Source organism: Ctenopharyngodon idella, chromosome 1 (assembly GCF_019924925.1).
Source record: "Ctenopharyngodon idella isolate HZGC_01 chromosome 1, HZGC01, whole genome shotgun sequence".
Classification (NCBI taxonomy): domain Eukaryota; kingdom Metazoa; phylum Chordata; class Actinopteri; order Cypriniformes; family Xenocyprididae; genus Ctenopharyngodon; species Ctenopharyngodon idella.
This window is the reverse complement of record NC_067220.1, coordinates 10,861,804-10,990,626: the sequence shown is the minus strand read 5'-3', so window position 1 is coordinate 10,990,626 and position 128,823 is coordinate 10,861,804. Positions and strand designations below refer to the sequence as shown.

At 35.6% G+C, this 128,823-nt stretch overlaps 5 protein-coding genes and 1 non-coding gene across 6 annotated transcripts in view; 4 read left to right on the top strand and 2 right to left on the bottom strand.

Moving 5' to 3' along the window:
- Positions 1 to 6,300, top strand: part of rap2ab (RAP2A, member of RAS oncogene family b) — a 17,248-nt gene extending 10,948 nt beyond the window's left edge. Inside the window, exon 2 of the mRNA XM_051907140.1 lies at positions 2,792 to 6,300. Coding sequence (XP_051763100.1) covers positions 2,792 to 3,029 — 238 coding nt within the window. The 3' untranslated portion in view covers positions 3,030 to 6,300. The remainder of the gene's footprint in view (positions 1 to 2,791) is intronic.
- Positions 6,301 to 17,695: 11,395 nt separating this feature from the next.
- On the top strand, positions 17,696 to 37,171 carry kpnb3 (karyopherin (importin) beta 3). Its single transcript, XM_051894116.1, has 26 exons — positions 17,696 to 17,855; positions 19,964 to 20,044; positions 21,988 to 22,180; positions 22,269 to 22,371; positions 22,498 to 22,594; positions 23,387 to 23,491; positions 24,259 to 24,381; positions 24,794 to 24,914; positions 25,671 to 25,758; positions 26,001 to 26,107; positions 26,186 to 26,310; positions 26,407 to 26,496; positions 27,361 to 27,534; positions 27,953 to 28,171; positions 28,953 to 29,036; positions 29,130 to 29,262; positions 29,470 to 29,591; positions 30,797 to 30,893; positions 31,325 to 31,497; positions 31,628 to 31,739; positions 32,609 to 32,664; positions 32,765 to 32,887; positions 32,968 to 33,187; positions 34,513 to 34,741; positions 34,826 to 34,967; positions 36,205 to 37,171. Exons 1-26 carry the CDS (start codon positions 17,778 to 17,780, stop codon positions 36,289 to 36,291), a joined length of 3,282 nt encoding a protein of 1,093 aa, XP_051750076.1. The 5' UTR covers positions 17,696 to 17,777; the 3' UTR covers positions 36,292 to 37,171.
- On the top strand, positions 24,503 to 24,640 carry LOC127521575 (small nucleolar RNA SNORA84). The gene has a single exon (XR_007932403.1). It is a non-coding gene; the product is annotated as a small nucleolar RNA SNORA84 (small nucleolar RNA).
- A 1,848-nt stretch (positions 37,172 to 39,019) lies between the features above and the next one.
- farp1 (FERM, RhoGEF (ARHGEF) and pleckstrin domain protein 1 (chondrocyte-derived)) lies at positions 39,020 to 119,632 on the top strand. The gene is made up of 27 exons (XM_051889313.1): positions 39,020 to 39,225; positions 50,828 to 51,017; positions 85,509 to 85,613; positions 86,017 to 86,059; positions 86,150 to 86,228; positions 89,106 to 89,203; positions 90,426 to 90,540; positions 91,039 to 91,186; positions 91,381 to 91,476; positions 91,670 to 91,836; positions 92,071 to 92,139; positions 92,801 to 92,876; positions 93,185 to 93,407; positions 98,202 to 98,389; positions 100,911 to 101,000; positions 104,651 to 104,784; positions 107,067 to 107,148; positions 107,571 to 107,808; positions 107,891 to 108,021; positions 108,132 to 108,200; positions 109,248 to 109,337; positions 109,837 to 109,919; positions 111,195 to 111,307; positions 112,772 to 112,935; positions 116,782 to 116,889; positions 117,008 to 117,159; positions 118,788 to 119,632. Exons 2-27 carry the CDS (start codon positions 50,844 to 50,846, stop codon positions 118,867 to 118,869), a joined length of 3,117 nt encoding a protein of 1,038 aa, XP_051745273.1. The 5' UTR covers positions 39,020 to 39,225; positions 50,828 to 50,843; the 3' UTR covers positions 118,870 to 119,632.
- A 1,844-nt stretch (positions 119,633 to 121,476) lies between these two features.
- LOC127509942 (gamma-glutamylaminecyclotransferase C-like) lies at positions 121,477 to 124,366 on the bottom strand. Its single transcript, XM_051889342.1, has 2 exons — positions 124,224 to 124,366; positions 121,477 to 123,476 (listed from the first exon to the last, which is right to left on the bottom strand). Exons 1-2 carry the CDS (start codon positions 124,245 to 124,247, stop codon positions 122,976 to 122,978), a joined length of 525 nt encoding a protein of 174 aa, XP_051745302.1. The 5' UTR covers positions 124,248 to 124,366; the 3' UTR covers positions 121,477 to 122,975.
- A 541-nt stretch (positions 124,367 to 124,907) lies between these two features.
- Positions 124,908 to 127,644, bottom strand: LOC127509939 (gamma-glutamylaminecyclotransferase C-like). The gene is made up of 2 exons (XM_051889328.1): positions 127,385 to 127,644; positions 124,908 to 126,556 (listed from the first exon to the last, which is right to left on the bottom strand). The coding sequence occupies exons 1-2, from the start codon at positions 127,406 to 127,408 to the stop codon at positions 126,056 to 126,058; spliced, it is 525 nt and encodes a 174-aa protein (XP_051745288.1). The 5' UTR covers positions 127,409 to 127,644; the 3' UTR covers positions 124,908 to 126,055.
- Between the last annotated feature and the right edge of the window lie 1,179 nt (positions 127,645 to 128,823).

Sequence of the window (128,823 nt, the reverse complement as noted above, 5' to 3'; positions counted from 1 at the left end):
TTTAAAGACACATGCACGAAAACAGCATGTTTTTCCTTTCGCTCAAAAATGGGCATTTACAACAAGGTATAATAAATGATCTCTGGGATATTTTAAGCTGAAACTCATTCTGGGGACACCAGAGGGCTTTTGACCGGAGGAACCTTTTCATAGTTCCTAGAACTATTACTGGAAGTACCCAAATTTTTGCAGTGTTCGCACCTCAGGAGGAACTATTTTAGTTCTAGGAGCTCCTTTTGGGGGAATTAAATTAGCTCCTACTTCAGAGTAGGGTCTAAACCAGCACTATAGGAACTACCAGTGACATAAGTGTATTTTGATTGGCCGAACGCATGCGAAATACCAGCACCTGCCATTTTAAAAAAAAACGTGTACACACACAGTTTATAGCCTATATATTTACCCCCAAACTAACTCTACGAACATAGAAAACAATGATAGATGGACCTCTCGAGTTAAGGAGAAAATCCAATGCAACTTTGAGGGGACAAAACAAAACATGATTATGTATTTCTGCTCAGGTAGTGACATTGGACATCAACCACACTGCAAACGCTAATACTTTTTCATATACTGTCGTCTTTCTTTGTATAACAGTTCAATTTAATAACATATTAGACAGGCTGTTAAACAAATCGTAAACTAATGAAGACGGAGAAAGTGAGCGCTGTGTGCACCAGCTCTGGCATTCTCAGCAGTGTCAAAATAAAGGTCCGCTGCGCCTTCAAAATAAAAGTCACAACAACAAGCGCAGCTTACATCACTTCATAGTTCCTACTGGCGGTGCAAATGCAACCAGGAAAACGGTCCTAGCGGCTAGTTCCTAGAACTAAGTTCCTTGAACTACCCGGTGTGAAAGCCCCTTTATATTACATCTTGTAAAGAGGGGCATAATGGGTCCCCTTTAATGCTTTTGAAAGAAGTCTCTTCTGCTCACCAAGGCTGCATTTATTTGAAATACGGAAAAAACAGCAAAAATTGTGAAATATTATTACATTTTAAAATAGCTGTTTTATATAGCCTACTTAAATTTTTTGATGCTTGGTCTGAAGATCGTCTGATCCCTAAACTATCCATTTAAGAGTCTTGAGTGATGAAAAAGAGCAGTAATGTTTTCCTCTCACAGCCATTGAGATGTTCACTTGCTGCTGTCATCATCACTCTCTACAGTCACTATGATCTTCCTCCTCTTTTAATTAGAGCTGATATCAAACCGATACTCCTCCGCTCTCTGCATTAAAGGCTGGGAATGGGCTTCCATGACTCAGCTGGTCTGATGAGCCGTGGGCCGAGCGCCCGACACCCCTGGACACACACTTCTCTAAAGAGACTCGTTTTTCACCAGGGTCTGACAGATCAATAGCTCTGACTCAGAGTCTGTGGAGGGAGTGATTCACAGCGTTAGACGCATCCTGAGCCTCTTATTGGACATCCAGGATCTCTACGGTCAGTGACACACAGCTAGTGTGCCATTGGGAAGAAGACAAATACATTTGCATCATATTTAACGATTTTGACCTCTGGTATCGGATGGTGGTTCAATAACTGTAGTGAATTTCTCTCATATTAACTCAATCAATCTTGGTAAAGAAAACACATTGAACAGTTTCATCTGGAGCAAATTATTCATTATTTATTGGTGCATTTTACCAATGATGATTATTTTGTTTGTAAATAAATTGTTGGATTTACTTTTTGTTATCAGCATTGTGTAATTTTCAGTAGACATTGCAGCTAATGAAATTAAAATTTTCATTTTTTTGTCCACTTGAAATAGTGAAAGATATGTTTCCAGTTTCTCATCTTCTGTCATCCAGTGTAAATGTAGTTAACTAATGTTAACTAAAGAAACCTTCTTGTAAAGTATTACATTATTATTTATGTATTTGTTTAGGGGCAATTCACGGTATATATACTGTAACTGTATTAGCTTAAAGCTAAATTTCAACCGTAGTCTAGTTCAATTATTACAAGTAATTTAATGTTATGATTATAATTTTTGACCAGTAGATGTCGCTCTTGGTCTGAAGATTATCTGACCCCATTTTGGGGAAGTTTGGTTCAAATTAGTAGGAAGAACTTGGATCGATGGAAAATTCCGTCAATGGTGGAGAAAGAGTTCAATATTTTTTCACATTCCAGTTTAATGTTTACAATCACTATAAGTCAGTCATTGGTAGTTTGAGTTCCTGAAGAATAAAACATTGTGGGTGCATCCAAAATCGCATACTCTATTGAGTAGGTACTTATTTTGAATAAGAAATTACTTCACGGCCGCTAAAAAGTATGCTCTACATAGTATGAGTGTGTGTAGTATGAATGTAATTCGGACGTACTACATCCGCCAGGCTGACATTATCATGTGACCTACCAGCATCAGTTACAGTACGTCGCTTCACTGCCATTCATAAATTCTCTCCCGTGGCCTAATGGAAGAGTAAAGTGTCCATCTTTTATGAGTACTGTGAATTCAGACATACTTCCTTTGTCGCATACTGTTTTTCACCTACTATATAGTAGGCAAATATGCGATTTCAGATGCAGCCTATGACTCATTTACAACATTGTTCTGTTTTGTCAACTGTTGACTCAACCAATGAGATGAGTTGGGGGCGGGACTATCCGTTTGCCTGACCATTGGCAGATGAGAGCAAAAGGTGCAGTAGATCTATCAGAGAAACCTGTTCGGAAACAACTGTTACTTCTTGTGTTTAGTGCTAAAAAATTTAACCTTTGAATTGTCATTTTGTGTTGAAGCTTCTGCTCATTATCGTGTTATGTGCATTCACAGGTATGAGCGTGTGCCCGTGATACTCGTGGGAAACAAGGTGGACCTGGACAACGAGCGTGAGGTTTCGTCGAGCGAGGGTCAAGCTCTAGCTGAAGAATGGGGCTGCCCGTTCATGGAGACATCAGCCAAGAGCAAAACCATGGTGGACGAACTGTTCTCAGAGATAGTCAGGCAGATGGACTATGCCTCTCAGCCAGATAAGGAAGACCCGTGCTGCTCCTCCTGCAATATACAATAACCCCTCGCAATCAGTATCGACATGGGCTTTTCACGGGGGTCTGAAGGGCGTCTACACACTAGAGAATGCTGCCAATCTATTGATTTCAATTGGAATGATGCAATGCAAAAACATACATAAAAATGCAAAAGTGATGTTGCAGTCAAAAGTTACGAATATTGAACGTTTAGGCAACTCTAAAATCCATTGATTTCCATGGGAATGCTGCATTGCAAAGATGTAGATAAAATATGCAAGGGTTTGCAAAAGCTGTGCAGACAAATGTTTAGAATATGTAACTTTAAGCAATGTTGAAAATCCATTGATTTCAACAGGAATGGTGCATTGCAAGTAAGCAATAAGGTATGAGAGGCTGTGCTATATCGTGAATAAGTCATGGCTGAAGGGCGTTGCAACCCCTTCAGCTGTGACTTATTCACGATACAGCACTAGCCTCGAGTACCTTATTGCTTTTATAAAACGGTTACCACACAATACAAATATTAAAGCCAAAAATATGTATCAATGCAACTTTCATGAAGTAAACATTCACTAAAAGCCTTCCTTCCACCAGAATAAGTAGTCCCTGACCGTGAACAGCGACAGAAGTTACATTATTACGCCATTAGATGGCGGCAAAGACTGTCTTTATGAGTGTGTCGGTCAGTAGCGAAGACGTTTATATTGAAAAGACTGAATTGTTGTGAACACAGAACAAGATGCAACTGACAAATGCTTTGACTAGCGCTGTCAGTCACGGGATAATACATCGGACATTTAAACAGACTTTTATTAAAAACATAGGACTGACCTGAAGGAAAATGCTAAATCTGAATGCAGGTAATAAACTCGCTCAATCGATCTCTTTCTCACAATACTCTTCTACATAATACAGTAAGCTTCAATGAACAATATTAATTGAGAACATACAGTTTACGTTGCTAAGAGTGGTTGCTAAGGGTGTTGTTTAGTGATACACAGAACCGCTGGGTCAAGCGGACATAGCTGTGTTTTATTGTGAATAAAACACAGCTATTGACCAATCAGAATCAAGGACAGAAACTAACCGCTTTATAAAAACAGATCAAATATGCAAGGGTTTGCGAAAGCTCTGCTAACAAAAGTTGAGAATTGTAACTTTTGGGCAATGTTGCAAATCCATTGATTTCAATGGGAATGATGCTTTTGCAAAGACATACATGAAAAATTAAAAAAAAATAATGCAAACAAAAATTGAGAACATTTTCGCATCCGTTAAGCTCTTGGAATTTTAAGCGAGGCGGGTTCAGTTGTGCGTTTTGCAAATCCGGTTTGCTGCTTTCCCGCTTATGACCCCACATTTCCCTCACCTTCGAAACGGATCGCAAAACGCAGCTTTCTTTAGTGTGTAAACGCCTTAATTAAACACAATTATGATAAATGAATCAACAAGAAACTGTAAAAAAGGTCAAAGGGGTTATAAAAATGCACCATACTTGAGTCTTTCTTTTCTCCGCATGTTTTCAACACTTTCATTCTAAGTTTGACGCTGTTCGTAAGAGACTCGATCGACCATTTAGTTTGCACATATAGAACCTGATGTCTTAAACTGCCATTACTTAAATAAAGAGCCAGAATGACCTAGTTTTGTTCTTCCAAACGACCCACTGTCAGCGAAGGTGACGTTTCCTCCGAGGGACTATCAGACGTCTGGGTTTGAAATGTTCATGAGGTGATCGATGTGTGTGCAGGTGTCCCGTTGCAGCGGTGAGGGGCTTTACTTTGAGTGTTTGAGAGACATTTTCTTTGAGGAAGCCAAATAGGGTCCTGAGAAGCACTTTTCTTTTGTAATGTTGTGTCCATTTTGATTTATGAAACTGCTGGGAATATTCAGCTGATTATGTTGTGGTTTTTAATTAGCACCTCGATATAGAATGTTGCAAATACTGAATTATGTATTTTGTAATAATGTAGTAAAACAATCATGGGACTTGCTTTAGAATAGACTGTACAGCTTTGAATCAGGCGGGAACAGTATTTCTAATGAAACGCTAGCGGCACTTTCCATGAAAAGGGTCTTGTTACTTTTTTTAAGCAATAAAAACATAAACATCTAGTTGATATGTTAGATAAACAGTTATGTAACTTACAAATCAACCTATAGCATTCAAAGTGGCTAATTTTAAAATGGCAATTTTGGCCTGCTGCACCTCAGAGGTCTTGACTATATTCAGCAGTTAAAATCATGTTGATATTTGGTTAAATGTAGGAAAAAATATTATTTAAAAATAGGTAATCATTTAAAATTTAAAATGTATTGTATATTTAATTTAAAATTTATTTTATTTATTAAATAATTAAAATACAGATTAAATAACTAAAAAACAGCTCATATACTGTAATATTTAGTTTGACCTCCTGAGGTGGACCATCAAGATTTCAAGCTTTGTTTTGTACCCTATTTGTGGAAAGTACCAATTAATCTTGAAGCCTGTAGATGTGATTATTAATTTAATGATATTGTGGAACAGGAATAATCATAATTCAGTGAACCTCATGAATGTTGTACAGAAACACACGGAGGAAAACAATTATAGTTTAATCAGTTTGTACGGGGCACTTTATTATCAGTTCAAGAGTCCCTCGATTCATCTGCTTTAAGCAAATATGACAGGAATAATAATAATAGAAAAATCATTTTATCATACCTTTCTCAGGAGAGTTACAGGCTACCAAATCTGTTATTAAAGTTTATGGGGATCTGATTTAATTTAATTTTATTTCTGTTTATTTAATCATTAGAGTATAAGATAATAATGTTTTCTTAATCTATATTGTTGTTTGGTCTTTTTTTTTGGTATTACAGAGCAATTCTTCTTCAGACCATCACGTCTGTGATCCATAAGATCATCCGGAAATGTAAAAATGTGTGAGAAAAAAAAAAAAAATGTATTGAAACAATTCAAGATGGTTGTGTGTAGTTTATATAAAAGATGGCAAACTTACAGTATGTTGATTTAGCGGTCATATGCATGGCTAAAACATCATTATTTGTGAATATTACAGCAGATGAGATGGAATAGATGCACACACACACACACACAAAATACACAAAAACTCAACAACCCTTCAGACGATCATTTATGGAATCATTTATGAATCTGCCTTGCCATGTGAACTAAGGGTTTGCCTTTTTAACTTTCATCATTGATCTTATATTTTTTTAAGTGAACATTTACCCTCTTCCACATGGTAAATGGATTGTGAATATGGTTTCATTCAACACAACAATAAAGACATCTTATTCACAGCAGTAGATGCAAGTTTGAGTTTGTCTGCAAGAGCCAGTCTTTTTCATAGAAGCACAAGCCCATTATCTGAAAAAGCCTGTGATTTGAGCTAAAGATGCACAATATATGAGTCTATTGTTGTCAGATTTTATTCCTGAATTTATATATGGTATTTTATGATGTTTCTGAGATTTTAGAATTTTCCCATTCAAGCAGATGGAGTTGAATGACTTTGAACGTGGTCAGTGAACCTTAAATAACCCAATCTAACCTTTAATGAATCACCTTGGAGTGTCTGCATGTCAACCAATCAGAATTAAGAATCAAATATCACTGTTATTTTAGTATGATTAATATACTATGATAGCATTTATTAATATTTGTTTTATATATATATATATATATTTAAAATTCAGTTTTCATTTAATTTTAGTTTGAGTTTTAGCAATTTTGTAATGCACTTTTGTAATTTTTTGTTTTTTTATATATTTCTATTTTGCTTCAGTTGCTTCAGTATTTTTATTTCAGTTTTATTCATTTTAGTACTTCTTCTTTTTATTTCATTTCTATCTGTAATTTTTCAAGTTTTCCAGCAAATGTTTGTGTGTGTGTGTGTATATATATATATATATATATTATAATTAATGCTTTTATATAATATATAAAATAATTATATATATATATATATATATATATATATATATATATATAAAATAATTAGTAATATTATAATTAATATACATTATTATATGATATATTAACATATATTATAATTAATACATTTATATAATATATAATTGTTATATATATATATACTTACAATATCAAATAATTATATATAAATAATAATAAATATTATTATAATAATATAATAAAATCAATATTTTATGTAATATAATTAATAATTATTTTATATTTTATTATTATTATTTTATATTGTAATCAACCAAAATGGTGTTTAAATTAAAAATAGCAATTCTGTGTATTATAAGTATATATACTTCACATATTTTTCCACTCATATTTGAGTTAAGATGATGAATTTCTCCAGAGCTGAACGTAAACCTTGACTTTAATGTTGTATTAGCAGCGTTTGGAGTGAATGTGCTGTTATGTTGTCGAATGAGTGAGACGTTTGACAGGAGAATTCACACCACCCACTACAGCAGGCTTTCATCCTCCTCTGAGATGCTGGAATGATGGAACAGCATGTGAAAAGCAGGTCTATAGAGGACAAGATTTGCCGGAGGCGACATCGCTTGGTGTCATGGCAACAGGATGATAACATAACATCATGTCGGTATCTCTGTTTATGTAAAATTGGGTTTTTGTATAGAAGCCGGAGCTATGCGGTGTGCTCAAGCCCTCTTTAATGTCTCAGTCCTTTTCTCCCACACAGACATTAAACATTAAACCCAAACTGCTCACAAAGTCAGAGATTGCAATATGAACTCAAACATTTCTCACCAAAGTCACATGACCTGAGCTGCAAGATTACAAAGACAAACATATTTTTTTCTTCTTCTTTGGAATGCTATGATGAATTGCTCACAATATCACCAGAAACATATTAAGAAAGTAAAATCAGTCAATTCTGATTCCATGTTGACTTTAAGTCTCCTGGGTTTTAAAAAGCCGTAGCAGACATATTTGTTTTGGATAGTTTGGACATTCATGCTGCTCTTATTTAGAGTTTACAAGTTTGTAGGACGTTTGAACATTGGTACGTTCACTGTAATTGCTTGGAAACAGGATTGTGGGATTGTGATTGTATCTGGAGATGCCGCTCAGTAAATCAGGGATGCCGGTACAGTAATGGCGGGACAGAGGCAAGGACACAGGAGATGGTTGTGTGTGTTTGTATGTGTCTGTTGCAGAGAGAACAGTGGTTTATTCAATCACAGCTGCGAGAAACTGCAGAACACACTGTGAGATGAAAGATTCACACAGAGCACAAGACTTTATGAGAACATCCATCTTCCTCAGAGAAAACAATGTGACATAAACTGTACTGTAAGTTCTCAGAGTCTTGAAGCTTAAATGTCCTGTTCAATAAAGACTGATATGTGTGTGTGAAAACATATAGTAGAGACATTAAAACCCATTGAATGGTCTGTGTATGTCTATCCCTACAGCCTAATTTTCATTCGTGAAAAAAACAAACAGCCTATTTGATTCAGAATCTTTAAATAAAGTCTATTTTCACAGAAAACTGATGAGTGACTTTGCACCGCCACAACTTCCAATTGTCTTCACTAACAAATGCATATCAAGAAAGATTTTTTTTTTTTTTTTTTTGAAAAATGTGTCTCAGGGTTTCTGCTTTTTGTTCTATTCCGTTGTGCTCCGTCTTGCCTTCGTTCACACACAACACGTGCATTTTTGTTTTTCCATTGTTTTTCTAGGCAAATGCGCTAGACAAACCTGTTTGACGTTGCACTCGCATCTGGCGTCTTTTGCAGTGTCTCGCTCATGACATGGTAGGTTACTTTTAAATATTAAAGTTACTTTTAAAAGTAATGCATTATAATATCGTGTTACTCTGTAAAAAAGTAACTAATTGCGTTAGTTACTTTTAATGGAAAGTAATGAGCTATATATTACTTTTGCGTTACTTTTTCTCACCTGGGCTGGGCTTGCTTGTTGTTTTTTTGTTGTTTTTTATAGGCTATATACATTTTTGGCCAATGTAAAGGTCCTTTCACACAAAAAGTGAAATGAATAAGCCTCAGGCTAAAGGAAATGCAAATTCACACCTGTACAGTATAAGAGTTAAATAAATGGGAAAACAAAGTAACTTGCGTTACTTATTTGATAATGTAACTCAGATATTTTGTTGTATTTACTCGTTACTTTAAAAGGTAATCTGATTACATAACTCAAGTTACTTGTAATGTGTTACCTGCATGGCTATTATAAAAACACGGCACTCAAGTTTTGCTAAGTTTAGCTTTTAAAAACACATCTCTAGAGCTTGTGTTTTTTTTTGTTTGTTTTGTTTTGTTTTTTACCCTGAATCTTTTGAACAACCGTTTGCAAATTACTGTAGCACCGTACCATGGTATTGTGAGGGTTACAGTTGCACCAGCATTCCATGCAACATAATAACAATATTTTTGGTTTAGGGCTATTATTATACTTACATAAAAATACATTTAAAAAATCATAATAACAGAGTGCAGTTGTCATGAATATGAAAAATAGAGTTTGTTCCAAAATACTGATTCTAAAAAAAAAAAATATATATATATATATTATATTATATTATATTATATTATATTATTATTAATAATTTTTTTTTTTTTTTTTACATATTTTTATTGAATTTTACTACTTTTTACTTGATGGTATTTTGGTAGGCGTATAGGTCAAAAAGTTTTTTAAACAATAACAATTACGTTTAGAAGATCTTGACAGATGTTTTGAACCAGATTTGTAACTAAACACAGCTGACCTCAAGTGGTTATTTGAGAGGTTCAAAAAGCTCTTCAGAATTTTTCTTCCAAAACAAGAAAACAAGCAGCTGGTCACATCTGGAAACACCTTCCCATGATTCATCATTTCAGCCCCAGTGAATTCTCTGCAGTTCTCTTTAAAAGACATTACTTGCACTAACAAGGGCCAAAATATCCTGCTGATTCTGCTAGTGGAGGTAACATATCCATCACTTTCTAATGCTTCATTAGAGGCTGAGTGTTATTGGGACGTTGTCAAGCTAATTATGGCCATTACCTCCAAAACATGCTGGAGGAGTTTAAAGTTTCCATCAATGTATTTTAAAGCCCTGTAACTGCTATGAAAAGAACATTGTTCATGCATATATCACAAATGGGGTTTTACTTTTTATGTGCAAATAAACAAATACCCAGATTTTATCCGTTTCTGAAGATAATGTGAATGGTTCGTGCAATGTGAATATCACTATGCAGGGCCATAAAGAAAAAAGAAGGGGAAAAAAAAGATAAGAAATGGCACCTCAATTGTTTATGACAGCAAATGGAGACATTTCTTGCTTCTCAGATGTTTCTCCTGAGGAAAATGCCTCATTAAATGCTAATGAGGAGTTTTATGAGAAATATCTGAGACAAAGTTCAACATTTCAAACTGATAACTCAATTATTTCTTCAAAGCTGTGAAAGAATAGCCTCTGATAAACAGCAAATCTTTATAAAGTACAAATGTTGAGATTTAGCATGTGGGGAATGCTGATCTGGGATCATAATTTGGGCAAAGTCATCTGAAGCTGGTGGTGGGTGGGGGATGAAGAAAGCTGTGAAGTCAAGGCTTTCAAAGGGTCTCCATGCTGAGAGTCACTCTGTCGGGAGGCTCTTGGATGAGAGCTTTCAGTTCTGTTCCTGGAAATCAGTTTTCCTGCAGAGTTTATCTCCAGTCCTGCTCTAAACACACCTGTCTATAATTTTTAAGTGAGCTCAAAGACATTGGTGAACTGGTTCAGCTGTATTTGATAGGAAATGGAATTCTTTAGAAAAATGCAAAATAATCAGTGGATTAAGATTAGTGTGGTCCCCTGCTGGAAGATGTTGTAACTACATCAAAAGTTGTATATTCTGCATGGACGGTTCTTCGTGAAATGGACTTTTGGATATTTTTCTGTTGCAATAATGGTATACTCAGGTCATTGGCTCAAAAAAGCCTTTCTTTTTTGAGAGTCGAACACCTGCAAAATTATTTTTTGGTATAAAGTTGCAGATATGAGCTCATTATCATATGACCGCCCACATTTATATATCAACATCTATTTAGAACATTTAAACTGTGCCAGTAAACAGAGGTTAACCAATCATAACAGGTTATTTATTTCTCTTAAATGTGCATCAGAAAAAACAGCCTTCAGTAAGGGTCAGAAAGAGGATGTCTTGGATGGTTGCCAGGATGTTGCTATGCAGTTACTAAGATGTTTTGGATTATTGCCAGAGTGTTGCAGTGTGGTGTTCTGGGTTGTTGCCAGGGTGTTGCTATGCAGTTACTAAGATGTTTTGGATTGTTGTCAGAGTGTTTCTGTGTGGTGTTGCTATGCAGTTACCAGGATGTTTTGGGTGGTGGACAGGGTGTTGTTATGTGATTGCTAGATTTTCTTAGTTGTTACCAGGGTGTTTCTATGCAGTTACTAAGATGTTTTGGATTGTTGCCAGAGTGTTGCTGTGTGGTGTTCTGGTTTGTTGCTAGGGTGTTGCTATGCAATTACTAAGATGTTTTGGATTGTTACCAGAGTGTTGCTTTGTGGTGTTCTGAGTTGTTGCCAGGGTGTTGCTATGCAGTTACTAAGATGCTTTGGATTGTTGCCAGAGTGTTTATGTGTGGTGTTCTAGGTTATTGCCAGGGTGTTGCTATGCAGTCACCAGGATGGTTTGGGCAGTGGACAGGGTGCTTATGTGATTGCTAGATTTTCTTAGTTGTTGCCAGGGTGTTTCTATGCTGTTACTAAGATGTTTTGGATTGTTGCCAGAGTGTTGCTGTGGTGCTCTGGGTTGTTGTCAGAGTGTTGCTGTGTGGTGTTCTGGGCTGTTGCTTGGGTGTTGCTATGCAATTAAAAAGATGTTTTGGATTGTTCCCAGAGTGTTGCTGTGTGGTGTTCTGGGTTGATGCTAGGGTGTTGCTATGCAGTTACTAAGATGTTTTGGATTGTTGCCAGAGTGTTGCTGTGTGGTGTTCGTAGTTGTTGCCAGGGTGTTGTTATGCAGTTACTAAGATGCTTTGGATTGTTGCCAGAGTGTTGCTTTGTGATGTTCTAAGTTGTTGCCAGGGTGTTGCTATGCAGTTACTAGGATGTTCCGGGGAGTTTCTAGGGGGCTGTTAAAATGTCATGAGAGGCTGCCTTTTGCATTTTTTCACTGTTGTTAGAGTGTTTGGGCAAAGGAGGTGGAAAATGGTTGTTAAAAAAATAAATTATGACTTTTTTTGGTGCCAGAAACCTTGACTAACATTATAGTGAAAATAAAATGCCACTATACCACTGTAACACAGTTCGAGTGATGGGGGAAGAAGGAGGCGGGAACCGGCGAACATTCAAACAATAAACTTTAATAAAATAAACAAAGAACAAAACGAAAGTAATGCCGGCAGACCCTCGCGGACGTCTGCCGGCCACACAAACATAATAAAACAAAATAAAGTCCAGGCCTGGTCCTCTCTCGTCCTTCACTATCGTCGCTCCTCCTTTTATGCTTCCGGAGCTCCTCCGTGAGAGACTCGAGGCCGGTGCGCCTCACAGGTGGAGCTCGTTAACCCTCGCGTCACCGGCCTCGCGCCGTTCCCTCACGGCTCTCGCCCGCCCTGCTCGTCACAACCACCCTTGATGAAATCTGCATCATGTTTACACACCTCATTCTCCTCTGGATGTTCTCTTCCATCACACACACACTTTGATCTGTCACATCTAACAAGCATCCAGAGGTGTGTACCATCTGGAGATACAATGAGATTTTGCTATGCTTGTGTTTCCTCAAACCTCAAAGTCCTCATGCATATCAGATCATTGAGGTTGTGCTATTTCATATATATATATATTTATTTATTATTCCCTATATTCAGAATATTATACTACCATAATAGTATACTCATGCTATTTCTGCAGTATATAGTATGTACTGTGCATAGTATAGAAATTTTCAGTATGCATAGAATGGCACTGTCTTAATAGTGTACTATAATGTTTACTAGTATAATAGTCTGAAAACACCTGACTATATATGAGAGTAACAGTAAATATGCAGCACACTTTAGACATACATCACTGAACATGATGCAACAAAATATTTTTTTATTATAACCACTGCATACATCCACAAATACTTCCCCTCCTGTTAGCCCTGTTCTCCCAAATGCACCCACGTACGTTACACACGCTCTTTACATAATACCCACGAGCCCCTCTGTTCTGAGCAGCTGTGGAGGACGAGGGCTGAAGACGTCTCTGAAGGACACACATACCATTAGACTACATCACAAATAGGAAATTATTAACTAGATTTTGACATTTTATGAACAAAATTTCAGTGGTATTTGTGCAAAACTTGCTAGGGTGTTTTCATTGGTTGTTGGGTGTTAAAAATGTACCTTAGTGCATGTTCTTAGTGCATTTCTTAGTGCATTTCTATGCTGTTGCTAGGGTGTTGCTATGTGGTTGTTAGAATGTTTTGGATGGTTGCGAGTGTTTTATCTTTAGTTGTTAATATGTTCTAAGTGGTTCATATTGTATTTCTATGCTGTAGGATCTTTTGGGTGGTTGCCAGGCTGTTGCTATGCAGTTGTGTTGGATGGTTGTCAGGGTATTGCTATGTGGTTGCTTAGGTGGTCTGAGTAGTTGTTTGCATGTTGCTGCGTGGTTGCTAGGATGTTTTGGGTGGTTGCCAGGGTGATGCTTTGCAGTTACTAGGATGTTTTAGATGGTTGCCAGGGTGATGCTTTGCAATTACTAGGATGTTTAATTTGGTTGCCAGGGTGTTTCTTTGCAGTTACTTGGATATTTTGGATGGTTGTCAGGGTGTTGCTATGCAGTTACTAGGATGTTTTGGAATGTTTGCCAGGTTGTTTCAGTGTGGTTGTTTTGAGTGGTTGTTAGCATGTTGCTATGTTGTTGCCAGGATGTTTTGGGGTGTTGCATACCAGGGTGTTGCTATACGGTAACTAGGATGTTGTCGGTTGTTGCCAGGGTGCTGTCGTTGTTTGCTAGGGAGTTGCTAAAATGTACTGAGTGGTTCATATTGCATGTTTTGAGATGTTTCCATCCATTTTTAAAGGATGTGTTGGATTGGTGCCATTGTGTTGCTATGTGGTTGCATAGGTGTCCTGAGTGGTTATTAGCATGTTTCTATTGCGTTGTCAGGGCGTTGCTATGCAGTTACTCGGCTGTTTTGGAAAGTTGCCAGAGTGTTGCTATGCGGTTGCTTGGGTGTTCTGAGTGGGTGTTAGGATGTTGCTATGTGGTTGCCAAAATACTCTGAAGTCTCACATTCTTCTTAGTGGTTGCTAAGGTGTTGCTATGTGGATGCAAATTGTGCTCTGAGTGTTTTTAGAGCATGTGGCTTGAGTATTCTGAAGTTGCTCTGTGTTTTGTCAAGTTTCCAAGGTGGTGTACATGGTTCCTAGCATGTTAACACAATTTTGTAAGTATATATATATATATATATATATTGTGTAAATTTAAAGTAAACTGTACATATACAGAGATTTTTTTTTTCCACTAACCTATATTCAGCTGCAGATTCATGACGGGTAGTTTTACTAGTTTTAAGAAGGCATGTCTCTTTCTTTTCCAGCGCTTCTATTTCCACTCCGCTTTGGTCGCTCTCCAAACTTCCCCAGAGGGACTCGACTGCTGCCAAAATGCAGAGTGCTATTTCCACATCTCCATCCCACACCGCAAAGGGTCGTGGGAGACCCCGCTTTCCCCAGTCTGTCAGTTGAAGTGGCCTGGCTCAGAAACATCTCACTCGCCATTACACACATTTAGCTGCAACCTCCAGAGAGTGTATCTATTTTCTATCAATCACACACAGATCCATGGCAAACGATCTGTGAATTTGATTAAAATTGTAGGTTGTTTAACGAGAATAAATATGGAATGCACTAGAGTGAACACTCTTTTAACCAACCATATATTTTCAAATGTAACCCACAACACTGTTCCATGTAGCAAACACCTAACATCTGCCTAACAACACCCTAGCAACCACTTGGAACACCCTAGAAACTGCCAAACAATTACATAGAACATGCTTGTGACAATCACTAGAAACCGCATAGAAAGTACTGGGAAAGATGGCAACGCGTGATGGTGATTTTGGCATCGGCAAAGCACCACTCATATTCTCTTCAGCAAATGAAATCTAGTTGTAGCTTGTTGTCAGTTAGTGTGTGTAACGGCTCAAAGTGACCCTTTGGAAGCATGCAGACACTGGACACTTTCCAGAAGTCAGTCTAATGCATCCCTGCACGGGCTGTGAGCTTGAAAATAAAAGCTGTCGAAAACATAATGAAGACATAAAAGTATGAATAAACAATAACAGAACATAAACATTTATGGTGTATGTCTAATTTACTTGTGCTCAAGGGCTAAAACATTTTGACATGTCAAACACATTTCTGAGCTGGAACGCTAGTGATGTCCTTGTGAGTTGGGGTTGATTGATGAACCCTGAATATGTTCAAATATCAAACTGTGTGACTTTTTTGAGCAAAACATAGCCTTTGACAAAAATTGCTATAACAATATTAGACCCAGTGTTGTGACAGCCAGTGTGTGTCACTTTGCAGTTTCTAATTTTGAGACTTCAAAAATCATGAAGAAAAGCACAGTATTTAAGAAGAGATGATACTTTATTTGACTTTTCTCTAATGTAACGCATTCAGAAATGTTAACGTGTGGCTGAAATAACTGCATGCGTCTGGAGATTGTCAAAGAGTTTCTCTCGCGCCCTCTTGTGGCCAAATACAGGCAATGCTTTTATTTCTTCAGCGTAGTGTCATTCTCAGCTTGGCAAACTTCAAAATACAAATTTCTGTACTGCAATCGCATTGCACAAGGATGCATAAAACGTATGTTTATTTGTTAAAAGGTGATAAAATATCACATGCATCCATAACCTCATTCTGCCCATAATTATAATATATGTTCAGCAAGATGCTAACTTTACTTTAAATAAGAGATGCAATAAACATTTCCATTTTTAGTACTACCTGGTGAAGCTATATAATGCTATATAATGCATTTATGATATTTTATGATTTTACCAATATTTGTCTGCTGTTGACCTCTAAAGTATAACCTAAAGATCCATAACATTGCATCAATATGCCATATACATAATAACTGATATTCTTATGCAGAATGACACATATTACTTACATCTTAAATTAATAGATTTCAACAATCATGTACTGATATTTCACATTTGTAAAATGGCCATATGTAAACGTTTTGCATCTTTCAGTACAATGCAATGTGTCCTTATCATCGAACAATACAAAACAGGCCTCAAAATAAAAGTTATTGAACAGAGGAGTTTAGCAGCAGCAGAAAATACTATACCACCACCACCACCACTAATAATAATAATAAGTAAAATAAAGTAACAATAAAGTGTGTGCTATTTTGTGTTACACATATACTTTAAGGATTTGTAAAAAAACAAACAAAAAAAACAGAATCATTTTGAAATGACAAGAAAACTGACTATTACTATTTATAATAATTACTGTTATTTATGATAAATTCAACTGTTCAACTGACTGTAAATTATATATATATATATATATATATACACACCGTTCAAAAGTTTGGGATCGGTGAGATTTTTAATGTTTTTAAAAGAAGTTTCGTCTGCTCACCAAGCCTGCATTTATTTAATTAAAAATACAGTAAAAACAGTAATATTGTGAAATATTATTACAATTTAAAATAACTGTTTTCTATTTGAATAGCCTATATTTTACAAAGTAATTTATTCCTGTGTTCAAAGCTGAATTTACAGCATCATTCCTCCAGTCTTCAATGTCACATGATCCTTCAGAAATCATTCTAATATGATGATTTGCTGCTCAAGAAACATTTCTGATTATTATCAATGTTGCTTGAGGAATAGAAAGTTCAAAAGAACAGCATTTATCTGAAATGCAAAGCTTTTGTAACATTATACACTACCGTTTAAAAGTTTGGGGTCAGTAAGAATTTATTTATTTATTTATTTTTTTAAAGAAATTAATACTTTTATTCAGCAATGATGCATTAAATTAATCAAAAGTGACAGTAAAGACATTTATAATGTTGCAAAAGATTATATTTCAAATAAACGCTGTTCTTTTGAACTTTCTATTCATCAAAGAATCCTGAAAGAAAATATTGTAGCCTACACAAATAAATAAAAGTTATTTTAAATTGTAATAATATTTCACAATATTTCTGTTTTTAGTGTATTTTTAATTAAATAAAGGCAGCCTTGGTGAGAAGAATTATTTAAAAAACATTAAAAATCTTACCGATCCCAAGCTTTTGAACGGTGTGTGTGTGTGTGTGTGTGTATATATATATATATATATATATATATATAATGTTCTATACTTGTATAATTCAACGTTAAGAAATCACGAAGTACAAACCAAATTATTTTGTTATTATTTACTATATTATTTTAACTACCGTACATTTGAATAACGACTGATAAATTCCCGCGTTTACGGTCACATTTATTTTGCAATGACATCATTGCGTTCATCTAGACTCCACCCATTTCGACTTTACCCGCGTTTCACAGCCAACTGGATGATCAGCAGCTGAATTATATGTGCGTCACGATGACTGACTTCCCAAAGCACCAAACACACCAATCATTTAATCTCATTCAACAGCGTTAGCCAATCAGCGGCGACGAGACAGAGCATTACAAGCCAATCGCGTCCCTCCATTCATACAGTCCGGTGTCAGAGGTCGCTTCCCCTGCCGGCTTTCATTCGCTCGTCTCTCTTTCTGAATCCAGCAGCGATGGCGGAGCAGCAGCAGTTCTACCTCTTACTGAGCAACCTGATGAGCCCTGACAACACCGTCAGGAAGCAATCAGAGGTATGAAAGTCGTTTCGGGACCATTTTTTGTGGATGTATGAAGGGAAATGTTAACGTATTTGTCTCGAGCTCGGTTCGCAGTTTTAGCGCGGGCCCCTCAGCCTCGCTCTGGCCCAGCACATGTGTGAAGCGCGCGCTGCTGCTATGCGGCTCCGATTCATTTCAGAGAGTCGATTCGCTTCAACGAGCCGACTCTAGAAACAAATTAATCAATTCTTTTGAGTCATCACACAGGATTGTTCGACGTGTAGCTCTTTATATTTTGGCTATATAAGTTTCTTTCCGGGTATATATGATTATTTTTCCGTTTGAGTATATTTGCGGTATTTTTTTCTCTTTATTAAATTATTTTATTTATTCCTAGTATTGTTTTGTAATGTTTTATAATTTAAGTTGATAACTTCAATTTTATTTTGACTGGAGGCTTGCAAATATATTGACCCAATTGTTACTGTTTTTCATCTAGCGTTCAATAATTTAAGTTATAAGACTATTGTTTCTACCTAAGTTTCAACTCCACTGAAGTGTTTTACAAAGGCTGAATTAAGAACAGCGTAAATCTTAATATTTCTGTCATATAAAGATATTGCAGACGTAATACAAAAAGGTATGATATTCCGAAATCAGCCAAACCCTTGGCGAATCGGTTCGACCGAATCATTTTAAGGGAATCGGCTCAAATAAACGATTCGTTTGTGAATCGGATAGCACTGTCGCGCGTTGCGTATCAACGTGGCCTAACTAACATTCAAAACGCTACAAACATCGTTTTATACCATTTTGTGTTCCGTCTCGGTTTAAAAACGCCTTATTGATGAATGTTTCTTCTTTAACTAATCTTTCAAACATCCGCTTTACTGTTTTTGCGTCATTATTCGAGCTGCTGTTGCTGTGACGCTGCTAACCGAGCGCAGGTGTCGTTCAGATCAGCTTGAGTTGCTCAAACTGGTCGTTAAATCAGTGTGTCAGTTCTGTGAGGGTTTTAGAGCTAAACGAGTCACATTTGCGTCTAAATTTCGAAAGCTGTCAGTCAAAGTAGGTGACTAGACAAACAAAATCTGATCTAACGTATCTTTGCATACATTCTGCTTGATTTTATCTGCACCCTCGACAAGCAACGCGATAATCAAACTGCTTTTCCAAGAAGAATGATGAATATTTAAAAACTCTTTATCGTCGCTATTGTGGCGAGTCTTGTATTTCACTCATTAAACGGTAACTTTACACCCATCTTCACGCGATGAGGTGAGCTTATCACAAAAGATGCCCATTCATACACTCATGTAATGGAAACACCTTGGATTTGGGTCAGGGATGTGTATTTAACCGTGTAGATTTAACGTTTTTCATTATATTAAATACACACTCCTAATGACTTATAAATCCATTTTCGAATGAAAGGTCACCAGCGTTCCAGATTTCGCGGCAAATTCGAATTTCCCCCCACAGCTCGGCCCCCATTGGCACATGATGGACTAGTCTTTTGTTATGAGCTTCTTTATCTTTGCTAAAGCCGCCGCGTGGGGAGTTCAAACCGAGCTCATATGGATCAGGATGGGTCATTGGGTCTTATCGCTCATCTCTGCCATCGGTCAGCACTTTCCTTTAGCACAGACAATACATGACCAGCATGCCTCTAATGCTGAGCGGAAACTGACTCAGAAGCTCACTGCATGACAAGGGCCAACTGGCCCCCATAAATCAGCTGTGATGTCACTTGTGTGTTTCTGACCCTCATATGAGATTGTTAACTGGAAATGTTTGCAATCTAAAAGCTTTAGTGTTGGCAGCAGGAATAAAGGTGTGTGATTTCATTTTGATTACATCTGTGTGCAAATACACATTGCACTGTTCATTCCAGACATGCTGAGCATGACCACGTCCATTTGTCACTTGTGAACCGACTCCAAGAATCTGTTTGACTCATGCAAAATTAACACATCTTAAGAGGCTCACCAAGTTCTTTTTCCTCGTCCTGGAACAAACTTGAGGTGTTTTTAAAGCTGCAAACCTTTTTGAGTAAAATAAACCTTTTTGAAGTTTTCTATATACTGTCATGGCGCTCAGCTCTGCAACCATCCAGTAACTATTCCCTTTTGCTCTTGTAGGAAGCGTATGACACCATCCCCGGTCAGACGAAGATCACATTTTTACTGCAGGCCATCCGTGATGTATCCGCTGCCGAGGAGGTACATGAGAGTCTGTTTACTGTCATCAGTGCTGTGTTTTTATTTTATTTTTTTTTTCCAGGCATCCATTTAGAATATTCAGCATCTTTAAAGTGTATAAATGGCAGAAAGTGCTTTGTTTACACTGTCCATTATGCCTCATACCTTCTCTCTCAGGGTCAGATGGTGTGCCGTTGTCTTGTATTCAGAGGCGTTGTAAGTAGTCAAGTAAAGGCATTGTGCTGACCGTGAGTGGGCGAGGTTAAATGGAGACTCTGGTGTTGTTCAGACTAGACCTTGTTTACATCAGTGTAGAATTCAATTCCTGGAACAACTGCTTGCTCAAGATGATACTCGCAACTTATTCAGACTAACCTGCACCGGTCCAAAGCTTGTGTTATAGGTGAGGTTTTGGCCTTACAAGAGCAGATAGGCTTTCACAGCACACTTAAGCCTGGATAAACCTCTTTTAAACCCAGCATTTTTTCACAATTTGTGGTAGTGCTGCATGATTAATCGTTTAAAGACTGAGATTTAATTAAAATATTCACTGCGTGTTTCAGAGTGAAACACATCACTAAAGATGTTAAGATAAAACATTAATAACAAACATAAATATTAGTATTGTAATTTTACAGATGTTTTTCTTAATTACTATATTTTTTTTTATTTTTTTTGGTAACAATGATTACAATGGTAGTATTAATGTCATTAATATATCATCACATATTGAGTTTTTTTAAACAATAACCAAAAATTGCCCTAAGTAGTCATCTCAGAGGTGCACACTAGGGCTGAATCATCATTTATAGACAATGAATTACAAATTTTTGTTAATGTTTAACTCAGTAAGCACAAACAGTGAGACAGAACAAGAGAACCCTGAGTTAAAAGTGACATTTCAATTGTGTAAAGCTCACCAGTTGAACAACTTTAACTATTTTTAACCACCCAAATGTCAAGAAGACAATCTCATGCTTACTCAAAAGATCCTTCCCCATTTCTTGCCTGTGTTTAATTGTTCTCATTATGTCCTCTTCACCTACTGTCTCATTTCGCTTTCCTGACCTCCGATATTTATAGATCTGTGAAACTAGAGTGCAGCAGTCTACTTAAAGTCCTCGTGCACCTTTTGTGTTCTTGATCTAAGTAGGTAACTTAAGTGTTTAATGTGACTTTATATGGCCACTTTGTAAAACCGTGTTCCCATAATGCTAAATTGCTAATACTTGACATAGCACAGCATCATGCACCTTATTGCATAGTTTTTACTTGGGCTGCCGCCGACTAACGATTTTTCTAGTCGACTAGTAGTCGTTCATTTAAGCCATTAGTCGACTAATTGCACGTTTATATTAATTACTTAAGTAGGCTACATGCTGAGAATACTAAATCATAATGAGCGTTTAATATATGCTTAATATAGCCTACTCCACACTCAAGTGCACATAAAGCTTGCCGCAAAGTAAATGTGTCGGGCAGTGTGTATAAATGTGTCGGGGTGGAAAAAATGGCAAGGAGACAATTTAGTTATTAATAAACTAGTGCTTTGAGTCAACTTTCTATATATCTTAGAGGCAAGTATCCTATATGCTGATATTGGGTTCATTTTTCCAGTTCAGATTTCCTACCTGACATACTGTAATTACCACAAGGAACCGCTGTTAACGATCTGTCCCTCACGGACTGCGTGACTTTGGCACAAGGTTTTTTTTTTTTCTGTGACTAACCGACTAATAAAATTTGTCGACTAAGCGTCTTCTAGTCGACTAACGTTTAGTTGACTATTAGGTGGCAGCCCTAGTTTTTACATCAAATTATGTCCCAAGATGCTCTTTAGAGGCTTATTGTAGACAATCTCCACCTGGATGGGAAACTGGCTTTGCTTACAAAGCAAGTCCCTCTCAGTGCAGGTTGATTAGTTACAGAAATGGTTTCTAAAGCTCTCAAATGCATCTCCACAGGTTAAGCAAATGGCAGCCGTGTTGCTGCGGCGCCTACTCTCCTCGTCTTTCGAGGAGGTCTATCCCAGCCTGACCATCGACATGCAGACGGCCATCAAGACAGAGCTGCTCACTGGAATCCAGTCCGACGGTTCCTCCAACATCCGCAAGAAGGTCTGCGACATTGCTGCGGAGCTCGCTCGCAATCTCATTGGTTAGTTGGCTTTTGATTGGCCCATAGCTTGGTTTGGCTACACCGAGTGGAGTAGAGGTGAACTAATGCCTTCTGTTTTTATCCCTAGATGATGACGGCAACAATCAGTGGCCAGAGATCCTCAAGTTCCTGTTCGATTCGGTCAACTCTCAGGACGTCGGTCTCAGAGAAGCAGCGCTGCACATTTTCTGGTGAGTAAACTTTTATTCTGAATCAGTTTAGTTCCTATAAGCAACTATAGTTGAATAAACACCGTTTATGCTGTAAAAGTACGGTTGAATTGCTCTTTTTGAACCCTTTGTTTCCTCCTCGTACAGGAACTTCCCAGGTATCTTTGGCAATCAGCAGCAGCATTACCTGGAAGTGATCAAGCGCATGTTGGTTCAGTGTATGCAGGATCAGGACAACCCACAGGTCAGTTTCTTATGCTTAGTAGCTTCTTTTTTACACGCATTCATAAGTGGCACAGAGTGACTAATTCAGGATTCCCACTGGCCCTTAAATCTTAAATTTAGGTTGATCATTTTTAAAGTCATAAAGTATTATTTTAAATTTTATAACAAGTCTGATCATTAAACTTCAAAAGCTGATGATTGAATTAAATGAGCACGGCACATTCAAATTAAAAACTGTTGTGCGTTCTACAGGCTAGCGATTGCTTTTGATCTACTGTAGATAAATTATGACTTTTTATGGTGTTTATATCGTAATGTTTTAGATGAGTGTAAGAGCATTTTATCTCCATCTTTTTGAAAGTGCAGCCAGCAATAGTAAAGCTAAGACATTTCAAAATAAGAGTCCCTCTGTGTTTTGGCTTGTTTACAATTAAAAGTCTCGCATTATGCGTCTTTTTTTTTTTTTTTTTTTTTTTCTTTGGTTATTATTGGTATTTGTTACACAAATTCTATCTGGCATTTAATTCAACAAATGTCTGTAGCTTAATTTGTGTATAATAATCGACCTAAAATGTGTGTATAAATTTCAGTATGTATATACTGAATAAAACATGTTTTGATTATATTAAAGATGTAGTTACCCTGATTTGCAGTTGAATGCATGCATCAGCTGAAATAAAATAATCTGACACATGTGATTTGAGATTGAGTTTGTCCTGAATGAACATACTGTATTTTTGTACGGGTCTTGAGTCTTAAATTTAAGAACTTTGCAGAAACCCTGTAATCTTAAACCTTATTTTTCTTTCAGATTCGAACCCTGGCTGCCCGTGCAGCCGCGTCCTTCATCCTGTCCAATGAGGGAAACACAGCCTTGTTGAAACACTTCTCAGACCTTCTTCCCGGCATCCTACAGGTGAAGAGCTCCTAACCACTCGCACTTCTGCTCTGTGCCAAATGCTGCAGAATATGGGCTTTCAGTCACTTTTGATGTTTTATGGCTCTAAAGGCTTGCTTGTTAGTTCCCGCTTTTATATGCTTTCGCCAAGTTTAAACTGGAGGGTGGCATACATATTAACACTTGTGTAGTCACCATTACTTAATTTAATGCACCCTTGTATTGATCTTCATTATGTTTGCGTTGATGCTTTGTGGTAAGTTGGAGCATAAAATCAAAGTTGTTGAGCACTGATTTGACTAACAGTAAGGACTGCCTGATGTGTGAAAAGATGCTCAGGACATTCGATGAAGTTTATCGTTTTCAAATGATCAAGACTTGCCAATTTAAACATTCAAGTGATTTTTAAACCATTTAAGTGCGAGACGTGAAAGAACTTGAAACACCTGAATTGAGTTCGTATCTTCCGCAAGTACACAATTGTCAATGCAATTTCGGTGAATATGCTTGTGAATGCAGTCAGTTATGTCTTTAGTGAACACAAACATTTGGGAGAAAATCCGATATCAATATATTGGATCCGTGCATTAATAAATAAGGTTGTTACAACACTTAAGATGTAGAGTACAAGGTTATATGGGTTTTTTTTAATTTATTTTTTTTATAAACTTTATAGTGGGGCCAGTAAAAATTGTCAGGACAAGTACCAGTCTGAACCATTAGAAAAATCCTTAGTGTTGATCCCTGCAAAAAAGTGTACAAGAATTCTTTCTTTCCCTAATCAGGCAGTGAATGAATCCTGTTACCGTGGTGATGACTCCGTGCTGAAGTCGTTGGTGGAAATTGCAGACACAGCCCCCAAATATTTAAGACCAAACCTGGAAGCCACTCTCCAACTGAGCCTAAAGGTAAGCCAATATGTAAACCAGTTATATTTTATCTTGACCAGTAGGTCTTTTTTTTTTTTTTTTTCCCATTATTTATTTTTGTTGTTAATGCATAAACAATGTTTATAACCTCTTCAGATGTGCCTTGTGGTTCCTTGAGACAGCTCGTCTGTGCTGATCCTTGAGGTTTTATTTGACAGGCACATATTTATCTCTGCGATTTAATGCTTGGAAGTTGCCAATTTCATGCATCTTCCACAGCCCGGTTGCAGGAACATTTTTTTCATGGATGTGCAAAGCATGTTGAGCTTAAGGTTAAAACTGTCCCACTGCACTCTTAACTCTTTCCTTAATGTAGATGATTGTAACAAATGCAGCGTAATGTCCCTTATAGTCCAGTTAAATTGCAATTTTTCTCTTCTCTTAACTCCAGCTGTGTGCAGACACCAACCTCACAAACATGCAGCGTCAGCTGGCTCTGGAAGTCATCGTCACACTGTCTGAAACTGCTGCTGCCATGCTGAGAAAACACACCAACATCGTTGCTCAGAGTGGTATGAGACGTTTAACACCTCATATGTTACAATGCTAATTGCCATAGTTGAATCTACTCTGTGTGCCATAGCTTGCAAATTAATGTGTAATTTTAAGTATTATTAATAATAATAATAAATAAAAAACTATTAATAATTAAGGATATTGATTAATTATAAAATATATAAATATTCACTTCATTTACAACTACTGTATTAATATTTATTATTAGTCTTTATTTTGATTATAGCAGTAAAAATGGTTAATGTAGAAATGTTGATTTAATTTACAACTATAGTATTTAATAATCGTAGTTAGAATATAAATTTTAATGGCAAGTTTTATTATGGTTATAAAAATGTGTAAATATATTGATTTGATTTACAATTACTGTAGTAATAAATAATAATAATGATGATGATGATGATGATGATATAATAATTAAAATAATAATTAATGCTTGTAGTAAAAATTAATTTAAATTACAATTATAGTAAATCAATTTAAATTAAAACTTACAATTACAAATATTACTGTATTTTATTTATTATTTATTATTATTATTATTATTAATAATGCTAAAATATAGTAGAAGAAATACTGCATTTCAAAAATGACATAGCTATTGTCACACTTCAGACAAATGAAGTCAATTTGCTAATTAGTTACCTTCTAACACTGCTAATTGCTTGCAGTTGTGTAATGCTTGACCACTGAGTGACAAATGGCAGGTTTTCTGCTGTGAAGTTCAACGGCATTTCTTGTGACTGTTTCAGTACCACAGATGTTGAGTATGATGGTGGATCTGGAGGAGGATGAGGAGTGGGCAATGGCCGATGAGCTAGAAGATGATGATTTTGACAGGTGAGATTAATGTTTGCATCATAAGCAGCAGTCAGTTTTATGTTCATACAAAATATTTAACCCAATACACAACAATTGACCACAGTGGAGCACTAGGTGATTTGCATACTAGTAATATCCCATTAGTGAAAATGGTTTACTTGGGAAGCTTGATCTCTATAATGGAGTGTAGTGTTATTGCTTGGAAATGCCTGTCAATGCTTATTTATAGGTCTTTATAAATGTAATTTTCTCGTTTTCAGTAATGCGGTGGCGGGTGAGAGTGCTTTGGACAGGATTGCCTGTGGCCTCGGAGGAAAGATCGTCCTTCCCATGATCAAACAGCACATCATGCAGATGTTGCAGAACCGTGAGTAGATACGATTTGTTCCTAGAGAATGCAATATTTCTATAAATGCATCATGTAAACTGGCTTGTTTTCATGCAGCTGATTGGAAGTACAGGCACGCTGGTCTGATGGCGCTGTCTGCTATCGGCGAAGGCTGTCACCAACAGATGGAGGCCATTCTGAGTGAGATCGTCAGCTTCGTTTTGCTCTTCTGTCAGGATCCTGTAAGAGAACTCTTTTATGGCCCATAAATCACACCACTTCATTTGAGATTGAACAAGCAAGTACAGACGTTAAACGCCTCATTCCAAACCCCTCAGCACCCCAGGGTTCGTTATGCTGCCTGCAATGCTATTGGACAGATGGCCACAGACTTCGCCCCCACCTTCCAGAAGAAATTCCACGACAAGGTATTGGCTTTTTTTTTTTTTTTTTTTTTTTTTTTTTTTGCTCTTTGTTAATTGGTTTATTTAAATTTATTATTTGTATAGTAATTTTAAATTATAAATACTGTTGTTGATATCAACAGTAGTTGTAATTTAAATCAATTACTATTAACTAATAATGAAACATTCATTTTAATTAATGTTAAGGTAAAATATTGTTTTTATATTATTAATAGTAATAATAAAACAGATGTTGCATAATTTTATTTTTAACAATTTTTATATTATTATTATTATTATTATTATTTATTATTAATAATAAAACAGATGTTGCAATAAAATTTACTACTATAACCAATGATTTTATTTTTAACAATTTTTGTTGTTGATGATGATGATGATGATGATAATAATAATAATAATAATAATAATAATAATAATAATAATACAGATGGTGCAATAAATTTTACTATAACCGATGATGAAAAATAGTAGTTTATTATTGGTAATAAAATATAGTAATATTGATTTTAAAATTACTACATCTATGGTTATTGATATCATTTTATTTAAATTAATAAAACAGATGTTGCAATTTAAACTTTTTACTACTATGAATAATAATAATAATAAATAATAGTTTTTATTGGTTATAAAATATATTAATATTGATTTTTAAAATTATTACAACTACTTTTATTATCATTATTTAAATTATTTGTATTTTAAACGTTTTGTTTATGAATGGCAGTATTGAACTCCTGTTCCTTTCAGTGACTGTATTGAATTTATTTTAACAGCCCTGTTTGAGAGACCTATCCCTTTAAAGAATTTGGGTTCCTCATTGTGTACCTCTCCAATCACATTTATCATTGCTGCCTCGTGTAGGTGATCTCGGCACTTTTGCAGACCATGGAGGATCAGACGAACCCTCGCGTCCAGGCCCACGCAGCTGCCGCCCTCATTAACTTCACTGAGGACTGTCCTAAAACCCTGCTCATCCCCTATTTGGACAGCCTCGTCCAGCACCTGCACGTCATCATGGTCGCCAAACTCCAGGAGGTGCAGCCCTGTCTCTTATCCGTTTAATTTCATTTATTGGATTGGTTAAAGGGAGTTTGAATCCCAAGCTGCTCCTTTAATGAGTTTAACTCTCCTATTGTCTTGTGGAAACTGCAGTTTCTTCATCTGTTTTCTCTTCTGTTAGGTGCACAAAGCTAACGTGGTGAGATTTAGTTTGATCTGGGTTGGGGTCAGTTAAATTTCAATTCAGAAATGAATGCAGTTTCATTTCAGTAAGTTTGCTAAATTGAAATTCAGTTGACCCTCAATTCAGATGTTAAGAGGTGTTGATTTGTGTGATTACAAATGGTTTGATAGTGTGAATACTTCTCCTGCGTGCAGTGTTTGACGCTATTGGTTCACAGTGAATCAGGTTTGTGGTGACTTCGTTCCTTAATGTTGGCTTTTATTCTTCCAGCTGATCCAGAAAGGTACCAAACTGGTTCTGGAGCAGGTTGTGACTTCCATCGCATCAGTGGCTGATACCGCAGAGGAGAAGTTTGTACCCTACTATGACCTGTTCATGCCCTCCCTCAAACACATCGTAGAGAACGCGGTTCAGAAGGAGCTCCGCCTGCTCAGAGGAAAGACCATCGAGTGCATCAGCCTGATCGGCCTGGCTGTGGGCAAAGAGAAGGTGTGTCTTTAGAGGGACAGATCATGGAAAACAATTGTGATTTATTTTAAACTTCCTAAAGGTCTTTTTGTTTTATTTTATTTTTTATTTAATTAATCAACTAAATGATTTAGATTAATATAAAAGAACATTAATTTTGTTTTATCTTTTTGATCTATCCATTTTATTTAAATATTTGGGACTGTAGTACTACTTTAACCCCTTTGAGGAACTTGGTTTATTCTGTTGATACTTTACTTGGTTAAACCTTTTTTTTTTTTTAAATCCAAAAGTTGTCTTAAAGTTTTTAGAAAAGCTCTATAGCAGCTGGCATAGCGTTAAAGGAAAGGGGGGAAATTTTTTTCATTTTTTTTTTACTTGATCTCATCTAGTTTTCAGTATTTATTTTAGTTTGATTTTAATCTAATTTTCTTTTATTTTGATCTTTTTATTTTTATTCACTTATCTTACTTTTGATCTCTTATCTGTTTTATCAGTTTGTTTTTTAGTTTATTTTAATTTGTTAAAATATTTAAATTTACTTTTTTGTGATCTCAATTTAAATTTATTTTAAAATTAAACGAATAATTTATATTTTATTTTTAGCTTTTATTTTGGTGGTAATTTTAGTAATTTTTTTTTTTTTTTTTTTTTTTTTTTTTTGGTGAAATTAATGTTCAATTTATTTTACTTAATTTTATGTAACTTTGACAAGTGAATAAATCTCATTTAATCCTTTCGCTTATGCCACAAACACCTGATTTGTCCGTCCAACTCTTATGTTGTTTGTTTGCTCCTGTAGTTCATGCCGGATGCTTCAGCTGTGATGCAGCTCCTTCTGAAGACACAAACTGATTTCAATGACCTAGAGGATGATGACCCACAGGTCAGCAAAAACCAACCAAGCAAATCATAGAGACTGATTCCAAAACTAGAGTTTCTCTTATTGTGTTTTTGAGCTCTTCTCTTGTGCTTCCAGATCTCCTACATGATCTCGGCATGGGCGCGCATGTGTAAGATCCTGGGGAAGGAGTTTCAGCAGTATCTGCCTGTGGTGATGGGTCCGCTGATGAAGACTGCATCCATAAAACCAGAAGTGGCTCTCCTTGATAGTAAGTTCTGTTCCTAGTGCAAGTGAGCTGTCTGCACTGGCAGCATATTCAGACTTTCACTTAATATGATATTATCGTAATAGTGTTAGCTTAGTAATTATTAACTTAGTAAACATTGACTCTTATGGATTCATCTGGGTGTTAGTAACTTTTTGTTAGCAACTTCTGGGTGTTAGTAAACAAACCTTTTTCATCTGGCTCTCTCAGCTCAGGACATGGAGAACATGTCTGAAGATGATGGTTGGGAGTTTGTGAATCTTGGAGACCAGCAGAGTTTTGGCATCAAGACCGCAGGACTGGAGGAGAAAGCCACGGCATGCCAGATGCTGGTGAGATGGCAAACCATCCAGACATGCAATTTAAATGAACTCTCATTGTCAAACTTTAAAGGGTTAATTCACCCAAAAATGAAATTTGTCATTACTCACCCTCATGTCGTTCCACACCCGTAGGACCTTTTGTTCATCTTCAGAACACAAAATAAGATGAAATCCGAGAGGGTTTTTTTTTTTTCTTTATCCCCCATAGAAAGCAACATAATTACCACATTCAAGGTCCAGAAAAGTAGTAAAGACTACCGTGGTTCAACCTTAATGGTATGGAGCGACAAGAATACTTTTTGTGCACAAAAACAAAACAAAAATAACTTTATTCAACAACGGTCTACGATGTTTACGTGTATAGACGGTGCATTGCTTCAGTGTTCTACATCAGAACGCCGACTCTGACTGACTCCTTTTTTGGTAGTAATATAGAAACATTTACAAATAAAGCTTCATAGCTCTAATTTACTTTAAATTGTAATTTTGGCAGCCCTTGAAATAGCCCCTAGCCCAGCAATAAATACCCTAAAAATGCTCATTAAAGGACATGCCTTTATTGCAAGGATGGAGCAAGAACATAATGTCTAAAATGCATGTGCACTGTTCAGTTTAATGAAGTTAACTTTACTTTATGCCATTGCCCATAATGTACAAAGCAAACTATACGCTGAAATAACCACAACATTAACACTGAAATAAAAGCACACAGTTTGTCAATCAGATGCTCATGGAAGATGGCAGCAGTAGGATCTCTGTGCATTTTCTTTTAGAATCATCAATAATGGCTAGTAGAAAGATGTTAACTTGAGCATTTTATTTAAAATGAAAAACTCATGTCATGCATCTTACCTCATGTAGTCTGAGCAGCGCTAAAATGTTTCCATTGTGAACAAGCTATTTTCACCATGTAAATGGTGGTTTATAAGATATTTTAGACAGAACATTCGCATTTGTGTATCAGTGTTTGTATTGTGTGCTTTGATTGAACTTTAATGTAGGAAACTTGTCCACTATAGACTACTCAATATTTGTCAGTAGCCTACATTTTGGACAAGTTCAACATGCAGAACCGCTGAATTCCCAAAGCCTCGGAATCGATTCCCAGCCCTACAATTCTAAGCCTAACCAAATTATTGGCACATAATAGTGAAAATGTTCCTTTTGAATTACTTGAAAGGTTTAATTTTGTCTCTGTTGCTTTTCTTCCTCAGGTGTGTTATGCTAAAGAGCTGAAGGAAGGTTTCGTTGAGTATACGGAGCAAGTCGTCAAGCTGATGGTCCCTCTGCTCAAGTTCTACTTTCATGATGATATCCTTCATGAGACTAAAATGACCAGGTTAATGGTCAACCCATGCTGATATCTAGAGGTTTACAATGCTTTTAGACTGTTTGAAATGCACAATTTTACACCTGATTTACACTGATTCACTTTCAAAAATCTAAACTGAATGTGTATTTATAGTTTTATAATGGATAATCGCAAATATCAGCCGATTAAGGGGACTATATCAAAAGAATGAAGAGAGCATCTGCTTTTAAACAAATTTACTCTAGCTTTATTAGTTCTTTTTATTAATGCTGTTTAGTGTTTGATCACGTTAGCATTATTGTACATAAGCAGTTCTTCTATCCACTCTTCCTGGTTTACGTGGATGATCTTTGCTGTACTGTGCTGTACTATTTCAGAAGTGTTTTATTCATGCACCTGAGACTGTTAGCATCCTTAACTCTGTCTTGACGTGTGCGAGTGGCGGCCGCTGAGTCCATGCCTCTACTGCTGGAGTGTGCTCGCGTCAGAGGCCCAGAATACCTCACCCAGATGTGGCACTTCATGTGTGACGCCCTCATCAAAGCCATCGGCACCGAACCCGACTCGGACGTGCTGTCAGAAATCATGCACTCATTTGCTAAGGTAATTCATGCTGTAAACTAGGTCAATGTTTATTCTGCAGTCTGCATCCACCAGAACTGTTCAGTGGAGTACTGTATGAATTGAAAATGCTAACTGTTCTGCTATTGTAATTGAATGTCATCACTCTTAGTGCATTGAGCTGATGGGAGATGGGTGTCTGAACAGTGAACACTTTGAGGAGCTGGGTGGCATTTTGAAAGGCAAACTAGAGGAGCACTTTAAAAACCAGGAGGTCAGACAAGGTGAGTCGCACAGGAATTACTCTTCTGCTCACCAAGGCTGCGTTTGTTTGATCAAAAAATACAATAAATTGTCTGGTGACATTGCCATGACTGAGTGTGAGGGTGAAATTAGCATAGAATATGCCACCGCTTTGTTTACATTATGGTGCACCTTTTTTTTTTTTTTTTTCAATTTATATTTTTAATATAGAAGTAAAAACAGCTCCTTTTGTAAACTACTGTAAACATCTGCTCATCCAGTATGAGCTGTAGAGTCACACAGATTTCGTTGCGCTACAGAGCCCAAGCGTCAGATAAATGTCTTGTCTTGTAGAATGCTTACTCAAAACCGCCACTCCCTATACGTGGCTTCATATTTTCATTGAAACTACTTTTTTCGGGATTATTTGACTAGAAAGTTCAAAAAAGCTAGGGATGCACCAATCATGACTTTTCATGGCCATTTTGATAGCCGCATTTTTACAAGCGAAGAGGCCAATTCCGATAGCTCTGTAGCTGTCGGATAGCTATCTGATAGCTCTGTTCTGTTGCTATTTGTAATTCAACACAACCTTTGCATTATAACCACAAGCCAAACAAATATGTACACATGTAGCCTGAACGGTTGTTTTTGATTTAAATTAGATTGTATAGTTACAAGATTTAAAGCAGAAACAGAATGGTTTTTCAATTCATCTACATTTTTCTTCCAATATTTCATGAACTGAGCTTGCTGTGCCTGGTGCGGTATTTTCTCATCTTTGTGTCAAGATGATTGGGAAATTTTGGGAGTTTTAATAAGTCTGTGAAAGCACTTGGTCATTTCTGAAAGTAAAACTCTAAAACTGCTAATCCCAAACTCATTTGATAACTGTATCTGTTCTCTGCAGCTAAACGACAAGATGAAGACTATGATGAGCAGGTTGAGGAGACTTTACAAGATGAGGTAAGCTGCTCATCTAACACGCTTTTCACTGAGGTTTTCAGTGTCCGTTTGCACTGGTATTAAAGCTCCTCTTAATCTCCATGTTTCTCGTGTGTTTCAGGATGAGAATGACGTTTACATCCTGACCAAGGTGTCGGACATCCTGCACTCGATCTTCAGCAGTTACAGAGAGAAGGTTCTTCCGTGGTTCGAGCAGCTGCTGCAGCTCATTGTCAATCTGATCGTAAGTGAACTCGTTCAGCGTTCAGAGCTGCAGTTAAACTCTGCTTGTTATAAACTCTCTTCATACTGTGTTCCTGACAGTGTCCGCACAGACCCTGGGCAGACAGACAGTGGGGTCTTTGCATATTCGATGACATTGTCGAACACTGCAGCCCATCTTCCTTCAAATATGCTGAGTACTTCCTGCGGCCCATGATGCAGTCTCTCTGTGACACCAGCCCGGAGGTGAGACAGGCAGCCGCTTATGGTGTCGGTGTCATGGCTCAGTTTGGAGGAGAAAACTACAGGCCTGCCTTCACAGGTGGGATGTCCTTTGTTGCAAAAATTATACATTTAGGGCCCTATGAAGTCGGTTTTATTTTTTTCCTCAAAGTATCCCCCCTCCCCAATTTTTTTTTTTTTTTCCCAAATGTTTTTCAGTTTTACTTTTTCTGCACTCCGTTTTAAGTTAAATTTAATTTGTAGTTAGTCAAAAAGCATATCTAGTTAATTGAAACAAGTGTTATACAATTTAACAATTAAATGCAATTTAAAAAATTAATTTGAACAAATTATGCTTTTAATGCTTTATGAACTAATCCTCCCCCTGTGTTCCATTTTAATAGCTAAAATTAAATTGTTGTAGCATGTATAATTATGCAATTTAACAATTTAATTTGTGAACATTATTATTATTTTTTTTTTTTTTCCCCCTCTGGGTTCCATTTTAATAGCTAAAATGAAATTGTAGTTTAAGCATGTCTAATTAATTGAAATAATGAAACGTACAATTCAACAACAGTTTTAGTTTTAAAATAATTTGTTAGTTATTACAAGACTAACAATTTACATTAAGGCCCTATAAAAAAAAATGAATTCATAACTTCAACAGTTTAATAATTCATTAATTTTTCCAGTAATAGGGCCCTGTTTTAAAAAAAAAAAAAAAAAAAAAAAAAATTAGCAATTGTTCTGGATTTGATTTAATACAAATTTATACAATTGTAGTAATCAAACAGGCATAAAACATGAACAATTTAATTAATCTTTCCAAATGTAATCAAATGAAATCAAGTCATTAATCAAGTTATTTTGAGGCATATAAAGTGATGTGCAATTTACTGTTAAAACAGGAAAAATTGAGATTCTTTAAAAGTTAATTATTTTGAAACGTACATTCTACTGTACAATAGTAATGTCTGTCAAATTTGGTGGGTTTGTAGTGTAAATCTTTGGCTTTGTGTCCATCTGATAGTTCTCAAATGAAATGCTGGTGAATTGACTCTCAGCAGCTCTGCAGATGAAGTTCATGTTCTCATAGTGAGATGCAGGCGCTGAAAACACGAGCGCCACGTGCGCTTCAGTATGTTTGTAGTAGACGAAACTGTGGTGCAGAACATGCTGACTTCAGTTTTAAGTAGCAGTGTTTTTTTCGCTTTAATTTGAACGCTAGTCCATATGATTTGATTCATTGTACAGCCTTATGCTTGACTGTCAACAAATTGTTTTATTTGTTCAAAAAAAAAATGGCCAAATTCCATGACATTCCTTTCTTTACAGTAAGTTCCATTTGTGACTGGATTCGGTCCATGTTTTCTGTATCGTGGACATCATAGGGTGTCATACATGTTGTCATTGTTCTTTCAGAGGCCGTCCCGCTGCTTGTGGGTGTGATCCAGTCTGCAGACTCCAGAGCTAAAGAGAACGTCAATGCCACAGAGAACTGCATCTCTGCTGTGGCCAAAGTCATGAAGTACCGCCCAGAATGCGTCAACGTCAACGAAATCCTCCCTCATTGGCTGTCCTGGCTGCCACTCAATGAGGATAAAGAGGAAGCTGTCCACACATTTAACTATCTCTGTGACCTTATTGAAAGGTGAGCATCTGTTGCCTGATGTGAACTCTGGGAGTTTTGGATGCGGGTTTGCAGTTTGAGTTTAATGTCTGTCTTCTCCCGCAGTAACAATCCCATTGTACTTGGACCTGATAATACAAACCTTCCCAAGATTTTCACCATAATTGCTGACGGTGTTGCCAATGAATCGATTAAAGGTGAAGACGGCTGCAGCAAACGATTGGCCAATGTTATTCGTCAAGTACAAGTGAGTTTCATGTTATTTAATATGAACAGTTATTTAATTATTACAGACAGCCTAGCACCAGTAGAAATCCTTGATTGATGCAGAATTGCAAAATTCTTATTTTTGCTAAAATTTTCAGCATAGGATAAGCAATATTTTATGCTTTATTTTATTTATTTTATTGTCTTGTTTGTTCATCTGTAAGCACCAATATAACAAGTGATTTTTTTATTTTTTTTTTCATGCATTAAATATTTGAGAGAAATAGAAGCAGAGACTGTTTAAAATCATGCTTCCTCCAGTCAGAATCTTTCTTTTATAGATATAGTAAAATACAAATCTACCATATTCTGTATTATAATACAAGTTCATGTTCAAATTTGGATATAACATTTTACAATATTTACATATCAATTTTTAATGTATTTTCATTATGTACTGATGGTTGGTTTGTCACCCTAGTCATGTAGATAAATATTGCTATTTCCTTTAATGCATATTATCAAATTGTTTATCCTTGTTCTTTAAAGATCTAGCTAGCAAATACATTTGGGTATATTATATAAATATATTTGTTTTAATATATTTTTAGCATTATGTCATTATTCTTCCTCAGCTCTGAAATGGTTTAAAAAGGGTGACTTTAAAGGGTTAGTTCCCCCAAAAATGAAAATCACATAATTTACTTGCCGTCAAGCCATCCTAGGTGTATATGATTAATAAAGGCCTTCTGAAGTGAAGTAATGGGTTTTGTAAGAGAAATATCCAAATTTATAACCATAAACTATAATTACTGGCTTCCGTCTACTCCCCTAAGCTTACCCTACTTCTACATCCTATGTCATACGTCGGGTTAAAGGTTGTTTTTTTTTTTTGTTTTTTGGGGAAGAGTAACATCTGACCTGATGTATGATGGTGTCGAGTAAGCTCAGGTGAGAATTGACAAAGGTGGAAGAACACAGAATGGATCAAAACAAAACACTGGTCAGGAATTAGTCTAAAATGAGTTGGTTTTTTGTTTATGTCAGAACTATATAACTGAAAGAGTCTCATACACCTAGGATGGTTTGAGGGCGAGTAAACTATGGGTTAATTTTCATTTTTGGGTGAACTAAGCCTTTAAAATCAAATACACATGAATATCCTTGTCAAGCTTTACTTGTTTGACTTTAGGTTGACCTGAGCAGAATTTGCATGGTTCTTCAGAGTCAAATCTGTGACACTGCTTCATATTATTATTTATTTATTTTTTTTTCAGGTTTCTGGAGGCCTCTGGACGCAGTGTGTATCAGCACTCAATGAGACTCAGCAGAAGGCCATCCAGGATCTCCTGAACTCGGCCTGAGTGAACGAGCGAAGCCTTAACCCTGTAAAACAGCCCATCTACTGAGGATTTAAAAAAAAAATAATAACTTTGCACCTGGAATTCCGCATCTAGATTTTTGGCCCTTTCCCTATTTCGAGCAAAGAATCGTCATGTGACTTGAGTCTGTGTTGGGCCTCTGAGCCGTATGGACCTGCTATCTCAAAGTCTTCAACAACAACCGGGCCGAGGGTCCAGCGAGTGCGTGTGTCTCACATGAAAAAGGGCCAACGGCTTCAGAAACCCTCATCTTGAGTGGATGTGGGGGGGATTAGGGGTATGAAATGAAACTAACCGTCATCCATCGTAGTTCTTTAAGAATTTCTGGTGTAGAAATTGTGCTTTTCTCCCTTACCAGATCAGTTATAGTTGTTTTGTCACAACTCGTGTGTCTGTCGATCCTAGCCGAAGCTGATTTAAGGGTCAGTCCGGCTCTTTTCTCCGAGACGGATCGGACTGAGATGGACTCGTGTTGGTTGAGCTCGAATGCAATAGAGCGATGATTCAGCGGTCATATCGTCGACTTTTTGTTTTCTCTTTCAGGTTTTTGTTTTCTCTTCTATGCCGGTCCCAAGGGCCGGAGGTGATGTTTGGGAGAGATGGGCATCGGTTTGCTCCACATTTTGCTGATGATGTCTGTTACGGCTAACAGTGTGTCATCGGCTCTCTTAATCCATGCATTGAAATAAACAACATAGGAAAACCGGGACTCTGGGTTCAGGGCTTCTGATATGAAGGAAATGCACAGGTCTGAAGCCAGCTGGCTTATTGATGGTCACATGGAACATTTGTATGATATGCAATCTATCCTGGTTCATCATTTTACAACACTTTCAGTATTAAAGCTGCAAGACATGATGAACTCTGTGTCAGTGTTTCATTTGCTGTCTGTCAATATGTAAAGGAATCCAGTTTGCTTATTCACATTTAACTCCTTTAAATCTTACAATACTCTGATCCGGAAATCTGTTAGTCACTGTAGATGTTTGGTGCAGTAGGTTTTCTCACTTGAATGCCTGTTTTTAACCATAGTTTACAAGGTGCAATTCTTTTAAAGCAGAAACTAGAAGCTGTTTACATGGTCTTTTATGGTTTTACAGCAGGAACTAGAGATAAATAGGTTAGAAGTGTCTTAAAAGAAAGTTAAATCGTCACCAGCAGTCTATCGGTGTATGTAGTTTTCTAAAGTGCATAACTCAATATTAAGCTTGTGTGTTGTACTTGTGCAGCTTTTGTCCAATACCAGAATTTGATGCCTATAAACTCCATCATTTACTTTAACAGTTAAAGTAAAAGTTCTATCCAAAAGGATTGTGCGCAGGATTCTATTTGGAATATTAATGGGATCAAATAAGATGCTACTGGATGAATCCTTTTAACTTTTGACACAAGGTATATAAATATGTTTTGGAATGTTTCGCAGAAGTTGTAAAATCCTTAAGGATCAATTGATTTTTTTTTTTTTTTTTTTTTTTTTCTCCTACAAGTTTATTGTACCCTGATAGTATTTCATCGCTGATTCTAGCAAAAAAAATATGATTATTTCATAACTACAGTTGCGTCTATAGAATTTTGACAGCGATTTTAAAAAATATACTGGTCCTGTTTGGGAGCAATGTGTTAGGAATTTATGCATTTATTGCAAACTAAAATATCTAGTTTGAGCCTTTTTTTCCATCCTAATCCGGTCCCACTTTATATTGGATGGCTTTAACTACCATGTATTAACATTTAAATTAATGATTTGACACAATGCACTTATGTACATGTTTTTACATTGTATTTATTACAATTACCTACATGTTATTTTTGTAATTACACCTATAGTTACACTATTAACTCTTATCTTCCCTTTTAACCCATCCTTAAACCTACCTATATCACTAATCCTGACCCTAACCTTACTTGTACTCCTTTTGCAATACAAAATGAATACAGCAAGTACATTGTATTTATTTTTTGGTGTAAGTACATAGTAGTTAAATACACCTAATATAAAGTGTGACCCCTAATCTCTTGAATAATTATAAGATCTCAGTGTATTACATAAAATTACAATAGTAATATTGTAATGTATTTTTTTTGGACTGGAAGTGTTGCTTCCACAGCTTGGTGGCGCTGTTACTCATCACAGTACTTTTTAAGACTGTATAAATAGGATTTTATGTTCCTGAAAGATTTACTTGAGTTCCTTTTGATGTCCTACAGTGTTTAAAGATGTTTTAAAAACGTTTTCTTATGGTTATATGAACGTTAAGGTTTTCATTTTATCATTTTGCAGACGTTAGCTGCATTTAAAGATGTCTGATGAACGTCCAACTAAATCCCTTAGTAAAGAAAAGTTCCATGAACGATATATAAAGTTTTGTGCTAATGTTTTGAGAACATTAAGAGCAGATAACTTTGAACAAACATTCATTACTGTTACTGGAAGAACGTTTGCTCATGACTTCATGAGAGAACCTTGCCAGAACGTTCCCTGTTGGATGGTTTGGTACGATTTTGATTGCATATTAATTTATCACTTACAATAATTTGGCAGTACAAAGGTACAGTGATTATATGAGAATACTTCGGGGAAAAAATACACTTCAACCCGCGGCAACTCTATTGGTTGATCAGGTAAAGTTTGAGTCCCCCGCCAGGTGTCGCTGTTTCCATCACAGCGCTTCATGAGGCTGTAGTGCGGGTGTTGGAGGCTGGAGGCGGTGTTTTATTGTATGAATTCAGTTTGGGATCAGTTCAGTCATGGCGTCCGGGAAGACGGTGGATTGCAGCGCTTCCCGCGAATAACCGCCGATAAACTGATTCATCGCGACTTCAGCCTCTGCTCTGCGTGTTATTTTCGCGGAGTATCATTTGACAACATAGTTACGCATATATTCAGTCACAAGGAGTGTTAATTCAGCAGTAAAGGTAAGATTCTGTGTTATTTTATTGGCTCGCAATAAACCGGCAGCAAATAAGAGTTACTATTTAATATTACGATCGCTGGACACGCTGATATATTGTTGCGGTTTCCATGGTTACACGATTAAATCTCACGAGCAGCCGCTGCTGCCACGCGTCATATCGTACGTTTTTAGATTTACTGTAGTGATTTACCATAGTGCTCTGCTGTACTTTTACATTTAACACAAATACTATGGTAATACCATGTTTTGTTGGATCTCTCAAAAAGTGCTGTGGCAGTACCATGGTATAGTGATAGTATCACCACTGTAGTTTATTCAAGGTACTTCCAAGAATGCATTGGTCCATGTCCAAAAACACAGTAGTACCTTTTTGTAATTGTGGTACTATGGTAATACCATGGTTTTTGGACTTGTATTATTGCAAATGCCTTGGTATTATTTGATAGCATCACTATACTATGGTATTACCACAATACAGTTTTGTAAGGGTCACATTGCTTTTGCCTCAGCCTGTTTTTTAACTAATGCAACACAGCATATGGTATTATTGATGTATGGAATTATCATAAATATCCCAGAACCAGGTGAAACCTCAGTATTGACCCTTTTTTCTTAATTGCATTAATTTTTCACTATAAATTCATAAGAGCTGCAGTGATGTTGTGTTTTAAGTGGGTGTGTAGGTAGTCATTTGGACATTATGGGCTTTCCTTGTCACATGAATTCTTGATGTGACATACACACACACACACACACACACACACACATACAGTCAATGCAGCTTAACCTACTAACATCTGAACCTCAGGGATTACTCGACTAACCTACATCCGCAGGCCGACTGGAAGCAGACGCCTCAGCACAGATTTTGAAAGCCTTTTAACAAATTGACCATATTAAAATTATTTTAATATATTAAATATTATTTAATGTTTGAGTGGTGACTTGTGATCTTGGTAATTAAACACACTAACTAGCACATTGAGTGGTTTTTAGCATGTTTCCCAGGGTAAAAAGTACCACTTAGTAGAGTAGTAACACACCTTCTCATTTGAGGAATCATTCAACGACATATACAATGTAGTGTGCATTTAGTACTTAATAATTAGGGTGTGTCTCAATCAGCTCCCTAGGTCATGAATCAGTATACACAAATCGTCTACACAAATTTCGGACATTGTTAAAGACCCTTGCTCACTACACATTGGGACACTGATGGTGATGTGACAATCTGACAATGTCCTCATTGTACAACACCACTACTGTTATTTATGACCAACAGCAGAACTGATATATTTTTTTAATGTTATTTAAAGTACATTATGATACATACTTTGATTGTTACCTATACCTGCAACATTTTAGGTGTAAATTAATTATAAAGGTTCGCTAGATTATGTTCACTGCCTGTTTAGCGATGTGTTTATTCTGAAATATAATCAAATAACAGTTTGTTTTTTCAAAACATCTATCGCGTCATGATGTGTATTGAGTGTGTTCGCATGATTTATGTTTCGCGCTTCAGAACTTCTGTGAAGGGAACATAGTTAGCATTGATGCTCCCTGGTTTTCATGGTGCATTGTGGGACTTTTTAGGGAGCGAACGTTTCACTGCACTAGAAGGATTTTGAGACAGCCCTTAAAATGGGCGACTTCCTGATCAGTGCCCTGACTGCTGAACTAGGGAGTTGATTGAGACACACCCTTAGTTTTGGCATGTTGGTCACATCACTAATTCTCAGTATTGTTTGTAAATACTAGTATTTAGTAGGGCTGCACAATATTGATGTACAAAACAGAAATTGAATAATCAAATGTAAAAATAAAACTGCTTAGTCTTCACTGTATGAATTAAATAAACATTGATTCTTATTAAAGCTATAAAAGTTATTCAGTCAAGAGCAGTGAGTGAATTTCTCTTTGTCTTTTGTTGTTTAATTAAAATTAATGAGACCGACGTCAGCTGGTTTATTAGGCTGCTGTCACTTTAAGAGCTAATGCACGGATCCAATATACTGTTACACACGTGTTTTCCTTCTCAAATGTTTACGTTCATTTAAAGGGATAGTTCCCTCAAAAATGAAAATTATCCCATAATTTACTCACCCTCAGGTCATCCTAGGTGTATGTGACTTTCTTCTTTCAGCCAAACACAATTGGAGTTATATTAAAAAATATCATGGCTCTTCCATGCTTTATAATGGGAGTGACTGGTGTCCTAGTTTTCGAAGCCCAAAAAGTGCATCCATCCATCATAAAAGTAATCCATTTGGCTCCAGGGGGTTAGTAAAGGCCTTCTGAAGTGGAGTGATGCGTTTTTGTAAGAAGATATCCATATTTATAACTTTATAAACTATGATCTCTGGCTTCCGGTAATGGCTGTACACAAGTCGAGTTCCAGCAGAAGAGTGACCTTTGACCTGATGTATGATGTAGTATGTAGCAGTAGCGTAAGCTTAGGTAAAAGTAGATGGAAGCCAGTGATTATAGTTTATAGTTATAAATATGAATATTTTTCTTACAAAAATGCATCACTTCGCTTCAGAAGGCCTTTATTAACCCCCTGAAGCCGTATGGATTACTTTTATGATGGATGGATGCGCTTTTTTGGGCTTCAAAATCTAGGATACCATTCTCTCCCATTATAAAACTTGGAAGAGCCAGGATGTTTTATAATATTACTGCAATTGTTTGGTTGAAAGAAGAAGGTCATATACACCTAGGATGGCTTGAGGGTGAGTAAATAATGGGATCATTCTCTTTTTTTGGGTGAACTAACCCTTTAAGACATAACTGTCTGCTTATGTGAATACTCACCAAGACAGGCATTTTGACATAATTTTGTCTGTATTTGGCCATATTAGCTGCAGAAAAGAACTGAATTTGGGATCACACGCTGTCCGAGAGGTGCGTGCGAGTACCACATTGAGATCTTTTCTGCAGCTTATTGTGCTTAACATTATGCATATCACATGTATGTAACAGTCATGTGTCCAGTCTATTCTCTGATATCCGTGTCAACCTAAAATTGTGACTTTACGCAACAAATCGTTCAGTTATTTTTCGATGATTTCGATATATTGTGCAGCCCTAGTATTTAGACAATATGATAGTGAAGCAGTATCCTCAAAATGCATTTTGTGGAGTCTGGTCCTGGGCCAGCGATGTTGATCCATGCGTTCAGATGTGTCTGTTGAATCTGTCTCAGCAAATCCTCTGTTTCACGGCGTCCGCCTCGATAAACACATCTCTGGGAACTTTCAGGTAAACAAGTTGAAAGGCAGGTTAACAAGCTCAGCGAGCGTGAGTCTGGGAATGAACCCTCGAGTTGCTGCATGTATTGTGTTCCTCGTTCATTTTTCTGTCTCTGTTTTCTATGAAGGGTGTGTGTGTGTTTGTATAGGATGGAAAAAGAAAGATGTTTGTATGAGGGTGTTCAAATAAAGTAACTGTTTGGGAAGCCATAAAATACCCTTTTTTTTTTTACCATGCATGTCCTTTGAAATGGGGCCTCTCCTTGATCGTTGACTTTCAAAACTGTTTTTCTGTCAGGTTGAGTTTATAGTTGGTTTGCACTTTGGTTTTAATGAGACTTAAATTTCTCCAGAAGAACTTCCTGTTTCTTCTTGTTTATATTTGTATGTGTGACTAACCTTCATTCTGTGCACTGCTTGCTTCCTACTTTGTGCTTCCTTTAGAGTAAAAGTTTCTAGTCTGTGGCCTTTCTGCAGAGGTTTCTCTTTCACTTGTTTATCAGCGTTCAGTGTGAGAGGTGTGCACGAGGAACTGCTAATGGCCAATTATAGAAAGACGAGCTGTCACAAATCACAGCACTGCATCAGGACAGGATATAAAACATGCTTAAAACCACTCAGAATGCCATAGAAAAACCCTAGCAACATCACTGAATACCCTAGCAACTACATAGCAATGAGCTGCAGCCACATGGCAACACCTTAACAACATCTCAGAACACCCTAGCAACTACATAGCAATGTGCTTAAACCACTCTAAATGCCCTTGCAACATCCTATCAATATCTCAGAACACCCTAGCCTAGCAACTACATAGCAACATGCTTAAAACCTCTCAGAATGCCTTAGCAACCACACAACATCCCAGAACACTCTAGCAACTACATAGCAATGAGCTTAAACTATTCGGAATGCCTGAGCAACCACATAGCAACACCCTAGCAACATCCCAGAACACCCTAGCAACTACATAGCAATGTGCTTAAGCCACTCAGAACGCATTAGCAACCACATAACATCCCAGAACACCAGAGCAACAACGTAGCTATGAGCTTAAACCATTCAGAATGGTTAAAGCTCAACAACCACATAGCAACATCCTAGCAACATCCCAGAACACCCTAGCAACTACATAGCAGTGTGCTCAAAGCCTCAAACCACATTTAATGCCTTGGCAACATCCGAGCAATATCTCAGAACACCCTAGCAACAACATAGCAACATGCTTAAAACTACACAGAATGCCTTAGCAACCGCAAAACATCCCAGAACACCATGGCAACAACATAGCACTGTGCTTATACCACTCAGAATGCCTTAGCAAACACATAGCAACATCCCAGAACACCCTAGCAACTACATAGCAATGAGCTTAAATCACTCATAATGCCTTAGCAACATCATAGCAACACCCTAGCATCCCAGAACACCCTAGCAACAACATGGCAATGAGCTTAAACCACTCAGAATGCCTTAGTAGCCATATAGCAACACCCTAGCAACATCCCAGAAAACACTAGCAGCTACAAAGCAATGAGTTCAAACCACTCATAATGCTTTAGCAACCACATAAAATCCCAGAACACCATAGCAACAACATAGCAATGAGCTTAAACTACTCTAAATGCCTTGGCAACATCCTAGCAATATCTCAGAACACCCTAGCAACAACAAAGCAATGTGCTTAAACTACTCTAAATGCCTTGGCAACATCCTAGCAATATCTCAGAACACCCAAGCAACTACATAGCGACATGCTTAAAACCTCTCAGAATGCCTTAGCAACCACAGAGCAACACCCTGGCAACCACATAGCAATGTGCTTAATGGCCACATAGAACACCATAGCAGCTGCATAGCAACGTCCTGGTGACCACCAGAATGTCCTGGCAGCCATCCAAACTGCCTAGCAACAATCCTTAATGCCACTCAGATGCAACCTTATAGCAAACCTCTGAAAATCTCACTGTAATTTGTGTAGTATTGTTTCTTGATACTCTAGAATAGATTGTGTTTCACTGACTGTATTGTACAGCTGTTAGTATGGCTGATCTGATCTACACACCGTTATGGGAACAGGATCCCTTGTCTTTATGTTTGTACGATTTCCTTTGGGAAAGATTATGTGTTCTGAGACATGAGAAAACATAAATGAAGCTCCTCTGAGATGACATTACCAGAAGCTGGAGTGTGAGAAAGTCGTGTTGAATCTTCCAGCAAAAGAAGGTCAACCTGTTGAACCAGTAACAGTACAGTTCCTGTCATGTGCCTTTCAAACTATAAACCAGATTAGTGCATAGTTAAAATGCAAGCTTTACCCAAGCTTCTTTGCTTTTTTCCTTTTATAATTCCTGCAAATTTCCAAGAGGAGCTGTTAAAAAATGGGTGAACTAAAGATAGCACAAGGAAGATTAAAGATAATGACCATGCATTTGTCATCATGTTTCTGTAAGTGGGTTTTAATAGCCCTGGTTTGAATAGAAATCCAGTTCTTTATAGGAGTTTGTCAGTATATTCGGCCCTACCGTGTGTGTTTTCATTGTTCTCGTGTTCTCATGTTCCGTCTCTGCGTAATTAACGGGCCGCTCCTGTAAAGGGTTTGCTAATAGAGCTGCAGACGTTCAGTGGTTAACTCATAAATTTGATGCTGAAGACTCTGTCCTGAGCGAGTGGGTTTTGGGTGGGTAATGAAACTGCTAGCCGAGGGGGATTAAAGGTCCCACTCAATTACTCATTCAGTTTAAATGCGTGTAACCAGTAACTTCGGCCCTGGACAGGAAAGAATGGGCCCCTTTATTACGGTGTTTGTGATTGTGGACGGCCCCTGAAGACTTCATGGGAGCCTGTTGGTCTCTATCCTGTTTTAGTGTCTATTACTCTTGCTCCATTTCTTTTATTCCTTTCTTTTAAGTCTTTTTTTTTTTTTTTTTTGCTTTTGTCAGTCATTATTAACCAATACCTGGCTGTATTGTTGGTTGATAACCATGCCCAGTTGGTCTGTGTTAGTGATAAATGTACTATACATATGGCAAGTTTTGATATTTTGCTAACTACCCTTGTTTGGTTGAGTATAGTGGTTAGTGATGTACTGATATATCAGTCAGACAGATTAATCAGCCAATATTTGGCCAATTAACAGTATTGGTATAACTAACCCATGTGTGAGTTCAAAAATGTACCGACAACCTTTTAAGTGGATGGTACTTTTTTTTAAATCAACTCTTTGTTCAGAAAGTTCAAAGTTGTGAAAGTGAATTGTGTAAAATAAGTTGTTTTTATTATTATTAATTTATTAATATTTTTATTTTTTAATAAATACATATTTTTATTAATTTGAGTAAATTGTGTTGTTATTTTTGTTATTTTCTATTTATATTTATTAATCTAAATAATAAATAAATAATTAAACATGCTTTTTTGTTAAGTAAATTATGTAAAATAAGTTGTTTTTATTATTAATTCATTATTATTTCATTATTTATTTTTAATAAATAAATATTTGAATAAATTGTGCAAAATAAGTTATAAATAATATAAAAATAAAAAAAATAATATTATAATCTAACCATTAATTAATTAATCTAAATTAATTAATAATCTAAATAATAAATTAAACATGCTTTTAAAGTTAATTGTGTAAAATAATTTGATTTTATTATATTTATAATAAAATATTTACTTATTTAGATTAATAAATAAATATTTATTATTTATTAATTTATTATATAATTTATAATTTATATTATAATTCTTATATATTTATAATTATAATTGGTTGGTATTTTTATTAAAGTTATTGTGTAAAATAAATTGTTTTTGTTTTAATTTTTTATTTATATTTTATATTTATATTTAGTTATTTATTATTTAGATTAATAAAACATTTTTACTTTTTTATTAAGTAAATTGTGTAAAATAAGTTATTTATTATATTTATAATGATTTATTTACTTATTATTTAGATTAGATAAATAAATATCCATTGTTAGTTTTTTTTTAAATTATTTTTATATTGTATTCAATTTTATGTTAGTTATTAGCCCTGAAAAAATATTATACACCATCATTTTCTGAATCTCCTTTCTGAATAAAATGACATTTTCTTCGTCATCTTATATCACAGGTAAGCCCAGGTCATGTGTTTGTTACAGTGAACATCTCACGCTTCCTTGTTCCCTTGATGAACAAAGCCTTGTAAATGTCTGATAAGCTCTATTTATCAGCCCTTAACCTCATCTACTGTAGTCACTGACATAATACCACAGGATAGACTCCCAAACACAGTGGGATCAGTGATGTATGGTTGAGGAGATTCCAGTGCTGGGGTGGGGGGCGGTTCTGACTGTGTAAATGCAGAAACCCCCTCATGCTTGTTAACCTGTTGTGACTTGTCTCTAGCACACATCTGAGCGCTGGTGAAGAATGGAATTCTTTGGGAATCAGATGAGAGTTCAGTGTCTGGATCAGAGAATCAATCATTGCTGGAATGTGTTTGTTTATTATTGCTCCAGTTAGTGTTACTGAAGTAATCAAAACACTGAGCATTGAGGTTTAGTCTTCTTTGCGTCGTCCTGCAGTATTTGTCCATTTTTTTTAAATTATTTACAACTTAGAAAAGATATATAATTTTACAAATTAATTAATGTGTTACTTGCTGTTTCTTTGCAATTATTTGTGAAATTTACTAGCAATTTATGAGTGAACTGTTTCAAAGTAAATCCTACACCATTTGATTCAGTGTGTCTGATAGAGTTGCATGATTGTGAATTAATTGAGAATCACGATTTATTTGTTTAAAATAGAGTACATGATTCACTAAACAAAATAACTTAATAATTTACTAGAGGTTCTGACAATGTTAATTGCTGCAGTCTATTTAAAAATATTTAATTAATTTGAAATATATATATATTTTAAATTCAGTCACTTCATTTGTTTCATTACTGGATAGATCAGCATTTTTGAATGAATCTCTTAAATTAATGATTCAATGACTCATTAATAATGACTTCACTTGTTTCATTACTAGATGAATTTGCATTTTTGAAAGAATCTCTTGAATGAATGATTCAGTGACTCACTTATAAAAACTACTTGTTTCATTACTGGATGAATTAGCGTTTTTGAACAAATATCTTGAATGAGTGATTCAATGACACTCATAAAGACTTCACTTGTTTCATTGCTGGATGAATCAGCATTTTTGAACGAATCTCTTGAATAAATGATTCAATGATTCACTCATAAAAGGACGCATCGGCGCTGCACAGACGGATCGTCATATGACATCAAAGTGCTGCAAGACCGATTCAAAAGCAGAGGTGTAGTATTGTCTCCAAATGCTCTCACGGTACTTTGATGTCATACGCCGATCGGTCTGCGCAGCACCGATGCATCTCGAACAAGCCTAAAGACTTCACTTGTTTCATTGCTGGATGAATCAGCGTTTTTGAACAAATCTCTTGAATGAATGATTCAATGACTCACTCATAAAGACTCATTTCAATGCTGGATGAATCAGCGTTTTGAACAATTAAATGATTCAATGACAAATACATTTTTTAACAGTCACTTGTCACCACCTACGGGTGTAACGATGTAACTGATACAATCTTTATTTGACTCCTCAAGTAAGTTACTTTCAAAAGGTGTTTTACTCTATTTAGATCGCTACCATAGACATCAGTGTTTAAATCTGAACTATAACCGTTTATCCCAGTACAGTATCCCACTACTGTGATAATTTGAATTATTGTAACACAGAAATAATAATACGGTGTGGTTTGTGAAGCTGTTTCATACCTATACATGACAGCTGCTCTCTCTGGCTCTCTCTAAATGTTTGCTGTAATCGTACTTGTCAAAGAATTAATAGACAGCCAAATCGTTGTCGTTTGGGTGTTTGGGTGTTTGAATCGAGATCTCTATCTTTTAAATATTAATAATGCAGCTCTAGGGTCTGGTATTTTTAGATGAACTAATCTTTGTGTCATTTGCATGCTCTGTATGCAGAATTGAATCATGATCCTTTGCTTTGTCATGCAGCAGTGCCGTTTTTCACTTGTCATGTTTGTTTACCGTAGCCTATGTAAATCCCCTGTGTTGAGTAGACACGGGAAAATGCTACTGTACATGTTCGTTTGTGCTGTACTACTGAGAGGTCTTTTTTGAAAGATTGAAAGTGTTGTATCCGTGGCAACCACTTTACATTGTCATAGGAGAAGCTTTTTAGTGGCATGAGCTGAGCGGATAATTGGTCTCTCATCTCTCTTTGATACAGAAGCACAGTTTTTACGTTTGATTATCCAGTGAGGCATATGTGTTTCCTTAGATTGGGAAGGGAAGTGTTTTAAGGCTGTCATTAGCCTCAATGGTGAAGTTTGGCCCATTTGTGATTCCCATAGTAAATAATTCTGTGTTTGAGCTATATGTGTTTTTCATTGGTTGATATCTGAGAGCAGACTGGTAGATACCTGTTATTTATTCAGAAAACAACTCAGCAACATCAACGCCAGAACATTTGCCAAAATGCAGAGAAGGAAAGACTATAAATCTTCGGTTTATGATTGCTGTTAACAGATTGATGTTCACAGAAATGCTCTATTAAAATTTTATCGAATAACCCTTTTAATGAAGGTAAATGAGGCTCTGGGCTGGTTCCTAACCGAGGAGGCAGCTCTCCGAGTACTACGCACAGAAGTGGGACTTATTTTGTGGTGTTTACTTTAGAGACAAATATAATTCTGCTGAGTTCCTTATAATTTAGACCCTTAAAATGTAGTCATTTACAGCCATTATGCTTTTCTCCTTCACTGAATTCACCTTAAAAGGCTTTGAGTATTCCGGAGGACGTCCGTAAGAGGGTTTAGATGTAAGTGGGCAAATTTGCATTTCATTAAGTTCTCAGTTCCTCAGAAAGATGGGTTAGCATGAGGAACGAACTAGTAAAAGATGTACCTTAGTTTCCATCTTTAATGAAAATTTCTTTTATAACATGCTTCAAATCATATCTCCCCATTTAGTTAGTTAAAGTGGAGGTCTATTCAAGTACACAAGCTTATAATCCAGTCATCATGTTGGAGGTGCAGTGTGCGATCAGGTTCTTTAGGGTTAGAAATCCCTGGATTTAATGCCTCTAAACCCTTCCTAATGATTTCCTAAATCCTTGAACTCAGCGTATTTCAATGGTGAGAGATGGCGGGCCTATTGTTTGATTTTAAGCCGTCACTACAGTAATAAGGATTTGATGAGTTTGGATGAATCCACGTGTTTCCTATGGGATGCTCCCATTGGAATCGTTGTGTCCTTTTTATTGTATTTATGTCCATAATGTAAAATATTTCACCTGCAGTTGGATTCTGGTGCAAAAAAGAAATTCTTCATTATTGCATTCTTCATGTGTAGCAAATATATAAGAAGTGGTTTAACATTTTTTGTGAAAGTATAATAATTATATCCGGACAGAATTTAATTTCTCAGAGATGAAAAACAGTAATGTGCTCCATCCATCCATCCATCCACCTACCTACCCATCCATCCATCCATCCATCATTTTTAAATAAAGTCCATCCATCCATCCATCGTCATTTTAAATAGTTCATTAATCCATCCATCCATCCATCCATCGTCATTTTTAAATAAAGTCCATCCATCCATCCTTCCATCAATCCATCGTCATTTTTAAATAGTTCGTCCATCTGTCCATCCATCCATCGTCATTTTTTAAATAAAGTTCATCCATCCGTCCGATGGGCTTAAAACAATAAAGTATGTCTGTGAAACAAAATGTTTTATTAAATGTTTGTTCTAACCCTATTTTTTTTTTTAATTGCATTTTAGTTTTTGCATTTTGTTGCATTGCATTTCATTGCATTTCATTGCATTTTATTGCATTTTATTGCATTGTATTTACCTTTGCGTTTACAAATTTGCCAGACCTGTTGCCGTCAGGTTCATTTGTATGGTTCTCTTCTTTACCAGTGGTTGTTGTTGTTTTTAGCTGGTTATAACTAACAGCTGTGTTTATTTGGATAGCTGGCAGCCAGGCAGAATGAGAGTTAACATCAAGACGTGTGTGAGAAATTGCCATAGCAGCACAAGTAGTTTACTGCAGAAATATACATTTCAGGAATCATAAATCATCCTTGGCATTTTCCAGGGCAGCACAAGGTTGGAATTCCAGCTGCAAAAAAGGAAAACAATGTCAGTGGCCTGTGTGATCACCAAACCAGCCTTACAGAAAAGTGCTGTGGAGATACCATGGTGCAGATTCTGTGTTTAGGGTTATTATTGAAGTGTTTGCAAACTTTTTGGCCCTCATATAAATGTTCAAATGGTTTCTGTTGTCAGGTGGGTTTGCAGCAGTATGGTGGAGCCAGAGGAGCGGCCCTCTGTGGCGGGCCAGAGGCTCGGGGCCCCTGAGAGCATGGGCATCAGCACACTGGAGCCCGGCCAGCGGCCCCCCACCATGCCACCCGGCAGACAGATCTCCATCCGGGTCCAGATGCTGGATGACACTCAGGAAGTCTTTGAGGTTTCGGTAAGGCACCGTTTGCTTTCTACTTTATTTATTTATTTATTTATTTTATTTTATTGCATTTTCCTCATTCTATTGCATTGCATTGTATTTTATTGTGTTTTATTGCACTTTATTTTATTTTATTGCATTTTATTATTGCACTCATTTATTTCACCATATTGCTTTTTATTATATTTTAATTAATTGCATTTTATTTTATTTTGCTTTGTTTTTGCATTGCATTTTGCTTTGTTTTTGCATTGCATTTTGCTTTATTTTATTGCACTTTATTTTCTTTTACTACACTTACTCATTTTTACCTTGTTGCATTTTATTGTATTTTATTTAAATTTTATTGCATTTTATATGAAAATTTTTTTTTTTTAAATATTTTTATAATTGATTCCAAGACAACGTAGTGGACAACGTAATGAGGTCACGTGACAACAGTGTAGCATACTATTGTTTGAATTGTTTGTTGCATAAAGCATACTAATTTGTGTTATTTTTTTTAAAAAAAGAGTAGGCGGTAAGCTAATTTTCCATTTCGAGCACAGCCCAGGTTTAATTGTGTGGTAAAAACCCTGCAAAGATGCTAAAGCGTCTGCTGCTTTTCCCCTCAAGTTTAGACTCTTTTGTGTTCACTTGCCCTCTCGTTTCGTCATTTAAGCTCCGTGGGGAATGGTAATGATGTTAAAAAGCTCAGTCTTGTTCACTAATGAGAAAATGCCCTCATTGATCGTCACCAAGGGAGCCATAAGCTCCTCAGGCATGTTGGGTAAGTGAAAAGAAGAAGAAATCCATCAGAATTCATGACTGAGAGCTCGACAGGAAAATATAACATATAATATTAACCCGTACTGAAGTAAAAGCAGTGAGGAAATGGACAGCTGCTCATTCTGTTATACCTGACTCTTTGTTCCTCTGGTTTGTGATATGTATACGGGCCGTTGGAGACACGCCCTGCCCTCCGGTGATGCCCTGTGGGCCGGTTGTTGACGATCATGCGCCACCTGACACAGTTTTAATCGCGAGATAAGGCCTATAAAAGCGCTGTGCTCTGTTTTGTGGCCGTCTGTGTTGAGAAATGCCTCGAGGTGGTTCAGTAAACACTGTCAGTCTCGCTTAAATTGATTTTTGGTTTCCTGAGGTGATCAGTCTCCATCCAGACTTGACACCTGACTTGTGGAGAATGGATCACCTGCAGTTTCATTTCATTTGTTGTCGACCAGCAGGGCTTTTAGTTTGGTTTACCTGGCTTGATGCTTCAGCTCGGTGTTTGAATCAGTCGAAAGCTTAATTTGTTTCCATTAATCGCTGATTGTAAACTCAACTTACAATTGTATGTAGCATTTGATTATATTATACTTGAAAGCTGAATATGTGATTTTGAGATCTGCATCAGTCAATAAACCTCCTAACCATGTCCATATAAGTGTTATAACTAACATTTTTGTCAGTTATAAAATCTACCAACAGTCTTATGAATAAATAATGATGTTTTTCTGCTTTCAAATAATTTAAATAAATTTCTGTTATATGCTAAAAACCTCCCCAAACATCTAGGAAAGACATCAAGAACACCCTAGCAAAAAATAAACAGTTCAGTATGTGTCTATTATTATAACAGCCACCGTGCTTGATAGATATATTGGCATCAGCCGTTGAAAACCCATTTGATTTTACGGCTGTCATTAGCCACTCTCACTAGTCGTGTGTATTCATAGCTGATGTGAGGGAAGAATGCGGCTCTTTTCTTCTTTTTCCCAGAAAAATCCTTGAACAGCTGCTTTCCGACTGAGCCATAGAAAAGCCACTGCACTCTTCTCCAGATCTCTAAAGTGAATCTGACAGCCTGAGCCGCACGTCACCTCACACACCTGCTACACTGCACACCCTCTTTGGGCAGGAATTAATAATGAAATGGATAAAAAATGATGAAAGACTTTATCTGTCCCCCAAAGGCCAGAGGTATAAAATCATAAATATGTATCATACGCTTGTGACTTTGTGGAATCAGACTCTCTCTGTGTGTGTATTTGTGATGGAAGGTTTCGTATTTTATACACGTTGAGGTTCCTTTTTATGGAGAATTACAATTTCCTGGTAATTTACTCACCCCCATCTCATCCAAGATGTTCATGTCTTTCTTTCTTCAGTAGAAAAGAAATTATGGTTTTTGAGGAAAACATTCCAGGATTTTTCTCCATATAGTGGACTTCACTGGGGTTCAACAGGTTGAAGGTCCAAATTACAGTTTCAGTGCAGCTTCAAAGGGCTCTACATGATCCCAGACGAGGAATAAGAGTCTTGTCTAGTGAAACGATCTGTCATTTTCTAAAAAAAAATGCTAATTTTGCACTGCTCTGTGATGCGCCACGCATCACATTGGAAAGGTCACGCGTGACGTCAGCAGAAGTACTGCGATAGGGCGAAAAACTCCATCTCATTTTCTCCTCCAACTTCAAAATCATCCGACATCGTTGTTTTACCTTTTTTTTGTAAAGGCCGTTTGACTTAAGGGGCTTTCAAACCGAATTTTACTAGGAACTCCGTTATAGGAACTAGCCACTAGGATAGTTCCCCGAGAACTAATTTCTCCCCAGGGGCATGTTCCTAGTTGCATTTGCACCGGCAATAGGAACTATGAAGCAGCCAACAGTGGCATCTTTAAGTGTGGCATTTACAAACACTAAAAACCGGTGAATGGAGGATGCCGTGATCGGAGCTCTGTTTGTTGTGTGTCGTGGGTTTCGTGATAACAGAGATGGAATGTAAACGCATAATTTACACGGCTGAAAGAGCAAAAGTGGGGCTAAAAGACAATCTCCTATGACAACTTTCAATATTGCATATGATCGAGGTGGAGAAAATAACACAACCCTGCAGACAACAGGTAAATGCCATTATCGCTGTTTTCTATGTTCGTGAAGTAAATATGTTTGCATGGCTTTTTAAAAATTCCGGGTGCCGGTGTTTGACATGCGTTTGACCAATCAACGTACACTTACGTCACTGATAGTTCCTATAGTCCTGTTTTAGACCCTACTCTGAAGTAGGAGCTAATTTAGTTTCCCCAAAAGGAGTTCCTAGAACTAAAATCGCTCCTAGTTCCTGCGGTGCGAACACTGAAAAATCCAGGTACTTCAACCAATAGTTCTAGGAACTATGAAGAGGTTCCTCCGGTGCGAAAGCCCCTTTAGTCTTTGCACGGTCGCTTTGTAAACACTTGCTCAGTACTTCCGCCTACATCACGCGTGACCTTTCAGAAGTGATTACGTAATATGTGGCGCATCGCAGAGCAGTGTATGTATGTGTTTATATACACACACACATACATATAAACACTTGGAATAAGATGCACTTATGAATCATCCACAATAAGACCAAACGTTTGATTTCATGCTGACTCTGTAAATTTGTTATTTCTGTTGTTAATCTGAAAGTTCACTATATATTTGCACTGTTGAGCAAAATAGGAGCAAAGGAAGCTCCCGGAATCATTTAGATAAGACGACCTGATGGTTCTGAAGTTTGATCTATGTTGGAAGGATGTTGTTGGCTGAACTTCTTTAGTCTCACTGACCGGAGCATGCTGGGATTGGAAAGGGCTGATTTCCTGTGGGAACCCAGAGCTTCTTTGAGGGTTTGTGCTGAGAATGATTTCATACTGGTGTCGACTAGAGTTGCTAGTGCTGGCGTGTTTAGATGAACATGTTTGTTTCACTAAAGTTACATCTTTGCAATCGACATAATACGCTGGCTTTCAAAAGTTAGAGGTCTGTAGGCTTTTTAAAAATGTTTTTGTTTCTGCTCACCAAGGCTGCATTTATTTTATCAAAAATACATAAAAAATTATGAAATATGTTTACAATTTAAAATAACTGTTTTCTATTAGAATATTTTAAAATGTAATTTATTCCTGTGATCAAAGCTGAATTTTCAGCATCATTACTTGTCACATGATCCTTCATGATCCTTCAGAAATCATTCTAATATGATGATTTACTGCTCAAGGAACATTTCTGATTGTTATCAATGTTGAAAACACTTGTGCTGCTGCTTCAAATTTTTGTGAATTTTTTTTTTTTTTTGTTTCAGAATTCTTTCATTAATAGAAAGTTAAAAAGAACAGCATTTATTTGAAATATAATCTTTTGTAACATTATACATTTTTCAATTTAATGTGTCCTTGTTAAATAAAAGTTTTAAAATCGAGCCAAGAGCCTAATGTTACTGCTGGTGGTCCTCATGGCGAGGGTTGTCATCATCATAGTGCCCTGCTGCAGCATTCAGGATATCCTGTTTGATGGGATCTCAATAAGGAAATCCCAATAGTCCTGGCACAGTTCCTGTTTCTAAGTTCACATACAGATCACAGAATTAACAAGGTTTTGTCATCATAGGATGACATATATTAGATTTGTATTAAACCTTTTCACAATCCAATAGAATTTCAGCCTTTTTTAATACCATACATGGGTATTTTTGGACGTGCTACAATATCAGATTAGTATACCTTTTTATTCAGTCTTTGAACATGGTATATAAAATGCCAAATCAGCACAGGTTAAAAGTGTTAAAAAGTGTCCTCAGGCTGTTTTCATCTCATAATTATTTATAATTATTCTGCATGCATAATATTTTAAGCTATCCGGTTATGGAATTACTCTTATTTAACTCTCTATTTTTGTGTTAGTTGGCAATTACAAACCCACAGTACAGCAACGGCTCATTGTCTAAATTGGCTTAATGAGGGTGTTTGACAAAACTGCAGCTTTTCCAGCAATAGCTGATTCAGAGATATAAACATTCAGTCTGCTTGCACAGCTCGTTTTGAGTTAACCATATTAGGCTTTGGTAAAGGGCAGCTGTAATGAACTCTAACCAAGACAGTTACACATGGGTTGTGTGTAGTTATGCTTTCTAGCTAATGCTCTGGTTTGTTGAAAAAGAGAGAAAATGCAGAGTATTCCTATAATGGAGGGTGTGTCATGATGTTTGGGGATGTTATTGGATGCTTGGAGTCTGTGGTTTCCTTCTTCATGCAAGACTGTCATTTAGAATTGAGAAAAAAGAGGTATGGTATACAGACTGTATTTTTAAGACAAAAACATTGGCCTCAGATATTTTTACATACATTGATGAATCTCATGAACATGTCCACGTCATATTTAACCCCAAAATATACAATCAAAAATAAGAAATTATATGTTGCATAAAGACAGCAAAGTACGTTTTTGCAGTGTGACTTTCTTGAGGATTATGCACTTTTGAATCCCTAAATTCTCATTATTATTGTCATCGTTCTTATGATGTTATTATCTAGAAACATTAATGATATATTATGATTGCAAAGTGCAATTGTAATTTGGTAGTGTTTAGTATATATTATGTTTGATTTATGTTTTTAATATTATGATTTTAGTGGAAAAAAAACAGGAAGATTTGTATTACTGTATTACAGTAATAAGAATTTAATTGAAATGTGCTTAATTATCATAGAAATAAATTGTCCTAAAAATGAATATTGTTTTGAATTTTTTAAAATTATTCTTAGTTTATATATATATATATATATATATATATATATATATATATATATATATATATATATATAATATTATTCACAGAGAAATTCTCCCATATATTTAAAAAAATGTTTTTATATATTTTATTAATTAGGATGACAAATAACTAAATTTCATAAAGAGATTCTCCCATATATTTTTACAATTTTTAAAAAATAATTTTTAATTGTTATTTAGGATGACAAATAATGAAATTTTGTAGAGAGATTCTCCCATATATTTTTAAAATACATTTTTATAATTTTTATTTTTATTTAGGATGATAAATAACTAAATTCCGTAGAGAGATTCTCCCATGTTAAGGATAACAATCTAGAATCAACATTCCAAGTATTTCAACAAAGTAAAGAAGGATTTCTGCTTGGTGCTTCTATATAAGTTGCAGTTTTCTGTGAAGATTCACAGTGAAAACTGCCTCTCTGCTCTCCCAGATTGTCCAACAGGAAGAGACACGGCCCTTACAGGAAAGCCGGCACACAACACGGACACGGGCTTGGGCTCACATTGTGTGAACCAAATTAGTTCTTTGCCATTTGCATATCCAGATTGTCTTGCTATCTGAACATGTTGCAGCGCTGACATTATTTACGTCCACTGAGCGTAGCTGATGTTTTACTTCACTACCTTTCAATTTGAATTTTTGGAGCGAACGGCCATTCAGAAGCTCTGAAGCTTCACTTTAGTTTGGCTCTTTTGTCAAGGTTTATTTCTTATTCAAAGAATTCATTTTTTATTCAAAGAATTACCCTGCAGTTGTGTTGTCGGTACAACTGAGAGAATTTCATGGTCTGATCGCTTTTATTTCATTCCCTTAAATTAACTTTTTTGGGTTATATATAATATGAATATTTTCTCAAAGTTTTATTTTCAGTAACAGAATTCAAAGTGGTCTATTTTATGTACAGTCAAACCAAAATGTAGTCAGACAGTAGTCAAGTGCTAACCCATGAAAATGTACTGTACTTGTTAAATGAAATAAATATATAAATATTAATATTAATGTATTAATTATACCTTAATTTATATAGTGCATCAACTAACCAAAAGATACAACTTTAAAATGTAAAAATGTTTTAGTAAATGTAGAAAAAACTATTGATATGGATTTTTGCCGATAACCGGTTGTTCCAGCAATCGGTTATCGGTGTTGATTTAATCGGAAAAATAAATTAGTCAATCTCTAATATATATATATATATTATTTAATGACCAATGCTGATATTTGGAGAACATGTTGGCTTATATAATGCCTCTACTTAATGGATATACAATTTACTGATGACAGATTACAAGTTTATTTTAATACAATAATAATAATTAAAATAATACTTGGAATTGATAACGCAGACCATCACAATTAACTCAAATTTGCCAAAAACTGGTTTATTAAACATCTATTTCATAACATGGAATAACTCCTACTTAATCTTATTGTCTAATTATTAGTTTATTTATTACTCACGTAAGGCATGAAATCTACGTTCAATTTGTGCATTTTCATCTAACAACAATGTTTATAGTGTTTGTTCACCTACAATGAATTTCTGAAATGTCCCGTTGAATGTTTTGAACATCGTTTAGAAGATGTTTTGTGACATTTATAATAGTACTGGTAAAAAATAAGCACAATTTATGTTTGCAAATCATCTGGAAAACACAACGCTGTGTTTGTATTGTCGAAATTCCCTCAGCAGTGCTAAATCGATTGTGTTTCTAGTAATGGCATCTGTCAGTGGTGTTACCTGATCATCTGTGAGTGTGTGTGTGTGGATGTGGTTATGTAGACGCAAGTCCTCTGAGACAGAAAACCACTGTAGTAGCAGCATCTCACAGTCTGAATAATTCACACGGGCAAAGGTGCATCTGATGTTACACGGTCACAGTGAGGCTCACATCCTGTCGGACAGGGACATTTACTGGCTACACTGAATCACAGAGGCTTCGAGTGTCAGTACACACACAAACATGTTCAAAATATCTGTGATACCATAGCAACAGAGAATCTAAAGATGCACTAGATTTGATAGTGTTCTAGCTAACGCAAGTCTGTTGCATAGTAACTGAATCAGATTTACACAAAGTTTGGGGTTGGCAAGATTTTTAAGATGTTTTTGAAAAAAGTCTCTTGCTCACCAGCACTCAAAATGTTGAATTGTTGAATTTACTTAAAAAAGCAGTGTCAAGTGGGTTCCACGCAACTATATTGAGTAATTTGTACAAATAATAATTTAGTTGTATGAACAAAAGAAATTCAAGTAAAGCTGACAAAGTTTCTTTGATTAAATACAAATCATGAATCATTGAATTTGTCACTGTTACATAATATTTATATGTGCAGTTTACTTAATGTTATGTTAAATTTATAAAAGTTTATTACACAACGTGAACACATTTATTGACTTAATTTACCTTATTAAATTAATAATATGCTCTACAAAATGCACTCAAAGAATAACTTGTTGAACAAACTCAATTTAATTTAGTTTAATGTGAACAAGAATGGTTTGAGTGAAACTAACAATAAGTCCATTTTTTTTGAGTAAAGACTGCATTTATTTGATAAATACAGTAAAAATAGTGAAATATTATTACAATTAAAAATAGCTGTCTTCTATGTGAATATATTGTAAAGTGTAATTTATTTCTGTGATCAAAGCTAAAATTTCAGCATCATTACTCCAGTCTTCAGTGTCACATGACCCTTCAGAAATCCTTCTAATATCCTGATTTGATGCTCAAGAAAGCTGTGATACATTTTTTCAGGATTCTTTGATGAATAGAAAGTTCAAAAGAACAGCATTTATTTGAAATAGAAATCTTTTGTAAAACTATAAATGTCTTTACTGTCACTTGTGATCAGCTTAATGCATCCTTGCTGAATTAAAGTATTTATTTCTTTAAAAAGAAAAAGACTTGATGACCTTGAACTATTTCACTGGTCCCTTCACTTTAAAGTCAACATGAAACAAACTATTTTACCTGTGTAATGTGGAAAATTTCCAAGTGAAAGGAAATTTGACAAGAAAAATTTGATGGGACTTGATTTTATGTATTGAAATTGCCTGCCATTCTGTGAATGTTATGTAATCATGTAATCAATAAAAATGTAACTGTAGTCTGAGTATGAGCATTTTAACCTAATATATAACCTAATTACAAGTATATAATTTTTGGAATCTGATTAAATAATCCAGATTACGTGTAATCAGTTGCTACCCAGTCTGTTAGTTCCAGTTTACCTCTCTGAATGGAGTTCAACATGAATTAGCCTGCTTAGCCCCCCGCTGAGACTCCCTCAGGAGCGAGCAGACCGTGTTTGGCTTCCCCTTTATTGACATGACCAAATGAGATGTGTGACATGGCCACTACCTCCTCCTAAATCCTCTCCTGAAGATATCTTGAAATAGATCCTCAACTGTAGGGTTGCTAGTGTCGGTTAAGCCGGCTAGTTGTGAAAAGGTAAAGATGGCTCTCGGCAGATGGATAATCTCTCATCTGTGTGTCACCAGTTCATCCTTTATCCTTCATTCCTGACCTTAGCTGGCATTTTGAAGGATGTGTCTAGCAGAACGGGTGCTGAATAGTTGTCATTAATTCATCAAAAGTGTCTGCATATATTAAAACTTGTATTAAATTACTTGTTTTATATAACTGAGTTATTACATAAATTGTTGTTTTTCAGTTCAATGTGACAATTTACATAGAATAGTTGGCAAAAGTCTAATAAAACTAATAAAAAAGTTTTATTAGTTAATGCATTAAGTATCATAATCTTTTAACGAACAAATCATTTATTAATGTAGGGTAAGTATAGTATTGTCCATTGTTAATTTATAACACACTGCCATTTTAAGATTTTAAGATTTTTTTTTTTTTTTAATGTCTTTAAAAGTCTATTCTAAGGCTGCATTTATTTGACCAAAAATACTGTAAAAACAGTAATATTGTGACATTTATTAAAAATTTAAGATTGTCAATGTTAATAATATTATCAATATTTTTTGTGGAAATTTTGATATAGGATTCTTTGAGAAGAAAGTTAAAAAACCAGCATTTATTTGAAATAGAAACCTTTTGTAACTTTATAAATGTTTTACTGTCACTTTTGATCAATTTAATGCATCATTGCTGATTAAAAGTATTAATTTCTTTAAAAAAATAAATACAATTTTTGTAAAGAATAGTTTTACAAATGAATGCAACAATTTGCTTTTTTAAATAAAAGTTTTGCACATAGATTTGTTCTGCATGTATTTCTACACACTTTATTGTCAGTATACTGACTACTATTTTGTAAAGATAGTATGTGATATGCAAAATGCAGTGATAATGCTTTAAAGATCACATTATCTCATTATGTATACGTATTTTTGATCAAGCAAGTGGCATCCAGTTATATAATTTGACTTTTTTGTTTTTCTTTCATTTTCCCCCTCTTTCAAATATTGACTTTGTTTGACCAAGCACTTGCCCAATTTTGGATATTCACACTACTTTGAATAGGTCAAATATTGAGTCATGAAGTTGATATTACTTAACTGGAAATGGATGATTTAGTAGGGATTTATCTTGTGGGAAATAGTTTCCCAGTGAGTTCTGATTGTATACTGCACATTTTGGCAAATGTAATGTAGTATTGTTTTTCAGTGCGTACAGAAAATGTCCATATTGTGCATTGTAACCTATATACTACTGAAAATAGCGCAAGTATTATGCTAATCCAAAGCTGTCACTTTTATCTAGAGGATTGACGAGTAATGAATGGGATCAGTGGTGGTGCGTATACGCTAACCACTAGGCCACATCTGTTTGTTTAAAAAATATGAAATGCTTTTGTTTAAGTACTTTTTGCCTCTCCATGGATCATCGTAATAGCCAGGTACCGCTATTATGGCACATATTCCCAGCTTAACTGTAATATCTTCCCTTTCCCACTGACAAAAGCTTAGCAGTGCCAAACCCTGCTACCTCATTACGCTAAAGCTAGCATAATGCATGCGGCTAATGATGGAAAAGCTTGTTTTTGGGTGAATCTTTGATGAATAATGCAGCAGCGCGGTCTCATGAATGCACTAATCATCTCTGGAAGCGAAGGGAAGCCCGAGGCCTCAGCCGTCACGGGATAATCCCCTCAACAATCCCACAATCCCGTCTGCTTCCTGCCCCTCCAATCCACCAGTATTCCAGCTAACGGGATCATGGCGGAATGGGCCAGTGTTGACACTAGATGGAATGTGCTTAAATCCTGCTCATGTATTTATGATTACACGTAAACCTCATGAAGGGTCGGGATTGTTTCAGTGTTTTGAATTGCACAGCGAACTTGGTGTGTTATTGTTCAGGTAGCTTGATATAAACGTCAACAGTTTAACTTGACATTAGTTGTGTAGCTTAAAGCAATACTGAGAATACAAAGCGTTTGTGTTGTGTTATGAATTGTTTTGACAAATTTTGACGCAATGTTGTGTGAAATTGCATAGCTAGAATCTTCTGCATTCACATAACATTTGCTTACCTGATGTTTTTACTCAAAGATGATGCTTTCCAAATGATGCAGGTTGTTACTAGCATAAAGCTGTTAACTTTCTTTTAAATCTCAACTGATTTACTGTTTATATCATTGCACAATATCAACTATATTATCACAGCTCTATAAAGTTGTATATCTTTTTTCATACATACAGTAAAGCGACACAGTATATAGTAAATCTCAACTATATGACTGTTTATATTGTTGCAAAATGTAAACTATATTATCGCCCAGCTCTATATATAAAGATAGATATCTAAATATATCCAACTTCATTTGCATACATCCGTCCATACCGTTCGTCCGCCCATCCATCCATCCATCCATCCATCCAAATATAAGTATATCCAACTTTATTGACACAAATAATACTCACGTAAAGCAAAATATAAATATATCCAACTTTATTGACACAAAATACTCACGTAAAGCGAAATATAAACTTATCCCGCGATATATACAATATAGCAAATCTCAACGGCTTAATTGTTTATTGTCACAAAATGTAACTATCACCCAGCTGTTAACCAGTTTAGGCTGGTTTAAGATGTTATTTCAGCATGAGCTATAATATTTTGGATTATGGTTACCTTAGTAAATTGTCAAGGAATTGTTTGCATGCTGAATTTTATAGATAATACATATAATAAGCATAACTACTTTTATTATAACGCATATAGTTAGCAAATGTTTTTTATGTGCGCAAAACATCAGTTTTACAGTTGAACAATGCAGGGATTTGAAGCCAGTGATTATGTGGCCCTTCTTAACAATTTCATTTTGTTTATATTAAATATTAGCTCTCATTTCACAGCTTCACTCATGGCATATCTGTATTTCCTGAATGTTTCATTCTTGTATAGGAAACATAACAGTGTACAGCACACAGTTGAAGGGGTGGTGTTTGTGAGCCTGTGGTGATTCTGACATGCCTACCTCATGCTGTTGATCGGTACATGCTGGTAATTGCTGTTTTCCTGCAGTAATCATCACAGACTGACCGCAGCGGCTGGCACTCGCTCCCACTCCTCTTCGGTTCTTTTATCTTTGATTTAGCACCACAGGAAACATCAACCGACCTATTAAACGCTGCTACCAGACCAGCCCAGTTCCTGAACCCCTTTACTTCTGAACATGTGCTTTGATAGGAGGTTTCTGGGGCCGGATCCACGAAAATCTTCTTAAGAAAGAATTTAAAGGAGAGCTATTATGCCCTTTTTCAAAGTCTTCATTTACTAGTATAGGTTTTCATGCTTGAATGTTCAAAAAACAGTTTATTTTCACAAATTTGACATTGTTGCAGCTCCTCTCTTCCCAATCTGTCAGTAATGCTCTGTTTAGTTCCTGTCTCTATGAAGCTCCTCCTTCTGAAAAGCACAATGTGCTCTGATTGGTCGGCTGGATCAGTGTGTTGAGATTGGTCAAGCACTTCGAGCGTGTTTGGAAATGTCACGGCCCTTACCGTAACCGCGAGTTTCAACACACTACTAATTCAACCAGACCCCACCCCTTTATTTTGTGTTTGCCTTGGGTGGGAATTATTTAAATGAGGAATATTGTGACGTGTTTGTTCCCGGAAGAAAACTCAAGACTACAATGGAGGCATTTCAGGGAGTTCAGAAACAGTGCGCACTGATATAGAGAATAACTCCCTTTGAAGTGACTTTTTGCATTGGAAATTTGCAGATCTTTTTCATGCTCAAACAGCAAACATTACACACTAAAGAAAGATGAACATGGAAAAAAGCAGAATAGGTGCTCTTTAAGAATGAATCCGGCCCCTGGTCTGTATATATGGCTCGAGTCCATCCTTCAATGTAAGTCTGTGGGATAATCCAACTTCTCTAGATGTAGGTCTCCATATAGGAGAGGAACTTCATGTTATTTCATTTTGGAAAATGTGACCTCAAGGAAAATTTTTGCCCACAAAAATCTGTTCCCACCCAATGAAACGTGTCTTTAACTGGTCAGGGTTGGTCATCTCATGCCTCTGAATACATTGGGTTCATTCAGTCCCTCGCTGGCATGTTTTCTGCTCTTATTTGTGAGCAGGAAATTGCTTCCCTTCTGGATTCATGTTATCTGTTGTTAGTATGCATGAATGTGTTTGGGTGGTGCTTTGACTTTGTCTTTGCCATTCTTTCCTCTTAGAAAAGAGAGCTGAAAAGATGTATAATTTAAAGGAAACATGATAGCTGCCTTTGAAATTATGTTTAAGTCAACATTAAATTTTTTTTTAATTAATTTTTTTTTAACTTTCTTAAAACATGTGACTGTTCTTATTGTGAAAGTTTCATAAGTGCACGTTATTGCAAAATGTTGTTTGTGTACATTTGCATCTTTTAGCAGTACAATAGCTTTTAGATTAGCTCAAAATGCCACAAAAGTTCTGTTTTCCCAAGGGTTTTGTACTTTAATGAACTTTTAAATACCTCATTTTGAAACTGAATATCCATTTTCCAGGATTTATTTTTGCATATGCTTCTTCCAGAGCAGTTCTTTTTAATGGGTGATATATTTCCATATCTTCAGGCTTTGGCATTCTGTTCCTTTCTTTTTGCTGTTATTTTCCCGAGCTGTAGTCACACATCATTGAGTTAAAAGGTTTATTTAGACCATTTCTGTGTCGTACATGCAGCGGTAGATTAATTGCAGCTCATTCCTTTGAGTCTGTAAAGATGCCGTACGCCCTTAAACCTGACCTGTGGGACACCGAGCGGCTGTAAAACTCCACTGACAGTGTGCTATAAGGACTCACCAGGGCCACATAAAGGTGCATAATCACACAGAGGCCTTCAGTGAAATGCAGATCATTAAGTTGGTTGAAAACACCTTAGAGGTCACAATGCAATCTTGTGCAAAATTGAATTTCATAGATATTTCAAATGTAGCTTTCAAACTAAATAGCTCAACACCAATCAACATAAAAATTACGTTTGCAAATCATTTTAATTCCGTATTATGGAAGATCACACAAACTTCGGACAGGAACATGCATTGAGAAAGCAAATGTTTTCATGAATGAACTGAAAAAAACATGTTGCATATTAATTTCATGTTATTAAGGCAAAAGATCTGATTTTACTGTATCAATGCAGTGGTACAGCACCTCTCACCAGCTGCGCAGATGCACAACTTGACTGTTCCTATGGAAACTGAAGAGATTTTTCCTGTCCTCTGATGAGCGAGTGTCCCACAATTGTTGCTATTGGAGGAAGCACAAATTTATGCGGTGTGCTAGACTACCTGTGTGCATTCGGCCCAGCAGGGAGGGATATTAATATTCACGTGTAGGGCACATGTCTAGGAGACGGTGTCTGGGTGGTTTTAGTGAGCGTTGTTCCCGGAGGGCTCTCGTTCTCTCAGGTGGACCTGTTCGTGGCTTTGAAGTCAGGTACGCTAATGAGCAAAAATCATTGCCATATGTCAGACGGCGAGAGAAATCGCAAAGCTGCTTGGTGTTAAGCAGTGTGCTGGCGTGCTGCCCTCTTCACCGCTTCTTTTGACATTTAAGGAATAAATCTTTTCTACCTGTCAACCACTGCTTTTTTGTTACCATTTATTTATGTATTGTTTGTTTGTTTTATTTTATTTTAATATATTTCTTGATATTATTTAGTTTTTCTATTATTTTAGGTTAATATTTTTTGTTTTATTTTAACATTATTTTGTGGTTTTATTATTTTATGTAATAAAATGTAATATTTATTATATTTTTATAAGTATTATAATATGAATAAATATTTATTTTTTTAATATCTTCCATTTTATTAAATATTTTATTTTTTATTATGTATATTGTGTGGGTATAAATAAATTATAATTCGATTTTACTCTGTTTTCTGTGAACAGTAAAACCATCCACCTATTTTTATACGCATTTTTTGGGATATCTCATAAAAAATGCTGTATGGAAACACCAAGATGCGCATATAAATTCTAAAAATGTGCGTAAAATACGTATGTGCTCAGTTGAGGCGGATACATTTTTTTTATCTGTTAAGAAAACATGCGCATAAACTTTGATGGAAACACATTTACTGAACAAATCCCTCGATGCGTAAAAAAAACACAGGTGATTTTGCCTCAACAGTGGATGTGACTGGATAACTGGACTAACCAGCAGACCAATCACATCACAGCATCTCAAATGCTGGTTTGATCATTCTGAAATGCCAAACTAATAAATTGCGACTCACATGATTGCGTTCCCAAAAACCAACCTGAACACAAGAGAACGTGACAGCGTTTATTGCGTTTTGTCTGCGCGCTCTGAGAGGCAAGTCATTTATGATGTAGGAAAAACTTTGGAATGGAAACTTAGCTAGTGTGGTACAGTTTCCTTGAACATAGTCGCTACATTAACTTCCTCCAGATCCCTGAACCTCCATAAATTATGAATATCCGCTTGAGGTCAGTGATGAATCTGGTATAGAGTACATTTCATGTACTGGAGTTTCTGCAGCACTGACATGAGATTATCCTCTCTGTCATGTGTTACTATTGACTAACTGTCTGTCCCTCATTAGGGTTATTAGTTTAACTTTGCATTTATTCCCAAAAACAAGAGCTGATATGTCAGTTCAAGAGCTGAGGTTGAGATCCGTCAGCAGGCCTGATGTGTGTCCATGTAGGCGACCGGAAGGCTCGTTCCCTTCACCCCAAACACAAGTTTCCATCACAGGGCGATTCATTGAGAAAAATGCAAAGGATTTGGCAGGATGGCTGGAGCAAGACGGCAAATGAGATTCTTCACTGGCTTCATACAATTAGTCATTTATCTTATGTAACTGCTGTTTCCTGTCTGCTTTAAAATGGGCAAGAGACCAGTTCATACTGTACTGCATATTCTCTCTCTCTCTCTCTCTCTCTCTCTCTCTCTCTCTCTCTCTCTCTCTCTCTCTCTCTCTCTCTCTCTCTCTCTCTCTACTGTATATACAAATAGTTGTTTATACTGCATATTGCTCAGTATATACTGTGTTGTCAAAAGTACCGACTTTGATACCAAGTCGGTACTGAAATTTTAAAAATGTGACACTTTGAGCGCTGTTGAGTGGATTCGTAAACACCCCTGATTGGCCATTGTGTTCACCCGCTCAACATATTTGTCTGTGATTGGCTACAATAATCATCGCACGGGAGCGTTTGAAAGCACACGGAAGTGTTTGAAAGCAGGAATGGGAGCGTTTGAAAGCAGGCATCTATCAGTGGACCGGTCCTTTCAAACGCTCCTGTGTGTATCTGTGTAAGCGCTCGGTGAAGATTGTCATTGATGTCTATTTACAACATGTTTTTGAAGCATTGATCATTGTAGCCAATCACAGCCATATCTGTTGAGCGCATGAACATAATGGCCAATCAGAGGTTTTTACGAACAGCACTTAATGTGTCACATTTTTAAAATTTCAGTACCGACTTGGTATCGCGGCTGGTACTTTTGACAACACTAATATACTGTATGCTGCACTATACTATTTTAAAAAGAACATAATTTTAAACCATATGCAGTATGTAAAAATAAAAGTTGTGCATTTATGCATTCATTCAGCAAGTGCTATCCATTATCCTATTGTTTAGTTTGAAAAATTCTGATCAAATTGTGGCTGATATTTCTTTCGGTTCATTCATCATAATGGATTGAGTGCAAGTTGAGTGCATTTCACTTTTGGTTGGAAATGCTCAGAATAATGTGTGCCATATGCACGTTTATGTATGCATGAAATATCCAGATGCAATGCACTCAATTTGACCTTCCATTTCCAGTGTGACAAATGAAGCAGAAGTGATAACGGCACATTTTAGCATCTCATTACAAAAGCTAAAACATTTTTACACTACATTTGTCCAGATAACTGGATTCCAGTTGCTAATTTATACATGCAATCATTTGACAACAGTATTGTTTATCATTGCATAATGTGTGGTAATTCACATTGTACTTAAAATAGTAGTCAGTATACAGTGGGCATTAAGCAATACAGCAGTCTTATTCTGATTCTGGCAGATACATACTGAAAATTCCCATACCATGCACAGCATGCATACTGCAAAAAATAATAAGAGTAGTATGCAATTCATTCCACTTGTATTAACTAGCTTAGGCATAACCACATTAAAGTTTTATGTTTTCCTTCAATACTTTCAATATTGTGCTTTAATAATTCATGGATCATCTAGAATAACAACAATAGAAGCGCTCTGCGTCCCGTGTGAGTTCACACTGAGGTGTGTGAGACGTTTGGCCACCAGATCCTCTTGTTTGTGAATAGAGCATTTGTGCAGCTCTCAGCTCGGCTTTCACGCTCCAATGTTTAGCTTGGGAAGTATTTGGCCTGGCGGTAATGGGCAACAGACCCTTCACACGGCCGCCCGACACAGACACTTAACAGATCTCTGGGCTCGGCTGGCATGTGAACCCAACTTCATTCCTTATGTAAAAGACTCTCTAGCATTCTTTTTTTTTTTTTTTTTTACAAGGCAGAAATTCATCTCAAGTCTAAGTGAAGGTTGGCCTTTATCAAAAGACATTTGTGTGGGAGGGTGCGTGCTTGTGTGTTTCTGTTTCTAGACCACTTAATAGAGTGAAACATTTTCAGCTGCATTGCTTCTGGAAGGTTTATTCCCATGTATGTATATGTATATGTGTGTGTATGTGTGTATGTGTATGTACGTATGTATGTATGTGTGTATATATATGTATGTGTATATGTGTATATATGTATATGTGTGTGTATATGTATATGTGTGTGTGTATATATATATATACATAAATTTCCATTATATAAAAATTTATATATATATATATATATATATATATATATATATATATATATATATATATATATATATATATATAAATTTTTATATAATTTGTTTCCTCACACATAAAAGAAAAAACTTTTTTAAATTTCTAATGTATATTTATTGTCTTATTTATATTCATAATGTTATTTTCATCGACTAAAAGTTAAAACAAAGTATTAAAACATTTCTTAATTGAAATAAAGCTGAAATAAAATACAAATATTAGATAAAAATTGGATAAAGAACATTTTTAAAGTCTAAGCTAAAACTGAAATAAAATTAAAACTGTTTAGATTTTTTTTTATATTTAGAAATGTATAAACATGAAAAAGCACATACCAAAATTATAAAAAAAAATATATAAACTACAATTAAAATGAAAACAACTAAAAATATAAGAAAAATAAAAGCTAATTCAAAATATTAATTAAACAATAATAGTATATAAATAATACTAAATATAGTATAATAAATATTAATTTGCAGGTTTTTAAACTTTTAATCAGTACTATCATCGTTTCTGATCCATTCACTTCCATTTAATATACACATTTTAATAGATTGTGGGATGAGTTGTCCATTAAAATACATTAACTAAACTGTCTTGTACTTTTTCTATTTTTTCCCAGATTTTCAGTTACTTTGTGGTGCAAATCAAAGTTTATAATGAGTTTATAATTTATATATTGTGATTAATTTCAGAGTTGGTTGATTTTATCCATGAATAATTTTGAGAAAATGTTGGCGTTTCACTTAGAGCTGCTCATGTATAAATGAGTCTGTGTCTAAAGTGTATTTCCTGCTGTTGTTTGAGTAGGAAGCTGCTGATATCATATCTGGCCTTCAGTAGGTGGAGTTCCTCTTGTATCTGACAGGCTTCTGTTTTTATCAGTGCTGTGAGTCACATTTAACACCATCTTCAGCTTTAAACAGATCGTTTTTCTGTTTGATCCTCAGTTATTGTTCCTAATTTGAGTCCTTAGTATTTCAATCCATATGAAATATACATGAATATCAAGGCCAGAATGGGATATGAGCCCTGTTTCTTCTATGTAGATTGGCACAGATTCAGAGCAGGGGACGAACCACATGACCAACACAAAGTGAACGGCTGCTCCCTGCTGAGCTCCTGTATCTTTGCGTTCCTGTTTTTATAGGACTGAGATGAATGGGAATGACAACAATGCAAAGAATATTTTTAGTTTTTTTGATGTTAGTGATGCTTTGCTGGTCTTTCAGCAGGCAGCAGTCAAATTTTAGCTGTGTTTAGCTGATCAGCATGTCAGTCAAGGGCTGTAATTATTGAGCGCCAAGCTCAAAGACCCCCACACAGCCTTCAGAGTCATTACTGTTCTGCTCCGTCAACCATGCTTTTATTGTGTAAACAGTGTTTTATTACAAAAATATTGCTTTTTTGTTAGATAAATTGTGCATATGGGTTAAAGAAAGTAAATGAAATTAAAGAAAAAGAGTACTGTCAATAAAACTTGGCTGTCTATACAGTAGAATGGTGAAACGTTTTTTTAAAATCAGTGCTACCTTACTAGAGAAAACAGAGAAAAAGGCTGTTGTCCTCCCTTTTGCAAAATAGGTATGAAAATTTCAACACTCATTAAAGCTGCAAGCAGCGATGAAAGGGCTCTCGCACCCGGGGCCACCACCACCCGGTGGCCTTAGGAAAACAGTGAATAGTGCATGTAAGCAAGTAAATACAGTTGAAGTCATTTCGACGTGCCACACTTCCTGCTGCCAACAGGTGGCACTTTGACTATTACTGAATATTGCCATGTAGATGTCTTCAGGCTAAGACTATTATCAAACATGTGAAGTTTGGGGAAGATCGGACACTGTATGCCTTTTTTGTAGATATTGGGCTGTTACATGTGTCTACCGAATTTCATAGCTGTACGTGAAACGTAGCGCGAATGGCGCTTAATTGAAATTTTGTAGGTGGCGCGATTGAGCCATTTTGCCACACCTAATTCTGAAACCCATATCAGATGTAAATTTTCTCCACTTCTGACGTGTGTGCAAAGTTTTATGAATTTGAGCATGTTTAGGCCCTCAAAAATGCGATTCATTTCGGAGAAGAAGAATAATTGACTGAGCAATTACAATAGGGTCCTCACACCATCGGTGCTCGGGCCCTAATAATGCACTGAGCATGTTGCTGTCTAAATCCACTCCCACCAGTCTGCTATAGATAGGCTTACCAGAGTCAAATACCGCCTTGCTTTAGTAGGAAATACTTTTCAGCAAACTTTTAGTCCTAATGGTGTTGACTTGAATTTCTCTGTCCAGGTAACAAGGAGAATGGGTAGACATTGATTTTTTTTTATTGATTTTTTTTTATTTTTTTTATACATATACTACTGACATTGTAACAATACAAAACAGGTTGAAATTCGACCAAGTTACACTTGAAAAAAATATTAGCATGTAAGTAAAAATTAATTTAATGAAATTTAACCAAATATAAAATGATATTTTATATTATTTATAAATGATATAATAATTATCATTTTATTTATATATTACAAATGTAAATATATTAAATTAATTTATAAATTATATAATTAATTTATAAATTATATAATATAAAATATAATTTCATTAAAAAAATGTAAATATATATATGTAAATATATATATATATATATATATATATATATATATATATATATATATATATATATATTTACATATATTTACATTTTTTAAAATATGGAAATATAAAATGAATATTACACTTTAAAGAAATATTAGCAGATGAGACATAATTTATTTAATGAAATTATATTTTATATTATATAATTTATAAATTATATAATTATATATTTTTTATTTATATATTAAAATGTAATATATATATATATATATATATATATATATATATATATATATATATATATATTATTACAGTATATTCTTTGTTTTGTATACGTAAAAATAAAATGTGTATACATACTGTTTTGGACATTGTAATACTATTAAATATGGCAATTATTCAGTACCATGCTATGTATTTACCATACTTAGTGCTATTCAGATTACTCCAGTCAGGTATTATATTCCTGATTTCAAAGAAATCGGATTAGATTTAAGGAAGCGACGCTAGCATATATGTATGTTTCACCAATGTCGTGTGAGACTCTGGTGACATACGCCCTCGGCTAAGCAGATTAAGTTGTAGGTTGGACACAAGGTTGTGTTATCGCCTCTGTTTGATTTATAAACAGGGATTGAGGAAACTAGAAAGACCCGTTGTGGTTAGCCTTAATCTGTTGTCTTTAGCGGTGTAATGACCTGGACTACTGCAGGTGCAGCGAGATCATGGCATGTCACGACAGATTAAACACTTCTAGAGAACATGAAGAGTCAAAGTCTTCCTCGAAAAAACAGATAAAATCATGAGCATGTTTACATGCATCTTACGGCATGTATATGATAATGTAAGCCTACAATATGTAACGTTGTGTAAATCCTTTTATCAGTAAATGGTCATAAACACCAGTTTGAAAATCTTGATTTTTGCTCCTTACCACCATTTTTTGCTTTGCATGTAAACATGTTTATTTAATGTGCGTGTCTGTTTACATTTTTATGTCAAGAGCGGGTGAAGCCAGATTGTTTAAAGCTCATGTGAATGCGGTTTTCTTGCTTTGTCAGGTTTTTATAGTAAGCTAATTTTTGATAGTTTTCACCATGTTGGTGTGCATGTAAAATCGCTCATTTAAGAATTTATTTCATTAAAAATCTTAATTTTCTGCATTGTGAAGTGTTAATCCTTTACACAGAGGTTTCTTTGATAAATAAATAAATCTGTAAATATAGTATTGAGAGTACATATCACTAAAAAATATTTTGCATAAAGAAAATGAACCCCATATTTAAGATTTTATTGATATTTTTTATCATAGTGGAACACTGTATAAAATGTCATGTACATTGTCATAGCTTGCAAACCTTTATTAGATAGCAACTTATTTTTGCCACACAAAAAAGAAAAAACAGAAAAATGTTATGAGCAAAACCGTCAGGTAAAGTTTTTCAGGATACAAAACTGTACAGGTATTTATGTGAGATTATAGTAATGAAAATTTGAGCGCTCCTAAAATATGCCTATTTTTCTTTATGCTAAATATATTAAGTAATTTTCTATTGATCATAGTGTGAAATATGACCTGAACATGTTCATCAGATTCACTCATTCAAAATATGGTGCATATTCGACCAGTGACTGGGGGTTGAAATACGATTTTAATATCTCCTGATTTGAATACACCCTCTGAATTTATTGAAGATCAGTTACTGGGATATATGACCATAAAATGAGCTTTAATTTCCTTTTCCTCAGATGCCGTCTGCTGTTGAATATCCAATTACTTTAGGAATCTGCTGTTGAATTCCTAAACATCTCTCGTTGCCGCCTCCTTTTCCAATTCCAGATCTTATGTCAGGCTCCACAGAGATGCACTAACATGGTTTTGCAGGCTGTCAGTCTAATTTTCCACCCAAATTATTGTCCCATCTGTGCTTGGATATTTTAGAACGAGCCCAAGTTCCTTGCAGTTTTCCCATCAGTATTGGATGGAATAGTAACTGGATTTGTGGAGCTGTAGGTTAAGAAGTTTAACTTAATCCCTATCAGTCTTTGCTGTCAGCAGAGAGGTCATATTACTCTACATTTCTCTAGAGGGAATGTGCTGGACCAGAAGGCTGATTTGTTGTCTTGATTTGCAGACATTGTAAGTAATCACAAACATCATCAACATACTAAAACTGACCTTTGATTGGTTTCTTCTCATTAAACCTTCATGCTTGTTTCGAAATAGACTGGTGTGGACTCTATAACCTTCCTCAGGTCAGTAATGACCTGCAACTCACCCCAAAAAGGTCAGGAGAGAACAGATGTGTCCCTGCAGCTGCAGCAATCTGAGCAACTATTACTGCGGAAGGAAATCAAGGAATAATGTAGAACATGTCTGTATATGGAAGATCTGGTATTTCCAGTGCAACATTATAATATTGGTTGTAGTTTTATACTGGTGTTTCTTAATGTTGAACTATGCAAGCACCTTATCTAGGCCTGTAATCAATGTTGGCGTATTTGTACAGCAATTAACTACTTCTACTGCATAGTGATATAATTTAGCTGAAGATAATTATATCTGAAATATTCCTAACTAACTTGAATGCTATTATTATTACTAGTATTTATTAATATTTTGAATTAGCTTTTATTTTTATATTTTCAGTTGTTTTCTTTGTATATTTAGTTTAAGTTTTAGTAATTTTATTGTGGGCATTTTGTAATTTTTATTAATTTTATTTCTATATAACTTTATTTTAGTAATTTTAGTACTTCAACTTATGCCATGGCAACATTTCAAATTTTATTTTACGTTTTTTTTTTTTAAGTTTAAGTTTTCCATCTGATATTTAAATTATTTTTATATTTTACAATATTCAAGAAACGGTTGAAGATGCATCTCTTTCGTCAACACTTACCCCATTAACTAACACTTTCTATATCTAAAAAAAAAAAAAAACAAAAAAAGATATATGTACAGTGCTGGAACAACTGGGACTTGTCACACCACTTGCATATTGTTGCCCTTTTGTTGCTTATGTTGTTCTCCTCATTTGTAAGTCGCTTTGGATAAAAGCGTCTGCTAAATGATATGTAAATAAAATTATGGATGTTTCATTTTGGGCGAACTATCCCTTAAACTAAACTAAAAGAAGTCCAACGTTGCCATTGAAAGACATATTTTGCTGTCTTTGATTCGCTCCTTCGATGGTTCCTCCTTCCTTTTTTGATAATGATAATGTGGTATTACCCTTGGGGCTTTTCCGTGCCTAATCCACTATCTCCACTTTAGTTGAGAGCGTGACTTGCAGTGTTTTTCATTAGTTTTCATTTGTGCCCGACATGATTAACATAACCTTAGAGACTCGATGATGTGTGCTGCATTTTAATGATCTGACCGTGGCTTTTAATAAGGCCTGGGCTTAAAATCAAATCATACGCCGCTCATCCATATACACACCCGCCCCTTTACGCACAGTGACAGACTGTTGGGCGCGTGAAGGGTTTGTCAGATCATATTAGGGGATTTCTCGTTATCCTGGTACCAAAACTGTGTTTCACAGTTGGACTAATAATAATTCTGCTTGAGCTGGACCATAGCTAAGAAAATATATGTTGATATTTTCGGCCTTCAGTGAGTTGTGAATTTGGCTTTGTGTCATTAGATTTTCTCTCCTATAGTTTGAAATGATCATGCTCCATCATTCTGCCTCATTTACCACAATTCACTAAGTCAAAGTGGAGGAAATATTGACCAGTATAATTTTCTTTGCTGACGTGGAGTAGAGCTCAGATGTTTATGTTGGATTTCAGTAATAGTGTTTGTCTAGTCATTTGCTCAGTCATGTACAATAATATTAGTGTAGTCTCCAGATAAACAGTTTGATGTGCATTTTTCAGCTGATTCCACACAGACTAATATGTACAGCAGAATTTCCTAGCAACCACATAGCAACAGACTAACAACCATTCCGTACACCTCAGCAGCTTCAGCAACACCTTAGCAACCACTCAGAACGTTTAAGCAACCTGGCTGGGTAACAACCATTCAGAACACCTTGCCAGCTGCATTTCAGCAATCTTGCAACCACGCACATGCTCTAGCAACCACTCAGATCACAGCAACAGACTAACAACCATTCCGAACACCAGCAGCTTCATAGCAACACCTTAGCAACCACTCAGAAAATCTTAGCAACCTGGCTGGGTAACAATCATTCAGAACACCTTGTCAACCGCATTTCAACATTCTTGAAAGCACCCACATGCCTAGCAACCACTCATAACACATAGCAACCACATAGTAACAGACTAACAACCATTCCAAACACCTCAGCAGTCACATAGCAACACCTTGGCAACCACTCAGAACATCTTAGCAACCTCATAACATAGCTAATAGTCATTCAGAACACCTTAGCAGCCACGTAACAACACTCTTACAACACTCAAACACCTTAGCAACCTCATAGCAACCTGGCTAACGACCATTTAGCAACTTTAGCAACTGTATTTCAATATTCTTGCAACCATCAGCACTCCCTAGCAACCACTCAAACACCGCAGCAACCACAATGGCAATGGACTAATAACAACTCCGATTGCATTAGCTGTCGCATAGCAACACCCGGGCAACCAAACAATATCCTAGAAACACATTGCAACAGACTAACAACCACCCAGAACACCTTTGCAACTGCATGGCACCACCTGGCAACTACTCAATCTGTTGCTATGTAGTTGCTTGGGTGTTCTGATTAGTTGCCAGGTGTTGCTATGCAGTTGCAAAGGTGTTCTGAGTAGTTGCTAAGGTGTTGCCATGTGTGTTGTGGAGGTGTTCGGAATGGTTGTTAGTCTGTTGCTATGTAGTTGCTTGGGTGTTCTAACAACCATTCCGAACACCTTAGCAACACCTTAGCAACCCCTAGAACAATTTATCGACTGCATGGTGACACCAGGCATCCAAACAACATCCTAGCAACCAAATAGCAACAGACTAACAACCATTCAGAATACCCCAGCAACACCTTAGCAACCCCTTGAACACTTTAGTGACTGTACAGCGACACCTGGCAACCACTCACAACAGTTTAACAACCACATAGCTGATTAACAACTGCTCTGAGTCTGGACACTTTAGCAACCATCCAGAACATTCTAGCAACTGCATAGCAACAGGCTGACAACCACTCAGAACAGCATAGCCAAACTTTCACTTCTTCTAAAAATCTAGTTATTTTATATGTATTTTACTGTGTTATGGCATTGTTTTTCCACACAACTCCCTCTTTCAGTAGTTGTCTCATTTCTGGCATCACCGATCACAAGATTGAGCATTTTTCTCTTCTTGTGAGCGAGCAGCAGTTGTCAGATCTTGTGCATCCCGTTAGATGTGAGCAATGGTGAAATAAAAGAGCCCCGCAGGAGAAAAGCTCTTTCAGCGGCGGATGAATGGATCATTGTTGTGCCGTCTCTGCGAGCTCAGCCGGTGCCGTATGCTGCCAGAGACCAAGTGCCTGCTGATCAGATCTTTAGAAAAGGCTTCAGTGAGGGCCAGTTTGTCCTTCCTCCACAGGGCGGCATTTGTGTGATAGAGCACTTTAAGAGGTGGCAGATATTTGGGTGATATCTGAATGCAGCTCTGTCAGCAACTCATGATGGACGTCACACTGCCTGTCCAATGCAAACTGCTTTTTTGTTTTACATGTATACTCTTTATAATCTTTGCACAAGAATTTTACTTTGCATATTTCACTGCAATACTTGGAATTACTTTGCTGAGTAATAAAGACTGATAGGATTTCAGTTTCGTCCAATTTTAATATTAGCTATTTAATTATGCATGCATTTTAATTTCCCTTATTTTTACATCCAGATTACGTTTGCTGCCATCTTACACTTATGTAAAGTTATATTTAAAATAAATTTAATTTTGTTTCTTGTATTGTAAATTTTCAAGTTTCAGTATGCATTTTTTTCTTTGTTGGAAAGTACATAGGTAAAACTTTTGGTTTAATTTTTTTGGCCTTTTTGCTGTTTTTATTCTTAGGCTGTATATGAAATAGTCCACAATAATATTTTCACCTTTTAAACCATTTGATGACTATGAAAGACTTACCATGGTGAAATCAGTGGTGTGCGGTGGTGTTTTAAAATGATTTTTATATATCAAATGTAAATTCATGTCCCTGTTACACTTAATTTTCCTGGTTAAATAAACATTACATAAAAAGAGAGACCAAATGCAATTCTATTTTATATTTTTACACCAACTATGTAATGTAATTTATTAAAACCAAGTACAAACTTCAAGTTAGTGTTTTTACACATTTTTACATTTATTCCAAAATAATAACTAAAGGCAGTAACAATTTATATTGTCTGTGAACTAATGTTCAGCTTTTCTTTTTAATAGTTTAATAGCTTGTACGCAGTGGTCACAGACACAAACACAAAGATGTACCTTTATGTACCTTTAACCAAGCTAATTATTTTCCCCAAGTGCACTAAAAACCCTCACAGTTATCATATTTTCAGGCCATTTCAAGTTTGATTTTGATGTGACATAAAGCGGCGATATCTAAGTGGCTGAGTTGTTTACTTGCTTTTAAAATTATTCTTCCCATTAACGCCATCATTGTCTTCATTTAGGCTGAGAACATGCAAGAGGCGGGATTTATCGCACGAACCAATCATATCCAGTCATAGCGTGATGGAGGCATTGCCTCCTCTCTCGTGACCCCATTTATTCTCAGTTACCCCCCATCAAACCCAGTGCACGCTTTAGGGTGTCTGTTTAAAGTCAGTGGGCTCAGGGGAGGCAAGCCTCCCACTGTAACTTTACCTGCGGGCGTCGCTGTTGGACAGTGTTACCTTATAAAAACAAGTGACTTTTACACTTTCTAATGTCGCATTTTGTAATATTTGCGTTGTTTTATTTATTTTTTTGTTTTATTGTTGTTTATTTTTTGTAGTATCGATTATTTTCTCATCAGTTTTTTTGAGGAGACTCTGCCACCCTTGCCTTCTCAGAGGTGAAATTAAAATTTATATGCAATACACCATGGGCTGCTAAATGCTTTGATCTTTAAGCATTTAATGTGAGATGAACGTTCATTCATTGGTTATTTTAAGTGTAATGAATATGATTAATTTATTTAAAAAATATTTATTTATAGATTTGGCATGTGGTTTGTTTCTCTTGACCTTTGTATTTGTTGACCTCTGGACATCTGAGGTCAGTCTGATGGACATCAAATGCAGTGAACTATGAATCTCTTTCATTGTTTTGACTGTCTTTGAAATGATTAACACAATCCAGAATTAAATGTGATCAATCTTTCTGTCTTTAACCATGAATATTTCCATGAGCGAATCTGTGTGGATCTGCGTGCCCTTTCTGCAAGTTCTCATCGTGAATCTGGATCCATTGTCAGGCTGTTGCTGTAGTCGGATCTTTCCTGCTCATGCTGACTGGAATTTCAATGAGAGCGTGTCTCACTCCCGCTGACTGGAATTCTGTGCTGCCAAGATTAATGGCTGGATTACATTTTATGTTCATTTAAAGCCTTATTTTGTTTCTTGGGGAAGACATCATTTACATTTTCTGCGAGTTTCCAGTGTGAATTTTTCTTTGTTGGACAGGCAGCACACATTACCTTTATTTTTTTGCTTTTGTTCTTAGACTGCATCTGAAATAGTCCATAGTCATTTCAACTTTTAAACCATTTGATGACTTAAAGGGATAATGAAAATTATCCCGTAATTTACTCACCCTCAAGCCATCCTAGGTGTCCTATCTTCTTTCAGACAAACACAATCAGAGTTATATTAAAAAAAATATGCTGCCTCTTCCAAGCTTTATAATGGGAGTGAATGGTGCCATTTTTTTTGAAGCCCCAAAAAGCGCATCCATCCATCATAAAAGTAATCCAAACGGCTTAATAAAGGCCTTCTGAAGCGAAGCGATGGGTTTTTGTTAGAAAAATATCCATAATTATAACTATATAAACTGTAATCACTAGCTTCCAATTTTTGGGCATGTTTATACTTGGCAGTCCTCTTTTGCATTGCATTATGGGTAATAATGTTTACATTAATTGTGCATCATAAGGCAGAATGCATTATGGTTAATATGATCACTTTATGTGGAATTAAATTGTTCACTAAAACACTACAAAATGGCCAAAATAGTGCATTGTGTATAGTAAATAAGAATGATTTTGGGGTCAGTCCTTATTGTCAAGCCCTGAGAAGTAATTCTAACTTGTGCTTCTTTCTAAAAATGTGTCTTCCAAATAATAGCGCAGCCAAATGCATCCAATTGTGTTGTACTATAAATACTGTATTTTCTAGATCTGTTTGGATGAAGGTCACCAGTAATGACCAGCTGTTGAAATGAAGGGGAATTTCCTTTGGATGAGAATCGACCATCTCTCGGTTAGTCTGATAACGTTTTAAGTTTTAATTGCATTGCAGCGGAAGAATGGTGAGGCTCTGAATGCAGCGCCGGACTGTGGGATAGAAACATCTGGATCCAATGAAAGCAACACGTGGAAGCCCAGAAAGGGAGGGACGCAGCTACTGTACCACATCCACTGGGGCCCGTTGAGTCTTGCTCTGAAAAGATGATACTTTTTTTTTTTTTTTTTTTGTAGTTTCCCATAGTGCCTTTGTTTTCATCTTTGCCCTCTGCTTGCTAACATGGTTAAACAGCGGACTGGAGCCAGTGCTGTATTCAGCAAGGGGTGTTTGCTAAGATGTTAATAACGTACAATATTGCTCATAATTGGTGTTAGTGATCTGTACCAAGGTTTTCTTTTTGGTTTAGTGATTTTGTTGTTAACTTTACCGTCTTGAAGCATACTTTTGCTAACCACAGGCAAATGTCTCACGTTGCAGGCATGTCTGGATTTATTTATGGCTGGCTGCTGTTTCCCACATTTTACAATAGAGAGGAATTAGGACGCATCCGGACTGGTAGGGTGTGAGGTACAGCTGTCTGGGTCTAAATTAGGATTTATCACCTACAGTGGTACGTTAGCATTGATTAGTTTTCTTTACGTTATATCACCGAATGTCTCTTCAGCTTTAAGCACAAAGATGTGTTTAAATTCGGCATGAAATTCGGCAACTTCTTATAGGGATGCACAATATATAGGTATTGGTTATTGGCTGATTTATTTATTTATTTATTTATTTATATCGCTGTCAACACTCAAGTTAATTTTTAAATTAATAATGAATAATTTAATAACACTAATAATTTAATATACGACTGTTCAAAAGTTTGGAATTTATTTCTTTTTGAAAATAAGTCTCTTTTGCTCTCCAATGATACATTTATTTGATCAGAAATACAGTAAAAACAGTAATATTGTGAAATATTATTACAATTTAAAAGAACAATTTTCTATGTGAATATGTTGTAAAATATAATTTATTCCTGTGATCAAAGCTGAATTTTCAGCATCATTACTCCAGTCTTCAGTGTCACATGATCCTTCAGAAACCATTCTATTATGTAAATTTGGTGCTTAAGAAAAATTTCTGATTATTATCAGTGTTGAAAACAGTTGTGCTACTTCATATTTTTGTCATTCTTTAATGAATAGTGATCAATTTAATGCATCCGTGCTGAATAAAAGTATTAATTTCTCTCAAAACAATGTGAAATCTTTAGCAAGTCTTAAAGAATATCAATTTTTATACTGAATATTAGACTATAATACTGTGATGACTAAATTCACTTGTAGAAATTGATTTTAAATAAAAAAAATATTTCTTTTATTTTTTTATTTATTTAGACAAAATATTATAGTCATTTGTTAATATTATTCAATATGCCTGGAATGGAAATGTCATTTTAGAGATGCAGCAATGTATTACTTTATAAAGAAAGATTATGAAGATCCTTTTTTCTTTTAGATTTTTCTTTAACATCGTAATCATTCAGAAGACCATAAACGTATTATAAATAAAAGTCATTTTGTTTCATATTGACTGAAAGCGCTGAATATTTCCTGTGTGTTTGGTACAAAGGCGTTTGTGTTTAAAATCAATGGATGTTTCAGCTCTTTATCCGCCCAAGTCCTTATCTGAGCTTATGTTTCAAAGCAAACACATCATGCTGGGCAGAGATCTCTCAGCTCGCATGACATCAGCTGTTTACACTGGGGGGTCAGATTCCCACCGACCCCTGCGTGACCTGGTCCGTTCGCCGCCCCATGTCGCAATGGCCTCCAGCTGCAGTTTGGAGAGTGTGCGGCTCCCGTGTTGTCCGTGCCAGCGGTCGGTGTTGGCAGCAGGCGGAGAGTGTTCGATTTGGCAGCTCTCCCGGTTCCCCCCGCGGCTCGAGGGCCCTTCTGCTCGTACCGCGTGGAAACAGCTGGTGCTCAGTGGGTTTGTAGACCACCGCACGGCTGCTTCAGGAAGAGGAACACAAGATGCTCTTGTGAAGATCCCCAGCGAACCTCTTAGATGTTTCGTCTAGCATATTTGCTTGTGTTGCAACCTTTCGCACTTAAATCTGTTTTTAATATGATGAATAGAAAAGAAATAGATTTTTGCAGCATTGTAAAAGTATTTTGATCAATTTAATGCATCCTTGCTTAATAAAAGTATTAATTTCTTAAAAATAGTCGGTAGTGCAATATTTAGCAAATATTAAAGAATATCTTAATTTTTTTATACTGAACATTAGGCTGTAATGGTGTCATGCCTAAATTCACTTATAGCAGTTCAATCTAAATTCAGTCTGTTCGTCATATAAAGCGATCTAAGTCTCTTCAGAAAATTTGGACTAAACCGCTCAATTTATATGGATTAGTTTTAGGATCTCTTTATGGACTTTTTGAAGCGTCAATGTGGTAGTGGCATAGCTGTCCATGGAGGACAGAAAGCTCTCAGATTTCATCAAAAGATATCCATTTGTGTTCCAAAGATGAACGAAAGTCTTATGGGCTTGGAACGACATGAGGGTGAGAATTAATGACAGAATAAATTTTTGGGGTGAACTAACCCTTTAATTGCCATTTGTGGTGGTGCTCATGTGCACTAATCTCGTCAATACGATCATTCTGACATGATTTCCTCTATTTTTGACCTCTATGATCATCTGTTATCACACATGGAAACTTCAGCATAGCATGCACTAAATATCACATCTAAACACCCTTTTATGTCGTCCTGAGAGACTATTATTCACGGGGAGTGGTTTGCCTGGCGTTACTGTAAACATGCACACAGCTCTGCTCTGGTTGAAGAAGCAAGGAACGCAGATATATCGGCTCATTTATCTTCCGTAATGGAAATTCTCCATATATTAAATGAACGCCTGCTTCCCAAAATCACTGCATGCGTTAACCTCAGCTCGCCCTCTGTGTGCCATATTTAAAATGTGTGTTTCTGGATGTGAGCTGGCAGATACTGGAGGTTTTGGTTGGCTGGACGTCAGGTGATGAAATCCAGAGAAGTATTAAAGAGCTGTGTGGAGGAGGTTCAGTGAGGTTAACCTCTTCCTGCATTGCGTTCATTGTAGAAGAATCAGACCTACAGCAGTTCTGCACTTCTGAAGTGCTTCATGTGTCCCATGAAATTAAGGAAACGTCTGTGCTTTTGAGTTTTAAATACAGAAATGTGCCATTTTCAATGCTTTTTAGTTCATTATAGTGATTCACTGAAATTAATCTTTTACAGAAACTCTGAAAGTGAAATTATAGATTTCATTTAGATGAAAACTAAAAGTTAAATTAATCAATTAATAATTTTTAAAAAAAATAATCAACACTCAATAAAAACTGAGTTGTATATAAACATTTAAATTGCACATTTTTCATTCATATAATTATGTTTCTGCTCCAATTCAGTGTTTGAATATAAACCTTTATATGTGGCTGTAATAACTTGTTTTCATGACAGATTTATTCAAACACATTAAATAATGAAGTTTAATAAGTTAAAATATAATGAATTTTTATTTTTCAAGCTAACTAAACTAGCAGTATATGGCCATTTAATGGCTTTTTTTGAGGTAAGTTATGTGGCATTGTTTACAGTCCTTTGTTTCATATAAAAAGTAAACAAGCACAAAGCTTATTGCGATTTATTGGATGGAAGGTGTGCTTCAAATAATGTTTAGTGAGGTTTTGTTCATGCATCAACTGAAAACAGCATAGAATAAAAGATCTGGGTTAAAAACGAGAGTGAACATATTGTCAACCCAGCACTAGCGTCCACACAGATGACATGCTTGCACAGTATAGTTCATCCATATTGTAGAACCAAACAGAAAATGCACCATTGAAGAAGCACTAATTAAACATCAGCATCCCGGTCAATGATTTCAGCCTTCTAAAATGGTCTCGGCTGAAACCAAACCTTCATTTTTGGCTAGAATTTGAATTTAATGATTCCAATTTCGATTCAGCTTATCGATTCCGATTCTTTTTGATTCCTAATTTTAATTCCAATATTGTAAAAGAAAAAAAAAAAAAATTCACATTTATTCTAAGTCTTATTGCAAAACATTTCATTTTAGCTCAATATCATGAACAAAAATCAACAGGCTAAAGAACACTTACACAAGCAACTTTTCCCTATGGTTTAAAAATACTATAGCAAAAACAACAAGCCTAACAAATATAAATTTCAAGCATTATTAAAGACAAGCAAACATTCAGTAATTAAAAAATAACAAATAAACAAATTAGCAATCAAACAAATAAATACAACTGAACAAAGATACGATTGAAATAAACAGTGTTTTAAGATTTTCAAGTATTCTGGACCGGTACAGAAACTGTAATCAAATGTAAAATAACACTGAATTTTATAAATAAAATATACATTACAAATATTGTTATTCAGTAAGAAACAGCGAGTGAATTTTCTCTTTGTCTTTTGTTGTTTGATTAACGTTATTATAGAGACGGGAGCAGGAATATTAGGCTGCTGTCACTTTAAGAGCTGCACGGATCCAACACACTGTTATGCATGCGTTTTCTTTGTCAACTTTTTACGATCACTCAACACATAACCTACTGTGTTTACAAGGATATTTTGACATTTTTTTGTGTATTTGTCTGTTCAAGTGCAAAAAGATGTGGAAGAGAACTCAGTTCAGAACTCAGTTCAGTATCGCACATTATGCACATTATTGGATGTGTGTACAGCACAGAAAACAGCACGAGTCTTCTTGCGCTTGAATGGTTTAAAGTCATTGAATTGTACACAAAATAATCAATAAGAGGAATTGAATTTTTAATTTTATAACAAGTATCCGATTCCAGGATTCCAACCCTGTTTTCAGCAGAATATTTTCATTGTATAACTACTTTATTATGAATCTAAACACATCCCTAGTTTTTCCCCTGTGAATCCTGTATGAAAATTCCCAATAGGATCCTTTAAGTTGCGAATGAAAGCAGACATTTCAATAGAAATGCTGTGCACTGTTCTTTATTATTCTTTTTGTCTGGAAATGGCGATGGTGGTCAGTGTGTGTTGTGTGTGTTTTCATGCCAGACTGTAACGTCAGCTGTGCTGCACATGTCTGTGTTTGTGTCGTCTGGCCTAGTTTTAACAGTGAGGTCATGGGTCACCTGCAGCAAGCGTCTTGTTAAAACTGTTGTGAAATCGCCAATGGCCAATTAGGAGAGTGTTTGTTTGCCAAAGCTTGCTTGAATGACAAACTCTTGTTGCTGTTGTCTTTAGTGTTTGCCGACACCGTTTACTGTAATCATACATTTCAGTGAAGTCTTTCATCCCTGCCGCAGCGTAAATAGAAACTGAGAAGGTTGACGTTGAAGTCTGAATGAAATTGCGTTTGCAACCTATTTTACCAGTGAAACAAGATATTCATTTGGACTTCTTTTAAACACGATTCCACATTAAAGTAAATGCTTTTTGCCCGTTTTCACAGGTGCCTGTACCAATTGCTGTATGTGGTTCATGTCTAACAAACTTCATAAGTGATTTTCTTCTCTATTTTAACAGCAACGTGCTCCAGGGAAGGTGCTGTTTGACCTGGTTTGTGCTCACATGAACCTCATCGAAGGCGATTACTTTGGTTTGGAGTTCCAGGACCAGCGTAAAATGACTGTGAGCAACACTCATTTTCAATTCTGATGTTAATGTGTGAAAGATTAGCTAACTTTATAAGCAGTATTCAGGTGCTGACGTTCTTTGTCCCTTTTACAAATGTAGACACAGTGGCTCTGTTTCAAACCCTAGTGAGCTGCCTATCTAGATGGTATTTGTAGGCATCATAAACATGCTCCTGACTGAAGAGCAAACGGTTTCTTTTTTATTTTTTTTATAAATATATAATTTTTCCACTGATCGGCCAATACTGATATGCAATAATGATACTATATGTGTGTGTGTGTGTGTGTGTATGTGTATGTGTGTAATATATATATATATATATATATATATATATATTTATATTTATGTTTATATATTTAGATTTTTTGTTGTTTGATTCATTTGACTCTTTTCTCAGGTGTGGTTGGATCTGCTGAAACCGATTCTAAAGCAAATCAGACGTATGTATATCTTATATGAATAGTGAACATGACTACCAGACGACACGATCTGACAGCACGTCAACATGCATCATGTTTCTCTGTCTGCAGGACCCAAGAACACCATCCTGCGATTTGTGGTGAAGTTCTTCCCTCCTGACCACACACAGCTATTAGAAGAGCTGACCAGGTATGATATATATAATATAAATTTTATATATATATATATATATATATATATATATATATAATAAAATATAAAAAAAAAATTCTTTAAAATAATTTTAATATTTGATTTGAATTTCATGAATTTCACTTCATTAATGGATGCTTTTTAAAGCATTTGTTTTCAGTGAATTTTCATCAAAAGTACAATTTCTCATACCATGACACATTTTAAAGTCTCTTATAAAAAAAAACGTAGTCATTCTCAGTTTGCATTTCAATAAATAAATGTTCAGTACATGAATGTTGGAGACATTTATTCAGTTTGATTGTAATGTGGCCTCAATCACTCAGTATAGAAATATAATGCATCTCATGTAGAAAAGTGAATGGCTTTTAAATCATGAAACTGCTTTCAGGCACTGCCTGAATGTCCCTAACTGATTATTTATGGCCAAACTGCATTTTAATATTCTGCGGCTGATTGTGTCGACACACTCTTGCCTGACAAGCGTAATGAATTTTACAACACGTTCATGCTGCCTTCACAGACAGAATGACTTGTGGCACATTTCCCTGTCGGCTTTAGAAAGTCAGGCATCAGTCAAGAGAACAATTTGTGCCGTGAGAGAAAATCTAAGGCAGAATAAGAGCTGTGTTTGGGTCTCCCAGGTTTCCTGGAATCTCTGTGGATCCTCAGAGCGACACGCTGTTCTGGCTGGACCCTCAGTAGCTGTTGGCAATAGAGAAAGTGTTTTTTTTATTTTCCTGAGATGGCTGCGTATTATATTTCCGCCAAACCTGAATCCTTCATCCAAGGACATTTTGCCTTTGCAAAACACTTCAAGCTGTAAAAATCTTTTTGATGGATTATGTAAACATAGCTGGTATCTTACTAGAACATTTTGGAGATCGGTTAATGCCAGTGGAAGAACTGGTACCAAGAACTGGTGGTTGATTTGAAAACTGAAGATTATGTGTTTTTAATTCTATTTTAAGTGTTCAATAGATTAAGGTGTTTTTGAAGAAGTGTTATTTGTATACTGTTATAAAACGGTTAGTTCCTGTACTTGATTCTGATTGGTCAATAGCTGTGTTTTATTCACGAACACCCTTAGCAACCACTCTTAGCAACGTAAACTGAATTGAAGCTTACTGTATTATGTAGAAGAGTATTGTGAGAAAGAGATTGATTGAGCCACTTTATTACCTGCATTCAGATTTAGCATTTTCCTTAAGGTCAGTCCTATATTTATAATAAAAAACCTGTTTAAATGTCCGATGTATTATCTTGTCCTTTTAACAGTTAAGGGGTTTTCCCATGACTGACAGCGCTAATCAAAGCATTTGTCAGTTACGTCTTGTTCCGTGTTCACAACAATTCAGTCATTTCAATATAAAAGTCTTCGCTACCATTATGACACCATTATGATAAAGTTTGCTAAGAAGTATTTCCTACTAAAGTAAGGCAGTATTTGACTCTGGTAAGCGTATCTATAGCAGACTGGTGGGAGTGGACTTAGACAGCAACATGCCCAGTGCATTATGGGTGTTGAAGTTTTCCTACCTGTTTGGCAAAAGAAAAGACAACAGCCTTTTCTTTCTCTGTTTCCTCTAGTCAGGTAGCACCGATTTCATTCCCCTCCCCCCCGGCTTTCTACTGTATAGGCAGCCAAGTTTTATTTAAAGCCCATTTTGCCAGTAGTGAAGTAAACCTTTAACAAAAACAACACTGTTTTGAAGGAAGAAGGGTTTATGGGTGGGCAGTATGACAGAAAAATTGTATTTCACGGTATAAGTCATTTTATGCCACAGACAGTCACAGTATATATATCGTCTTATAATTATTTTGGATGGAAACTTGTATTGCACAACCATGTGGAAATGCCTGTTTTTTTTTTTTTGTTTTTTTTGATAATCCAGTGAATTAAATATACTTCACATATGATGGCGCTTCATCTCATTTGATTATTTTGTTTTTGTATCAAAAACTTGAAGGACACAAACCAACAGATTAGATTGTTCATAACAAATGTCGGCATTATGTAGCTTGTATTAAAAACAAAAGATTTAAAACAGCAAAACTGATATTATACATATATATTATACATACAGAATCTAAAGCACAAATTCTGATTTTATGCAGTTAGTTACATTTAAATATCCAGCTATATCTAGTATATCCAGCTATTATTACAATTTACAACACAAAAGCCTCAATAATAGTTTCTGTTGACAATTTTTTTTGTAATAAACTAGTGCTGTCAAATTGATTAATGTCATCTAACATAAAAGTTTGTAAATGTATAAAATGTGTGTGTATATATATGTATGCATACAGTACACACACACACACAAGAAAAAAAATATGGACTTTGATCCGACTGGACCAGCAGAAAATATGGTTATTGTTGAGCCGTGAGTCCTGTTCGATCATATAATCAACTGAATAATGATTCTGTTGTGGTTCAGTAAATGTGTTTGGCAGCAGCACAATAACAGATGGACATACTGAAAGAGAAACGCTGCCAAACTCAATTAGAACGTCTCTTTATAGTTCACGGCTGCACTTAGCGTCATGAGAAGATGCTATTAAAGCATGACTGAAGTGAGGCTAACCTTCAAACACAAGGACTTGTTTTCTGCCCTCTGATCTGTTTCCTGAAAATTCCAGAGAATATTGATTTTAAAAAGTTAAATTACATTAAAAATGCTTAAAATAGCTTGTTACCTTGCTGACATCAAACTTTATTGAAATCAATTACGTAATTGTTGCACACATTAAATTGATTGTAATTCACTCAATGAGCATCTGTCGCTGTACTGAAACCTTTACATTGATTTACTGTCTGTCATTCTGATTCAGGCTCTTCGCTAATTATGTCCTTCTCTCTGTCGACAGGTATCTTTTCGCCTTGCAGATCAAGCATGACCTCGCTTGTGGACGTTTGACCTGTAACGAAAGCAGCGCCGCCCTGCTGGTGGCTCATATAGTGCAGTGTAAGACATACAAGACTTTTTAACAGCAATAAGGGTGTAAATATTTACTCTGACAAAGATTCAATTTAATTTTGATTCTTTACGAAATACGATATGTGGTTCAATTTGTGCATCTGCCTCTAAAGTAAGCTAGATAGATTTGGTCAAAAGTAGGATAAGAAATAATACATAGCATACTACTGTAGTAGGCCTAATTATAATCAATGACTAAATTCTGTAATAGATTCTTTGGAGTTTCATTGTTAGGTCGATATGGTCGTCTTGCACTTTCATCGGATTCAGTTTGATGATTTTGGCACAATTCATACAGTCAAACGCAGTCAAAGACATTCACACAAATACATTAGGGAGCTGAAAATAGGTCAATAATTGTGTTTAGGAAAACAGATGCATTGGACACAAAATACATTATAATAATTATCATATATACCACAAAGCAGCATGTTTTAGTGCATTAATCTTGTTGTAGACTTCGCATTGTCAAGCTGATGCTTCAGCAGAATTCCTGGTGGTTTATTTAAATGACGGCGCTGTCATTGGGTGGATGGATCAGATTATACTCTGTGTTGTCGCTCAAGCAAAACCATGTTCAGATCATGTCAAACAAGCTTTGCTTCCACATCACCACATCATAGACTGGGTAGTTGCTATGGAAACCACTGTTGAGCATAATAAGGACTAGAGTAGTATCAGAATCAAAAGACTGACCAGTGATATAAACCAAAACAAAAAAACATTTAAACCATTTAATTAAAAAAAAAAAACATAAATAAATGTAAAGCTCATATAATAGCAGTGACTCTATTAGAATTAAATATTGAAAGAATTTCATATATTAAAATAAACATTAACATTGTATATATTGTATATAATATTGTGTATGTGTTAATTATTTATACACATATATATATATATATACAGTGTGTATTATATATATATATATATATATACATACAGTGTACATATAATACACACACACAAACAAACATGTTTATATTGTATATAACATTATGTGTGTAATATGTAAAATATATATATATACACAGTGTATATATATATATATATATATATATATATATATATATATATATATATATATATATATATATATATATATATACAGTGTATATATAATACACACACAAACAAACATGTTTATGTGTATGTGTGTGTCATATATAAAATATGTGCATATTAAAATTCTCTGTTTCTATGGTTACAGCTGAGATTGGAGACTTTGATGAGGTTCAATGTAAACAACATCTACTCAACAACAAGTACATTCCAGAGCAGGACACTCTGATGGACAAGATCATTGAATACCATCGGAAACACGTGTGAGTGTGAAGTCATGACTCAAAGTGAAGTCAAACCTGTTATTTGGTTTGAAGTATGCTTGGATTTTAATGCAATACGGTCCATCTGAAAGCAAACTTAACATCAGCATTAAATGATGAGTGTGCTGTTTATTGCCACTTATCAAGGAGCTTCTTATTTAGCAAAATTCCCTCTGTCTTTTCTGATTAAGCAGATTGTTCAGGGAGTTGGTAATTGAGTACAATTTGTGGATTGCTTTGACATTTAAAGTTCAACCCATTTTTAATGTAGGAGGTGCAGTATACTGTGTGATATTTATCAGTGAGCAGGTTTCATCAGCAATTATAAGAAATGATAAAAGATCTGTTGATTCTGAAATTATGTATAGAGTGTTGAGGTCGTACTTATTAAGCTTATTTATCTATCAATCTAGTAGAGATTCTTTGCACAAACATATGTTTTGTGAAAAAAAAAAAAAAAAAAAAGGCTTAATTTTGTACAATTTAACCTTTCCACAGCGGCCAAACTCCAGCTGAATCGGACTACCAGCTTTTGGAGATCGCACGAAGACTTGAGATGTACGGAGTGCGTCTTCACCCCGCAAAAGATCGAGAGGGTACAAAGCTCAGCCTCGCCGTGGCTCATTCTGGTGTGCTGGTTTTTCAAGTAAGTTTGCAGAGTTTTGTCTAAATAAAGAAGCATACTATTTAAAGTTTCACCCATTGTAGCTATATGAGATGAGTAATGAGGTTTATCCTGGAACAAAGATAGTAACTCATTTCTGCTTTTATTGAAGTTTTCCCATTGTCTTAAATTCTCCCTAAATGCACTTTTATATCTTTTTCATATGACTTCTAAAGGGACACACCAAAATAAATGGTTTCAACTGGTCTAAAGTCCGCAAGCTGAGTTTTAAGAGGAAGCGCTTTCTCATAAAACTACGACCTGATTTAAATGTAAGTGCTTTCTTTTTTAGTTTGATTATTTTATAGCAGTATCTGAATGTCTCAACTCAAAGCTACAGTATGTCTTGAGTACTGGATTCACAAATAACTTTTTGTACTTGCATAAATCATTTTCTGTCCAGTTGCCCTCTAATTTAGGTGTTTTAATAGGAAAAATAAGACAAAATGTCTCTGTTCTCTATAGCAGAGTAACTGTCAGGATACTCTTGAGTTCATGATGGGAAGCAGAGACTGCTGCAAGGTGTTTTGGAAGATTTGTGTGGAGTACCATGCCTTTTTCCGCCTGTTCGAAGAACCCAAACCCAAGCCCAAACCTGTTTTGTTCACCAGGGGTTCCTCCTTCAGGTTTAGGTAACAAATTGTGCAGATAAATGAACTTAAATTATGCAGTTTAGCACATCATCAGAAATTAACTTTACCATTAAGGTACATTTCAAATCTGTAACTTTTTTCCCTGTATTTATTTGCTAAATAATCAGAGTGCAAGAAGGTCTCAGTTCTTGCCAGATGGATAATGTTTTGACATGCACATTTTCTGCTTCCTTCTTTGTTTTTGAACCTGTCTGTCATGTTTTGTCTCATCAGTGGCCGCACACAAAGGCAGGTGATTGATTATGTAAAGGACTCAGAATTCAAAAAGGTTCCATTTGAAAGGTGAGATTTCTCTGTTGACCTTTTGTCTAAATGTCACTACCTTTCTGCTGAATTTCATTTCCCTCCAAAACAATCAACACACCAATGGGAAAGACGGAGTATGAGTGCGGTTATCTGTTTCCCAAGAACCTTTATTGAGATAAATCAAATTATGCGTTCATTGCCTCATTTACATGCCACTTCAAGATTTTTTTTTTTTAATGACACCCACATATGATTTATCTGTATTCTATTCAAGCCACATAAATATATCTCCATTTAGCATTTTCACCAGGTGGAATGTCAGGCTAAAACATTTTTCTAAAAATATGTCATAGATATTTGAGTGCTTCTTTTTACTATTAACCAGTAAGCCACCCAGAACGACCTGTAATCACTCAAAATACCCAAAAACCCCGCTTAGCTATGCCTTATCAACCACCCACATCACCCTAATATCACGCAGCATCAAGGTTTTTAAGCACTAGATGTACAAATCTAGCTGTTGTCTAGCAGTATTGTCGTATTCAATGCGCAGTAGTCAAGGCCTTTTCATTATTGTATAGTAATCCAATCAGCCAAAATCCATAGCTGAGTGGAAATAGGGCCACAGTTTTGAACCTAGTGAGGAGATCCCCTTAGAAAAACCCCTTGCTAATTGTTTCCAATCTTCCATCCTCAGAAAACACAGTAAAATTCAGTCCAACAGTGGTCTTTCTCCATTTCCACCAAGGCTGTGTGCTGAGGGTCAAGTAGAGGTGAGTGTAATCTAGTGTAGGAATGCATTAAAATATCACATAGTATACAAGCTTAAAGTCAACATCAAAATCGACCCCAATTACTTTCCTAATACACATTACTAGTCTTATTGTGAACGATTCATCGTTGCGTGTTTTTCAAAAGTAAAGTAAAGTTCAACCAAATTGTACTAACTTGCTCTGCCTTTGGTAACTTGGTCTGCTTCCATTCTGGTATAGAATGTCCTAGTTAAATGGCTTGCATTTTCTTGTTGACTTGTTTTATGCCTCTTATCCTCTTCCTTCTCAAATCTTTCTACATGTTGCAGAGGAATGCCAGTGCTTCAGGACAACAGGCGGATTCACCTATCGGGCGCACCGAAGTGACTGTTGAAAACCCGGCTCTCCAGCGTTACACTGGAAGCCTAACCTCACAGACCAACGGATGCCGAAACGGGACCCACGATGAGGCAGATGCTCGATTAAAGCCATCCCCATCCAAGCAGCAGGCCGAGCATCTGAGCACAGGTCTAGCATCGCATACTGCCAAGGGTAGCAGCTCCTCGATACCTTACATCGACTGCAGTGACATAGATAGCGAATATGATGTGGTCAAAGGCCGCGTCACCAGGTCTCACTCCCACACACATGACAATGATGAGGTTGAGCCAACCGGCCGTAGAACAAACAAGAGTAATGGTTATGGAAACGGTCAGCACAATGGACAAGGGGCAAGCAAGTCTAGATTTAGGGAGTCTCCTTTGACCACCCATCAGTTGGGGAAGAGTTCAGACACCTTCAGTGGTAGTCAATTGTCTAATGGGTCGTTTTGCGGTAACGGATCATCACGCACTGCTTTACCCCTGAGCAGTACCTTGGTGGATGAATTGTTTCAAGGTATGGATAGACGTGGTCTGGTGTCACCTTCCGGTCACATAGTTGGTTCCCGGAGTGCAAACTGTAGCCCGGTGATAAGCAGCTTTCACAAAACGAACTCCCTGAACCATCCAGAGCAGATCGGCTATAGTAGTCGTCGCCGTTGGGATGACGGTAGCCATTACCTTACCAATGGCCGAGCCGGGAGCGAGGCTCAACATTACGGTAGCTACTCCCCAATTGTCAATCGATCCCCACACTTGCAGAAACTCCACAATGGCATGCGCAACCGTTCTGACACTGACCCCATGATTCTGAGCCAGTTAAGTTCAACCCCGGCCAATGAACTGCGATCAGGGGTCTCAAGGGCTGAACGTATGGCCGCCCTAGAGCGCCGTGTTGCTGCTAATGGGTTTGGAGCACCTAGCCAAGCCCGGTCCAGCAATGTCCAGCGACTCTATGGAAGCCGGCTAAGTGCTAATGACCACAGCAGCCCAGTTCATATGATTGATGGTTCCACTAGTAGTGGAACGGAGTCTAGTGATACAGAGTCAGATGCAGGCAGCAACTCTTACAGTCAGCCCCTTGTCTATGGAAACCCTGGGGCAGCCAATTCCTCCCCTATGCCCCGAAGCAAGTTCTCCTTTGGCAGTCTCCAACTGGAGGACGAGGGCCAAGGAGGTGAAGATGGCTATGGTTATCCCATCAATGATGAGGATAGGGCGCAATCCTTTAACTGCTAGAGAAGGTGAAGTGTGCCTGGTTGTTGGTTGACTCTACACCCATTTTGCCACTTGGAGGCCCGGTCAAGATACCTAAAGGTGTGTTGTGTAGTTTCAGTGCCGCTAGTGGGCATAGTATGGCCTGAAATAGCATTAACCAATTGGGGCACAGCTATCTGTTTGGCAGATTTAGTGGCACTATTTGAGCAAATAATACACATTTCAAGATGAACAAGATTACCAATGATGGTATTTTTGCAAGATTTGGAGGGTTTAGGAAGAAGACTGTTCTACCTAAAGGAAATACTTTAATATTTCAAATATGCACAATTCATAACTATTACTCTTTAAAGATTAACTTCAGAATAATGACAAATTGAAGGTCCTACTGCAAAGTGCCATGATTGTAAACATAGAGAATGAAAGCTGATTAGAGCTGCTAAAACGTTACCCATATTACTGCTAAACAGTTAGTCATTGAGTATTGCCAAAAGTTTAATATTGTGAAATATTTCTTTGACAGTCTTGTAGAATGAAGGAATTACAAAAAATACTGAAAGATGCCATACATTTACTTAATCTGTAAATACTTTTCTGTTAGCCATAGCTTACAGAAGCTAATGTGTTTATGCAATAGCAATTAAATGTCACAGATAGGCTAGCTGGTTTACAGTTGGCACTTCAATATTCTGATGGCTAACTTGTGTATAAACTTGAACTAAGCTTGTATTGTCATATAAATAGATCATACTGGTTGGGTGTGTGGTATATTAGATACATTGAGAGATTGTGTAGACAAAACGTGAGATAAGAAACAGTGATGTTTTCATGCTAGCTTTGTTATTGTTTCTTTGGGTTTTTTGGGAACTAGTAGAAGTTGTAAGTTCTGTATCTATGGCGTTTGTACCGATCTGGTGGCACTGTCATGTTTGCCTGCCCATTTCCCAGCATGCATCACTCCTTAAAAAAAATATGACATTGTAAAGATCTCATATTATTTTGTTTTGCTTCGCTGCTTAATTTCTTTTTTTCCTAAACAAACAGCTGTGTCTCTGGCACGCCTCATCAATGTCATCTGTCTGCGGTGCGTTTGCAATGCTTGATGTTCACTCGATTTCTGAGTATATTAACCTGTGCTCAGGTTGCATTGCTTTTAAGACTTCTCCTGCCCAATGTCAGCACTGTTCTTGCAGCATGTACCTCTGGAATGCCTCGCCTTGTCTTTTTTCCCTCTCTCCTGGAAGCATGTCAACCTGTCCTTGTCTCCAGCATTTTGCTGCCCTGTCCTTTTCACATGTGTAAAAGACTTGGCATTGACACGGGACCCTTAAAAAGCAGTGGTCTTTTAAAGTGGAGATGGATGTAGGTGAGATTTGGACAGACTCAGAGTAAGAAACTTGTGAGGCTCAGCATGTGAAGTCTGAAAAGATTAGAAAGGTTTCCAAGAGCTGTCTAAAATGTCCTTCAACTTCAATGTTCAATCGGACCTTTTATCCATACGTTTTTGCACTTTCGCTCTCGGTTTTTGCTTATTGCCTTCTGATGTATTAGGGAAAGCATTTGCATTCACATGCTTGTATAGTAGGGGTGTAACGGTGCAAAAACATGACGGTTCGGTACGTACCTCGGTATTAAAGTCACAGTTCGTAAATGTAATCCTACGTGAGATATTATTCTCAAGCTGTTTTGTTGATTTCTTTCAGCGGTCTAAACACTTGTTGAGATATTACATGTAAATACATCTATGCATAGATCATCTGTTCTTCTTCTTCTGCACTTTTTCCTGTTGTGGCGGTTGGCAAACAGCATTGCATTACCTCACGCGCCACCTTCTGGATTGGAGTGTGGATCGTGACTGACTGTATTTGTCGTCTGACTGTATGCACTGAACCGTGATGTCCGTACCGTGATGGTTCGGGGACAAATACATGTACCGTTTCACCCCTATTGTGTAGTATAATTTTCACAATCCTGTCTAAAAATCTTATATTGATTTAAAAATATAATCTTATTTTCCAAATGCCAACTTTTCCTGTTCTTTTGAGAAGTATTCTTTACTTTTGCATGGCAATATTATGTCAGTGAAAAGTTTTCGAAAGTGTTTGTGAAGTCATTTGCAGGACCACTGCATTTTTTGGGCCCGTTACATGAAAAGAAAGCATTGACGATATTGATTGGAAAGCGCTAGTTTACGCCACTGTTAATATGAATGTATATAATCTTCACTGTCCCAGCGTTCCCAGTGATCTGTAATTTATCATTGTCAGTGACCAAAGTAGCATTCCTAGCTTTTTGTAAGTTACACTAAAATGTGATTTAACTTTCTTTTAGATTTTATCAGAATACCGTAGCAGTATTGAATGATTCACTCTTTTTCAGCCTGTGATTCCTCCAGATTTTTTCAGTATGAAATGTATGTTGCTGAGGTATATGAAAAGTTCCAGATATATTTGTGTAATATATTGTATTTGTACTTTTTTTAAAACACTCATAATTAACAGTGCTATCACTGTGGCACATATGCAAAACAATTAACCATAAGTGTATGTGTTTACAAACCATCTGACGTAGACTGTACTAGAATAACCAGGTAAGCAATGGAAAGTTAGCCTTTAAACTATTCCTCCCTGTTACAATCCTGTAGCACTTACAAATGGACTTTCTAAAGTTGCAAGGTTGTTCATTTTCTCGATGCCTGTTCACAGGTTCTGTATGATTGATGTCTGTTGTTTTTTTTTTTAACTACTCCAAAACCTTTTCACTACTCTTCCCTTGTCTTATTAATTTCTGGAACACTTTAACATTGTAAATGAATGTGCATTAGTAGCAATAAAATTTGGTACTTGTGAAGCGGGACTCCAGATGTTTACTCCGATGCCTGACGGTCACCCTTAGATGTTAGCGCCCCCCTCATGTGTCTTGTCTTGTGGTAGAGTAGCCGTAGTGGTTCTAGTTGTTTGTTTTGCATGTTTGACGACGCATGTGTGCGTGCCACCACAAGGCCTTTGTCACCAGATTTGCGGCTCTTCCATCTTCCTCAATAATGGCTGCGCTGTGGACACTCGGTGCATTTGAAATGTCCCGGTTCGCATGTCGCATCCAATTCGTGCCAAGGCATGGGACACGAAACGTTGTTGGGCAAGTATGTGAATGTACTTGTGTAGTGAACGTAGTGGTCTGAAGATAAAACATGTTCCCCTCCCCATCACCCAGGGAATGTGTTATATATCTCGGCAGTGTCCTCAGGCGGAAATCCCAGACTGGGATGGTGTGACTCACTCATGTCTGGATCCCGATGTGGTGCTGTCAGCCATAGTCCATTTCTAAACACAATGTGTTGTGCAGCTTCACCCCTTGGCAATGATCTTGATAAATCAAGAATCTTTACTTGTAGTGTTAAGGATAAAAATGTCAAAATTACCCTGCAGAAAAGACCAGCTTACACTGGTATGAATTTGCATGCTAGTCCAAGCTTATTGGATCATTATAGCCATGCAGTTTGATCAATTCGCTGTAGTCTTTTTGGTAAAACTGTTGACCTAGAAGTCTTGCTAGTGAAGAATTCTGGTGGTCTAAATGCTTGCTGGTCACTAGCTTTGCTTCTTTTTCAGCAGGGTAGTTTTACGACATTTACATGTTGTACCCTGGTATTCGATTGCATTTACTTAGTGCCGTAAGTCCATCTGCTATTTGATTATCAAGTCTGCAATACTTAAAGGCTTAACATGACCTGCCTGTTCTCCTGTAGGTCCAGTTTCCAAGAGCCCTCAGCACAACGAGTCTCCGTCTGCAGGCAGGGTGATGGTAAACGGCCAGAAACAGAGTCTCAGCACTGGCCAAAGTCCAGATGGACGGCAGCCTTCTCCTCTCACCAGCCCCTTACTGACCGACGCCGGCTTCATCCGCACAGACGACGAGGACGAGGTTCGGAGGAAGGTTTGTCTTTTGGGGAGGGGATAGTATTTGAGCACCATGTGCTAGTAAAAACTGACTTTGGTGGGTCACTTTGGATGTTTGCTGCTACATTATGTGGTTTATTCTGTGGTATGTGGTAGTCTGGTCCTTGCTGATGATAGTATAGTGATGGGTTTTCAGCAACATAGTGATAAACTATATACCAAGGGTGTCCGATCCTGCTCCTGGAGGGCCACTGTCCTGCAGAGTTTAGCTCCAACCCTAATTAAACACACCTGAACCAGCTGATCAAAGTCTTACTAAGCATACTAGAAACTTCCAGGCGAGTTGTAGCTAAACTTTGCAGGACAGTGTCCCTCCAGGACCAAATTTGGACACCCCTGCTATATATTATACTGTCATAAAAAGTCTACACTCCCCTGTTAAAACAGCTGGTTTTTGTGATGTAAAAAAAAAATGAAACAAAGATAAATCATGTCAAGTACTTTTGCACATTTAATATAAAAATTACAACCTATGCAGTGCCTCTGAAAACCAAAGTGGCACATTTCAGAGAAAATAAAAATAAAAACTTGGAATAACTAACTGCATAAGTGTGCACACACTTTCATAATTGGGTTTGTGGCTGTGCAAAAAAATTATGACATGCAGGAAATTGCTGAGAACTTTATTTTACTTAGTATTTACTCAAAATTCACTCATAAAGATCAAATATTGGCCGATAAATGTGCCTGACCAATATATTGCCACTAGTTTTCTTGCTAAAAAATACTTTAAGGGCAGTTAGTTTCTCTCTTTTATGTCAAAAAGTTACATTTGGACCCTGTTATTATTTTTGTCAGTCAAAGCAACCTCCTTGTGTAGTTCATGAATAACAGCAATCGTCTCCTCAGCAGTCGATTTCAAGGTCCCTCAGCTAATTTCCCCTTTAAACTTCACTGTGCTTGAATTAAAGGTGCTCTAGACAAATTAAGGTTATGATGGAAAAACTGCTTTAAAAGTGTTTTATCATCAGAAGTGCCAGTGCATTTTGGTCAAGTGTCTCTGTGGACGTCTCAGAATAGGAGACCTAGATAAACTCAACCTAAATTCCAGTCTATTTAGGGCAGATTATGTAGCGGCGGCGTGAGCGGCTCAGTGAACAGTGAGAGTTTTACTTTGAGACGTCGCACTGTGTGTGTGTGCATGTGTGTGTGCTCACGCAAATGAGCGAGAATCATTTTATTGGACAATGTCACCTTATTTTTATATTTCTGCTCTATTTTTATCAGAAGAGAAAGATGCTTATATTTAAATATATTTAATTTATGCTTATATTTGCTATAAGTTTATTCTTTGTTAGTAGTACAATAGCATATGGCCTTGAAGATAATGGACAATATCATAAAAGCCACAAAACACTCAGTTTGATTTCATGGCATCTTTATATAGAAATTAAGGCTGTCAAAATGAACGTTAATTTTGCGGTTAATTTTTTAACGTGTTGAAATTATTTAATGCAATTAACAGAGCATCCGTTTTTTGGCTGCGCTACAATATATGATTACACTATCATTCATTCAAGTGCTCTTAAATGTGATAAGATGCAAAAAATAACTCAAATCTGTACTGGCACGCTGTCTGTGAAGCGGCTCTCTGTGAACAAACACCCGGAACATGCATGCAGAATGCTGCTTCAGACAGTGCATCGGTGCTGCATTGAATTCTCTTTCTTGCTCGAACGGACAAAAACACACAAAATTATGTCAAAATTCCTGCTTTGTTGAGTGTTCTCGTAAGTGCAGTCTTAAATGAGTTAGAAAGTGTTAAATGAACGTAAAGAGTTGTGAGAATATCGGATGTGTGTCAGATCTGCGTCAGGTCTTAAAGTGACAGCAGCCTAATAAACCTGCTGTCTGTCATTAATGTTAATCAAAGAACAAAAGACATAGAGAAAATCACTCACTGTTCTTGACTGAAAAGAGCTTTAATCTGTATATTTAGCCTAACTGTAAGACCTACCTGAACATCTTAAAGCACTGTTTACAAGTTTACATGGGTCAATAACAACAAAAACGTTTTGGTGCATTTTAGCAGGGCAGGTAAAAATTGTTGAGCCATGATGTATTAAAGGCACAGCTAAATGTGATTTATTTATTACAATTGGTTTATGTGAAGATTTTTTTTTAAGTTCACTTAAATTAAAAGTTGTTATATTTTTAAAATTGATAGCTTTCAATTATACGGCAATATTGAATGGCTATAATTAATGGCTAAAATTAAGGGAAAAATCCATGTAATAGAGACTTCAGTATCAGTACTGGTATCAGTGATACTGGCCTAAATTCATTGTGTTTAGTAAAAAGATTAAAAAAAAAAAAGCCATTAAACAAATATTTAAAATATATCGTCTTTATGTTGTTTACATTATTTTTTAATAATGTACAAAATAATGTTAATGTTAGGTGCGATTAATTTAATTTAATTTAATTTCATTTAACAGGGGAAAAAAAGCAATTAATTTAATTTAATTGCTTTTTCTGTCCCTCTCTCCTGCTCACAGAGGTTCCCAACTGATAAAGCGTACTTCATCGCCAAAGAGCTCCTGACTACAGAGAGAACATATCTGAAGGATCTGGAGGTCATCACTGTGGTAAGACTGTAAATACTCTTTCATGTGGTCTGTGTGTTTTTAGGATGTTTGTGGTCTTCTGCTGTGTCAACATTAAATATCTCATTTAGTCAGTCTAATGGATTATCTAGGACATTGCCGCCGTGACATATGTGTTGCATTCATTTCAAAATACTTTCTCTTACAGCGTATAGGCTACATGCCTCACAGACATGAGAAATATATCTATATAAATGCTTGAAATGTCTACTTTTAAACTAGCCAATTCAAATTGAAAAGAAATACTCTCTGCTTATGTAATCCATATGAAAGGTGCGTTTCTCTCGTTCACTATACTGCGGAGATGACGAGGCAGCATCGTCAACTTCATCTTTGCAGCCGACACTGACTCAGAAAACACTAGTTTATTAATAAATAATTAAAATGTCGCCTGTTTTTTTTCTGACCCATTCATAATCATTACTTTTGCCAGTGCTTTCGGCAAGTGTTTTGTGTGCGCTTGAATGCGGAATAGGCTGTATATTATGTAGTAATTAAATTTGTCGACTAATGGCTTAAATGAACGACTAATGGTAGACTAGAAAAATCTTTAGGGGGCAGACCTTTACAAATGAAAGGCTGAGCCGAGAATTCAAGATAAGCAGTAGTCATTGTTCTTCTGCTGTTCGCGTCCTCCTGTCTATACGTCGGTGGTGTAATGAGTCTCTTTGATGTCTTACAAGGTAGCGGAAAGAAGCAGCAGGGCGACACGTTTACACATCTCATAAATATTTCCTTTTGGCTTTTGGATCTGAGGCTGCTGTTTGGATCCCAGTCTTCCACAGCCACCCATCCGCCTGCTCGCGTTATTACAGCTGCTTCTGTTCAACGGTTTAAACACCTCTAGATCTCGACACTACTGTCTGTACTGCCATTGAGGTGTGCTGCACAACTAGGGTGTTCCAGTACACAGTGCTGTTTTGGTCTCGGTGTTGGGTGGGACATTGCTAGGGGGTTGCTATGCCTCTCCCTGATGGATGCTAGGGTGATCTAAGCGCTTACTAGGATGGTAGGGCGTTCTGAGTGATGCTAGGTGGTTGCTAAGGTTTTTTGATTGGTTGCTAGTGTGTTCTGGATAATCGCTATCATGTTGATAAGGTTTTTTTTGTTTGGTTGCTAAGGTGTTAATAAGCAGTTCTAAGGGTGTTCTGTCCAATAATGGCAATATGCAGTTGCTAGGCTATTTTGGTTAATCGCGAGCATGTCGCTAGGTGGTTGCTAAGGTTTTTAGATTGGTTGATAGGGTGTTAATAAGCTGTTGCTAGGGTGTACTGGATAGTCAACAGCATGCTGAAAGGTGGTTTCTAAGGTTTTGGCTGGTTGCTAGGCTGTTAAAAAGCAGTTTCTTGGATGTTGTGGATAGTTTTCAGCATGTTGCCAAGTAGTTTCTATGGTACTTGGTTTGTTGCTAAGGTGTTGATAAGCAGTTCCTAGCATGTTCTGTATAGTTTTGTTCTGGATAGTTGCTAGCATGATGCTAGATGGTTTCTAAGGTTTTGGCTTGTTGCTAGGGTGGTAAATAGCAGTTTCTTGGATGTTCTGGATAGTTTTCAGAATGTTGCCAAGTGGTTTCTAAGGTATCTGGTTTGCTGCTAGGGTGTTAATAAGCTGTTCCTAAGATGTTCTGGATAGTTGCCAGCATGATGCTAGATGGTTTCTAATGTATTTGGTTTGTTGCTAAGGTGTTAATAAGCTGTTGATAGGTGGTTGCCTGTTATTCATGATGGTATAGAATCACAATAGATTCTTGTAAGGTCTGGAGTCCTGATGAAAGTCTTGCAGTATCCAGAACATGAGAATGAGGAGACAAAGACTCTTTATTCTGGGATTCTTCAGTCATCACGTCAGAGAGTCTGTTTGAGATAGTCATCACGCTGTGTCTGGGGAAATGCCCACAGCTGCTGATCTGTTCATGTTTGGATCTGTGTGAAGTAGTCAAATAGTTTTATAGTGTGTGATTTCATGTTTGATATGATGATGATGGAAAATGTCTACAAAGGCTTCAAACGATTGATGTGTTCCTCCATTGACTGTAAAGGGCCATTTCATGGAAAATTGATTTTGACTAAGAGTTTGATGAACTAGACGTTCCCTCACAGCTCATCTAGAACATTGTGGTTGTGAAGTTATGGCCCTGTTTACACCTGGTATAAGATGCGTTTTGGTCAATCGGATCACAAGTGGACGATGCTGAATACATGAGTAAATGGGGTGTAAAACATTTTGAGCTTGTCCACTTTCAATCACTTCCAGTGGCAGTCGAAAGTGCATTCGACTGGATTGCTTTCGTAGTGTAAACGCTCATGCAGTCGAATGTGTTCAGCCACAAAAGACTGTCTACTCTCCACCTACTGACTTAATGTGTAAACAATATGGGAAGCGCACTAGCCAGACTGGATTTGAACTTTGTTGGCTGAAGACCCAAGTTTGGATTGAAGAAGAAAAACGTACCAAGCACAATGTTCTCCCACCATTCCTGATTTCTAACACGCATGGCGTGGCCTTGCGGCTCTCAGAGCAGAAACAAAAACGGCTGCTCTCCGTATGTTTTTCCGTTGTCTTCGGGCACATTCATATGTAAATTGCGCAAGATTATTTTGTCCATTAGATCGAAAGATCTGAAAAAAACATATATTTACATGCCCATAGACCCTCCCTCAAAGAAATCAGGACAGAACGACCAAAACGCATCTTAATACCAGGTGTAACAGGGCCTATGTTGTGAAAAAGATGCCACAATGAGCTCAATAACATAATGTCCACCCATATTTATATATCAACACCTATTTAGTAGTCATTTTAACGATTGTATCATTAAAAGATCGCAATCTCGATTCAAACACCAACGTGACTTCATTCCTAAATGTTAACGATTCGCCTGTGTCTATTAAACTTTACAAAATCACACATCAACTTTCAGATCTGCGTTGGTGCTGCTGTTGAGCCAGAGAGTGTAGTTCTCATGTATAGTATAAGTATGAAACAGTTTTACAAACAGTCTTTTCACAGTATCATTATTTCTGTTAAAATTTTCATATTATCACAGAAGAACTGGGATAAAAGTTTATAGTTCAGATATAAACACTGATGACTACCGAAGCGATCACAACAGAGTAAATCACCTTTTGAAAGTAACTTGATGCTTCAAATAACGAGTGTATCGATTACATCGTTATGCCACTAGGTGGCGACAAGTGACTGTCAAAAATGTATTTGTCATTGAATTATTAAAGAGATTGGTTCAAAACTTATTCATCCAGTAATGAAATAAGTGAATTATTTATGAGTGAGTCATTGAATCATTCATTCAAACCATTTTTTTTTCTAAATAAATAATTCAGAGTAATTAAACATTTTAAATAGACTGCAGCAATTAACATTTTGTCAGAGCCTCTAGTAAATTGTATGTAAATTTGTTTAGTTTTCTGTTCAGAATCGTGGGAGAATCGTGATCTCTGTTTGAAAAAAAAAAAAAAAAAAAAAAAAACTCTACTATTTAGTGACTTTACCTGATGAACATTAGCAGAGCTTATTTAAATATAGAAGAGAAGGTGAAAAATGATATTATAACTGAAAGCATCGCTGATATAATCGCTGTTCTTTTGTTTCTCTTCCTTTTTATATGATTCCAGTCCTTTCAGAAGTCCATTGGGAAGGATGAGGCTATGCCGGATTCCTTGAGAAATCTCATTTTTGCCAATTTCGAACCGGTGTACAAATTCCATGAGACCTTCCTGAAAGAGGTGGAGCAGCGACTGGCTCAGTGGTGCGTATTTCAGATAAGTGTGTGTGTGTGTGTGTGTTGTATTGGTGTTAGGAATGTGCACAATCTGCGCCATAAACAGCAACCATAACAGACACACACCTCAATTTGTCACTGAGTATTTTGCTACACTGTTAGATGCCTTTTCAACTGCCTGTCAAACAACTATTACGCTCCATCAAATGTAGATGACTGTGAAATTAACCTCACATGACTGAAATACCTGTCTTCACAATGCATCTGTCAAGAACACTATATTTCATTTCAAAACTGAAAGAATGAAATGGGCAGTTGTATTTTTGCATGCAGAAATTGAAGCCTGTTGTGTTGTGACATTATTTTACTGACAACGAAACGCATTTTCCGCTGCATCAATATTTTTTTTTTGAAATATATTATAATTAGCCAAATTATTATTGTGCATTTTTTTTATTATATTTTTTGAAAATGTAAATAATTTTCATTAGATATATTCTAATTCATATTGCATTAAAAACTAAAATTAAACGTATAATAGAAAATATCTGTCTAGAAACCATATATCTATACAGTACCAGTCAAAAGTTTGGATATATTATTGTTTTTGAAAGAAGTCTTCTGCTCATCAAGCCTGCATTTATATGATCAAAAAATACAGAAAAAACAGTGATTTTGTGAAATATTATTACAATTTAAAATAAGTTTTCTATTCTAATATACTTTAAAATATAATTTATTTCCGTGATGCAAAGCTGAATTTTCATCAGCCATTACTCCAGTCTTGCAGTGACACATGATCCTTCAGAAATCATTTTAATATGCTGATTTATTATCAATGTTGCAAACAGTTTGTGCTGCTTAATATATTTTATATATATATAATATATATATACATATATATTTATATATAACTTGTGATACTTTTTTCAGGATTATTTGATGAATAAAAAGTTAAAATAAAAAAAATTAAAAATAAAAACATTTATTTAAAATAAATAAATGGGGTCAGTCATTTTTTTTTTCTTTTTTTGAAAGAAATTAATACTTTAATTCAGCAAAGATGTGTTTAATTGATAAAAAGTGATAGTAAAGATTTATATTGTTAGAAAAGATTTCTATTTTGAATTAATGCTGTTCTTTTTAACTTTTTGTTCATCAATGAATCCTGAAAAAAAGTATCACAGGTTCCAAAACAATATTAAGCAGCACAACTGTTTCCAACACTGATAATAACTAAGTATGAAATCAGAATATTAGAATACTCATCATATCCTTTTTCTATATTATATTAATATCTGTTTCTATATTAGCCAAATTAATATTGTCTTTTAGAGCACAAGTCTCTAGAAATGCTCTGAAAACATCAAGGCATATCACAGAACAAACCTGCAGTGCATGTGTTCTCCGATCCGACAGCATAATGACAGTAACTGATGGAGCTCTGCCGAGTGAACTGTTCTCTCGTGTTCCCTGTCTGCTGTTTCCAACGCGGCTGTAATGTTTAATACCGGTCCGTGGGGAGCAGATTTGGACCTGTATTCAAAGACAGGATGATAAATCGTGGTTTTTGTGTACGGTGGCTGGTGTGATCGCTCTCAGTGAGGGTTAAGGGGAACAGCTCAACAGCGTTGATAGATGATGTTGAGTCCATTGATGTTCAGTAAGTGTCGAGTTCTGTGTGGAACGATGTGCAACAGAGACATCTACTGGAGGACTTGAGCACTTCGGTTCAAGACTTAAAGGACTAGTTCACCCAAAATAAAACTCACCCTCATGTTGTTCAAACCTGTATGACTGTATTTCTTCTGTCAAACACAAATAGAGATGTTTATCAGAATGTGCAAGATGCTTATTCAATAAAATCAAGTCATGACTTGGGTTGTCAAGCACCAAAAAGGGCAAAAATCCTAAAAATCATAATAAATATGTCAATAAGACTATATTCCATGTTTTCTGATGTGTGTGTGTGTGTGTGTATATATATATATATATATATATAAATATAAATATAAATATTAGTTGCCTTGGCGATAAACTGAAGTAAGTTTAAGTTGAAGCATTAAAATTATTAACTATAAATAAATAAGAACTAAATCTAAAATACAAAAAAAATAAAAAATAAACCTAAATAGCAATACTTTAAAAAATAATAATAAAATGACAAAAGCACATAGCGAAATTACTAAAACAAACATTAAAACTAAAAACATAAAAAGTAAAAGCTAATTGAAAATATTAATAAAGCTATAATAAAACTAAAATAATACTAATACCTGTATGTAATTGATTTTGTTCATTGTTTTTAGGGAAGGCAGATCGAACGCACACATCAAAGGAGACTATCAGCGCGTTGGGGACGTCATGCTGAAGAATATCCAGGGTTTGAAGGTCAGAACATCTAGATCTTTCTGAGACGCCATTTTCTTTCATATCAGTGAGATATCTCTCTTTATACATATCATTTTGACATATATTTGTATATATTTATTAGCTTTTATTTATGCGCTAATGTCAATTTATTATCATTATTATTTTTTTAAATGTTGCTGTTTAGGTTTATTTTTGTTTCAGTTTTAGTTTTAATTAGTTTTAATTTTTATTTATTTCCAGTTGATAATTTTAGTGCTTCAACTTTTTTTCAGTTTATTTTTGTTTTAGTTTAAGTTTTTCAACTAATATTTATATTTTATTTCAATGAACAGAAATGTTTTTAATAGTTTTTGTTTAATTTAATGATAATATGCCTGCTTTGAAGTACCGTAGTGTTATTATCATGACAGATGGTTCACTGTTTCTCTCTGGCTCCTCAGCTGCTGACAGCTCATCTTCAGAAGCATTCAGAGGCGTTGCTGGAGCTGGAAAGGACGTGTCGCTCTTCCCGAAAGCTGGAGGGTTTGTGCCGAGACTTTGAGCTTCAGAAGGTCTGTTACCTGCCACTCAACATCTTCTTCCTGCGGCCGCTGCACCGCCTCATGCACTATAAACAGATCCTGGAGCGCCTCTGCAAACACTATCCACCGACACACGACGACTTCAGAGACTCGCGAGGTACGAGAACGGTTGCTTTTATACTGTCAAGTGTCTGAGACTTCCTTCTGAATCACATGAATGTGAATTTTGTCTGTTCCAGCTGCGCTTGCTGATATTTCTGAGATGGTTGTGCAGCTTCACGGCACTCTCTTTAAGATGGAGAACTTCCAGAAACTTCTGGAGCTCAAGAAAGACCTCATTGGCGTCGACAATCTCGCCATTCCTGGACGGGTTAGTTCTTGAAATCATTTACCTCCCTAAGACATGTTCCTGAATGTGAACGAAGTTAGTTTGAAATTCTCCAGTCTCTCTCATTGAACTGGTTTTGTGTGTTTTGGCAGGAGTTTATCAGGCTTGGTTGTCTCAGCAAACTCTCTGGAAAAGGTCTACAGCAGAGAATGTTCTTCCTGGTAAGAGCCGCACGCTCTCATTTACTAGTCACATAGTACTAGACATCTTTATGGTTGGTTAGATTTATAACCTATTCAGACTTTGTGGCATTCCTTAATAAATGTACTGTGCTGGTATTTTATTCTGATTATATATTGACTATATTTGTACAGTAAATAGTACAAAGGTACTTATATATTACTGTTTATTTTTTGTTTAATTATTTTAATTGTAATTCATTTATACATTTACATTTTTAATTTTTTTTATTAATGTTTTATTTTGTAAATGTTATGTTTGTTTTATTTTATCACTTATTGTTTTTTCTTTAATTCTATCATTTGTGTTTTATTTGTTTTATTATTTGTTTTGTTTATTTTTTGTTTTCTTTTATATTTTTAATTTTTATTTTATTAATAATATAATTATAATAGTAACATTAACAATAATAATTATATTATTGTTATAGAATATGTAATTACATTATTACAATAACAAAACAACAACTATAGTATTATTATTGTTGTTGTTATGTAATTATATATTATTATTATTATATATTTAATGCTACTAATAATAATAATAAAAACAATAATAAAAATATTATTATTGTTATTATTGTTGTTGTTATTATTTAATTATATAATTATATTTAATAATAATAATAATAAACAACAACAATAAAATATAATTGTTGTTCTTTTTGTTGATGTTTTTATTATTATTGAATTATATATTTAACAATGATAACATAAACACTTAATAATAATTTGTTGTTATAATATTATTTATTAATAAAATTATTATGCAATATTTAAATTTTTTATTTTATTAATAATATGGTGCAATTTTCTAAGTTTTGATTTCATTTACAATAAAAAAGTACCATTTTTTGGACCCTACTATAGTAATACCATGATTTTCTTCATGATATTCTTCAATATTTCATGAAATTCAAGTGCCTTTGTGTCTTAGACTACCAGTTGAAGTCAATCATCTTTCTTGATGGTTTTACAAGAGATAAAATAATGAATACTAATGTTTTCCTTTCTCTTCTTGTTTTGCAGTTCAATGATGTTCTGATGTACTCGAGTCGAGGGATGACGGCCTCTAATCAGTTCAAAGTGCACGGACAACTTCCTCTTTATGGCATGACGGTGTGTGATATTTAATTAGTTTTTGACTGGCATAAACAGTCACGTTTATTTCAGTTCTTTATATTGTGATTTTAACTTTCAGTACGACTGGAAGCAATAATGAATGAAAAGCACAACATTCCCTATTTCCCACAACATTTCTATTTCAGTGTTTGTTTTGGACGTGTGCCCGCTGCCTCCATCTCTAGTTACTAATTGCACATTCACACAAACAAGAGATCCATTGTTCTGCAGGCCGCAGCTCCAGCGTGCCTCAGTAAATTGTGTATTGCATGTAAATGTAATTATCCAGAAACACGGAGCATTCAGATGTTGAGTCGCTGTCTTGATGAGGTTTTAATTGAAGAATAATGAACACTTCTTCCAGACCTTGGTACAGGGCAATCAGGGGCCAAAATAACCTCAATGACAACATCCCTTTATGTTCTTTTGACTTAAGATTCGTACAGCATGTTACTAACCAGTGGGTTAATCTTTCATCTTGATCTTGTTTGTGTAGATCCGTGAGAGTGAGGACGAGTGGGGCGTCCCGCATTCATTCACTCTGTTTGGACAGCGACAGTCTGTCGTCGTGGCCGCCAGGTAAACTGATCATGATTGAGTTCAAGCTCGAGAAATTCATGGGAACATCATCATGATGAGGGTTACTGATTATATAAATTGTCAATTGCAGTTCCAAGTAAATCAAGTTTTGTATCAGTAGATTGTAAAGTGTTGTTCTGTGATCTAGTGCATCACATAAAAGCTGTTTCCGATACATTTACTGAAATGAGTTTGAAACAGATCTGTCCTGAATTAATACAGCAGAAAAAAAATACCACAGGATATTTGGTTAAATTTAGTTTAAGTAGTTTATATAGTTTAATTAAACAAATAGATCCAGCATTGGATTATCAGTGGACAGACCCCAATTTAAGCTATAAAGTAGCGCCAAGAAAAACAAAACAAAAAACTTATTATTATAAATAATATTGTATTTACAATAAATATTAATTATTTAATAATGATGATAATAATAATAATAATGTTTTTGGTGGTTTTATTATTATTTCATTATATATTATTATATGTTTAATAATAATAATACTAATGCTACTACTACTATTAATAATAATAATGTTGTTTTTATTATTTTATTATATATCATTATATACAGCATTTGATAATAATGATAATAATAACACTAATAATAATTTGTTATAATATTTATTATTGTTATATGATTTATTATATTAATTTATTATGATATATTTTATTTAATAATTATTATATTATTATTAAATTATATATTTAATAATGTTGTTGTTGGTGGTTTTATTATTATTGAATTATATATGTTTAATAATAATAATACTAATAATAAATATAATAATGTTTTTATTACTTCATTATATATTATATATTTGATAATAATGATAATAATAATAACACTAATTATTATTTATAATATTATTTATTATAGTTGTATTATTTATTATATTAAATAATTATGATATATTTATTTTTATATTTATTTAATAATTATTATATTATTAAATCATTATATATTTATATAATAACCTCATTATAACCTATTATTTATATAATAACCTTTTATATAATAATAATAATAATAAATGCATTTAACAATAATGATAATAATAATTATGTAATGATGTAGTGTAAATATTTATTTTGATCATATTGCTGTTTTTAACATTTTATTAAACACCTCAATAGATTGCATTACAGTCTGTTCTGTGCCCAGACTAATAATAGCCCTTAACTGTGGTAAAATGTCAGTATCACTGAGTCTCTAGTGTCTTAACGCTGTGATTGACAGGAGCTGCATCACTAACGTCCTCATTGCTTCCACAGTTCAGCGTCTGAGATGGAGAAGTGGGTGGAGGACATCAAGATGGCCATTGAACTAGCGGACAAATGCAACGGACCCTCGGCTGAGATCCTGTCCAGTAGTTTCACTGACAACAGTAAGTCGCAGACACTTTTCTGCATGTTAATTACTGCTAGTACTGATTTTGCTGATCTGGTACAGGCCACTTAAATGCTAATGCTTACAAGGAAGTCCATGACATGTAAAAATATGTTTCAGCTTGCTTTGATGTTTTTCTGTCTAATGTGATGATGCAGATGTTAATGAGTGTGGCTTCAGTGTTCAAACACAGTTTGTGGACACTCTTCACTGTTTTAACAGAGCATTTGAAGCAGTTCTCACTGTTTGCAGTGGATCATGTTTCACAGGTTTCCAGTCCTCCAATCCCTCATGTCAATCTGTTACACACACACACACACGCTCTTTTACTTCTGCTTTATTGAACTAAATCTCTTCTGCTTTTCTTTTTTTGTATTGTTCCTGTAATCTAGACGTTGGGTTTGATTGTGATGTGACTGTTTGCTCACTGTTCTCTCATGTGAGCTGGTGCATGAACTCGGATATGATTGCAGTATATTGACAGTTTTTGTTCACTGTCATTGTGTCTCATATTTGACCTCATGAAAACCTTTCTGACTTTAAAGGACAATGTCCACCTGCTTTATATTGAATATTGTAATTGTCTATAAAATGTATTTATTTATTTACTGATTTATTTATCTGTGTTTATTAGTTATTTATTAGTTAGTTATTTATGTAATTTATTTATTAGTTATAATAATTATTTATTTATTTTTGTATTATTATTATTATTATTATATTTTATTATTATTTTAAATAAAAACTGTAAATAAGCTTACAAAAATGTATAATGGTAATTTGCAGAAACTACTTTGATAGTACCATGGTACTTCCAAAAGAAACATGGTACATGCAAAGTAACAAAAAATAATGTTATTTGTTTATTTAGTTTTTTTTTATTATTTTTATTTAATGTAGTTTATTTATTTATCCTTGTTTATTGGTTATTTATGTAGTTTGTTTATTTATTAGAAATAATAATAGTTATTTTTTTAAATAATTACTGTATGTATTATTACACACAATATTATTATTATTATTATTATTATTATTATTATTATTATTGTTTTAAATAAAAACTGTAAATAAGCTTACAAAATGTATAATGAAAATTTGCAATTACTAATTTGTTAGTACCATGGTTCTCCCAAAAGAAACATGGTACACACAAAGTAACAAAAAATACATGTTTTTTTTTTCCAACATGGTACCTTGGTATTAGAAGTTTCGGTACCATGGTATTACTATCTGATACGTTCCTTGTAGCATAATACTTCCACCATACAAAACATACAGTGATGAGATCACACAGTAATACTATGGTACTTTGAGATATTACCATATTCATGCACCCTTGATATTTACATGGTACTTTGAAGTTTCTGGGAAAAAATATTTTATCAGTATGGTACAAAAAACACCTTTTGTTGTTTTCTTGTGCAATGGCTGTTTAAATAGCTGTTCTTCCCACATTTCCCAGAATCCCCTGAGGAATCTAGCGCCGACCAGGAATCAGAAGATGACCTGAGCGCCTCGCGGACGTCTCTCGAGCGGCAGACGCCTCACCGTGGTAATACCACGGTTCATGTGTGCTGGCATCGCAGCACCAGCGTGTCCATGGTGGATTTTAGCGTAGCGTTAGAGGTACCGGAGCGCAGCCGTCGTGTTCCTGAGCTTCCAGTCTCTGTGTCGTGTGCCTTTCCTCCGTTGTGTGTCTTTGTTTGTGTTTAACCTTCCTCTCTCTCTCTTTATCCTCTGGGAACTTCAGCTGTTTTCAAGGCGTCACTCGTAATTGGTCCCACATGGAGTTTGTGCACTGTTTCCATTTTCATGAATTAATATCTGGAATTAAGTGTCTCAATTTGAAGCAGAGAGTTTTATTGGTAGCTGAAAGTAAGGGTGCTCCGATCAGGATTTTTGGGGCCAATCACCGATTAACAATCACTGAAAGCAGTATTGGCCGATAATGATCACCGATACCGATCACTGAAATAAATAATAAGCCAACTGTTCTTGACAACAATGTATTTTAACTATACAAAAATTGAGATGAGAAAGTATCATGAATTGACCGCTCTTTATTTATTGGCAAGCAACATATTCCATTCCCACTCTTAGAGGTGATAGCATTTCTGTGAAATAAATAATAAAAAACAGAACAGTCTTAATCAAGAGAAAATAATAATAAAAAAAAAACAACACTTCACAGTCTTCACTGTGTAAATTAAATGTAGATTAATCCTACTAAATCTACTAAAGAGCAGAGAGTGATTTCTCTCTTTGTCTTTTGTTGTTTGATTAACATTAATGACAGAGACGGCAGCAGGAATATTAGGCTGCTGTCACTTTAAGACCGAATGCACAGATCCAATATACTGTTACAACTGCTTATGTTCACTTAAAACAGATCCGCTGGTGTTTAAGCGAATACTCGCCACGTTTTTGACACATTTGTGTGTGTATTTGACCTTTTAGCCGTGAATTCAAAGTATACTATACGTAGTTTCTTACTGTTATTGCTGTAGGGTTGCTGTCGTTGCAATGTCTCTGCTCTCCGCAAAGACGTTGCAAATTTATTGTCCTTTTCAGACACCTGGTAGAACTACCAGGCCCATGAATGTAGTGAAGCAATTTTTGCTGCGCATTTAAAAATTGTCTTGCAAGTTTATCTGATGGGCTCTTCTGATTGGCCTTTATGGAGACCACCAATAAAACTATATAAAGCAATTATTGGCCGACAACGATATGCACCCGATCGATCGGAGCACCCTTAGCTGAAAGCATTATCAGATTCACTAAACTTGAATGTAAAAATAACCAAGTGTGCAAACACATGAGGGTGAATAATGACAGAATTTTCATTCACTGCAGGAAATCCTGTTCCTAACGAGTATTTTTTTCTAATTATCCAGTTAAAATATCAGTACAAAATCAATTTACTTGAGAAGCAGCACTGCATGAGATATTAAGACTTTTTCAGATTTTATCTTTAATTATTTTTTGTCTTATTCCAATATAAAACCTTCATAATTTTAAAGCTTTTAAAATCGATTCAGCTACTTCAAATTTAAATCCTTTAAACTTCAAGGTTTTGAAACCGCTTTAAACTTAAAAACTTCAAGCTTTTTAAACTCTCTCTATAAACAATTGCACACTTCAGACTTTTACAATTACTTCAAACTTTCAGGTTAAGCTTTCTCAAGCCAGCATCAAAGTTTGTTCACAAATTTTACTCATCTATTTTAATATATAAACCTTTTTTAGTGTAAGTGGAAATACATTCCCAGTGCAGTAAGACACAAAACGCTCACAGTTTATTCATAATTAATGACACATGATCTCGTGGAGAGCTGCCTCTCAAGTCAGTTGATCCTGTTTTAAGGATTTACATATATTTTTACTGGAAGGAATAATTCTAAACTCATTAAGAAGTCTTTTTGCAGTGTCTTTCCTCCTCATTCAGACTCTCTCCGTGTCCCTGTTCAAACCCAGTGTGTCTCTCATGTCTCCTCTGACTCTGTGTGTTTCTCTTCTCTTCTCTTCTGTCTCTGTCCTCCGCTGTGGTAGAGGACCCTAGTCCAGTCAGTCTCTCAGAGGCTCCCATTGCGGCCCCGCTCAGGGCCCAGGGGCCGGTGTCTCTCTCTCTGGTGTGTTGGTATCGTGTCCAAAGCCTCTCCTTTAGTGAAACCTGCAGGAATAGAGAGGTAAAACATAGACCCGTGTAATGTACCATTTCACTTGCGCTGATTTGCTAGAAGACGTTAAAGTGTGCGACAAAAACAGATGTTCCAGAAGAGACTGGAGCTTGTTTGGATGGTTATTTGTGAAGTTAAGCTGGTTGTTAAACACTACATGGCATATTTAACCTGCTAACCAGTAAAGTCGCCTTGGCAATAACGCTGCTTCAAGTGAGTCGATTTTATCCAATAGTGGATTCCCACAGTGTCACACAATCAATGATTTATTCATGCAAATGATTGTTTTATGTTTATATCACCACCACTTATTGACAGTTACTGAATATTTTACTTCTGTGCGCATATAATAGCTGATATGAATGCGGTTGTCAAATGACAAACTATTTGTCGTCCCTCTGAACACTGACTGTACTTTGGGTTGTGATGGTGTTTGTTCGTTTCACTTCAGTGTCTTTCTCTTGTGTTGAATGTGTTTGATTCTTCTTCGGGTGTTTCACTAACAGCACAAACATGACGAAACATCAGTGTTTCAACCCGCTGGTTGAAGGGGACGTTCATACAGGATGCGTTCTTGCAATGAAAATAATTAAAAGACACTAGAATGGAGAATGATAAAATAAAGGTAAAATAAAATTAACTTGACATAGCATCTCAAAAATGCAGCGTTCGTGTCAAGAAATGCTGAATAAACTACAAAACTCAACTACATGGCCAACTGTCTGACACCTGCATGGACCAACAATTAAAATTAAAATCGAATTGAGTTTGAATCCTGTATGAATGGACACTTTTTCTATTCAGATCTGCAGTTTATGAATAGTAAAGTTTCCTTGAACATGGTGACATTTTGTGCTGTCAGTCTGATACCTTTGTTGTGCCCAGAGTCCAAAATGTAAAAAAAAAAAAAAAAAAAAAAAAATATATATATATATATATATATATATATATATATATATATATATATATATATATAATTTTTTTTTTTTTTTTTTTTTTTTCCAAGTCAAGTGAGTAAAAAATGCCTCTGGTAAATAAAAAAACAAATCATGTTAAACTGAGGATTTTTGTTTACATTATGTATGATTTAAAACAATATAAGATATTTAAATCATGCATTACATTAAAATTTCTAATTATGCATTATTTAAAGGGATAGTTCACCCAAAAATGTTGTCATTTACTCACCGTCAAGTTGTTCCAAACCTGGATTTGTTTCTTTCTTGTGTTGAACACAAAAGAAGATATTTTGAAGAATGTTACCAACCAAACAGTTACTGGTTCACATTGACTTCCATAGTTTTTTTTTTCTTTTTCTTGGAAGTCGATGGGTACCAGAGACCAATGGGTTGTTGGGTGAACTATCCTATTAAGTCACAATTTTAGCTCTTAAATCACAATTTTAACTCTCATACTGTATATTGTGATTTAAATTATGAATTATGTTAAAATTCCTAATCACTGTTTTCTACAAAGCTGCATTATAGATGAATTGAACTCATTTCATATTTGATGATCTTTACACAGTTATTTGACAGAACTGAATCAACACTGAACTGACTTCAGCTGAACAATGACACTATTTTCTTTCAAGAGCTGTTTTACAGCAGAATTGAATTCTGTTTGGATGATTATTTTCTGTTCAACACTGTAAAGTTGCTTTGCAACAATCTGTATTGTATAAAGCGCTATAGAAATAAAGGTGACTTGACTTGACTAAGTAGATTTTGGACCCTGGTTGAATCTGAAGCATCTACTCTCAGTTTTCTCATTGGCTTTTTTATTTATTCTTCAGAATCAGCTGTCTGGGAATCTGCTGAGAAAGTTCAAGAACAGCAACGGTTGGCAGAAGTTATGGGTGGTCTTCACCAACTTCAGCCTGTTCTTCTACAAAACACACCAGGTGAGAAGTGCTCACAAAATATTACATTGTTGCATGACTTTTAATTGATTCTCTGACCAGAATGACAGTATTTCTGCAGAAATCTTTGGCCGTATTTGATCTGAAAGTCTCTTTGCAGGATGAATATCCTCTGGCCAGCCTTCCTCTGCTGGGATACTCCATCACCATTCCCTCAGAGTCCGAGAACATCCATAAAGACTACGTCTTCAAACTCCATTTCAAATCACACGTCTACTATTTCAGATCTGAGAGCGAGTACGCGTTTGAGAGGTATGTAATTTTTTGGGGGGGTTGTATGTTCCTGTAATAAAAATACTTTATTACAAAAATATGTTACAAAAGTATATTATTTAGGTATGCATGATATATCTACCACCATATCAGTATCGGCCGATATATGAACATTTTTAATGTTATTGTTATCAGCCCATAAGAAAATGTGGCCGATATATTTAAGTCGATAAATAATGGATTATTTCCTTCAGATGTGCACTCTTCGTCATGGTTTTCAATTGCTTGAAATCACTTTGAAAAGGAAAATACAGTTAAGTGCAATGTGCAGATCAAGTCTGTTATATAGGCTACATAAAATAATGAAAACACTACTGTAAAAGAATGTTGTGAATTGTTTGTGTGCCCGTGTTTTAGCGCGTTGTAATTGCGATTTTACATCTCGCAATTCTGACTTTCTTCGCAATTGCAAATTATAAAGTCAGAATCGTGAGATATAAACTCGCGATTCTGAGAAGTGTTTTTTCCCCTTAGAATCGAACTTTATAACTCACAACAATTGTGACTTTGTATCACGCAATTCTGACTTTATATCACGCAATTCTGAGAAAAAAGTCAGAATTGTGAGATAAAAAGTCGCAATTACCTTTTCTTTTTTTTTCTTTTTTTTTTTTTTAAGTATGTGGTGGAAACAAGCTTCCATAGTTATTGGCTTGCAAATATGAAGAATTATCGGTTATCGGTATCGGCCAAAAGTTTCTTATCTGTGCATCCCTAATATTATTTACAGAATAGTACTGCAAAAAAAAATAAAATAGATGAGTAAAAGAATACAAAATATGTAAAATTAAAACAAAAAGTGCATGACTTATAAAATGTATTTTTTAATTTATTTTGTTTCTGTAACAAAATGTAATACTTTTTTTTTGTAGTATGTTTCTGTAATAAAAAATACTTCATTACAGAAACATGTTACAAAAAATATATTATTTACAGAAAAGTGCTACAAAAAATAAAATGGATAAGTAAAATAAAATAGATAAGTAAAACAATACAAAATATTAATATTGAATAATATATTAATAATAATAATAATAATATTGAACATTAAAACAAAAAGTGTGTGAATCATAAATCAAAATATTTTTTAAAAATGTATTTTTATCATGTTTCTGTAATTTTTTTAATATATATATATATATATATATATATATATATATATATATATATATATATATACACACACATACACACACACACACACACACAAATACACAAATACATGCTACAAAAAGTAATATTTTTTTACTGTATAATTATATTAAAAAATAATATTTTATATAAAATTACATGCTACCAAAAAATTCAATAATATATTTTATTTTTGTATTTTATTTGTTTCTATAAAAATATAAGTGAAACAATACATATACTCTATGCTCTTATTTTCTCAGAAATAAAAAAAAAAAATTGTATTTTTAATGCAGTTTTGTGTGAAAATGTCTTGAGAGCTGAAAAAGATACGTTAAAAACTGTTGATATTACTTGTGGTCCATTCTGAACACTGGGAATTGAATGTCAAGTCAACTTCATTTAATTTTGTGATCCATTATTGTGCATTATTGTGCTCTAATCCTAAAACCTCTTCCTGACATGTTCTCTCGTAGGTGGATGGAGGTGATCCGCAGTGCCACTTGCTCTTCCAGTCACATCCGCTCCTTGAGCCGCAAAGAGCCGCACGCCTACTGACCAAAGAGACCTTCGGACCGCCTGCCGAAACACCAACACACACACACACACACACACACACTGGCCGTTTACGTCAGGTTCTCAATCAGGTTCTCCTAACACACTTTAACATATTTCTTACGGCAGCGGGTTTGAGCAGGAATTGTTTCATGTGCTATATCGTCATTTTACTTTATAGAAAACAATCAGATTTTGAATGGGTTCACATGTGAAGTTTTTTGAGAATATCAAGGTCAGAGTCCAGAGAACTACTACAGTATCATCACAACATCGCACGATGGATAGATCAGCAGGTAATAGTCAAACACTTCCAGTTTTGCCTGTTTGTTTTAAATGTGCAGTAAGACACGATATCATAGTAAGTAAACAACAGTCCATGTTCATGAAATGCAACTCATTTGTGTAAATTGTCCGTAAAATTGGCAAGAATGCTTTCAGGAATGGTTTTATTGAATGGTTATATGCGATGATTTATTCTTAAGAATGTTTTTGCGAATGTTTTATTGATTTGTACGTGACTGTTTATGTGCGAGAGCTTTTATAAATGGTTTATTGGGTGCTATTGTGTAAGTGAAACCGGTGTCATTGAGTTGAATGCAAACTATTTACGAACAGTTTACACATGAAGTTGTTCTGCTTGTGTTTAATGAACTAAATGCCTGTAAAAGTAAGACGAGAAATTCAATCTCGGGACAGTTTTTAACTGTAGTAACACCACAGCTTTAATTACTGATGTTTATGAAGAATTGTCACCTTCTGTCTACATTTTGGTGAAAAAGAAAAAAACTGGTGAAAGATGTTCAGGTCATATTTCACCCCAAAATCGAAAGGGAAAAAATTTAGTTTTTTGTTTGCATGAAGAAAATAAAGCCTATTTTAGGACCATTTTATTTTGTATTTTTTTTATTGCATTTTTCATGACAATTTGCCCTGAAATTTGCATTATTATTTATATATATATACACACACACACACACACATATAGTACAATAGTTAGATTACATAATGGTATTATTTGATGGATTTATACTGATTTTAATTCAAATAAAACTTTTTCATTGCTGAATTACAGTAGAAATTTAGGAAAAACATGTCATGAAAAATGTTATTGCTTCTAAAAATACGTTTGTTTTGATGCAAAATAAAATGGTACTTTTTAATTTTTGGGTGAAGTGACCCGGACGTCCCGGCTCACACCTGTAGACCGCCGTCGATGCACAAGCTGGATTTGTAATGTTTTAGATGCATCATCTCTGCTGGCCTGAGACTCTACGGCACATGCTGCCTTCCAAGCGTTTGTACCGCACTCCAACCTTTCTTTTGTAGATGTTTTTATACAAGTTTTGATACTAACTGTGAACCACTCCACACTAGTTTTGTGTCCGGTGAGGGAACGCCACACAATCCCTCATAGTTAGTGATTACTCTGTCATGGTGCAAGAAAAAAAAGTCTTTCTCTGAAGGAAGCAGCTGCCTTTTGTCTAAATGCTTGAGTGCCAAAATTCTTTTAATCTTTTTTTAAACATTTTAATTCTTTCTTAATGCATATTATATATATATATATTAAAAAAACAAAAAAAACAATATGGATTATATGTTGGCAGAAATGTATGTTTGACAGTGCGTGAATATGTTCAGAATAAACAAATCCATATATATATATGTCATGTGCTGCATTTGTTGTCATTTACATTGATTTTCTAAAGCAACAAAAAAGACATTTTTAATTAATTTATTGATTTTATTGTAAAGTGCAATTTCGAAAACTTATCTACAGCATATACACAGATACACCTGATATCTAGATATACAATATTGGAGTGTTTTTAAATGTAGCGCACTATATATATTTATTCAAGGTTAAGATTCCTATATATATATATATATATACATACATACATACATGTGTATATATATATTTTTTTTTTTTCTAAGATTGTTCTCCTTTCTTTTTACAGTTGAATCATCCTTTGAATATATAAATTTGCCCTATAAACATGGTAATGTTTTGTGTGTTGCAGTACCATACAAACCACAGTATTAATTTACTATCAGCATTAACACAAATGCACAATTTAACACAAATTAATTTAATGCTGCAGCATTAAATTAATAATGCCGTCTGACATTAACACACAGGGACCTGACACATCTTTTAGGATGCCTCAAGATATCCCCTCCAAAGCTGTATGCAATAATTTCTCATTCATTTGCTAAAATATTTGGAGCCAAAATTGCAACGTCAGCATGTGAAACTCTGTGTGACTGGTAGATTCTAGGGGTGTAACGGTTCGAATTACTCACGTACAGTTTTTATCACAGTTTCGGTACGGTTTGGTATGTGCTATGTTCAGGGAAAATAGTACAACTGTCAAATAAAAATAAAGAAAATAAGAACAAATAAACTAAAAGTAACAGCACAAATCAATACAATAGAGCAAACATTCAAATAAACAGTGCTTTTCAGTTTTCTTTTCCCGGTATCTAACAGTAGTTTTCAGGTACAGAAAATTAATAAAGTAATCAAATATAAAATAACACTGCATATTATCTTAACAGTATAAATTAAATAAAGATCAATCATTATTCAGGTACAAAAGCAGTGAGTGATTTCTTAGTTTTTAATGTTAATCAAACAACAAATTACACAGACAGCAGGAATGGGCTTCTTTCCCTTTAAGACATAATGCACGATCCAGTACATGTAGGGCCCTATTTTAATGATCTAAGCGCATGGTCTAAAGCGCACGGCGCAAGTGCACTTCGGGCGTATCCGAATCCACTTTCGCTAGTTTAAGGACGAGAAAAATGGCCTCGCACCCGGCGCATGGTCTAAAAGGGTTGTCCCTATTCTCTTAATGAGTAATGGGTGTGTTTTGGGCGTAACGTGTAATAAACCAATTAGAGTCTCATCTCCCATTCCCTTTAAAAGCCAGTTGCGCTCGCGCCATGACGGATTCGCTATTTACATGGCGGAATTTGCAAGTGAAAAAACTGAATGCTTCTCTAGCGAGGAAACGCAACTGCTCATGCGCAAGGTTAAAGTGCGAGAGCAGACCATCTACGGGACAAGACGGATTCCACCAAAACATTTTTATTTTTATGTACACAATAATAATCTTTTACATCGTAATCCTTTTATTTTTAATATTTGGCATGTTTGTGTGCTGCTGCGCAACTCTGTGTGAATTAAGCAGAGTGTATGTGCGTCGTGCACCCGCATACAGGCGCGTATTACTAACGCGATCTTTAAATAACAAAACAAATATTACGCCATTGACTTTAGACCAGGTTTCAGTTGGTCAATGGTGCAGTCTATTTCAGTTGCTTCAAAATAGCACCGAGCCAACAATGCGCCTGAACACACCTCGTTTTCAGACCAGCACGCCCATGGGCACACAAATGGGTGCAAATGCATTTGCTATTTAAACAACGTGGCGCAGGACGTGAAAATGATACTCCCATAGTAAAAATTGTGTTCCGGGGGGTAAAATCTTTTTGGTGGGGCTCCCCAGGTAAAAGTCGCAATCCAGGAGCTAAATATCATGTTATTTGGGGTCGCTTCAAGCCGCGGACATGAAAAATAACCCGCGGCAAGTGTAAATATAGCGGAAAAACATGGACTTGACAACACCGGTCGTCAGATTTGAGATGAACCGCGGTGCAAGTGCGTGCCGAACCGTGGGTGGAGAACGGTACGGTTCGATTTTTTACCGAGAACAGTTACATTCCTAGTAGATTCCCTGAGAAATGTAATACATGATGACCAAAAAGACACTTTTTGTGTTAAAACGTTAGGGAAATTTTTGTGCTCTTTTCTGTTGCAAACAGCAGAAATAAAGCTGTAGGAAACACAGCACTTCAAAGAAAAATTAAATAAAAATAATAAAATTGCCCATTTAGGGTTTCCCCACATGGACATATACAAGGCAATAAAACAGCTAAATAATCTCTGGCATAAGAACAGAACAATATAGTTTAAAAAAAAAAACAAAAAAAAAAAAACAATGAACTACACAGTTTTGTTGCAAAATGTCTGAATGGTAAATTAAATTTACGCGACACTAGCAGGTGTGGTGAAATCCTAGTAAATGTTACTACAGTAGTTACTCTGGGCTTCTGTCTTCACGACGCACATATCGCAGTCCGTGATCACCGTGAGCATCATAACTCTCATATGTTGGTTTTTGGAGCCACTCGGGTTCATATGTAGTCGTGCTGTACACAGAGGCATTGACGAAACTTCCAGACTCCAGCGTGTTTTCCCCTTCACCGAGCCCGTCCTGCACCTCCAGCTGGACAGTTGTGCGCTGGTACAAGTCTGGGCAACTTTCAAACTCGTCCAGGAACTTCAGCATCTTCTGGTCCACGCTGTAGATCTCGCCCTGGATGCGCTGACCCTCCCCAGGGACGTTGAGCAGGAAGGGGATGTTGTTTTTGGTGGCGATCACGAGCGGGTATTGCTCCACTGTGCGAGCGTGAGCTACAAACTCGGCCCGACCATTGTCAGGGTCCATCATCCTGAAGTAGTTGGGCTGGCCTTTCTTTAGTGTCCCGTACACGAAGATTTGCTCCATGTGCACCGCGCGAAAGACACTAACAATGACCTGTGGGTGAAACAGATGACACACTTCATTATGATTCAGAATCAATTCACTGACAGTTAAAAGTCTGAAAAACAACAGTGTAAACTGTGTCTTCATGATAAATCCATCTACAATCATTATCTTGAAAGAGATGCTTTTTTTTTACACATTAACATTATTTAGTGTGTAATGTTACTGCATGAGCAAAGGTCTGCAAAGTTACAAAGTCCCTCAAAAGGATGCGCCAGTGTATACCAAAAGTGTTTAAAAGGTCAAATATTCAGGTCAAGAGTATAAACACTATACTGCAAACCGTACTGTATAGCATACTTTGTTATTTTTATATAAAAGTAAACTAACAACATGGCTACTTATTTACATATTTACATTTTTATTTTTTACATGCACGAATCGTTATACTAAATACTATGCACAAATATTTAATAAAACAAAATATATGTTAAACAAATATTGTTGATCACAATAAAAGCATGCAAATGCAAATACATGCATATTTAATAAGATGACGTTCAAACAGTCACTTTTGTGTTTTCAGATGATGGTTTCAAAGAAAGGGACTTTTATTCTATTCAAACCAGGGTGTCAAACAATTTAAAAGTGAAGATGATCAGACATTATAGCAGTTTAGATGAAAACAGAACAATCCTTATATGATGCATTATTAGTGCTGACAGAATCTCACGTAAACACTGCACCTTCTTCTCCATCCAATAAACATCTAAACGAGAAGAAAAATGTCTTTCTTACCGACAATATACTGAATCCTTTCATTAATAAAGGTCAAACTGTCGGAGGAATCGGAAAAACAGGTTTGTCTGAACCAGAGCCGTTAAATATGTTTTTCAACGGCTCTGGTCTGAACGAAACAGACTTCCTCCAGTTCCCCCGCCTTCCAAATTAGGAAAATAAGGAAATGACGTTTCATGACATGCCACGAGAGGTGGGCGGGGTTTGGTGTACAGAGACTGTCGGTTTGTATTTCAAACAGTAGAAATTTCACATTAGATAAAAGAAACAAGGCATTACTAAAGTACACTTTTAAATACACTTTTAAAAATTAAAACATTTAAATATTAACATTTTAAAAATATATTAACGTAGCCCTACTACAATATTATTTTTTTTAACTTAATATTAAAACTTACTAATATTAAAGTATATTTTAATTCACTTCAATTAACAATGAATTACTTGTAATATGTAATTATTCAGTACATTGTTTTGTTTTTTGTAATACTTATTTTACTAATACTTATTTCTTTAAGTATATATATAAAATAATACAATATGGATTATATGTTGGCAGAAATGTATGTTTGACAGTGCATGAATGCATTCAGAATAAACAAGTCCATATATATATATATATGTGTGTGTGTGTGTCATGTGCTGTCATTTGTTGTCATTTACATTGATTTATAAAGCAACAAAAACATCTTAAAATAATTTATTGATTTTATTGTAAAGTGCAATTTAGAAAACATCTACAGCACGTTACAAAAGATTCTATTTAAAAAAAAAAAAAAAAATGCTGTTCTTTTGATCTTTCTATTCATTAAAGAATCCTGAGGGAAAAAAAAAATATATGAAGCAGCACAAGTTTTCAACACTGATAATAATCAGAAATGTTAGATCAGCATATTAGAATGATTTCTGAAGGATCATGTGACACTGAAAACTGACACTGAAGACTGACAAAATCATGCTGAAAATCACAAGAATAAATTACATTTTAAAAAATATTCACATAGAAAATGGTTATTTTAAATTGTAATTATTTCACAGTATTACTGTTTTTTTGTTTTTTTTTCTGGTTTGTTTTTGTTGTTTTTTGGTAATCTTAATCAAAAAAATGCAGACTTGGTGAGCTAAGAGACTTCTTTTAAAATTTTACCAATCCCAAACATTTGAACGGCAGTATATGCAGTATAAACATACATGAATATATAGATGTGCCCTATAAACATGGTAATGTTTTGTGTGTTGCAGTAGCATACAAACCACAGTACTGGCTGACTATCATATTTATATAATACAGCAACAAATTAATAATGCCATCTGACCACATTAACACCCCGGGTCCAAAAATAACACTTGCTAAGTGCCAATAAATTAAAAATGGGCTTCCAGTACTAAATAAAACCAGTAACGGTTTTAACTGTAAATGTAAAGCACATGATTTAAATGACAATGTCTAAAGAAATTATCTGACACATCATCTGATAATATTTTACATAGCAGATAATATACAGTACTGTCAGAAGTTGATCTAAGATGCCTCAAGATATTTTCCCCCTCCAAAGCTGTATACAATTATTTCTCATTAAATATTTAAATATAAAAATATTTGGAACCAAAATGGCAACATCACCAAGTGAAACTCTGTTGTGTGACTGGTAGATTCCCTGAGAAATGTGAATACATGATGACCAAAACCAGTTTGAGTGAAAACATTTTTTGTTCTTTTGCTGTTGTTGTTGCAGAAATAAAACAGTTTTGTTGTAAAATGTCTGAATGGTCAATTAAATTCATGTGACACTGCAGGTGTGGTAAAACCCTGGTAAATGTTTCTACAGTAGTTACTTGGAGCATATGTCTTCACGACACACATAGTGCAGCCCGTGATCACCGTAAGCTTCATAACTTTCATATGTTGGTTTTTGGAGCCACTCGGGTTCATATGTAGTCGTGCTGTACACAGAGGCATTGACGAAACTTCCAGACTTCAGCGTGTTTTCCCCTTCACCGAGCCCGTCCTGCACCTCCAGCTGGACAGTTGTGCGCTGGTACAACTTTGGACATTCTTCAAACTCATCCAGGAACTCCAGCATCTTCTGGTCCACGCTGTAGATCTCGCCCTGGACGCGCTGACCCTTCCCAGGGACGTTGAGCAGGAAGGGGAAGTTGTCTTTGGTGGCGATCACGAGCGGGTATCGCTCCACTGTGCGAGCGTGAGCTACAAACTCGGCCCGACCGTTGGCAGGGTCCGTCATCCTGAAGTAGTTTGGCTGGCCTTTCTTTAGTGTCCCGTACACGAAGATTTGAGTCATGTGCACCGCGGAAAAGACACTAAAAATGACCTGTGGGTGAAACAGATGACACACTTCATTATAAATCAAAATAAATTCACTGACCATTTTAAAAGCCTTAAAAAAAAAAAAAAAATCAACAGAGAGAAATCATATGATAAATCCATCTATAAATGCATTATTGGTTGGTTTTTCAGACATCTTCAGAGTAAGATAAATAAACTGAACTTTGACATTTCATGATAATTCTAGCAACTAATGAATGTTTAACTAATAACCTGTTAAGCATTATATAACTTGATAATGTGTGCTAATGTTCTTGTTTAATGTCATTTAAAAATGATCCAAAATCTGTTTTTAATACTGGGGTTGCATGTGTCTGAAAAAACAACAATTAGGCAACAAAGTGTGTGAACATTTTCATGATTTTATATCACCTTTACCCACTAAATATGTATAAGCTTGACTTACAGCCATTTACATTTTGTCCTCATACCAAATAAATGATTTAATGTCTGAAACATCTGAGGAGTTGTAGGGAGTGTAAGGTCAAATTTTCAGGTCAAACAAATGTCGTTGATCACATAATGAAAGCATGCAAACGGCACATGGTTGTTTAGTAAGATGACGCTCAAAAAGTCATCAAAACTTTCCAGAGATGGGACTTTTATCCTATGAATGCCAAGTTGACATTTCTCCATTTAAAACTGTAGATGATCAGACATTACCGCAGTTTAGATGAAAACTAAACAATTCTAAATAGTTGCTAGATGAGTTTAAATTAGTGTTGACAATGTATCTCATTAATTCTCACGTGAACACTGCACCTTCTTCTCCATCCAATAAACATCTAAACGAGAAGAAAAAAGTTTTTCTTACCGATAATAAAACGAATCCTTTCATTTATACAGACTGATTTTGATCAACCAACGGAAAAACAGGTTTATCAACTGTACGAACTGCTGATACAGTGTATCGCACACTTGGTGTGCGTCTGAATCAGCTCCCTAGTTCACTAGTCAGGGCACTGATCAGGGACTCAGCCACATTCATTTACATGATATACTGATTCACGACCTAGAAAGCTAGAGAGCTGATTGAGACGCAGGGTTGGACTCCACCCTGTACCTACTTCCGCCTTCCAAATTATGAAAATGAGAAAATGGCGCATGACATCATGTGACATCAGCGATAGGCGGAGTTTGGTTTAAAGATTCTTTCTATTTGTATTTCAAACACTAGAAATCACATGGACATAATAAATACATAGTCATAAAAATACATAATCATTGCTGCAATCATCAGATCTTACAGCAGATCAACATTAGGTCAAACTGAGCATCAAAAAATTAAAAAAAATTAAAAAATTAAAAAAACAAAAAATTAAAAAATAAATAAAAAAAACTTAAAATTATGAAATGTTTCATGAATGTCTCTTTTTCTATTAGCATAAAAGGACAGTTTTTAAAAACTTTATTTCCAAAATATAGTAATTTATAGCTGTCAGATTTGTCAAACTACACACAGTAATAAATGACAATGAATCTTTAACACTGTTCGTATTTAAAAATTATTACTAATATTAATATTAATGTTATTTCAATAATAACACTATGTTGTTAACTGGTATAGTAGTGATCTAGCGCCGTCTAGTGTTCAGTCTGTGTATCAGCAGCACTGTGACCTGCTGGATTACTGAGAAAAGCCTTTGAGATTAGAGTTACATTCAATGATACTGGACTGAAAATGATCCAAAATACTCGTTTTTGGTATTATTGTGACATTTGCTCCAAAGGTGTGGCTCACTTGATATATAAAAAAGCTTTAAATAAATAAATATTATTGTTTAATATATACATATTTTTGTACAGCCATATCTTAAAAAAAAAAAAAAAAAAAAAAAAAAAAATATTATATATATATATATATATATATATATATATATATATATATATATATATATATTAATATATATATATATATAACATTTTTTGTATATTTAATTTTATAAAAACATTTCTCCTACAAAATGATCTCCTAACTCCAGACCCCACAGAAAGTATCACTTTTTTTTTTTTTGGTAGGCCTAGTCGGAAGCTAAGAGGTTGATCATTGTCAGATGGACAATATTTAATTTTTGACACGTGTGAATATGAATTAACATGTTTTTTGTTGTTGTTGTGCTTTAAAATTAAATGATCCATGAAATGTGAAGAGAAAAGGATTTTTACAACCTTTGGTCAAGCCCTTCAGAAACCCAGATGAATATTTCTGTTAAATAACTCACAGACTCATTAATGTTGTGGACGCCCGCAGGA

Bases quoted from the DNA above. Each gene is read 5' to 3' on its own strand.
- LOC127509939 (XM_051889328.1), bottom strand. From the start codon at position 127,408: ATGAAAGGATTCGTTTTATTATCG. The intron at 126,557-127,384 runs GTAAGAAAAACT...TTTCACCCACAG, and splicing joins AAGGATTCGTTTTATTATCG to GTCATTTTTAGTGTCTTTTC.
- kpnb3 (XM_051894116.1), top strand. From the start codon at position 17,778: ATGGCGGAGCAGCAGCAGTTCTACCTCTTACTGAGCAACCTGATGAGC. The intron at 22,181-22,268 runs GTTAGTTGGCTT...TTTTATCCCTAG, and splicing joins GCTCGCTCGCAATCTCATTG to ATGATGACGGCAACAATCAG. The intron at 29,592-30,796 runs GTGAGATGGCAA...TTTCTTCCTCAG, and splicing joins CCACGGCATGCCAGATGCTG to GTGTGTTATGCTAAAGAGCT.
- farp1 (XM_051889313.1), top strand. From the start codon at position 50,844: ATGGTGGAGCCAGAGGAGCGGCCCTCTGTGGCGGGCCAGAGGCTCGGG. The intron at 104,785-107,066 runs GTGCGTATTTCA...CATTGTTTTTAG, and splicing joins GAGCAGCGACTGGCTCAGTG to GGAAGGCAGATCGAACGCAC. The intron at 116,890-117,007 runs GTGAGAAGTGCT...GTCTCTTTGCAG, and splicing joins TCTTCTACAAAACACACCAG to GATGAATATCCTCTGGCCAG.
- LOC127509942 (XM_051889342.1), bottom strand. From the start codon at position 124,247: ATGAAAGGATTCAGTATATTGTCG. The intron at 123,477-124,223 runs GTAAGAAAGACA...TTTCACCCACAG, and splicing joins AAGGATTCAGTATATTGTCG to GTCATTGTTAGTGTCTTTCG.